Source organism: Tenrec ecaudatus, chromosome 2, assembly GCF_050624435.1.
Source record: "Tenrec ecaudatus isolate mTenEca1 chromosome 2, mTenEca1.hap1, whole genome shotgun sequence".
Classification (NCBI taxonomy): domain Eukaryota; kingdom Metazoa; phylum Chordata; class Mammalia; order Afrosoricida; family Tenrecidae; genus Tenrec; species Tenrec ecaudatus.
Window position 1 is genome coordinate 66,131,831 of NC_134531.1, and position 144,179 is coordinate 66,276,009.

The window sequence follows — 144,179 nt, forward strand, 5'->3', positions numbered from 1 at the left end:
ACAGGGAATCCAGGGTGGATGATACCTCCAGGACCAAGGGCGTGAGGGACGATGCTGGGAGAATGGAGGGTGAGTGGGTTGGAAAGGGGGAACTGATTACAAGGAGCCACATGTGACCTCTTCCCTGGGAGAGGGACAGCAGAGAAGGGGGGAAGGGAGACCCCGAATAGGGCAAGATATGACAAAATAACGAGGTATAAATTACCAAGGGCATATGAGGGAGGGGGGAAAAGGGAGGGAGGGGGGGAAAAAAAAAGAGGACCTGATGCAAGGGGCTTAAGTGAAGAGCAAATGCCTTGAGAATGATTGGGACAGGGAATGTATGGGTGTGCTTTGTACAACTGATGTATGTATATGTATGGATTGTGGTAAGAGTTGTTGGAGTCCCTAATAAAATGTAAATGAAGAAAAGAGGAGAAAAAAATGATTAGGGCAAAGACTGTACAGATGTGCTTTATACAATTGATGTATGTATATGTATGAACTGTGAAAAGAATTGTATCAGCCCCAATAATTTGTTAAAAAATAAAAAATAATTTAAAAAAAATGAAAAAAAAAAAAAAAAAAAAAAAAAAAAAAACTTCTGCATGCATGTGCCCACAGATGCAGCCACTATCTTGACTGTTCTCCTTATGGTTTCACCTTCTTAAAGTTGTTGGGTGCTGTTGAGTCCCTTCTAACTTGTATTGACCCTCCGCACAACAGAATGGAACAAGCCTGGGTTCTGGGCCATCCTCATAATAGCTGTGATGGAGCCCAAGGTTGTAACCATGGTGCCAATTCATCCCGTGATCTCCTTCCCAAAACAAGCAAGCCAACTCACTGCTATCGAATCAATGCTGACTCAGAAGGACCCCGTAGGACAGGGTGGAATGGCCCCTGTGGGTTTCTGAGACTGGAAATCCTTACAGGAGTAGAAAGCCCCATCTTTCTCACAAGGAGGGGCTAGTGGCTGCAAATGACCACGCTCGCAGGTAGCATCCTTAATGCGGAATCACCACTGCCAACAGGAATTCTCAGGCTTCCAGGAAGCCTCCGATAAAATCCTCCTGGGTTGCCTCTATGTCTGACCAAAGTAAATCTTTATTGCAATCAAAGACAAAAACCCAATTCCAGTAAGACTGGCCTATTCATTTGGAAGCTCATTATGGGCGACCCTGCTGGCATTTGAGATTGGTGTCATAGCTTCAAGTATCACAGCAATATGCAAGCTATCACAGTATGCCAAACTTTCGGATGAGTAGGGTATAAACTTAATATATTCATTTAATAGATAGATAACCCCAAAATGTTTAGTATGGGGGGGGGAGCCTGTAAAATGGATTCAGATGACAAAAAGCCATTGTATACTTTTGGTGCCCCAAAATCAAGAGAATGAAAATATGAAACCAATATTTTGGGATGATAGTGATGTAAACAGATGGCCATTCCAATCTTTCCTTATAAATACAATAAAGAAATAGTGCTCAGGCTTTAGGGATTATGAATTGGGAGACAGAAGACCATAATGAATTACACAACTTTTCGGTCAATTTGTCATACTCCCATGGCTTGTGTGTTGCTGTGATGCTGGAGGCACTGTCACTGGTGTTGCAAAGGCCAGCAGGGTCCCCCAACGTGGACAGGTTTCAGCAGAGCTTCCAGATTAAAAACAGACTATGAATAATTCATTGCCTTGCCACTTCACAGGAAGTGGCCACTGAAAACTTTTTGCAAAGCACCAAACATTGCCAAATTCTGACTGAAGGCCTATTGAATGAAAACTGAGCCTAGTCAGAGGTATTGCCAGAGGATGGGCCTCCCTCCCAGTTGGAAGGCACTCAAAATATGACTGAGTTGGGGCTGCTTCCTCAAATTAGAGTCACCCTTACGGCATGGGTGGAGTAAAATGTGTAGGAAGAGCGCCCTTGGGATCTTCATTTGCTAATGGGACATAAGTCTAGATGAGAAGAAACAGCTGGAAAAGTCCAATCATCAGAACGTGGAATGTATGGAATCTAGGAAAAGTGGAAGCCGGCAAAAGCGAAAGGAAATGCCTAAAGAGTGATCTCCCCGGTGTTAATGAACTTAAATGGACAGGATTGGGCATTTTGAATCCGAAATCTTATTCTATGGCTTACTATTCAGAATTGCACAACCCAGAAGAATGGTTTTGCATTCCTGGCCAAGAAGGATGTTTCAAGAGCTATCTCATGCTGTCCATGATACATTATGTTTATCTGCCTTCAGGTAAAGCCAATCAATACAACTACCATCAATTCAAATTTGTGCACCAGCCACAAAAGCTAGTGAGGAAGAAATGGAAGAATTCTACCAATGATTTCAGTCAGAAATTGATCAAACATGCAATCAAGATGCTTTGATAATTAATGGTGATTGGAATGCAAAACTTGGCAACCAAGGAGAAGAGACAATCTTTGGAAAACATGGTACTGTGGTGATAGAAATGGAGTTGGAGATTGAAGAAAAGATTTTTGCAAAACTAATGACTAATTCATAGCAAATATATTTTTTTCAATAATTTAAAGGGTAAATATGCGTATTTTTTCTCCAAATGGAATACAAAAACCAAATCAACTATGGCTGTGGGAAAAGAAGATAGAGATATCAATGCCATCACCTAAAGCCAAGCCAGGGGCTAGCTGTGGAAGAGAACATCAATTACTCATATGGACACTGAGGTTGCCGCTGAAGAAAATGAAAACATGCCCAGAAGAGTGAAAATATCACCGTGAGTCTATCCCACCTGAATTTAGAGACCATCTCAAGAACAGATTTGCTCCATTGCACACTAATGAACGAAAACCTGCTGATTTGTGGGAGGATATCAAGAGTATCTATCGTTCTTCAAGAAAGCAAAAGTCATTTCAAAAGACAGGAAAGAAAGAAAGGATCAAAAGGGATGTCAGAGGAGACTCTAAAACTTGCTCTTTATCGCAGAGTAGTTACCGTAGATACTTGGGTGCAGGCCAAGTTTTTCAGTATGTTTTTATGCAGTTTGGTGGTAAAATTAGGTGTCTCGACTGATATTCGGGTTGGCTGATACTTGAGTACATACAGTAAGGCAAGTGGAAGAAAAGGTGAGGTCAGATAACAACAGAAAATTCCAAAGGGAAACTCAAGAAGAATAAAGTAAAATGTTATCATGAAACGTGCAAAGACCCAAAGTTAGAAAACCAAAAGGAAATAATACACGCAACATAACTTTAACTGCAAGAACTGAAGAAAGAATTCAAACCTCGGGTTGCAACCTTGAAAGATTCTATGGGCAAAATATTGAATGTTGCAAGAAGTATCCAAAGAAGATGGAAACAATACACAGAGTCACTGTACCAAAAAGAACTAGTCGACATTCCACCATTTCAGAAGGTAACGTATGAGCAAAATCCCATACTATTGACTACAGAAATTCAAGCTGTACTGAAAGTATGAGCTAAAAACAAGACTCCAGGAATTGGTATAATACCAACAGAAATGTTTCAACAAGGTGATGAAGCACTAGAAGCACTGACTTGTCTGTGCCAGGAAATTTGGAAACAATTGAATGCATACATGTTTGTATGTATTCCAAGGAAAGGTGACCCAATAAAATCCTCCAGTTATAGAATATTGATATCACATTGACATCACATGTAAGTAAAATTTTGATGAAGATCATCCAGTATTTACAGTGGTACATTGAAGGGAGCTTCCAGAGGCTCAGGTCGGATTCAGAAAAGGACTACCATTGCTCATGTCAGATGAATCTTGGCTGAAAGCAAAGAATACTAGAAAGGTATTTACTTACAATTTCTTTACTATGGCGGAGTATTCGACTGTGTAAATAAACTATGAGTATCCTTGAGAAGAAGAAGAATTCTAGAACACTTCATTGGGCTCATGTGGAACTTGTACATGGATCAAGAAGCAGGTTTGTAAATAGAACAAGAAAATGCTGTATGGTTTAAAATCAGAAAAGATGTGTGTCAGGATTTTTTCCTCTCACCCTACTTATTCAATCTATGTGTGAAGCAAATAACCAAAGAAGGGGGGTTATATGAAAAAGAATATGGCACTAGGATTAGAGGAAGACTTACTAACCTGTGATATGCTGGTGACTTAACCTTGCTTACTAAAAATGTGAGAAGGACTTGAAGCACTTGCTGATGAAGATCAAAGATTACAGCCATCAATGTGGATTACATCTCAACATAATAAAACCCCAAATTTTCACAAATGAACCAATAGGCAACATCATGATAAATGGAGAAAAGATTCAAGATGTCAAAGATTTCAACTTGCTTGTATCTACAATCAATGCTCATGGAAGCAGCAGTAAAGAGAGCAAAAGACATATTCATTGGACAACTCTCCTGCATAAGATCTCTTTAGAGTGTTGAAAAGCTGCAAGGTTACTTTGAGGACTAAGCATGACCCAAACGTGGTATTTTCAATTGTTTCATATGTATGTGAAAGCTGAATACTAAATAAGGAAGACTGAAGCAGAATTGATGCATTTGAAATGCGGTGCTGGGAAACAATATTGAAGGTACTCAGAAAAGCTAACCAGACAAACGAATCTGCCTTGGAAGAAGTATGGATGGCGTGCTCCATAGAGACAAGGATGATGAGACTTAGTTTTACATGCCTTGGGCATATTGTCAGGAGAGATCAGTCCCTGGAGAGGGACATCATGCTTGTGAAGCCGAGGGCAATGAAAAGAGGAAGGCCCTCTGGAAGATGGATCCATTTTCAGAGTCCCTTACTCTCTTGAAACCCCTTAAACCACAGTCCATAGGGAGGTGAATAACTTTGCTATCAGAGAGCATTGTAATGTTGAATTTAGATGACTTGTTGTTATTGTTAGTTTCCTTCAAGTCGGTTCCAAGCCATAGCGACCCTATGCACATCAGAAGGAAACAGTGACGGATGGACACAGTGGCTGCAACAAGGGGCTCAAACATAGGAACAGTCATGAGGATGGCACAGTCCTGACGCAGCTCTGTTCTATTGTGCATTCAGTATCCATGCCATGGATCCAGCTTGATGGCACCTAACAACAACAGACAGAATGCTATGGATTCAGTTGTGCTCTCCAAAAACATATGATCTTGGTTAAGTCTTAAGTCTCTGTATTATATAATTATCCTTCATTTTGTAACTTGATGCAATTAGCCACTATGCTGTACATCAAACTCCCTATGATGTTAATAAGGCAGGATTATTGCTGGTAGGTCCCTTTGAGTCATTCCAGACTCATAGCAACCCTGTATACAAGCCAGTCTGGGCCATCCTCACGATTGTTCTTGTTTGAGCCCATGGCTGCAGTCACTGTGCCACGCCATCAGTTTCTTTCTATGGTGCATGGGATCAGTATGGCTTGGGATCAACTCGATGGCAACTAAGAATAACAAAACATCCCAATCAACTTTCCCATGCTCTCTGTGTGATAGCAAAGTTATTCACCTCTTTGTGGACTGTGGTCAAGGGGGTGCAACAAAGGTTAATCCGTGTGAGGACCTGCAAATAGATTCAGTGCTTCCACAGGCATCCACAGCCGTCTGCAAACTAGATGTCCAGAAGGCAAGCTCTTACGATGTGCCCTCCTTGGGATTTGACTTTCATTATGACTCACAGACTGGTGTGAATCCATAAGGTTTTAAGTGGTTAATCCCTAAAGAAATGCACAGCCTATTCCTTCTTCCTAGTCTATTCTTAGTATGGAAACTCTGATAAAACCTGTTCACTCTGTGCAACCCTGCTAGTATTTAAAATATCCGTGGCATAGCTTCTAGCTCCATGGCAACACATAAGCCACCACAGTCAAGGCACACTGACAACGAAGTGGTGGGAGGCAGGATTTGTTGCAATTGTGCCCAAAGAGCTTTTAAAGGGTTGAAAGCGAGTGTGTTATTTCAAAGACAAAGGTATACCTGAACCAAGCTATTATATTTTCAATTGCCTCATATGCATGTTAAATTTGGAGATTGAATGTAAAGAAGATTAAAAAAACAGATGCATTCAGGGGTCTTAAAGGCCTAAAGATAGGCAGCGGCCATCTAGCTGAGAAACAACAATATCACATGGAAGAAGCACACCAGCCTGTGAGATCATGAGACATTGAAGAGATCAGGTATCAGGCATCAAAGACCAAAAAAATTCATAGCACTGTGAATGAGGGGGAGTGCAGAGTGGAGACCCAGGGCCCATCTGTGGACAAATGGACATGCCCTTGCAGAAGAGTCGCAGGGAGAAGATGAGCCAGTCAAGGTGCAGTGTAGCAATGATGACATATACAATTTTCCTCTAGTTCTTGAATGCTTCCTCCCCCGCCACTATCATGATCCCAATTCTATCTTACAAATCCGGCTGGATTAGAGGATGTACACTGGTACATATAGGAACTGGAAACACAGGGAATACAGGACAGATGATCCTCTCAGGACCAGTGGTGAACTGAGTGGCGATACCGGGAGGGTGGAGGGGAGGTAAGGGACAAAGGAGGAACAGATTACAAGGATCTACACATAACCTCCTCCCTGGGTGCTGGACAGCAGAGAAGTGAGTGAAGGGAGACATCAGATGGTATAAGATATGAGAAAATAATAATAATTTATAAATTATCAAGGGTTCATGGGGGAGGGAGGAATAGGGAAGGAGGGGAAAATAAGGAGCTGATACTAAAGGCTCAAGTAGAAAGCAAATGTTTTGAGAATGATGAGGGAAACAGATGTACAAAAGTGTTTGGCACAATGGATGTAGGTGTGGATTGTGATAAGATTTGTACAAGCCTCAATAAAATGATTTAATTATTTTAAAAAACAGATGCATTTCAACTCTGCCATTGATAAAGAATATTGAAATAGAAGGAAGGGCCACTAGCAAGTTGAATGTGAGAAGTGGTGGAGGAAGTAGGGGCAGCAGTGACCACAGCATCTAGGCCAGTGGGCAGAGCAGTGGAGCCTCAAAGACTATTGAACTTTTTGGCCCATGGAGGCCGAGGCCAAGGAACCACAAGGCTGAAGACTGAGCATGGCTGAAAGGGGCATTATGGACTAAAGAACTGCATCCTGAACATTTTGTAACCTGTTAATTTCCCTAATAAAACCCTGCAATCCTGAACGTACGTACCACAGATTTCCAAAAGAGCAAAGTTGTCTTGGAAGAAGTACAACCTCTTGTAGAAGCGCGGATGGCAAGACGTAGTCCCAAGTATTGGGGACGTATTATCTGGCGAGATCAATATCAGACCCTGGAGAGAGAAATCATCTTGGTGGAGAGTCAGCAAAAAAGAGGACGGTCTTCAAGAAGGTGGTTGGAGCAGAAGGTGTTTCATTCTCTTGTACAAAGGTTCACTATGTGCTGGAATCAGCCTGAGGGCCTCTAACAACGGCAGCATGGTATTGAGACATGATACAGTCAACAGCATTAGAATGTATCTTAGGTCAATCTCGGTTGAACTATAAAAGAGATTGGACAAAGGAGAGAGACAGAGATACCTATTGCCATCAAGAAAAAAGAGCCATGAACACCTGGAACCAACTAGAACCAGGAGACACACGGAGAAAGCTTGCCCTACTGCCAGTTTGCTCTTCCTTCCCATTAGCACAGAGGACTGTTGACTGAGATTGCTTTGTGCTAGGAAACAGATGTCTTCAGGAGAGGCTACACCCAAAATCTGACATACTCCAAGAGAAAAGACCTCGAATAGAAACAAAGCAGACGTCCCCTAAGGGTCCACTTGGCACACGGCAGCCCCTTGCCCACCCAGTAATTGTTGGCTGCTGGATGGGTACAAACTCCGACAGAAAGTTCCCTGTAGTGAAGCTAAAACTTGGATCACTTAAGTGGAGACTGCTTCCCCCAGGCACCACAGAGCCACTAGGGTTCTGTAACTAATCAGACAGACATCCTTCTGGTGAGGGTTAGCTCCTCCTTTCTGAAACGGAGGAAAGTCAGCTGCTGCTTCGCCTGACTGCCGACTCCGATGACAGCAGCCCCCACAAAGCATGGACGAAAGCCTAGAACAACGCTGGAAGGCAACACCCATCCCTGAAGGGACTCGCTGGGTGTGAGTTTTCCAACTGAAAACATAGTTGCAGAGACAGAAAGGAAAGGGAACAATAAACAAAGAAAACCCTTCTCCTTGGAGGAGCTGGTGGGTTTGAACCACGGCCCTTGTAGTTGGCAGTGCATAACTCATTATATCACCAAGGCCCCAGCAATTATGTACAGGGTACATGGAAGACAAGTGGATAATGAATGATAACAAAAGCAAAATGAAGCAGGAGGGAATAGAGTGTCTTATATTTTACAGAAGTTAAGTTGGAGCCTACTTACCCGGAGATGTTATAAATACAAGCTGCTAATTGTAATATGCCTGCAACTACAAAGAACATAGTTTTATACATACACACAAAAAGAGAAGAGAACCAAAGTGGCTCATTACAATAAACCAACAAAACACAAAAGCAAGAAGCAGTAAAGGACAATGACAATGTTTTAAAGCTTAACACACACACACACACACACACACAAATAGCAAAATTATATAACTAAGTCACTTCCTATCAGTAATTACTGTAAATGTAAATGTATTAAATACTTAAACAAAGGCAGAGCGGCTGACTAGATAAAAAATACCAACTCATATACATCCAACCATAGAGCACCGAGTATTGGATAGAATATTTAGAAAGAAAATCAGCAAGGCAACAGAGGTGCTGAATGGAAATCAAAAGCAACTACATTTAGTAAACACAGAGCCAAACTCACTGCCATCGAGTTGATTCCAATTCATAGTGACTCTATGGGGCAGGGGAGAGCTGCCCCCGTGGTTTTCCTCGACTATAAAAATTTCCACGAGTAGAAAGCCTCATCACTCTTCCACAGAGTGAATGGTGGTTTCAAACTGCTTACCTGCCAGCACACAACCACCACGCTACTATACAACACATCACTCAGTAATATACAGAACAATATGCATCGTATTCCAGTATATATCAATCAGGCCACCAGTCCAGTCATAAAGCAAGCCTGGATAAATTTTAAAAGACTAAAATCATACAAAACATTTTCTCTGACCCATATGGTGTGAAAGGAGAAACCAGTAACAGAAAAAGAGGCAAGGGCGCTAAATCCATTTGATGGGGAAATGGAAGTCTCTTCAATAAATAGTGTTGGGAAAATAGAATTCCTACATGAAGAAAAATGAAATAGGATCTTTGCTTCACAAATTCAAGGTGAGTCAACAACCATAAAATTCTTAGAAGATCGTCCTGCAATGTTGCTGGGTTTTGCTTTAACAATGAAGTATTCACTATAATAGCAAAAGCCCCAACAGCAAAAGACAAAATAAAGTAGGACCTCGAATTTTTTGCTCATCAAAAGACTTTACCAATAATGTGAAAAAACGGGCGACTCGCTGGGAGAACATCCTCAGAAACTTTTTATACAGTAAGAATCCAATAGCTGGATGTGCATAAAATGTCAACATCTTAGAAACAAAAAGACAACCCGATTGTAGAATGGGCAAATGACTTGAACAGATATTTCACCAAAGAGAACATTCAAATGGCTGCCAAATATCTGAAAATACAAGGGGGTGCCCCACCACCACCACCAAAAAACCCCACAAAAATAACAGAATAAAACGGTGTTAAGCAGTGCTTTGGTAGTATGCAGTTTTCCCACGAGGGAAGCATTCCGCAACTCGCTCGGAGTTAGTGTACCCAGTAGCATCGCCTGGAAAGGTTCACTCTGGTCACAGTGAATCTTTTCCATGAAAGCAGTTTCACTCAAACTTTGTTTTTGTGTGATGGTCGGTTTAAGAGAACAGCATGAGGCTGTGAAATTTTGTTTCCTGCTCAGAAAAAAATGGTGCAGAAACTGTTTTGATGTTGAACACAGATAACAAAGACAGAACTACAGGGAAAACTCAAATGGAAGAGTGGTTTTCCCCTTGAAAACAAGGTGAAATGTTGATTGATGACAAAACTCGTTCTGGACATAGGTCAACTTCCTGAACAGACGAAAATGTCAATTAAATCCGTGCACTGTGCTCAAAGACTAATGACAGATCATTGAGGATAAGGGGACATTATCTGGACTGTCTTGGAGCTTGGTTCAGTAAATCTTAACTGAAGACTTGGGAATGAGCAGGGTCACTGTGAAATTTGTGCCCTGGGTTCTGACTGACCAGGAAAAAAAGCGTTGAGTGGAAGCATGCCATGCATTGAAAGAACAGCTCCACAGTGACCCAGACTTTTGTTCCCAAGGTCATTACTGGTCATGAGGGAGAGTGCCATTCTTATGACCCCGAAAGCAAACATCAATCATCAGTGGAAGACATCATCGTCACCTCACCCCCGGAAAACTCATCAAGTGAAATCACAGAGCAAGATGATGCTCATTTGTTTTCGTTTGGTTTATCTTTTTTCTTTTCTGCTGGGAGTGGCATAGTACATTTGGGGTTCACTCCACCATATCACACTGTTCATCAAGCCTTCTCTTTAGAGGTTCTGAAAGATTTCATAACAATGTGTGACCAAAAAGTCCTGATTTGTGGCAGACTGGTTGTCCCATCACAACAATGCACCTGCTCACGCAGCCATCTCAGTGCACAATTTTTTGGGTAGTAGGGCAGGAGGAAGGTCAAGGGAGATGGAGGAAAGAGCTAGGAGTCAAAGGGCATTCATGGAGGTCTAGACAAAGACATGTACATGCAAATATATATAGGAGGATGGGGAAATAGATCTATGTGTCTATATTTATAGGTCAAGTATTAAGGTGGCGGAAGGACCTTGGGCCTCTACTCAAACACTCCCTCAATGCATGAATACCTTCTTTTATTAAATTGGAACTCTATGATGCTCACTCTCCTGACACAACGGCTGGAGCCAAAGTGGGTGAACAAGTAAATGTGGTGAAGAAAGCTGATGGTGCCCGGCTATCAAAAGAGATAGTGACTGGGGTCTTAAAGGCTTGAAGATAAACAAGCGGCCATCTAGCTCAGAAGCAACAAAGTCCACATGGAAGAACACACCAGCCTGTGCGATCGAGTGGTCCCAAAGGGATCAGTTACCAGGCATCAAAGAACAAAAAATCATATCATTGACTGCACACCTCCATGATAGGATCGCTGAAGACAAATGGGTGCATAAGCAAATGTGGTGAAGAAAGCTGATGGTGCCCGGCTATCAAAAGAGATAGTGTCTGGGGTCTTAAAGGCTTGAAGGTGAACAAGCGGCCATCTTGCTCAGAAGCAAATAAGCCCACATGGAAGAAGCACACCGGCCAGTGTGATCACGAGGTGCCCAAGGGACCAGGTATAAGGCATCATGCAAAAAAAAAAAAAGATATAAGTGTGTGTATGTATGTGTATATATGTATGTGTATATATGTATATATATATCATATTAAATGAAGGGGGAAGTGCAGAGTGGAGACCCAAGGCCCAAGTGTCGACCAATGGAGATCCCCTCATAGAGGGGTTTAGGAGAGGAGATGGGTTAATTAGGGTGTGAGGTAGTATCGATCAAGAACACAGCTTTCCCCCAGCTCCTGGATGCTTCCTCCCCCCAACTACCATGATCCGAATTCTACCTTGCAGGGCTGGATAGGACAGAGGCTGTACACTGGTACATATGAGGGTTGGAGGTACAGGGAATCCAGGACGGATGATACCTTCAGGACCAAGGGTGTGAGGGACGATGCTGGGAGAGTGGAGGGTGAGTGGGTTGGAAAGGGGGAACTGATTACAAGGATCCACATGTGACCTCTTCCCTGGGAGAGGGACAGCAGAGAAGGGGGGAAGGGAGACCCCGGATAGGGCAAGATATGACAAAATAACGATGTATAAATTACCAAGGGCATATGAGGGAGGGGGGAATGGGGAGGGAGGGGGGGAAAAAAAGAGGACCTGATGCAAGGGGCTTAAGTGGAGAGCAAATGCCTTGAGAATGATTGGGGCAGGGAATGTATGGATGTGCTTTATACAATTGATGTATGTATATGTATGGATTGTGGTAAGAGTTGTTTGAGTCCCTAATAAAATGTAAAAGAAGAAAAGAGAAAAAAATGATTAGGGCAAAGACTGTACAGATGTGCGTTATACAATTGATGTATGTATATGTATGAACTGTGAAAAGAATTGTATCAGCCCCAATAAATTGTTAAAATAAAAAAAATGATGAAGAAAAAAAAACAAAACAAAACAAAACAAAACAGCATGCTTCTCTTGCCCTGTGCACCTTATTCACCTGACCTCACTCCTTGCGGCTTCTTTTTGTTGGTGCAAACGAAGAGGGACATGAAAGGTCAGTGATTTGATAACATAAAAGAAGTGAAGGATAAAATGAGGGAGGTGGTGTCAGGCGTTCAAATATATGAGTTTGAAAAGTGTTTCCAAGAATGGAATCATATATTTGACCAATCTTTTAAGTATAATGGAGAGTACTTTGAAGGTGATAAGGTTGATTTGTAAAAAAAATTAATTAAATACATAGCTTTTAAAATACATAGCTTTGGGGGGAAATTCCAGTTTTTTGGGATACCCTTCATATGATCAATGAAAATATGAAGCAAAACCACAATGAGATATCATTTTACACCTACTAGAGTGACAGCTTAGATTGGAAACAACAAATGCTGATGAGGAAGTGGAGGAACCTGGAACCCATTCATTGCTAGCAGATGAATTGGGCAAAATGGGAAAGCCATTGTGAAAACAGTGTGACAATTCCTCAAAGAGAAGTGACTGATAACCCAACAATCCCGCTCCTAAGGGAGAAGCAAAAGACTGGAAAACACAGACACAAGCAGACACTCGTTCCCTCTAGCACTGTTCATAGTATCCAAAGTGTGGAAATACTCCAACTGCCCATCACTAGATAAAGGGAATAGCCAACCGTGATACATATAAACAATGAAACCATGCTCAGAAAATAAATGAAGTCCTGGTGGATGCCACAATGTGGTTGGAGCTTGAAGACATCCTGCTGAGCGAAATAACTCACTCACCAAAGATGAATACTGTATGACCTCACTTACATTAAAGAGACAAGAACAGGCCAATGTTCATAGACAAACAGTATCAGCGGTTTCCAGGGGCAAGAAGACTAGGAATACTGATGTTCAATTTATAGTCATGAAAAGATGTATTGATTAAGAGTAGGGCTGCAGTCTGTAAGCTCTACACCTGTAAAAAAACAAAATTTGAATGGTCAGAAGTTACATAATACATCTATTTACCCAAAAGAGAGGGCGTGTAGTCGTTTATGTCCAACCAAACAACTCATTGAGAGCATTCCTTGGTTTTGAGATCTAGGGTAATATTTTCATGGGACATCCCGGGAATTTAGGCTATATTGTGTTCAGAGCTTCGGTTCTATTTCCTGCTACACTGTGTAAAGCGTTACATTTGAAATGCTTACAAGAATCCATCAAAGGTACAATAATGGTTTTCTAGTCACCTAGAGAATCCCTGGACGAGGGAGCGCCTCCGTGAGCAATGGCCTTCTTCCACCAGGAGATCAGAGGAACTGGTTAGTGCCACTGCTGAGCATTTTGATCAAAGGTTCCACAGAAGAATCCCGAGCAAACAGAGGCAGAAATCTGCAAGAGAACTTCAAATTATCATGGAACCTAGAGTCTCTGAAGCCAGGAAGACTGGGTGAGCCCAGGAAACAATTGACCTAAGAAAAATTTAAAACCTTAAACCAAAAATACCCTCTGAAGCCTTGTTAAAGGCCACACTACAGTTTAGCCTAACTAGTGAAGCATGTGTACCTTGAGTACTGGGTTCTTTTAAGATCTATGCTATGAGATCAAATAATAGTGGCAGCAACGTGAAAGATTAGATCAGAAATTTAGGAAGCAATGAGTTTATGTATTTTTATTTTATTTTGGCTTGCTCTGTGTCATTTTGTAACTGTGGTGATGTGTTTACTAGGCGCATTCTTTGAATCTGCAAGTCCAAAACATCTCTGACAATGTCCATCCAACTCTGTCTAAATGTTTTAAACCAATTTGCTTTAAAGGAAAATTTCTCATTTGTTCAAAATATTTGCAAAATTTTATTTGTGAAAAATCACCTCACAGACAAATCATTTACCTTGTTAACTTTATAATCATGAATGTGGTGAAGGTTTGCAGAACAGTTTTCCATTCAACAATTCACACATGGTTTTTATTTCATGTCATTGATTGCAATCCCCGCAACGTAAAATTTCTTATCCGACTTCTTCCCTGTTTCCCATGTCTATACATCCTTGTTTCCTATCACTTCCTGTCTTCTTAACTTTGTACTTGAGCAAATCATGCCATTTTGATCTCAAGTAGTTGATTTTTCTAAGGAGTATGCACATCTCTAATGTTATTGTTCACCTTATAAACCTGTCCATTGTCTGGCTCGAGGTTGAGTTCAGATTTAAGCCTGAAGGCTGACTAAGAGCCATTGTCTTATGTGTTCCACCAATTCTGTTTGACCAGTAAGTCTGGTTTCTTTTATGATTTTGAGTTTTGTTCCACATTTTTCTCCCACTACACCGTTCAGAGAAGTTGGTCATGATACCTATTCCTTCTGGTTCCAATGTCATGGAGACTGAGTTTCATTAATCCATTGGACTAATTGTTTCTGTGTGTCTTAATTTTCTCCCTTCTTTTTCCCTCGAGAAAAGAAAAGACCAATAGCTGGACCTTAGGTGGTGACTCCTAAGCTTTCGGATCAGTAGTCACTACTCGCCAAAATGGGATATACGATAGTGTCCATTTTCAAGAAGGGGGGTGGGGGGTGGGAAGAGAATGCACAAATAAGAAAATGGTGACTTTAACCACAACTGAGCCAATAATACTCTACCATTCTTTTTTATGTGTAGGAGCTCTGAGTCTGTGCACAAGCTCAAAAGCACAAGAAATGTGCTGTTCTTGTTGTTGCCGTTGTCGTTGGGTTACTGCCAAATTGGCTGTGAGTCGCGACCACCTTACATAAACCAGACACAAAAGGTCTCAGTCCGAGACCACCTTCCTGATCTTTTATATGCTTCCCCTCATTGTTGAGACCGTTGCATCAGTCCATTGCATTGATAGTTTGCCTCAGTTTTGTTCACCCTGTCTTTTAAAAAAATAGTTTCTCTACATACAAAAGAGGCTTCTTTTCCAAAAGAACTTAATTTCTGATTCTCAGCTATGAGTTCTAGGCTAATTGAAAATTGTAAGCACTGTCTTTCCTGAGATTGCTTCATAAATCTCATGTGAAGCCAAGATATCCAGGAAGGTGCAGAAGAGCACAGGAGCACTGCCCCGCCCCTCGCCCCCAGCCCCACCACCAAAATTAAAAAAATTTAAAAGCCCTCACTGCCGTCGAGTTGATGCCGACACATAGTGATACTGTAGGATCAGGTAGGACTGCCCCTGTGTGCTTCTGAGACTGTAACTGTTTACAAGAGTACTAAATCCAGTCTTTCTTCCTTGGAGCATAAAGAAGGGAGTGAGAAATTAGTGGCATAGTGGTTACGTGTTGGGCTGTGACTGAAAAGTCAGCAATTCAAAGCCACCAGATGCTCTAAAATACCTTTATGGTATTTCCATTGTATCTAAATTTCACTAAAATAACTAGAAATTTTCTCATGTTTCTAACAAAATGATCAGTGTAGCCCGATGCCAGGATAGTGTGTTCATAATCTATTCAATCATGATCATTTAAAATCATGATGATGATTTTAAAAGGTGTAGGCAGTCTGGTAGAATTATTAAGAACACAAATTTTGAAACCAGAACTAAGTGACAATCAATCTATTTCACTACTAGTTGTGTGCCCAAATAATATGAGGTTAAATCAAAACATACTGCTACAAAGTCATAGAAATCTTTATAAAATAAATATCTCAAAATGCAATGCTATTGATTTTCGATATATCCTCCATAAGGGCTTAAGGTGATGTTATCACCTTACTAACCCTCCCCTAAAGAATTCCTCGTTCTTCAATTTACACGACCTAAAAATGGAAACTTTAACATCCTCCAGGGATTCAAATTGTGTCCCCTTTAAATATTTTATGAATTTTAAGAACAAAGAGAAGTATAAAGGGGCAAAATCAGTATTGGGGGATATATGGAAACGTTTTCCCAACAAAATAACCTTAGGATAGCCCTTGCTACATTTGAAGAATGAGCAGGTACATTTTTATGATAGGAGGTGGCAGGGGTGTGGTGGGGGGCAGGAATCTTGACACAACTTTCCTGCATTTTTTCTCACCAGTGATGTCTTCCATTTTCTTAAATGGTCTTCTTAATATGTCCACGATATAATCCTGTGACCTTCTAGAAAATCAATCCCAATTACCCCTTTGGGATCTCACACCACAGTCACCACAACCTTCTAAGCTGACCTCTTTGCCTTGAATATAAGTGATTCAGTAATTCCTCTCAGATGCCACAGTGTTCATTGGTCATTCTTTCTGAAAGCACCTAACAAGACTAAGCCAAAAAATTACTGAGATAGTTTGACTTCAGTTATCCACTGATTGTAGAGATTTTGTTTGGAATTAACTCATGCATGTGTGAATTAGAATCCTAGTACCAATACTCTATGGCTTACTCTCATAAGTACTTTAATGTACTCTAGCTCAGTTTTCTCATATATAAGACTGTGGGAAGTCTAACATTGTGAGAGAGAGATCAGTAGTACTCAGGACACGCCTAGTGTGGTTTCTTTTATCGGCTTCTGCGTGTCTAGGTGAGTTGGTTATGGGTGTCTTGGAGGTCCAACGTTCCAAATGGCCTGGTTACATGATGGAAGCAGCCTGAATTGTTGAGTAAACACTTGGAAGAGAGAGCTATCTGGAGAGTCTTTCAGCTAACATTGGAATAGACTGTACACCAACAATACATTTTTATGTTACTAAGCCGTTGAAATTTTGAGATTTGTCTATTGAGGCAGCTAGAGCTAAATGGCTAGTGAAGCACTCACAATGTTTACCATGTGAAGTGCACTCAATAAACTGAAGTAATGTTTGTCATTATTATTAGGAGGGGGAAAAATCATTGTTCTAAGATTCAGAATATTTGTGATCAAGTCCAAATGTGCCATTTACTAGTACAGTCACATTCAACAGGACACTCAAACCTCCATTGCAAAAGAATGTTAACAATGCTACCCTTGTATGTTAGACAGGGTTCTCTGGAGAAACAAAACCAGGACACTTATGATTACACATACACACACACACACACACACTCACACAACATGAAGGAATAAACAGCTAATTAGTGCACAGAGCAGTACAGAGGTCTCAGTGCAACTCACTGGCAGTCCTTCAACTCACTGGCAGTCCTTCAACTCATGAGGGCAACTAAGTGCAAGTCAAGGAAGCAGACAACTGAGTCTTCTGTAGAGCAATATAAGCAGTCCAGCCACAGGCAGCAAACAGCAGGGTGGGTCACCATCAGTCAGCCAGATGACAGGGTTCGACAGTGCCCAGCTCAAGAGATATATATATATACCAGCAGTGTGGCAAATCAGGTCTTGAAGTAACCTCAAACTATAGTGACATGGTCCACAGGTTGGGTGTCCCACAGGTAGTGTAGCTCACAAGTTGAGGCAGAGAACTAGCTAAGGTAGCCACACCCTGGTCCGATCATCAGAGAGCAAGAGACAGAAAGGTGAGGTTCGCCGAGTGATTTATCTCTTTGCCCTTCAATTAAACTGTGACCTTATTTATCCCACATGTGTTTATTGGCCAGGTTGGCACAATAAACCTACCTATCACACCTTGCAAGGTTGGTATGGGGATGAATAAGAGAGAGCAAGATATAAAAGCATAGTGGTAACTAAATATGTTTGCCTTATGATTATTTAATTATTTCTAATTATTCATTCTCCAACATTCTTATGTTACGTCTATTGCATCCTTGTAGTAGCAATAGGCATTTTGTTCTGTTGCCATTGACTTGGTCATTGGCATGCTTTGACCCACATAGGCGATCCCCAATTTACGACTTGCAAGTCATTATAACAAACAGCACTTAGAACCAACTGCTTTGATTTTTTGTTGGTTGGTTGATTAGAGTTTTGCACATCTTATCACTAGGAATATGTGCTACATACAGTGCTTTGAAACATAATCTGCTGGTGTCACCATTGTCATATGTTCAGGAGGAGATGTTCAAAGACAGAGATGGGATTTATAAATACCAATAATAAAATGCAATGTTTTTTAAAAAAAGAAAAAATTAAAAGAAATGTTCAAGTTAGGTTGTAAGTTTGGGACTACCTATCGTGTATGAAGGAATTCATACATGCTACATTCAAGAAAATCTTTATGAACCACTTTGTGTGTGTGTGTGTGTGTGTGTATGTGTGTGTCCTGTATGTTTGTCTTCATTTGCCACGATAAAAGTATTTCCCAGATAGGGATTACCTCTTTCTGGTTTCCCCATGAAAACAAATGGAACTGAGTCACAGCTGATCCATAATAACCAGCAATACTTGGGACTGACAGCAAATCCTTGTTATTGGGCACCCTTAAGATTTGGGGTTGTTACTGCAGCACAACATCTAAACTCACTGCCTTCGAGCTGATGGTGAATGATTGTGACACTGTAGGACAGGGTAGAACTGCCCTGTGCTTTTCCTAGACTGGAACACGTTATAGTAGTAGAAAGCCCCATCTTTCTCCCGAGAAGTGGTTTTGAACTGTTGATCATGTGGATCACAGCCCAATTTGTAATGATTACTTCAAAACAGCTTCTTTGCAGCTTCACCTAGCTTCAAAAAGAAAAAACAGTTGCTATCAAGTCAATTCCAGTTCAAAACAGCCATGTGCATCCGAGGATCATTGTACACTACAGGATTTTCAGTAACTGACGTTTCTGAAGTAGATTGCCAGAACTTTGTCTTAGGTGAGTTCAAACCCCCAAGCTTTCGGGTATCAGCTGAGTCCTTTAACCATTTTGACCACCCAGGGATTCCTAAGCTACATAATAATTAACCAAGGGAATTAACTAACAGAGTGATTTCAATGTGGTCAAAGGTGTTGACGTTAGCTGCAATTTTCCCTCCTTGACCCTTCTCTAAACAACTTTTATTTGAGCCAGTGATTTGAAGAAGGACAGAGTGTTCACGTGCATACATGTAAAGAACCTGAAGTTCATTGGTAATACTTTGCATGAGAGAATCAAGGTTATAAATAGATAAACAACTGGAACACTGGACTAGGTGTACCAACGTCCTTTTCATGTGGGAGAAATATAAAGTCCTCCACACAATTGAAGGATAAGGAAAATAGTAATTCTCATGAACATACACGAAGTCTTACATGATGGTAAACAATGCCAGGGAAGATTGGGGAAAAAACTTTAACCTCACACTACATTCATAAAAATGCTACACCAGACAGTTATAATTTCAATATCTTCACAAGTGTTGCTAGGTGCTACCAAGTCAGTACTGACTTACAGCAACTGTAAATAAACAAAATCCCACCCAGTCCTGTGCATGCTCACAGGACTATGGTTGGGGTTTATCCGGTTATCACAGCCACAGCGTCAATCCATCTCGCTGAGGGTCTGCCTTTCTGTGCTGATCCTCTACCTTAGTGACACTCTGCCTTACATGCTTTGGACAGGTTGTCAGGAGAGACCAGTGCCTGGAGAAGAGCGTCATGTTTGGTAACCTAGAGGGGTAGTCAGAGAGAGGAAGGCCCTCAAGGAGATAGATTGACACAGTGGCTGCAACAATGGGCTCGGGCGTGGAACCATTGTGAAGTTGACACAGGACTATCTGATGTTTAACTCTGTTGTGCATAGGGTTGCAATGGGTTGGAACCAACTCGATGGGACCTAATAGCAACAACTTCCTTACTAATTAGGATGTCCTTTTCCAGGAATTGAGCTCCTCCTGATAACATGTCCAAAGTGTGTGAGATTAATATTGACTATCTTAATTCTAAGGGACATTCCATTGGACTTCTCCCAAGGTGTTTTGTCACTCTTATATCAGCCCATGATGCATTTAATATACTTTACCAACACCATAATTCAAATGCATAATTTTTTTAGTCTTCCTTATTCTTTATTTAGCATATGAGGTCATGAAAATACATGGCTTGGGTCAGGCACACCGCAGACCTCAAGATGGCATCCTTGCTTTTTAGCACTTTAAAGAGGTCTTTTGCAGCAAATTTGCCCAATGTAATATGCTGGGAAGTCCTTAAGAGCTGCTTCCATGGGTGTTGCTTGTGGATCCACAATCCACAAAAGCAAAACGGAACCCAAAATCCTTGACAACTTCCATCTCTTTTCCATTTCTCATGATGTCATGTAGTGGTCCAGCTATGAGAATTTGGGGTTTGCTTTATGTTGAGGTGACATGCTGAAGGCTATGATCTTCTGTTTTCATTAGAAAGTACTTCAAGACTTCCTTCCTCAAGCTGGGTTGCGTCATCTGCATGTCTCAGCTTGTTAAAGAATCTTCTTTCAATCCTGATGCCACCTTTTTCCTTATGTAGTCCAGCTCTTTAAATTGTTAGCTCAGCGTACAGATGGAATGAGTATGGTGAAAGTATTTAATCCTGATGTACATATAGCCTTCCTGAACTTAATCCCTTCAGGATCATCTTGTTGTGTTTGAATGACTGCTTCTTGATCTTGTATAGTTTCAGCACGAGCACAAATATGTGTTGTGGAATTTCCACTCTATGCGATGTGATCCATAATTTGTGATGAGCCACAGAGTCAGATGCCTTTTCATAGTTGATGAAACACAGGTGAACACCTCCTTGCATTCTCTGTTATAAATCAAGGTCTGTGTGACACTAATAGTGATATCATGCTATAAACCAAGATCTCTGTGGTATTAATAATGATAGCCCTTATTCCATCTCCTCTTCTGAATCCAACTTCAAGTTCCCTGCTGATGTACCACAACAACCATTTTTGAATGTTACTTGCAAGTATTATGAATTATGTTGTTATTGTTAGGTGCCATGCACATCACCATAGCAACCCTATCTACGTACAGCAGAATCAGACACTGCCCAGTCTTGTGCCATCTTCATAATTGAGCCCATTGTTGTGGCCATTGTTAACCTATCTCCTTGATGGTCTTCTTTTTTTTCCACTGACTTTCTCCTTTACCAAGAAGCCCTGGTAGCATAATGTTTACTCATTAAGCTGTGATCTGAAAGGTTGGCAGTTCAAAACCATCAGCCGCTCCTTGGTAGAAACATGGGGTTTTCTATTCCCATAAACAATTACAGCCTTGGAAATTCAAAGGGACAGTTAATTCTACCCTGTCCCATAGCAGTGAGTGAGTTTTCTTCGTTACCAAGCATGATGTCCTTCTCCAGGGATTGGTCTCTGCTGGTAACCTGTCCTGCGTAAGTGGCACGAAGTCCCACCAGCTTTGCTTACACGGAGCACTTGGGCTATACTTCTCCCAAGACAGATCTGCCCTTTCCTCTGGGAGCACGCAGTACTTTCAATATCCTCATTCTGCTCAATCCCCTTTTTTGAAATGGACACAAAATGGATCTCATCCAGTCTGTTCAAAGGCAGCTGTCTTCCAAATTTCTTGCATGCTTGAAGCATTGCACTGATGTGTTGAAACATCTCTGTTGGTACTCCATTCACTCTGGAGTCTTGTTTTTTCCCAATGCCTTCCAGGTATCTTCGACTTGTTCCTTAAATACAATCTGCTCTTGATCCTGTACTGCCTCCTGAAATGGTTGAACTCTGACCAATTATTTTTAGTACAATAATCCTGTATATCCCTTCCATCTTTTTTTTTAATGCTTCCTGCACTATTCCATATTTTCCCGCAGGAAGAAATGCTAAATGTATTCCTTCCATCTGCTTTCCTAACTCCAATTACTTCCACATTTCATTATACTTTTCTGTGTCTTCTTGAACTTCCATTTGAAATCTTCCATTCAGGTCGTCGTTCATCTTTTCTTCCATTAGTTTTAGCTACTATACAATCATGAGCAAATTTCAGACTCTTTTCTGGCATTTATTTTGATCTTTTCTTTCCTTCCTGTCTTTTTAATGACTGTTTGCTTTCTTCACATAGGAAACAATATTCATTTTAATTGATTAAATTTTGTCCCTCTCTTTTCTAATTCCTCTTAAAGTATGAAACCTACACGGAGAAGATGTCAATTTTGTTTAAAAGATTGAAAGACCATGATTGAGTTAAACAAAGAAGCCCCTGGGTGACACATAAATTAAGCACTTAACTACTACCCAAACTGTTGGCAGTTTGAAACCAACCTGAAGTGCCTTGGAAAAGGCCAATTCATTTTCTTCCAAAAGGTCGTTACCTTAAATACTGGAATTCGCTTCTGCCCTGCATACATGAAGTTATGAGGCTGAAGTTTACGTTCTATAAACTCCAAATTCACTGCCAATGTGTCAATCCTAACTCATAGCAACCCTCCAGGGCAGGGGCGAGATTCCCATGTGAGTTTCCAAGACTATAACTCTGTAGGGAGTAGAACACTTCATCTTTCTCCCATGAAGGGGCTTGTGGTCTTGAACATCTGACCTTGCAGTTAACAACCCAATCTGCAACCCACTATGCCACTAGGACTCCTGTTACATTATATAAAGCACATGTAAATCTTGTAGGAGATGAGCATAGGGAGGCATTAAATAAGAGAAGGGAAACAGGAAGAGTCCACCCTGCTTAGGAAGTGACATCAGACGCTCTCTGCATGGCTGGAATACTGGGCAAAGGCAGCGGCAGGGGCTCTTGGAAGGGCAGGGTTTTCAGTAGATGGGGTTGAAGGGGTCACATAGAATGTGTTGAGGAGGAGAACCATGCATGATGCACAAATAAAGATTAGACCCAGTAATGGTTAAAGTCTCCTCTAAATATGAAGAACCCAAACCAATCATGAGGACAGGTCTGAATTAGGCCAGTGGAGTACCTTAGGGTGGTTATTAATAATTCATGATTTACAGTTTGTGTCTGAAAATGAGTTTTACTTACCAAAGAGAAGTCCGGGGGTGGGGGTGGGTTATGGGGTTATTATTAAAGCTGATTCTACTAGCCAAAAGGAGAGAACCAGGCTCAGCCCTCCTCCAAGCCGTGACAATCAATGCACACTTGGATTTAAAAACAGACTCATTTTTCACAAGCGAACCTCCCTTCTTGTGTCAGCAAAAGAAAGACGCATCTTTGGCAAACCCTCTGTTTAAAAACCTGGCATTTTCCGGGGGGGAGGGGGTGTTGTTGTTGTTTTTCTCTAAAATGTGGGAGCAGGGAATGGCTATGGGAATGCAACTAGTCCCAACTGGCTAGAGAAAGGCAAGTGGCCAACGTAAATACCATAGCATCAAGCAAAGCCAGCGCAGAAATGAGAAGCAAAGATTAGTCGCTCCAGAAAGGGCCTTCAAAATAGAAGGCCGGGCCAAGGAAAGCCGCAGATGCAGCCCCACAAGCCTAAGGAGAGCTTTAATCAGGAAAAGCCAGCCTGGGGCGCTGGGGCGTGCAGCTTCCTATGGGCCCGCGGCTGCGCTGGTCTGGAAGTTACCAGACAGAGGCTCCTTCACGGCTGCGTGAAACTCCGCACTTGTACCCGCAGCCCTGCCAGGATTCACGTGCCTGCATTTCTTCCTCGTCCTGAAATAAATGTCACTCGACAGATCCTCCATGGGCCCTCCCTCTTGTGAGTTCAATTGTTGTCCGATTTAGATTTAGTCCATTCGCAAATCGAGCTCTGCAGATTGCAGCTCGGCCTCAGGCCCTTGGATCGTGTCGCTCACTAGATCTCTCCACTCCCATCTCCCACCGGGAAGTCAAACGTAAAGGGTCCCAATCCACGTATTGATTCGCCGTTGTGCAGCTCAGGGAATAAAAGATACCCAGGTCAGAAAGCTGAAAATCATATTCCTTTTCCGGCCCCCTGTCTACCTCACCATCCCCCACTCAAACTCTGCCTCCGAATCCCCACTGATTTCTGTTAGTTGTCATCTCCTTGGCAGTTCTTCCGACCCCAGCTGGCACTACCTGACTTCACTCACCGGCCTCTGCCTTGTGGTTTTTCAAGATCCTAATCTTACAGTGCCTTGAAATAATCTGCTTTCCACCTTGCATCCAGAATAACACGTATAGACGTGTAACTTTTGATTCTGGAACTCCCTGATTTAAAATCACTTCCAAGATTTCCTTTTGTCATCAAGATGAAAGTTCAACATCTCAACTAAGGAATATCCCCAGCCAGTTAGGCATGTGTGGATCCCAACTCCAAGTGAGCAGAACTGTGCCCCTTGGGGCTGTCACTGGCTGGTTTTTATAAGTAGGTAGCCAGACCTTTCTTTCAAGGTGCTTCTGGGTGGACTCAAACCTAGAACCTTTCAGGTTAGCAGGCAAGCACTTCGGTCAATTGCCACATCAGGGACTGCATGTGAAATGTAAGGTTCTAGCATCCACCCCTTACTTCTTACCGTTTTAGCCAGACTCTCCCTTGTCTCTGCCACATAGCCCTTCACACTCCAGACCTTTATCATAATGTCTTTCTATCTGAACCTTGTTTGCACCCACACCACAGCTTGAGCCTGGACAGATCTCACTACTTCGTTGGTTGTCATTTCCGACAGTTCACTCTCCTGGGAACTTCATATACTGTGCATCCAGAGGCCTAACTGAATTTGTCAGCAGCCCCCTTCCAGATTCTCTAACACTTTCTCCACACAGTCCCATACACGCCAATGGTTTGCGGCCTCTCAATACGTGATAGCGTGCCCGGGCCTGGAGTTGATGTCTTCCCACTTGTCAGGGAGTTAAGATCCTAGGGGTCACCCTCAAACCATAGGAGGCAGTTGTTGGCTAATACCCCAGGTGCACCCCCTTCTCAGAGCTACTCTCTGCAGCCTCTCAGAGGACCTAACTGGGGACAGAGTTCCATTTGCCTCCAGCATAAACTAACTCATCTCATATCGACTTTCTCCCTCCCCTTTCTCCTGCCCACTCTGCCATCATGGTGCCTTAAAACTCCTCCCAAATGAACTCTGTTCACTCATATCTTTTTCTCAAAATTTGTTTTTGGAGAAACCCAAACAAAGACCAAAAAAAAATTTTTTTTTGAGCTGATAACACTTAGATTCCCACGATGGCCCTGGGGCCCAAGAGGCCTTGAGGCCCACGGGGCATTGGAGGAGAGGTTAGCCTGGTATTGTTGCTGGTGGTGGCTGGGCCTAGATCTTCCTTACCCATCATCTGCCCAGGTGACCTCGTAGTCAGAGAATTGGCTTTGATCTTCTCTGTGGAGATGAGTGCTAGGTGTGCCTGGAGGCCATCCTGTGGCCACACGCATGGATCTTCTTGTCCTGGCTCAGGTGGGTATGCCAGCTGTCTAGGCACTCATAGTCATGGCCCGCCTTGTATCTCCCCTGACACCTACGCATAAATGTCCATTGAAGAAGCCAGAAAACAGAAAATGCGATTGAAGCTCTAAAACAGGTGTCCCCTTAGTGTTCTACAACAGAAATACTCACATGCTTGTCTGTGCCCTTCTTTAGATAGAAAGTGCATGGGGTCCTTTGATTCCTACTTGCCAGAGCACTTGTCTCTATCTTAGTATCTGACCTGTGGTTGGTACACAATAGATTCTTATCACTTAGTGAAGTAATAAATAGTTCTCATCTAGAGGCATAATTTTTCATTCCTTATTTTCCAAGTAATATGTAAAAAGGGGGGGGGGAAGAACTGTCTTAGGAGTTAGAAAAAAGATGTTTTGAGATTCCACTGCATTACTGTTGGTGTATTGTTAACTGAATAGTGCAGTTTCTCTTCAGTGTGGTGATTTGCTTAAATGAAGACTGGCAAATGCTAGAGAAATAATTGCCCTTAATTCTATGATTCTCTTGACCAGTGATTTTCACATATGGCTTTAATGTAACTCAACTGAATCAGAATTCCTGGAGTTATGGAACAGGAATATTTTTTAGAGCAGGTTGTATTTCTTTTTAAGCTGTACTATAGTTAAAAATAGCAATGCACAGATTTTAAATGTTCAGTTCGATGCGTTTTGTTCATTGTATTTATCCATATAACCACCTCACCCCACTGTACACAGTCTAGAGCACTTTATTTTTTATTGCTGAGCAGTTTTCTATCGTCTGAATATACCGTGGTTTGTTTATTTATTCTCCTGTTAAAGTATGTGGGACTTTTCAAGTGTGGGTTGCTATAAAATAATGAGACTATAAATACTCTTGTACAAGTCCTTTTTGTAGACCTGCCTTCTCTTCCTTCTGGGGCAAAATACCTATGAGGGGAAATGAGAAGCCACGCAACAATACCATCTGACACTTTTCTACAGCTGTTCATCGGGTACTGCCTGGCTAATTCCTCAGAAGGGCACATCTTAATCCTTCTTTGTAGTCTCTTCTTAATCTGAAACAACCCATGGTTACCTTGGATGACCCTGTTGGCATTGGAGACACCAGTGTCATAGCTCCAGCATCACAGCAGCATGCAAACCACCACAGGATGACAAACAGACTGACAACAAGCAGAACTGTCTTGGGAGAACTACAGCCAGAATGCCTAATGGGCTCGCAGAAGAACAGTTCGGAGGGTGGTGCACAATCAGGCAGTGTTTCACTCTGTTGCACATGGGTCACTATGAGCCAGAACTGACAGGACCCCACCTACCAGCAACCACCACCAGCATCGGAAGACCATACAGTGCGTCCTTCAGTGAAGCAAGAGATTTCCAGATGATCTTCATGCACTCCAACCTTTGATTTTTTCCAGGTTGTGTAAAATTTTGTTTTAAAGCATGGTATAGGGTCTTAGTTGAATTTTGAAATTTTGTGCTTTTAAATTTACATCGTTTGAATTTGCATTTGCCAGTTGTCTAGTGATGTTGAATGCATTTCATGTGCTTATGGAATACATAAGCAGGATATATATTTATATATATATTTATATATATATATCCTTTGTGTATGTGCTCATGTAAAGTTTCAGATCAATTCTTTGCCTAGTTTTCACTGCATTGTATGGCTTCCTATTGTTTATTTGTTGGATGTGTTTAACATATTCTGGTCACAAAGTGTTTGTCATATATAAAGGAGGCTTCAAGATGTTTTTGGGAAAAGGAAGTAGAAATTAATGAAGATTCCTTTCAAACACTTTGAAACCCCTTCATACGTGCATTGCCATCATCTTTTTGTCAGTCTGTGGACTGTCTACTCATTTTCTCTTTCAATCATTTTATTGTGGGCTCATACAGCTCTTATCACAATCCATATATCCATCCGTTGAGTAAAGCACATTTGTACATTTGTTGTCATCAATTTTCAAAACATTTGCTTTCTACTTGTGCCTTTGGTATCAGCACCTAATTCCCACACCACCACCCTCCCTCCTTCATGAACCCTTGGTAATCTATAAGTTATTATTATTTTTTCATGTCTTATGCTGACTGATGTCTCTCTTCACCTACTTTCTGTTGTCCGTCCCCCAGGGATGTGGTTATATGTAGTAAATTGTGATAGGTTCCCCCTTTCTCCTCCCACCTTACCCACTTAGTATCAGTACTCTCATTATTGGTCCTGAGGAGTTTATCTGTCCTGGATTTCCAGCTCTTATCTGTACCAGTGTATATGTTCTGGTCTAGCTGGATTTGTAAGGTAGAATTGGGATCATGATAGTGGGGGTGGGGGAGAAGCATTAAAGAGCTAGAGGAAAGTTGTATGTTTCATCCATGCTATCCTGCACCCTGACTGGCATGTCTCTTCCTTGTGACCCTTCTGTAAGGGGATGTCCAATGGTCTACAGATGGGCTTTGGGTCTTCACTATGCACTCCCCCTCAATCACATTGATATGATTTTTTGTTCTGGATCTTTGATGCCTGAGACCTGATCCCATCTTCACCACATGATGACACAGACTGGTGTGCTTCTCCATGTGGGTTTGGTTGATTCTCAGCTAGTTGGCTGAGTGTTTATCTTCAGACCTTTAAGACTCCAGATGCTATATCTTTTGATAGCCGGGCACCATTAGCTTTCTTCACCACATTTGCTTATGCATCCATTTTGTCTGCAGCAATCATGTCGGGAAGCTGAACATCACGGAATGCCAAGTTATTAGAACAAAGTTTTCTTGCATTGAGGGAATACTTGAGTAAAGACCCAATGTCTGCTGCTACCTTGATACTTAACATATAAATATATTAACATAAATCTATTTCCCTATCCTTATATAGATGTATTTAGATATGTACCTGCTTATATTTAGACTTCTATACATTTGCCTCCTAGTTCTTTCCTCTATTTCCTTTTACTTCCTTTTGTTCCAATATCATGTTCGGCTTCTTTCAGGTTTCAATAACTCCTCTCAAACTGATCAAATCCTACCACGCATCCTACACCTGCCTCGCCATTGATATTAGATCACTTGTTGTTCCCTTGTCCTTGGGTTTTTTAATGCCTACTTCCTTTCCCCCAACTTCCACTCTCCCATGTCCCCCGCAGAACCATCAGACCCATTGTTTTCTCCTTTGGATTGTTTATCCCACCTATCTTGTCTAGGTACACATGCAGAGACTATAATAAGCACAAAAATAAGACAGAGCAAAACAAAACAACAAAAGAAAACTTAACAACAATGACCAAAAAAAGGAAAGCTATAAATAGTTCCAGGTCTGTTTGTTGACCTTTAGGAGTGATTTCCAATTGTCTGATGGGGTGCCACGCCCTGGCCCCCAAATCTATTTTTAGTATTCCCCAAGAACATCATTGCTTTGCTCCCCTTCCTGATCTGTTACAGGGCTCAAGTAGAAGGCAAATGTTTTGAGAATGATGATGGTAACAAATGTACAAATGTGCTTGACACAATGGATGGATTGTGAATAGAGTTATATGAACCCCCAATAAAATGATTTAATTTTTTTTCTTATTTGAATATCAACTTATCTTTTTATTCCTTTTCTATCATTTTGTGGCCTGTCCAAGAAACCTTGACAATGTAGAAGTCAAAAAAGATATTTTCTTCTATTTTCTTCCAGAAGGTTTACAGTTATGTGTTTTATTTTCATATCCATGTTCCATCAAATATAATTGTTTTATGTATGAAGTGAGAAATAAATTGGAATCTCATTTTCCTCCCCAAAATGAGTATTCAGGAAGCCAGCAACATTTTTTAAAAGACTTTTTTCCCTAATATGTGGACTAGATCCTTTGTTCAAACCTCAATTGACATATATAGTACCCGTGAACACTTAATTGTGTTCATGAAGAGCCTGTACACCAGTAGTTCTTAACCTGTGGGTCTAGAGCCATTTGGAGGTCAAAAGACCCTTTCACAGGGGTCATCTGATTCATAACAGTAGCAAAATTACAGTTATGAAGTAGCAACAAAAATAATTTTATGGTTGGGGGTTCACCACAACACGAGGAACTGTATGAAAGGGTCAGGGCATGAGGTAGGTTGAGAACCACTGCTGTACATGAATTCAAAAAGAACAAGGGGACACAGTGGTTTTCATGTTGGAAAGCTCATTCAAAGGGGTGTAACCTCTCACTTCATTCAATCTGTTTGCTGAGCAAATAATCAAAGAAACTATTACATGTAATATGGTCTCATTGATAACTTGTACATGTAGATGACACAAACCCTTTGCCAAAGTGAAGACTGAATGATGAAGGTGAAAGACTATAATTTCAGTATGTATTACATGACAACATAAAAAAATCTAGATCCTCAAAGCTGGGCCAATAAAAAATACATCATCGCAAATGGGGGCTGGGGGAAAACTGTCAGAATTTTCACAATTAATGTCTAATGGAGCAATAATAAAAGAATCAAATGATGCATTGCATTGGGGGGAAATCTGCTTTAAAAGACCTCTTTTAAAGTCTTAAAAATCAAAGATGTCACATTGATGTCCACCTGACCCATGCCATAGTACTTTCAATCACTGCATATACATGTGAAAATTGGTCAACAAAATAACAATAGTTGTTGAGAATGAGAGGAATTAGAGCAGAGAATCAAAGCCCATCTGCAGACAATGGGACATCCCCTCACAAAGGTGTCACAGGGAAGGGATGAGAAAATTAGGGTGCAGTAATGCACCAATGAAACACACAATACTTCCCTGGTTCCTTGAGGCTTCCTCAGCCCCCCGCTATCATGACCCTACTCCTACCTTTCACTGTGGGCTAGACCAGAGCAAGTGCACAGGTACAGCTAAGAGATAAGAGCCCATGACACACAGAATCCGGGAAGAGGAATGGGAGTAGTGATACTAGGAGGGTAGGGGGAAAGTGGGGATAGAAGTGGAGGAAGGGGGAACCGATCTCAATGATCAACATATAACTGTACCCCTCACCCACCCCCCCACCACAGGGATGAACAACAGAAACATGGGGGAAGGGAGACAGCGGTCAGTTTAAGATAAGAAAATAATAATAATTTATAACTTATCAAGGGAGCACGAGGGTGGGAGGGGAGCGGGGAGAGGAGCTGACACCAAGGGCTCAATAGTAAGTAAATGTCTAGAAAATAATGATGGCAGCATATGAACAAATGTGCTTGATACAATTGATGTATGGGTTGTTACAAGAGGTGTAAGAGCCCCCAAGAAAATGTTTTGTTTTTTTGTTTTTTAAAGAATAGTAAAAAAGAACTGATGCATCTGAATTATGGTGTTGGCAAAGAAAATTAACTATACCATAGACTTTTATAAGAACAAAGAAGCCTCTTAAAGGACGCAACAGTCAGAGTGCTGCTTTGAAGTTAGAAAGGAGACTTAAGTGTATTCATTTTGAACATGTCATCAAGCAAGACCAACCACCACGGGGAAAAACACCATGGTCGGTGGAGGCTCAGCCAAAACTAGGGAAGATCTCTACAAGATGGATTGCCATAAAGGAGCAAGAATTGGGTGAAACATAGTAAAGCGTGTGAAGATGGCACAATCCATTATCCATGACGTTGCCCCAGGTAAGCACTAACTTGATGAGAACTAGCAATAACAATTCTCTTCTATTTCTCTATTCTATGCCAACATCATACTTCCAGCGCAGTATAGCATTAGAGTAGACAGCTGAATTAGGTAGCACGTGTTGTCCAGGTCTTTTTCAAGATTGTTTGGCTATTGCAGATCTCCTGCTTTTCCATGTAAATTCTAGAATTCGTGTGCTTTATTTCGTCAAAATATTTTGGACTTTTTATAGGAATTAGGCTAAATCTAAACATGAATTTGGGAATAATAGAAATCTTAATAATATTGAGCCTGTCAGCCTATGAAAATTATATCCATTATCATTTATTTATATCTTTAATCCCTCCCTTGGTTGTGTTTTATAGTGATAAATGTAGAGGACACGTACAATTTTCAGTTGATTGATTCTAAGATGTTCTGTATTTTGATGTTATTGTAAATTTGTTGATTTTGTATTTCATTTTCCAATTGCTTATTAATATTATATAGAGATAAAATTATCTTTGACTAGTGTAGTGAGAGTGTAATGTTACACCTTATTAATTAATCTCCCTATTGACTCATTTTATAGTTGTTTCAGTTTTTAATATGTTCTACTTTCTCTTCAATTGAGGTTTTACTCTGTTTTGGCATTGTTGTCTTTTGTTTGTTTCTTGTTTGTGCCTTGTATTACTTTATGTACATGATATCTAGGACAGGTAAATCTATATAAACAGTAATTATATTGATTAATCCATAGGGGTATGGCAGGGGAGGGGAGGGGAGGGAAATAGGAAACTGATGACAATAAGTACAAGAGAGAAGGAATTGTTTGGAAATTGATTGTGGTGGTGATATGTGAATTAGATGCCAATAAAACTATCCTTAACTGCTCTTTGAATGAGTTTTTACCTTGTAATCATGTTAAATTCACTTATTTTAGTGGGAGTTTTTGGCATATTTCATAGGATTTTCTATGGACACTATCAAGTTATTGGGGATAAAATTGTGCTACGCTTTCCTTTCTAATCTTTGTGCCTTTTTTTTTTCTCTCCCTTTTCCTTGAGTAGGACCCCCAGGACAATGCTCAACAGAAGTGGTGTAAGTGGATACCCTTGCCTTGTTCTCAATCTTAGGGGAAGGGGCTTATTATCTGATATAGCATAAAGTCACCAGCAGATATTTCATAAATGACATCAATTGGAAGAGCTATCCTCTAATTCCTAGTAGAGAATTTTTCATCTTGAGAGTTTTTAACTATGAAAAAATATTAGGTTTTATCAAATGCCTTTTCTGCATTTATTGTGATCATCACAAGCATTTCTCTATTTTGTATTTGTGTATTATGTTCTACATTGATTGTTTTGAACATTAAAATTTGCATTCTTAGTATAATTGGCCATAATTGCCAATTCTACTATCAACATATTTTATTTGCTAGTGTTTTTCATATTTATGTTCACAAAAAATGGTCTGTAATGTTCATAAAGTAATATAGCTTATTAAATATTGATATCAAAGTTATTCTGACTTCATAAAATTTAGACTATTCCAGCCTCTTGATTTTCTAAGAGAATTTGTGTAGTATATGTATTATTTCTTAAATAATTTGTTAATAAATTTCACCAGAGAAGCCATCTGGGATTGGAATTTCCTTTATGGGAAGATATTTTAGTATAAACTCATTATCTACATATTTTGGGTTCATTTGGGAAATTCATGTTATTAAGGGAAATTTTGCATTTCATCTAAATCATAGAATGTATTGACATAAAGTTATTCATACTATTCCTGCATTGTCCATTTAATATGTGTAGGTTTCCCATCTTCACGTAGTATGGCAGTCGTTATGTTCTCTGTTTGTCTTGACTAGTCATGCTATGAGCTTACAAATTTTATTAAAATGTCTGAATAGTAATTTTCTTAATTTGGTGACTTCTATATTTTCTGTTTCACTAATCTCCAATCTGTTTTGACATCTCTTTTTACTCTTAACTTTGGTTTAATTGCTCTTCTTTTTCTTACTTCTTTAGGTAAAAGCCTAGCTTATCAATTTCATACCTTTTTGTTTTCCGGTAAAGTAATTTAATTCTATACATTTCCTTTTAGTCAGTGGTTTTGCCATATTTCACAAAATTTTATAAGATGCATTTTGGGTTTCATTCTTAACATTCAATTAAAATATTTTTAATTTGTTTAAGGTTTCTTCTTTGATCCAAGGTATGTTAATTTTCAAGTAGTTGAATTATTTTGGTATTGGTGTCTACTTTTATATAACTATATTTTGGAATTATCCTTTGTCTAATTTCAATTCTTAAATATTTGTACTTTATGGCTCAGCATACATTTGACTTTATTGAATGTTCCACCTGTGTGTTTAAAGAACATGTATTCTGTAACTGCTAGTGATGGCATTTTATAAATATTAATTAAGTCAATTTAATTAATAATCTTGAACAAATCTGTCCTGCCAATTATGAGGAAAGTAATATTAAAGTCTCCAACTATTATTTTGTATCCATCTAGTTCTCACTTTAGTTGGTCATTTTCACTCCATCTGTGTTAAAGGTGGTTTGTTAACTGCTACACATTTAGGATTAGTGTTTTCATGATTAATTGACCCTTTTTCAAAACATCATAAAACATCCCTTTTAATCTCAGTAATACTTTTTCATGAAGTCATTTTTTATAGTGATACCTTCTCATGCTGAGAGTTTAGATGGTTCGTCTTTTTATTATTTTGCTTTTTCTTCACTGCTTTCAATATTCTTCATCAACGCCATAATTAAAATGCACCAGTTCTCCTTTGCCTTCATTACTCAGTGTCTACGTCCCACAGACAAAGAGATCATTGGAAACATCTTGGCTTGAGTGAGGTGCCCCTTGGTCCCCCAAGTGTCATCCTTGCTCTTCAGCACTTTAAAGAGGTCTTATGCACAGGCCTGCCAAGTCCAATATATCTTTTGATTTCTTTTTCTTTTAAATCACTTTTTTAGGGCCTTGGACAGCTCTTATCACAATACACATATTCATTGTGTCAAGCACATTGTACATTTGATTCCATCATCATTTTCAAAACTCTTTCTACTTAAGCCCTTGGTATCAGCTCCTCATTTTTCCCCCTCTCCCCAACCCTACCTCCCTCATGAAACCTTGATAATTTATAATTTTTTTCATGTCTTGCACTGACCAATGTCTCCCTTTACCCACTTTTCTGTTGCCCACCCCCCTGGGAGGGGGTTATATGTAGAACATTATGATTGGTTTCCCCCTTTCTCTCCTCCCAGGTTCCCTTTTACTCTTCTGGTATCACTACTCTAAATATTGGCCCTGAGGGGTTTATCTGTCCTGGATTCCCTGTGTTTCCAGCTCTTATCTGTACCCATGTACATGTGCTGGTCTAGCCAGATTTGTAAGGTAGAATTGGTATCATGATAGTGGGGAGGAGAAAGCATTAAAGAACTAGAGGAAAGTTGTGTGTTCCATCGGTGCTATACTGCACCCCAAATGGCTCATCTCTTCCTTGTGACCCTTCTCTAAGGGCGTTTCCAATTATCATGGGCTTTTCATCTCCACTCTGCACTCCTCCTCATTCACATTAATATGATTTTTTTGTTCTGGGTCTTTGATGCCTGATACCTGATCCCATCTTCACCTCATGATCATACAGGCTGGTGTGCTTCTTCCTTGTGGACTTGGTTGCTTCTCAGCTAGATGGCCGTTTTTTTATTATCAAGCCTTTAAGACCCCAGATGCTATATTTTTGATAGCTGGACACCATCAGCTTTCTTCACCACATTTGCTTATGCACCCTCTTTGTCTCAGCAATCATGTTGGGAAGCTGAGCATCATAGCATGCCAGATTATTAGAGCAAAGTGGTCTTGCATTGAGGGAGTACTTGAGTAAAGGCCCAATGTCTGCCTGCTACCTTAATACTTAGCATATAAATATATGTACAAAGAACTGTTTCCCTATCCTTATATATAAATACATTACATATACATGCCTGCATTTAGACCTCTATGAATGCCCATTTGCCGCTTAGTTCTTGGCTCTATTTCCTTTTACTTTCCTTTTGTCCTACTATCATGTTCGACCTTCTTCCAGTTTCAGTGATTCCTCTGGCTACATTACCCTTGATCAAGCCCTACCAGGTACCCTACACCTTCCTCGCCATTGATTTTAGATCACTTGTTCCCTCGTCCTTGTGTTTGTTAACACCTACTTCCTTTCCCCCAACTTTTCCAATCCTATGTCCCCCCAGAACGGTCAGTCCCATTGTTTTCTCCTCCAGATGGTTTATCGCACTTATCTTATCTAGATAGGCTGGCAGAGACATACTTACTATTATAAGCACAAAAACAATACAGAGCAAAACCAAACTACAAAAGAAAACAAACAAAAATAAGAACAACAAAAAATCCAATGATTAAAAAAAGAAGAAAAGCCTATAAATAGTTCCAGGTCTGTTTGTTGACCTTTAGGAGTGTTTTCCAGTCAAGTCTGATAGGGTGCCACACCCTGACCCCAAAGTCTATTTTTCGTATTCCCCAGGGACTTCCTTGTTTAATGCCCCTGATGCCCTGTTGTAAGCCCTTACATTTCTCCCTGGCTTGATGGGGTCAGATTGGGCACAATTACTGCACTGTGCCTCCAGTGTTGTCCCTCCTATCACTATGGGTCAGTGAGGGTCATCATGTCTCATGTTGGGGCCACCCCTATTGTTCTATCTGTGCATTGGCTTCTCTGAGCAGGAATATTGTCCTCTGGGCTTGGTGTACCTGGATATGTTCCACTCTCTCTCTTTCCCTCTTCATTTGCTCCTATGTGCTCTGATCTGGTGTGCCTCACTCCCTGACCAGCTTCAGTGCTGTCCTTTGAAGTGAATTCTTCTGTGGAGAGATGGTGGGATGTCCATGTATTTGGGATTGGGGCCAGCCCCACAGACCTCTCTATTGGCTCCCTGTTTCATGCGTCTTGATTTCTTGACTGCTGCTTCCATGCATACGGATTGTAAATCCAAACCAGTTGAAACGTTTGGCTATTTTTATTTTTTTCTTCATTTATTATATGATATTTATTTGTCCAGTTGAGGATTTGGGTTTTGTTTACACTGAGTTGCAATCCATACTTGTGGTTGTTATATAACTGTCAATTTAAGGATTAAGCTCTAGGGGTGGAGTCTAGCATGTCAGTCAGATAATAGCAAATAAGGCCTCTGTATGAGCATGACCTTCTCCTAAGAATTCTGGGAAATTCTGATTTTTCATCCTTGGTGGTGGAAGACTCTCTGCTCACACTCTGGAAGACAAAGCAGCTGACAAGACACATGGACCCACCCTGATGTAGGGGTGCTGTAGAAGCCATGGAGAGACCCCTGCCAGTGCTGAGATGTTCCAATGCCACTGGGTCCAAAGACTTTCTACCCACTGGCCTGTGATCTTCTACTTTTGGCATCATTGCATGTGTTTCATGAGTCTGAAGAGAACTCTATAGATTGGTATCGGACATATGGACTGATATCAGACTAATGGACTTGATCTGGACTGGGCTGGGATGCTTTCTCAGTGTTCAATTGCTCTTATATATAAATCTCTTTTTATGCGCATATGTGTGTCCATGGATTTGTTTCTCTAGTCTACCCAGACTAACCAAATGCTGAAGGTTGCAGTCCTTGATTTTCATCGGCAAACACTTCAAGTCCTCCTCACTTTCAACAAGCAAGATATGTCATCTGTGTATTTCTGATTGAAGTCTTCCATCAATCTTAATGACACCTTCTTCTTTAGATAGTCCAGCTTCTCATATTATCTTCTTAGCATATGGAATGAATAAGTATGGTAAAAGAATACAAATCTTTTTTTATAATTAAATGTATATTTTTAACAAATCCAATAGTTATTTTACTAGAGGAGCTTTAAAAGTTAAGATACAAAATGTAGAGTTCCAATTTGGAAGCGGTTAACTATCCACACGGTGTCCTGCTGATGTCCAAGCAAGGCAGCCATGCCCGGTCATGCCAAGGACACACAACACTCAAATACACATACACATGCGCTATGGCGAGACCCCTCCGCCAAGCGCAGCACCTGGAATTACCAGTGTTCAGAGCAAGGCGGTGCCAAGAACACAGCACCAACATGGAGACCACATTAACAGCTTCACATGGCCTCACAGCCCATGGAGATGCAATTACACAATCTCTGTCTTGATAGGAGGACAAGTGGAAAGAGGAGAGGGTTGTCTGTCACCTATGCCGGGGAAGCAAGGACTGAGCTCAGTCCAAACGGAGGTCTTTGCCGAGGTACTAGTACAACAGAAGTACTGCAGAGTAAAAGAACTTGAAATACAGGGGACTGTGGACACGTTACCGATGGAAGTAGAAAACTATCTTACAAGTAAAATCGCCACAAACCACGTCAACAGATTTTAAATCGTGCAGTATTCCCTTGTTCTTTGTAAATACTTGCCTCTTGGTCCATGTACAGGTTTTGCACAAGCATAATGAAGTGTCTGGAATTCTTCTCAATGCTGTCCACAGTTTGTTATGATTCACAGAGTCAAATGTCTGCATAGTTAATAAAATTCAGATAAATATCGTTCTGGTATTCTCTGCTTTCAATCAAGATCCATCTGACATCAGCAATAGTTTTCTTTGTGCCCTGACTTCATCAGAATCCAGCTTGAATTTCTGGAAGCTTCCCGTTGATGCTGCAGCCATTGTTCTATTACCGTCAGAAACTTTGCGTGTGTGAGATATTAATGATATTGTTTGATAATTTCCACATTCTGTTGGATCACCTCTCTTTGGAATGGGTATAAATATGGATCTCTTCCAGTAAGTTAACCTTATAGCTGTCTTCCAAATTTCTTGGCATAGGCAGGTGAGTGCTTCCAGTGTGTTGGAACGTTTCTATTGGCATTCAATCAATTCCTGGGGCCATGTTTTTGTCTAATGTCTTTCAGTGCAGCTTGGACTTCTTCCTTAGTTCCATTATGTCTTGATCATATGCTCCTTCTTTAAATGGTTGAACGTTGACCAGTTGTTTTGTTTGTTTGTTTGTTTGTTTGTTTGATTAATAAATCTTTTTATTGGGGCTCATACAACTCTTATCATAATCCATACATACATCAATTGAGCAAAGCACCCTTATACATTCATTGCAAGACCAGTTGTTTAGTACAATGACTGTGTATTTCTTCCATCTCCTTGTGACACTTTCTGCATCATTCAATATTTTGGTCATAGAATTTTTCAATATTGCCACTTGAATTTTTCTTCAGTTCTTCTAGTTTGATATATACTGAGTGCGTTCCCCCGCTTTGGCTTTCCTACTCCAGGTTTTTCACATTTTATTATAATACTTCCCTTTGTCTTCTCACACTGTCATTTGAAATTAATTCAGCTATCTTCTCTTACAGAATTAATTCATTGTCTTCTGTTTGTGTTAGTCACTTTACAAGCAAGAGTAAGTCTCAGTCTCTTCAACAGTCTCTTTGGTCTTTTCTTTCTTCCCTGCCTTTTGATGACCGTTTTCCTTTTTCATGGATGGTGGTCTTGATGTCATCTCACAGCTCATCGGGTCTTCTCATTAATTAGTATTCAAGGGTCAAATCGATTCTTGAGATGTTCTCTAATGTTATGCTTAATATACTCAAGGTCATATTTTGGTTCTCATGTGCTTGTTTTAATTTCCTTCAACTTCACCCTGAACCTGAACATGAGCAATTGCTATCTGTTCCACCGTCACCCCTGACCTCGTTTTAGCTGTTGATATTGAGCATTTCCCTCATCCTTTCTCACAGATCTAGTCAGTTTGATCCCCATGTATTCCAGCTGGAGAAGTCCACATGTCTAGTTGAAGGTCATATTGTTGAAAAGAAAAGTAATGACTATAAAGAAGCTATGAGTCTTGTAAAATTCTATTGTGACCTCTTTAGCTTCATTTCTATCACCTAGGCCACATTTTCCAGCGACTGTCCCATCTTATCTCCAATGTTCACATTCCAATCACCAGTAATTATCAATGTACCTTGATTGCATGTTTGATCAATTTCAGACAGAAAAGGTTGGAAGAATTCTTCAGTTTCTTCATCTCTAATTTCAGTGGTTTGTGTATAAATTTCAATGATAGTTGTATTAGTTGGATTTTCTTGTATTGTCCTATCATAGATAGCATTGCAAAGATCGTAGTACAAAGTTCTCATAGGCATTTTACCCAGTTTCCCCTAATGTTAACCTAACTGCGGTAAAATAACGAAACTAAAAAATTAACACTAGTATCATCATGTTTACTAAGTTAAAGACTTTATTTAGATGTCACCAGTTTTCCCGATGCTTTCTTTTTCCAGGGTCCAATCCAGAATATATTGCATTTAAGCATCACAGCTCCTAAGCCTCTGCCAATCATGATAGCTGCTCAGTCTTCTCCATGCAGGGTCTTCAGAATTTTGAAGAGATTCATCAGGTATTTTGTATAATTTACCCTAATTTTGCTTTCTCTAATGTTCTTTCAGTATTCATCTGATCTTATGAATTTTGATGATGGGCCCTTCTTACCCATCATATGAGAACGTACATAACATCAACACATATGATGATTATTAACCTAGTTTCCTTAGTTAAAGATGGTGTCTGCCAATATTCTCCACTGTCAAGCTATTTTTAACTTTATTTATACTCTATTCATTAGAAGCAAGTCACCAAATCCATTCGACACTCTAAGGAATGGGATAAAAGAATATCAAAGGATTTGTGAGTATGTGTTAAAATCATCATAGTTATTAATTAATGCTTGGGGGAAGATGCTTTTATTATGCAGGTGTCATATATACTTTTAAAGTGAAACACACTAATATTAATGCCCATCAATAGAGCTGGCCAGCAAAAATTATTGGTATGTTGTTCTGATGATAATTTTCTATTTTCCTCACTCCTATATTTATTAATATTTAAGTACTTCTATGTGGAAGAGTTTTCCTTCCCCCCACATTCATTTATTCAATTATTTATTTATTTTTACCTTATGGACTCATGGAATTAATTTCATTCTTTGGTGTTTATCTAAAACCTCCTTGTCAAAACAGGATGACACAGATTTCCTCCTTGATTTTGCCTAGATGTTTAGTTATAAGTCATCATTTTAAAGAATAAAAAAATGTTTGCATATAGACTTTCCATTGTTCCCATGCCATTTGTTAAAGCTATCCTTTCTTCAATGTGTTGTCACTGCATTTTTCAAAAGGTAAACTGACTATACTTACATAGGTTTATTTCTGAGTTAGGTATTGTATTCTCTTACTGTAACTTTGTAATTCATCTTGAATTCAGGTCGTATGATTCCTCCAACTTTGTCTTTATTTTTCAGAATGATTTTGCCAATCCTAATGTGCTTGTCTCTGAAACAAATTTTAGAATCAGTACATGGCGTCTGTCAGAAAACCTCATTAGGATTTAGATTGATATTTTGCTAAACCTACAGAACAAATTGAGGAAAACTGAAATTTTAACAAACTTGCTTTCTAGTCCATGGATGTGGCGTGTTTCTTCATTTACTTGGGTCTTAAATAAAATGTCGTCCTTGAGTCATTTTGTTGTTGTTGTTGTTGTTTTCGTTTTCAACATACAGATCCTGCACCATATATTGTGTTCAACATGTACCTAAATATTCCTCTTTCTTGCTCTCTACCCCCTCTCTTTTTAAATTTTCAAATTCCATATGTTATTGTACAATAATTTACTTTTTGTTATTGACCTCATGTCCTGAAATATTGATAAGTTTGTTTATTAGTCTTATAATAACGCCTGTGGAAAGAGAGCGTTTTATATCTTCTTTCCTTGCCTTTTCTTTGTCTGATCTCTCACATGGTGCCTGAAACTTCTGATGTGATGTTGAGTACCAATCAACCAACTCATTGTCAATAAACTGATTCTGACTTATCGTGACCCTACAGGACGGAGAACTGCCTTCACGTTCCTGAGGCTGTACAATTTCACTGGAGCAGGAAGCTCCACCTTTCTTCCATGGAGGAGTTGGTGACCTTATGATTAGCAGCCTAGGGTGTGACCCGCTACCACAAGGGCTTCTTGATGTAGAGTAAGAGTAATGGGAAAAGACAACTTTGCTTTGTTCTAGATCCTAGATCATTAAAACTCTTCACTTTTGTTGTAGTTAGATGATTTTATGGCAACTAGAAACTCCTGGCTAGGGGTGGCATCAGACCTGTCAATCAGGTCAATGTTTCCTTGGGAGTGTGGCCTCCTATAAGGAGGACCCTGCACTCTCCCCCTTCACCTTCCAGCTTGCCGATCCTGCTGGAGTCTTGCCATGTTCCCACCAACCTTGAATCCACACAATTCTGCACCCACCACTCAGTGATCTTCCTGCATTTTACATCATTGCCTGAGGCTGCATGTTTCTATAGAAGGGACTTAGGGACTTATGGACTTGCGTTGAACTGGACTTGGACGCTATCTTTGGACTTATGGACTTGCGTTGGATTTATGGATTTGCGTTGAACTGGACTTGGATGCTATCTTGATATATAATTACCTTTCAATGTAAAGCTCTGTCTTTATACTCATAATATATGCATGTAACCGGATTTGTTTCTCTAGTCAACCCAGTCTAACACAACTTTCAAAAATGACTATTTTACAGTCACATGATTTTGATACCAGGGTATTTGATTTCTAAAATTAGAATGGCAAAATCATGAGACAATTGTGAGAAATTTTAATATGTTTCCATATATAAATAAATGGGGGGGGGGGAAACTTTTAAAAATAAAAGAAATTACAAGGTCAAGTTACTAAGACAAAAAACGGAATTTGAGTAAAACAATGTAAATGATTTCACATATATAGATAATTTGATAACTAACATTCAGAGAATGTATTTTTGGAAGCACACATGAAACAGTAAAGTGTCTGTCCAGATTTTGGCCTATATTTTGCTTAATAAAATTTAAGCATGAACCAGGCCACAAAGACTAACACTATAAAATATAGAAAATAGTAAAGTTCAAAATGAGTTTAAAATTATAAACTGAAAGTATCATTATGCATCTTTAAATAGAAACTACTTCCCTAAGTCCAGATGGGAGGAACACAGACACTATTTTAAGAATAACAAAAGTTAGAATCCTAAATAATTAGCTTATTGTGTTCAGAGCTATACTTGAAAGCAAAAACACAACCTTAATTCAAATGCTAATTAAACAAAAGAGCTTGAAAATAATTAATTATGCATTAAATTGAAAATTTTAGAAAATTTCAAAGAATGTAATCAACTAAAAACTTAAATCAACATGAAGGCAAAGAGGAAAACTTTATAAACCAAAGAATATATGACCAATACGATTAACAAATTCAAAAGCTGGTTCTTGGGGTAGGAAGAACTATATAATAAGCATCTTCAGACCAAAAAAATGAACAAAAATGGAATCTCAGTAATTTCTGCAGTACATAAGAAAAAAGTTGTCAATTATTTTTAAACTCTTTCTTTTAGTTAAATCAGTGGTTGGTTTAATGGCTACCAGACCCACCCACCCATCCACATGACCATTTGGTGAATATGCAAATTATAGTCATTTTTCTCATATTTGAACATTTTAACCGATTTTAAAAGGCTATAACAGAGATCAGATTTTGATTTTATCTCTATTCCTCCAAAAGACCTGCATCTCAACCTCTACTGTGCATAGGCATATATGTTGACATGACTATCCCAATGAGTGCAAACGTCAGTGGATATTTAATGTTATGACTTTATGAATATTGTACGGCTTTGCTATGAATTAGATAGATTTTAGTGATCCTCTTCCAAGCCCATTTTCCTCATATGTCACAGTATTTGTAGTGCATAATTTTGCAAAATGATGTTTTCAGGAGTACATATATTACATTAAATCAGAAATACCTCTTTATGTAAGAATTTACGTAAAGGAACCACACAAATCAATGAGAACAGAATAGGATGTCAAAAACACAATTAGAATCAGCTACCAATTTTGGTGGAAAACCAAGTTAAATATTTCCATGAAATCAAGGAAAAATTCAGTATATTTTTGAAAAACATAAGAAAATAGAAAAATATATAGATAAATATTAACTATTAGGAGTAGACTTTATAAAATCAATAAAGGAGATCACACACAAAAAAGACATTTAACCAAGTGCAATTTTTAATCTTTGGTGGTCAAAAAAATATATTTTTAAATAACTTTAAAATCTTAAAGGAAATATTTGTAACATTTCTCAAGGGTAAGGTAACTGAGAGGAATTATTGACACCCAAATGGGGACTTCACATGATAGTGGGACAAGATGAAAGTAAGGGGAAATAGAGGAAAGAACTAGGAAGCAAAGGGCATTTATGGAGGTCTAAATACAGTCATGTACATATGTAAATATATTTATATATGACAAGCGGGAAAGAGATCTATGTACATACATTTATAGGTTTAGTATTAAGGTAGCAGATGAACATTGGGACTCTACTCAACTACTCCCTCAATGCAAGAACAGTTTATTCTATTAACCTAGCATTCCATGATACTCACCTTCCCCAACACGATCACTGAAGACAAAGCAGGTGCATAAGCAAGCAAATGTGGTGAAGAAAGCTGATGGTGCCCAGCTATAAAAAGATAAAGTGTCTGGTATCTTAAGGGCTTGAAGATAAACAAGCGGCCATCTAGCTGAGAAGCAACAAAGCCCACATGGAAGAAACCCACCAGCCTATGTGATCACAAGGTGTTGATATGATCAGGCATCAAAAACCCAGAACAAAAAATCATATCATAGTGAATGAAGAGTGGAGACCTAGGGTCTTCTGTAGGCAACTGGACATCCCCTAACAAAAGGGCCGTGGGGGAGGAGACAGGCCAGTTAGAGTGCCGTAGAGCCCCAATGAAGCATGCAACTTTCCTCTAGTTTTGTAATGCTTCCTCCCTCCCCACCCCCTCCACTGTGATCCCAATTCTACCTCACAAAGCTGACTGGACCAGAGCATGTGCATGAGTACAGAAGAGAGCTGGAAATCCAGGCTAGATAAATCCCTCAGGACCAATATTAAGAGTAGCCATACCAGGAGGGGAAGGGGAAGGTGCGGGGAGAATGGGGGAACCAATCACAATGATCTACTATAATGCCCTCCAAAGGAGATGGACAACAGAAAAGTGGGTGAAGGGAGACATCAATCAGTGTAAGACATGAACAAAAATAATTTATAAATTATCAAGGGTTCATGAGGGAGGAAAGATCGGGGAGGGAGGCGGAAAATGAAGAGCTATACCAAGTGCTCAGGTGGAAAAAATGTTTTGAAATGATGGCAGCACATGTACAAATGTGCTTGACACACTGGATGGATGTATGGATTGTGATAAGAGTTGTACGAGCCCCCAATAAGATGATTTCAATAAATAACTAAAATAAAATAAACATGGATAGTCATAACACTTTCATATCATGAACAGTGAATAAACATAACTCACATGTTCATGCATATAAGCACAACTAGAGTATGTACGAAAGTACTCACTTTAGGTGCAAAATTTGAGGGGGGAAATATTTAAGGGGATACCAAAAAAAGCTAATCAAGATTCATGGAATTCTAATGTAATATTTTTTTCAAATCCAAATGCAAAAAAAAAGGAAAAACAAAATATAGAATACTTACATAAAGACAGGATCAGTAGTACTGATTTTTTTCTTCTCCCTCAGACTCTAAAAAGACTCACCGTGTAATCTGTTAACTTCCCTAATAAATCTGAATAATTGCGGGGGCAGAGCCTCACCGTGGGACTGCTAAAAGGACAAACCCATCTGTCTGTAAGAAGTAAGGCCAGAGTGCTTCTCAGAGTCAATGATGGCGTGATTTTGTCTTACATATTTGGGATATGTTGTCAGGAACGACCAGTCCCTAGGGAAGGATGTCATACTTGGTAAGGGGGAGAGGCAGTGTAAAGCAGAAAGATCATCCAGGAGATGGATTGGCCATAGCTGCAACAGCAGACCCAGGCATGGGAATAATTGTAAGGATGGCTTAGGATCATGCAATGTTTCATTCCTGTTGTAGCAAAGGTTACTATGGGTCAGAGCTAACTCAATGGCACTTGACAACAACAACAACATGGGACTGATAATAGAACAGACCAAAAAGCATTGTGATCTACAATAGAATATTACATAGCAATGAAAACGAGTGAACTACAACTGCATATAATATTGGGGAGGAGTCTTGCTAAGTGTTAAGTAAAAGAAACCAGACACTAAAGTAGATGGCTGCATCAGATAATTTATATAAAGTTCAAAAATAGGCAAAACTCATTCATGATATTTGAAGTCAAGGGAGGTTTCCATTGGAAGGAGGTCTGGGGAATTTGGAACATCATTGGTGAAGTCACATGCCTATTGGCTAAATGCAGAGAATGTCAAGAAGATATGTCACTCTGTTTTGTTGACTATACAAAGGTATTTGTGTAGATCCGACAAATTATGGATAACATTTCAAACAATGGAAATTCCAGAACACTTCATTGTGCCCATATGGAACCTAGACATAGAAAAAGAGGCAGTCGTTCGAACAGAACAAGGGCATAGTGTGTGGATTAAAATCAGAAAAGAACTTCACCTTCCTGTTGAAGAGCCACTTGGAGAGCTGGAGGAGCCACCTGGAGACCGGCACCAGCTCTGAGGTGCTACCACCACCGTTGGATCCACAAGGTTTTTCACCCACCAGCCTGTGATCTTCCTGCATTTTGCATCATTTCATGTGATTGTGTGAGTCTGAAGAAGGATTTGTGGACTAGTATTGGACTTATGGGCTAATATTAGACTTATGGACTTGATCTGGGCTGTGTTGGTATGTTTTCTTAACATATAGTTACTCTTTGATATAAAGATATTTCTCATACATAGAAATAATTATAATAAAATAAAACCAGAATAGATGTCTATCATGGTTGCTTCTTTTCACCATACTTGTTCAATCTGCATGCTGCACAAATAATCTGAGAAACTAGACTCAATGAAGAAAAGGAGGCATCAGAATTGGGGGAAGATTCTTTAACAATGTGCAATATACAAGTGACGCAATATAGCCTCCTGCAAGCAAAGAGAACATGAAGCATTTACTGATGAAGACCAAAGATTACAATCTTCAGTGGAGACGACACCTCAACATAAAAAATAAAACCACAAATCCTTCCAACTGGACCAATGAGCAACAGCATGATAAGTGGAGAAAAGATTGAAATTGTCACGGATTTCATTGTATTTAGACCCACAGTCAATTCCTGTGTTAGGCTGGGTTCTCTAGAAGATCAAAGAAATTTATATCAAGAATAAATGGCTCACATACTTGAAGAAGTGGATAAATCCAATCCTGTTTCTAGTCTGCCTGCCAGATGTTAGGCTGGAGACTTCTCCTGACTTGAGTAGCTTTGGGGGCTGATGAACTCCGGATCAGCAGGAACACCCCAGGATACAGAGGCATGAATCCAAGGTCACTAGCTGAGTCCTATGACTGGAGAGGCAAATGAAGGCAAGGTTGGCAGGTCAGGTAGTAAGCTGCAGATTGGCAGGAAATATGGAAAGCTGCTGGCCAAAGTCTAAAGAACCTGAGATGGATGAGCTTGACACAGGATCCAGACCCGTCAAGAAGCAAGCAAGCTTCACCAGAGCATCATTATATTGGAAGTGGGCCACACCTCCAAGAACACTTATCACGGCTGTGACCTAAGTTCGGAGCTTGCATTACCCACTTGTCTTCTTACACCTCCTTGAATGCTCGCAGCAAATCCCATCTTGGAGTTGATTACATTGTATTAGGCCGCAGCTTGTGGGTTTTCTAGGTCTCAGTTGCCAGCAAGTTAGCACAAAACCTAATTAGCACCATGCCCACGAAAGCAGCAGTCAAGACATCAAGCAACATATTTCATTAGACAAATCTTCTGCAAAAGACCACTTCAAAGTGTTAAAAAGTAAAGATGTCACTTCCAAGACTAAGGTGCACCTGATGCAAGCTATGATATTTTCAACCACCTCACATGCACATGACAACTGGACAAAGAATAAAGAAGACCGAAGACCGCATGATGCCCTGAATTATAGTTTTGGCAAAGGGTATTGCATGCCATTAAACTGTCAAAAGAAAGAGCAAACACGTTCTTGAAGAAATATAGCCCTACTATTGCTTTGAAGCTTCCTGGCACCACTACATCTCACTTGCTTTGGACATGTTATCAGGAGAATTCCTGGAGAAGAACAGCATGTTTAGTAAAGCAGAGAGTCTGTGAAAAAGAGAAAGACCAGAACAAAATGGAATGGAGCAGCGGCTCCGACAATGGGCTCCGACAGGACAGGCGGGGTTTTGCTCTTTGGCACACAGGGTGGCAACTGGTTGGGACCAACTTGACCGCACGTAAGAACAACAACAAGAAATACTCTAGTTTTTTACCTACGTGGCACGTGAGTCGCGCACTCTGTAAGACTTCCCGGTGGTTTGCTGGAGATCTCTATGCTTCTAAAACAGGCCATTCTTCCATTAGACTGCATTGAAGCTGTATTCATCAGAAGCTAAAATACGTTGAAGCAACTTCAAATTGAGATGAATCCCCTCATCGCCAGAGGAATTAAAGCCAGCGGTACTGTGAGAGAAAACTTTTAGGACAGTACTTTCTATCTGGATTTTGTTCTAGTCCAAAATAAGTAAAGTGAATTCTTCGTTAGCAAGCAGGGCTCACACCCAACCCACACCATGCGTTATACCATTCAGAATGTGGGGCTGTCAACGTTAACCTCCAGTGGCTATGATTCACCAAGTATTCATTGTGATTGCTGCTTGCTCGTATTTTTCTGGGGATGGGACAGTATAGCCTACATGTCATCCAAATCTCAGAGCAGCTTTCCCTCTAGAAACAAGATTCTGCCACGTCAGATATGACAAGACTCTCAAGAAATGGGCAAGGCAATGGCCCAAGAAAGTGGGGTCACTGTCCAGTTCTGGCACTACCCTAATGCAGCGGCCAATGGGACTCTCCCTGAAAGTGGCAGCTCTGTTACATCCCACTACAGAAGGGCAGCGTTAGAACTGGCACTATGTATTGAAAAGACAGGCAGGATACATGGAAGGTGGAGTAGAGCTAATTCAAAATATCCACCGGGATCAAACATGGTAATTGTGATCTAGTTCGCAATTAGGAACAACGTCTCTCCTAGTTACCAATGGTGCCCAGCCACGACTACAGAGGCTTCTCCATGGGAAGCGTCTACATGTACTTGTTTCAATGGTCCCAGTAAGTGGGAAGGAAATATAGAAATGGAATGGGCACTGAGTTTTTTCTTGGTTGTCAATGATACACTGTCATCAGCAATCTCTTTGGAACAGAAACGGCCACACAGGCACCCCCTGCCTTCACTCTGATGTAGTGTCTTGGGCCTCTTATGCAGTGAGCAACCTGCTCATTCTGCTGTTTCCGAAACGGTTTTCGAAGGCATTTGGTGAAAGTCAAGTTCTTTATCTTATCTCCTGTGCTATGAAGCAAGATTATCCCCATCAATTGTGCCTCATGACCTATGTCCTGACCTGAAAGCCCAGCTCTCTTATCTCCAGAAGGTGTATTCGAGCTTTACTTCCTCGATATATATATATCTCAAGGAGGAGAAATTGCCAATAGAATTATATCAAAAAACTGAACTGAAAAATAACTAATTCAAACACATGAAGTGGAACAAGATGACAGAAAGAGGGTGAGTAGGTGGCCCATCCTAGATGATGCATATTCTGGGTCAACTTGTGAAGAAATCATATTCTTCCATCTCCTTTATTTAGCCTTTTCCTCACCAGGTATTTGTTCCCCAAACCCAGGCTCAGATGATTTTCTCAAGGAAGAAAGATCCTTCAGGAAAAGACCCCCAACCTGATTCCCAGAAAATTCTAAAAGTAACATTGTAACTTAACAACTCTCATCGATTTTGTCTGTGAGTGCAGCCTTTCCCTGAACCTAGCTGCGAAAGTTAAGGGACTACGTAAGAGAGGAGGTCGGCAAGGGAAGCAAGGGGTTCTCCAGAGTCGCCTGACTGAGTACCTCTGATTACCAAATGCAGCGGCTTTGAGCGCTCCCTCGGTGAAGATCATTTCTACTGGCGCCCACTTACAGACTCACGAAGAATGAAAGAAGAGAAACCAGAAATTCTGGAAAATAATATGCAATACTGTTTTTAGCATTTACTGTATGAAATACATGATCATATTTGGCCGTTTTTTATAAGGGGGAATTTTAACTTTTGACATAAAAATATGAGTTTTTAAAAGACAGCATAATTGCGTAAACTCTATATAAACATTGTCCTGATGGTGTGTTTATTTATTTTTCATATTTCCCTCATTTGGACCCCAATTGCCAGTACCTCTTGGACAGTGTAATATAGAAGTTCAGGGCACACTCTGTAGTCAGCCTCATGTTAATTCATCACACTCTAATTAAATACCGTGCGTGTGTGTGTATGTGTGTGTTCACAAAATAAAATTGAGCGTCTGAGCAGGCATGAATATGTGAAAATCAAATATTTCCATCATCCATTAGGTAGTAAAAGTAATCATATTTAGAAAAAATTTTTTTAAGATATCTGATAATACAAACTAAGCATTATGAACACATTCAACCCAATTCAGTCAACAAAAAAAGACATACATATCTTGCAATCCATATTTCATTTACTCTTCCAATTATTGGGATTTAGTAGAGAATTCTTTCCACAACAAATATGTGTTAGGCACTATGATAGATATAAAAGATATAGATATTACTAAGATTCAACTCTCATTCCCAAGTAGTTCACAGTCCAATAAAGCATACAAAATATGTAATATAGCAAGTTATAATAGAATATGTAATATAGCAGGTTATAATACATCTCTGGACACAATGCAGTGGTAATAAATACGGGAAATCCTCCACATAGGTCTTGAGATTTGAGTCAGAATAACACGGGTCCATTGAGGAAAAGATACTTCAAGCATAGAGCCATGAATGAGCATGTCACTTCCAGAAAACTCCAAGTGGTTCCCAGCTAAGTGTGAAGTGTAGCAAGAACAGGACAGAGACGGGCAGGTGGACACAATTTGAAGACTCCTGACAGTCTGTAAAGAATCTGGACTTTACCCTGATGGGACCAGAAAGAACCCACTGACGGCTTTAGACAAAGCAGTAGCATTATGCCCCAAGCATCATACAGGGAGAGCCGAACTGTTGCGGCTCTTGCTAGTTGCTGTTGAGTTCCAACTCACGGTGTCCTCCTGTAGAAGAGAATGAAATGTTGCCCAGTCTTTGTCATCATTTGCATGTCTGAGTTCATTATTTTGGTTATTGTATCAATCATCTCATTAATAGTTTCCCTTGCTCTCACCAACCTTCTGCTTTATCAATCACGATGACCTTCTCTAGCCAACGATCTATCCTGATGGTGTGTCTGGCCAAAGCAAGCACGCTAAAACCTTTCCATCCTCGCTTCTCAGGATCATTCTCCTTGTATTTCTTCAGTCTCCTAGCAGTCCGTGTCTTCTTCACCGACACTACAATTCCAATATATAAATGTGCTCTCTCTTCTTCTTCTCATTGTCCAGCGTTCTCATGCATAGGAGGCCCTCGGAAAGCCCCTGGTCTGGATCAGAAACAACTTAGTCATCAAAGTGCCACGGCTACTTTCTAAAACTTTCACGAGGTATTTTGCAGCAGGTTTGCTCAGGACAATGCATCATTTTATTCTTTGACTATAATCTGGTCATAGATTGCTGATACAAGTGGAATGAAGCCATTGACAACTTCAGTTTCTTCTTCGTTTGTTGTGAGGTGCCATCGAGTCAGCTCCAACCCACAACGACCCTATGCACAAAGGAACGAAACGCTGCACGGTCCTGCGCCACCCTCACAACTGTTCCTGTACCTGATCCCATTGATGCAGCCAATGTGTCAACTCATCTCCTCAAGGGCCTTCCTCTTTTCACGCCCCCTCCACTTTACCAAACATGAGGTCCCTCTCCAGGGACTGGTCTCGCCCGACAATACGTTCTTCTTCATACATCAGGATGCGATTGATCATGATGTTATCAGGCCATAACTTAGATGGCTGTGTAGAAAAACTGGTGGTGCAAGTGAACACAAGGACACTAGTCCATAAAACCCCTTGGGTTGTTCAAGTTACAGGTCACTGTGGCTTAGGCAACAGATTCAAAAGACGTGGTTCAGGAAAATCAGCATTTGATCAAGAGAGGAATGTAAAAGAAGGTGGTATTTGAAATGATTCCAGAATTTGAGGATTATAGTAGCAATCAGCTCTTTAGCAAAGGCATGGATACACTTTCCTTTAACAGAGGATCAGGGAAATGCACAGTTAATCTAAAGCACAAAACTTATTCTATCTAATGTTAAGGAGCAACAGGAAAATAACCTGCAATTCTGTGATCTACTCCTTTCCTTTGCTTTATCACAAACTCTGTTCAAAGGACTCAGTATCTAGAAAGGCCTACCCAAAAGAGGGCACCTCTGCACGCCTGATTGCCTTCAAACACTACTAACTCCATCACTACGAGGCAAGAAGAAATGGATGGTACTCATTCCTGATCAAGAAGAAAATGCATGAAATAGTACATCGAACTCATCTGGAAACAGGCTGGCTGGATTCATTCAGACCGGGGAAATTCCTGAATTTATTTCCCAGAACTAATATCTAAACTTTCTACTGAAATGACCCCATGAAGTCATCATTAAACTAAACAACAGTTTAACTCATTTAATGAAGAACATTTACCTCGAGTATAGTGCCCTCATAGAGAATTAGTGATATGAGTTTAACAGATGAGCAGGTCAAGGGCAGATTGAATGAACGGTGGTGAAACAATGAGCACAGGTGCTGACACAGTACCATGTGAGCAACGTTACCGAAATTGATACATGGAAATACTTGGATCGAGGTATGCTTGGTTGTGCACATTTTTAATATGTTTGACTGAATTCTCTAGAGAAGAAAAACCAGTGACACATGTATGTATATAAATAACAAAAATCATATCAAGAAACTTGATTACACAGTTGTGCAACAGTCAAGTTCAAGTCTAGGCAGGTAAAAGCCCATGGATGAAATGTTAGGCTGGACAGCTTTCTGACTCACATAATTGTGGGAGCTGATGAACCCAAGATTAGCACGTAAGTGACAGCCTAGTGACTGCAAAATCACTGCCATCAAGTCAATTGTGACTGATGATGACCCTGAACTGATTACAGAGGCAAATAAATCCAAGGTTGGCTCGTCAGCCGACAGGTCATTGGATCAAGTCTGAGGAACCAGAGCTTGATGAGCCAGGAGCAGGATCCAGACCCAGCACGAAGCAAGCAAGCTTTCCACAGAAGCTATTTGAGTCAGAGACATCCCTGAGGAGGTCTCCTGTCAATTAATTTTATCAGGGGTGTGACCTAAGTCAAGGAGTCATGCTCCACCTTTATCTTCTTACCACTGCTTGGCTCTCATCGCAGATCCATGATGGAGTTGATTACCTTATGTTAGGTAATATCTTGGGGGATTACTGGCAATTCAAACTGCTAAACCACTAAGAATCTTGACCCAGGCAACTTGACTCAAAACCTATTATGGTCACAAAAATAAATATTATAATGAACAAAATGTGAAATAAAATCAGGCCACTTCTGCATACACTGTTGCCCAAGTCCAATACAAATGCAGGCTGTACCCAGTTCACTTATGTGTGTTTGTGCAGAAATGTCTCCTCTGGGTGGCTAAAATATCATTTCAAATCGCTTCTCATCATGGAAGAGTTCACCGTTATTTTTAAACACCACACTAAAAGCAGTTGGACACTGAAGACTCCTGAAACCCATGTGGATAGGCATCATCCAATCATTTCTGACTCATAGCAACCCATGGACACAGCACGAAACACGCCCCAGTCCTTCCCAAACCTCACAGGCATTCGTGTGTTTGAGGCCGTTGTTGCAGTCGCTGTGGCAATCCATGTCATTGAGGGTCTTCTTCCTTTTCCTTGACCCTCTGCTTTACCGATCCCGATGTTCTCGAAGGTCTGGTCCCTCCTCATAACATGTCCAAAGCGCATGAGACGAAATATTGCCCTCCTTACTTCTAAGGAGCATTCTTCCTGTACTTCTTCCAAGCCAGGTGTGTCAGGCAGGGTCAAACGCTGCCCACATGTTCCTATGGAGACCTAGCTGGCCCACCAAACCTGTCATACCAGGCTCGTTCATTCTTCTGGAAGTGTTCGCATGTATGTGGGTGACTGAAGATATCATGGCTTGGGTCACATGCAACACCTCATCTGTCAGATGAGTGCTGCCAGTTCGTCTACGTGGAGCAGCTAAAATGCACCCACACATGGCTGCCTGCCCCAGCTCAACCCAGGCAGTGTTCCAAATACGTCATCAATACCCCCGGGGCTCAAGTGTCTTTGGGACTAATTGCCTGTATATTCCCTCCCCCATCGAAGGAAACATTGAGTTTTATAAATTTTCCACTACAGACAGTATCATGACTGAAGTTAAACAAATATTAGCTTAAAAAAAAGATCATCAGATCATTATTTGTAATAACAAAAAATTTTAAGCCATCAGTTTCCAACAAGGCAATATGATTACATTAAGGTCCATCTATGCTCGTGGAATGAAGTCCCTGAGTGGTGCTCACCACAAGGTCAGAAATTCTGGCCCACTCGAGGCCCCTTGGTAGAAATGCCTGGCGATTGAAGCTTCTTCCACTGTGACACACATGAAATCACGATGAGTCAGAGCCACTTCTATGGAGACTGGTGGTTTTATAACATTAAATAGTATGTTGTGTCTAAGAATATAGCACCATAAGTAATTTTCTGATCTGAAAAGACCCTCACTACAAGATGTATATCATAATATAAGCTTCATGAGAGCCAGGACTCTGTTTTGTTCTTCAGTGGACCCTAAGTGTGCACAGCAGTGCCAGGCCCATCATGGGCATGCATAAAATAGCTGTTGGTTGAATTAATATAAGAAATGGGGAAAACAACAAAAGAGTATGATTCCGTTTGTGTGGGAGAAAAAAAATCACACATGCACACGTAGAAAAAGATCTGCAAGGATATACATCCAAATGCTGTGGGCCATGTTTCCTGAGTAGTTGGGATATTTCATACTTTGTTTTGTCACTCACACACCACCACCACCGCCCCATGATGGGCCCAACGTGCTGTTGTAACAAGGGTCAGCACACAAAAGAAACTATTATTAAGGGTAGAGGGGGTGAGAGCCTGTTATAAACCCAAGTCTTGCTTCCCAAGGCCACCTTTGTGCTTAAACCATCAACGTTTTGGTCAGTAGTCAAACGCATAACTGTTGCATGCCTTCACACTTCCAAACACTAATTTGTGGAACGCAAACAGAATTCCCTCAGCCCACATCTGGATTGAATCCTTGCCTCTAACCTCATTATTAACCTGTGTTCCATCACTCCCAATAGACCCCTTTTCTAGCCCCTCATTACTGAGCTCTACTGAAGCATCCAGTGCCTCCCAAACAGGAAGGGCACGTTCACCACTCTCTCCATAATGAGCAGGCTGCCGGATTTGCACTGAGCTTCTTTCCTTACTACACCAAGCATGAAAGTGTGAGCACTTCTCACCCAGCTTCTCCGCCGTCAATTAAAAGAGCACCAGAAGACGTCACCTGCTGAGGTCCAGCCCTCATTGTGCTGTGACTGCCTGGAGGAAAACAGGGTAAACTAAAACACCGATTTTTAGAAGACCAACTTGCATGAAGTTGCCATGAAACCAGACCTGGTGTGTATAATCCTCTGCTGGCCAAGTTCATTGGCTTAGTTCGCTGATGATTTTTATAGTCCCCAAAATAGGTTCCTCCTGATTGAGAGGAGAGTTGTCAAATGATCTTAAACCACAGCACAAACGGGCCCAGTGCCACTAGAGGACTATCTGGGGAAGGAGCGAAGCTATTTTAAACGAAGGTTGCTGTGGGTATAAGGGTACTGTTCTGTCTAGACTTCTGGTAACAACTGTTGCTCATTCAGTAATGTGCAACAGTACTGTGGCCAAGACACACCAAGGCTCCTGACAGTAATGTGGCCAAGACACAGCAAGGCACCTGAGAGAGCCCAGAGATGCAGCTATGTGGCCAGCAGATCAAGTGAACCCAGGCATCATCATGCTAGCACAGCCCGTCAGGCCCAGATGGCTCTACTGTCAGGTGTCCAGCACATACTAGCAGCAGAGAGCATACTTGACAAGCCAAGATCTTAAACCTCATGGACTGGGCTGGGAAGCATTCTTTTAATAGAAGATTACTTGTTGATATAAAGCTCTTTCTTATAGATATCTGAGTATTACTGGATTTGCTTCGCTAGAGAACCCAGCCTAACACACTCTCTTAATCTGAAAATTCTGCTGAGGCCTCTTCACATGAAGAACCTGGCTGGTGCTTGGAATACAGTGGCTTGCCCTTCCCCATCACAGCAACAATGCAAGCTGTCTCACAGACAGATGGTGGTGGTAACTTTAACATATGAGGGCAAAACCTACTGCATGACACAGGGAACCAGTAGAGAGGCCTGAGGGGTCAGCCCCAATCCCAACTACGTGGACAGTCCCCCGACCTCCTAGAAGAATTCACTCCAGAGGACAGCACTGAAGCTATAGCTCAGGGAGAGGGACATGTCTGATTAGAGGACACGGGAGCAAATGAAGGGGGAAGATAGAGAGTGGAGCACATCCTGGCCCACCAAACTCTGGGGACGATATTGCAGCTCAGAGCAGCCAATGCACAGAGAGGACCGTAGAGTCAGCCCCACTACGAGACACGACGTTCCTCACTGACCCACAGCTCTATGGAGGACAACAACACTGGAGGTACGGTGTGGGAATCATGCCCAATCTGACTCCACCACACCGAGGCAAAACACTAATGGTGTGCAACAGAACAGCAAGGGGAGCAAAGCAAGAAGTCCCCAGGGAACACCAAAACTAGATATTAGGGCCAGGATGTGGCACCCCATCAGACTCCATTGGAAAACACTCCTAAAGGTCAGCAAACTGACCTAGAACTATTTATAGGATTTTCTCTTGTTTTGTCATTGGTTTTTTGTTGTTGTTTTGTTTTCTTTTGTTGCTTTGCTTTGTGCAAATTATTATCTCTGCATATCTATCTAGATAAGATAGGCGGGATAAACAATCTGCAGGAGAAAACAATGGGACTGACAGTTCTGGGGAGACATGGGAGAGGGGGAGGTAGAGGAAAGGAAGTGGGTTCCTGGTCCAGGGACAAGGAAATAAGTGATCCAAAATCAATAGTGAGGAGGGTGTAGGAGGCCTGGTAGGGCTTGATCAAGGGCAATGTAACCTAGAGGAATTACTGAAATCCAAATGAAGGTTGAACATGATAGTGGGACAAGAGGAAAGTAAAAGGAAATCGAAGAAAGAACTAGAAGGCAAAGGGCATTTATACAGGTCTAGATACAGGCATGCACATAGGTAAATATATTTATATGACAATGGAGAAATAGATCTATGTACAAATATTTATAGATTTAGTATTAAGGTAGCAGATGGACATTGGACTTTTACTCAAGTACTCCCTCAATGCAAGAACACTGTGTTCTATAAAGCTGGCATTCCAGGATGTTCACCTTCCCTGACAGGGTCGCTGAAGACAAAGCAGGTGCATAAGCAAATGTGGTGATGAAAGCTGATGGTGCCCAGCTATCAAAAGATATAGCATCTAGGATCTTAAAGACTTGAAGATAAACAAGTGGCCATCTAACCAAGAAACAATAAAGCCCCCATGGAAGAAGCACACCAGCCTGTGTGAGCATGAGGTGTTTATAGGATCAGGTAGCAGGCATCAAAGACCCCAAACAAAACAAAAATATCAGAGTGAATGAGGGGGAGTGCTGAGTGGAGACTCAAAGCCCATCTGTACACAACTGGACATTCTCTGAAGGGTCTCATCGAGGAGATGAGCCAATCAGGGGGCAGTATAACACCAATGAAACGTACAACTTTCCCCTAGTTTTCTAATGCTTCCCCCACCCACTATCATGAGCCTAATTCTACTTTACAAATTTAGCTAGACCAGAGCATATACCTCGGTACAGATAAGAGCTGGAAACACAGGGACTCCAGGACATATAAACGGACAATAATGAAAGTAGTGATATCAGGAGGGGAAGGGGAAGGTGTGGGGACAAAGGGGGAACCAATCACAATGATCTACATATAACCCCCTCCCATGGGGATGAACAACAGAAAAATGGGTGCAGGGAGACATCCGTCATTATAAGGCATAAAAAAATAATAAAAATGTATAAATTATCAAGGGTTTGTGAGGGAGGGAGGGAGGGTGGGAGAGGGAGGGGGGAAATGAGAAGTTGATACCAAGGGCTCAAGTAGAAAGAAACTGTTTTGAAAATGATGATGGCAACAAATGTACAAATGTGCTTGACACAATGGATGGATCTATGGATTGTGATAGAGTTGTATGACCCCCCAATAAAATTATTTTTAAAAAATGAAAGGTAAAATCAGGAAAGGTGTGTATAAAAAAATTGAGGGCATAATATAGCTATTTTCAGATTAAATCAAAACTTACAGAAACTCATTAAAAGATATTCCACGGACAACAGAAAAGTGGGTAAAGGGAGATGTCAGACAGGTCAAGATATGACAAAATAATAATTTATGAATTATCAAGGGTTCATGAGGGAGGGGGAGCAGGGAGGGAGGGGGGAAATGAGGAGCTGATGCCGGGGCTTAAGTGGAGAGCAAATGTTTTGAGAATGGTGAGGGCAATGAGTGTACAAATGTGCTTTGCACAATTGATGTATGTATGGATTGCGATGAGTTGTATGAGCCCCTAATAAAAGGATTTAAAAAAACACAATAAAAAAGTAAAGATTTTCCACGGGATGCACTTAAGAAAGAAAAGCATCCTAGGAAGTGGGGCATGACCTGGAAAAAGGAACGATGAGCCAAGAAAACGCTACCGATGAGAGTAGACGAAACCAACACTGACTATACAAATAAACAATGTGATCAAGGGAGAGCCTACCAGAGCTATCGAGAATGAAATCAACCGTAATTCGAAAAGAAAGGAAGGAAATTTGTGGTAAACCGCCTGGTTTCTTGCGTTCTTTAGAAAGAGCATATGGATGCTATCTTCAAAGTGGTTAAACATATCTGTTAAAATGTATAGTGTCCCTTAGAAAAGGAGCCCTGGTGGTGCAGTGGTCTAACTCCAAGGTCGGCAGTTCTAAACCACCAGCCAGCTCTGATGGAGAGACAGGAGGGTCTCTACTCCTGGGAACAGCTCCAGTCTCTTTAACCTCATAGGCCAGGCTCTGCCTTTGTGAATGAGTATTACTGAAGCGTTTACCCTTTAAAAAAAAACTCTTGTTCGTGCAGTCTCTAGTCAGTTAAGTTTCATCTGTGTATGTCAACCATTCCTGCATTGCAGTAGGAATCTACTCTGTACTTCACTGATTTCCATTTCTCAACAGGGTTCTGACTTCTGATGTTGTTCCTGTTGGGTGCCAGCTCATCAGTTCATTCCAGACATGCACGGGTTTATCCCAAACAAACAGAAAGACCCCCAATAACACAATGGCTCTCAAGGGAGTCTACTGGGCCAGTGGAATTCAAGTCAGAGCCGTCAGCTCAGAAGATTATAGCAACTGCTTTCTGAGTTTACAAAGGGATCATTTTAATAAATTTTCTCCAAGGACACAGGATGGTCACAGGGAATTATTATGAAGAAATCTTAAGGAAATCAATAACTTCATTGACAAGCGGAGGAGGGAGTCAGGAAAGTAATGCCATGGATTTATTTTTCCATCATGACAATGCTCAGTCTTCAAAGTTAACAAGGGCTATTTTATGAATCATTGGGAAACCTTACCCATCCACCTACAGCCCTGACCTTGCCTCTTCAGACTTCTTGTTGTTCTTCAAACTTAATGGACCTGTAAAAGGAGCATGCTAGGAGTTCCTCAAGGTTATAAGAACTGCCACTTAAACATGATGTCAATAAAAGATCTCAGGATTCTTTGCGGAAATGTTACAATTCTCACTGTCACAGAGTTGATGCTGACTCATAAGGACCCTATAGGACAGGGTAGAACAGCCCTGGCAGATTTCTGAGACTGTGTGTAACTCTTTATCAGGGTAGAAAGCTGCCCTTTCTCCCACAGAATGGCTGGTGGTTTCAAACTGCTGACCTGTGGTTGGTACCTGAATACATAACCCACCAAGCAACATCATCTTCAGGGGTGCATAGATCTAAATTGAGGATATGTTGAAAATTTTATTATATTTCTACAATTTTGTAACAATACTTTTTAAACATTCCCTTATATTCTAATTTCTCTGGTGTGCTTTCCTATACCCCCTATATCTCTCTTGTGTTTCTGGGACCATCCCAGTCTATCCCTATTGCCCTCGTGTAACTTTTAATAGCAAATTCTATTTTCAGAAGTGTCCGCTTTGAATAATAAATTATATTGTTACCTTGTCTCTATGTAGAACACCATAAAAATAAAAGCTTTTTGCTTGTGTGTTGCAATAGCGACTCGGATAAAAAGAGAGCCATGTTCCCTTCAGTGTGATTTTTCCAAACAAGTGTGAACAAAACAAACTAGTCTTCCTTTGGATATCTATGATAGCGGCATTTCTGGAAAACTTTGTGTGTATTAAAAGCATGTCAAAAATCCTTAGTGTTTGTGTGTAAAAAGGAGCTAGATACGGGGCTTGCACAATTTTCAATAGGTTTTCTACCTTAACAGAAGAAGCACTTAAGAAAATCATGCAGGAAATGGCACTATCCTTCCCTGTAGTTGGTGATCTTACACTTTACAAGACATTGAGCATTTATTGCCACTAGCTCACTGGGTGCCAGTCGTGCATCCCCCAATCATGTGGACAAAACATCCGCTACATAGGAACTTCAGAAGGACTGAGGTGTAGATGCCAGTGGTCACAGAAAGGCCCCTCTGTGTTTCAGGTGGACAGGAAGAACACAGATATGCCATAAACTCGGATATCTTTGAGAGCGTGGATTTTCTGTCTAGTAAAGTGCCTTCCTCAGTAACTTAGATGATGAGCATGATCTGTATTTGCCTTATCCGTCCCTGGAGGCACTCCCCCAAATTACCTCAAAGATAAGTGTGAAAACTATGTATTTGGAGACAGGTTTATAGTTACAGAAAAATTATACAGTACATGAATATCAGTATGGTACATTTTTATAATTAGTAAACCTATATTGAGACATTATTATTAACCCAAATCAATACTTTATTCAAATGTACTTAGTTTTTACCTGGTTTATTCCTCCTGCTCCAGTGTTTAATCCATATGCTGTTTTGGTTATTGTTGCCCAGTGCCCTCTAGTTGGTTCTGACTCATAGTGACCCTACATGTGCAACATTGTTAAACATCACCCAGTACCGCACTATGCTCGCAATCATTCTTATGTTTAAGCCCGTTGTTGCGGCTGCAGGTATCAATCGATCTTGCCAACGGTCTTCCTCATTTTCTCAGCCACTCTACTTTACCAAGCATGATGCTCTTCACCAAGGATTTGTCTCTTCTTGGTATGTTCAAAGTACATGAGACAAGGTCTTACTGCCATCCTTGCCTCTAAAAAGCATTCTCACAGGACTTCCCCCAAAACAGATGTTTGTTCCTTTGGCAATTCAAGGTAATTTCAATATTCCTTGCAAGCATGATGGTTCAAATGCATTCGTTTGTTTTCGGTCTTGATGTCCAACTTTCCCAAGCATATGAATTGCAACTACCATGGCTTGGTCAAGTGCATCTTACTCCTCAAAGTACCATGATTGCATTTCAACACTTTCAAGAAGTCTGGTATAAAATATAGAGCAACAGCATGCACATTACATGCAAGTAAATTTTTTTCTGAAGATCATTCAACAATGGTTTCAACATCTCATTGACAGGGAACTGCCAGGTGTTTAGACTAGATTCAGAAGAGGACGTGGAACAAGGGATATCATTGCTAATGTCAGATGAATCATGGCTGAAAACAGCGGACACCAGAAAGATGTTTATTTGTGTTTCATTGACGATTGCTAGGCATCACAACAAACTTGAGAAGAATGGGAATTCCAAAACATTTGGCTGTGCTCATGCAGAATCGGACATGGATCAAGAAGCAGTTGTGCAAACAGAACAAGGGGATGCTCCATGGTTTAAAATCAGGGTTGTATCCACTCACCATACTTACTCAATCTGTCTGCTGAACAAATCATCAGATAATCTGGATTATATTAACAAAACTGTGGCATCAAGATTGGAGGAAGTGATAAGCAGATGACAGAACTTTGCTTGCTGAAAGTGAAGCGGACTTGAAGCACTTGCTGATGAAGATCAGGGATTGCAGCCTTCGGTGTGGATGACATAGCAATGTAAAGTACATCAAAAACCTTACAGCTGGACCAATACGTGACATCATGATGAACGGAGAAAAAATTGTAGTTGTCAAGGATTTCAGGTTGTGTGGATGTGCAATCAATGGTCAAGGAAGAAGCAGTCAGGAGACCAGAAGATGCATTGCCTTAGGTTAATCTGCTACACAAGACCTCTTTACAGTGTAGGCAGGTTACTTTGAGGATGAAGGTGAGCCTTGTTATCTTCAGTCACCACATGCCATACTACATTTAATTGTCGTGTCTCCCTTGACTCTTCTTGGCTGCTAGAGTTTGTCAAACTCCCATTATTTTTTCTTACCTTGAAAGTTTTGCAAAGTCTTGATCAGGTATTTAGTTAATTGTCCCTCAAATATAACTGGCTTGATATTTTTCTCATAATTAGACTGGGGTTGGGTATGCCACTTTCATCACATCGCATAAAGAGTGCATACTGTCAACATGACACTATTGATGTTCATCTTGCTCACCCAGCTGAGGTAATGCTTGTCAGGTTTCTTCCCCATAAAGTCACTTTCCCTGCCTCCCCCTTTTCCAAAATGTGGTCCTTAGGAGGAAGTCATTATGTTCCACTCACATTTCAGGGGTGAAAAGTTATGCTACTCTCTTTAAAGGCAGTAACTACATAAATTATTTCTAATTCCTCTTCATGGAAGATAGCAATTCTCCCTCGTGCATTTACTTATTCAGTTAATTCATTTTATCAGCAAGAATTCATGAATATTTCCATTATATTTTGGGTTGTAATCCAATATTACTGCATTTAGCTTATTTCTGGAATGATCCCAACTTTGGCCATTAGGAGCTCTTTCAATTGACTACTTTGTCCTTTCTCATATCCCCATGTGGCGTTTTAGTTTGGGTAGCTTCTTTAGAACTTCTTACTTCCTAGCATTACAAGAAACTCCAAACTCATCTTGTATATTTCCTGCCCTGATCCAATAATTGGCCATTTTTTGTTTTATTGGACAATGATATTAAAAATCAAGATCAGGGTTTTAGGTATTCTTGTGACTATTGGTGTATTGCTGCTTCCAGACCCTCTCAGCTGACAAGGAGTGCATTCTGCTTTATGTATATAAATATTTGTACATGTAGCCATCTGCATCTATGTTTCTCTGGGGATGAATTATACTGATATCCCTAACTCTAGTCCATTACTACATAAATCATTCTAGCTTGTTTATCTGTAAACTCCCATTCCAACAGCAATAAACTTGACTCCCACCATTCACTCATCCAATTATTTGATTATTCAGTTCTAATATAACTGCATCGTGGATTCAGAATCATTAACTCATGCTTCCACAGGAAATAACTTTATCAACTACAGTACAGTATGTGCATTTTTTTCCTTTAGCCTTACAGAATCCATTCATTTCCAAAATTACTTACGCAGCACTTCTTCTCCCACTCCCTTCTATGAAGTGGCTTAAAGCATTTTAAATATATTTAGATTATTTCATCACACTTTGCATTTCATCCTGGAATCCACTGACTTCTGAAATAATTTTTGTATTTGAATATTTTAAGGTTCATTCTTTTACTATACAATTCTATAGGTTCATACAAATGCATCTTGTCATATATTCACCATTATAGTAGCCTTCAAAATAGTTCCAACACCCTATTCAAACTTTGCCCACTTCCCTGGCCCCTGGCAGCCACTGATCTTTTAACCACCTCCAAGTTTTGCTTTTTCCAGACTGCAATATAGTTGCGATCATAAAATAAAGAGCCTTTCCAATCTGGATTCTTTCTATTAGCAATATCTATTTGAGATTCCTGAATGCATTTTCATGACTTGATAGATTATTTCTGAATAACATTCACACATTCCACTGCATGAATATACAATAGCTGTTTATCCATTCCTCAGTTAAAGGACATCTTGGTTATTTCAAGTTTGGTGTAAATTTTATGTAAAGCTGCTTTAAGCAACTGTGTGTAGATTTTGGTGTAAGTCTACATTTTCAAATCAGTTGAATACATAAAAGTGAAATCTTGGGATTTTATGTTGAGACTAGGTTTAGCATTGTAAGAATCTCCCATCCTGTCTTCCAAAGTGGTTGTATCAGTTTACAGTGAATGAGTATTCTTGCATCCTTGCCAGCAAGTCATGTTTGAGATCTGGGCCATTCTAATAGGTGTGTAGTGGCATCTCATGGTTTTACTTTGCAAATTTCTAGGAGGAAATATGTTACCCATGTTCCCATATGCTTATTTAACACCTACATGTACATGGAACAAGGTGTCTTTCAGACTATTTGCCCATTTCTTAGTTTTTCCTTATTGCTAATTTCAAAAGTTTCTTGGAAGCAAATTTGTTGTCATTATGTGTTTCCCAAATATACCGTTTGTGTGCATTCTCTCGAGAGTATTCTTTACAACAGTGAAGTGTCTTGTTTTGATAAAGTCCAGTTTTTTTCTTTCTTTGATTGAGTTTTTGTGTTGTATCCAAAAATTCATTACTGAACTCAAGGTCACTTAATCATTTCTCTCCCCCAGCCACACCCCACCTTTTTTTTTTTTTAAGAAATCTTATACTTGTAAATTTTACTTTAGGTCTGTGATATAATTTGAGCTAATTCTTATAAAAATGCTTAAGATCTGTATCTATAATCTTTTTGTCCTATGAACATCCAATTGTTTCATCATCATTTGCTGAAAGTTATCCTATCTCCATTGGATTGTTCTTGCTCCTTTGCTAAAGATCAATTGATCATAAATGTTTCCCTGTGTGTTGTGTCTTTACCATGACTCTCTATTCTGTTCCATTTACCTAGTTGTCTATTCTTTTGCCAGTACCATGTTGTCTTGATTACTGTACCTTTATAGGAAGTTTTGAAATCATACCATCTGAGTTCTCCAATTTTGCTATTGCTCTTCAGTATTGTGGTGGCTATTTTAAACCTTCTTCTTTTAGAAATCCATGTTAAATCTATTTGTCAATATCTACAAAACAAGTTTCTCAGATTTTGATTACAATGGTTTTGACTCCACAGATCATTTGGAGGTTTTGATATTTCAACTATATAAAGTCCTACAAAGCATCCGTGCACAATATTTCTTCTTTTAACAAAAATCATGTCATTGTGAATGAGGGGAGTGCAGAGTAGGAAACCAAAGTCCATCTGTAGGCAACTGGACATCCCCTTACAGAGGTCACGGGAAGGGGACAAGTCACTCAAGATTCAGTGTAGCAATGATGAAACATACAACTTTCCTCTCATTTTTCAATGCTTCCTCCCCACCCGCAACCCCACTATTATGATCCCAATTCTACCTTACAAGCCCAGCTAGACCAGAGGATATACACTGATACACATAGGAATTGAAAACACAGGGAATCCAGGACACATGATACCTTCAGGACCTGTGGTGAGAGTGGCGATACTGGGAGGGTGGAAGGGAGGTTGGGTAAAAAAGAGGAACCAATTACAAGGATCTACATATAACCTCCTCCCTGGAGAATGGACAACAGAAATGTGGGTGAAGGGAGACATTGGACAGTGTAAGACATGACAAAATAATAATAATTTACAAATTATCAAGGGTTTTTTAGGTAGATGGGGCAGGGAGGGAGGGGAAAATAAGGAGTTGATACCACAGGTTTAAGTAGAAAGTAAATGTTTTGAGAATGATGATGGCCACAAATGTACAAACGGTCTTGACACAATGGATGTATGTGTGGATTGTGATAAGAGTTGTATGAGCCCCCAACAACAAAATATATATATATATATGTATATGTATACATATATATATATTCTTTGTGGGGGTGTTTAAAAGAGTGTTAGTGTTTTCTGTGCCATTATTACTTTAAATTTTTTTGTTCCATTCCTTTTTCTCCTCATAATATTGCAATGATACATAGGGAACACATTTTGAAATAACTTTCACTTATTGGATGCTCTGGTTTCTTTCCTTTGTGCTGTCATTTGGGGGAGCTTGTCCAGCCCTGTCTTCCAACGAGCAGGTTCTTTCCTTCGTCTATAGCCCTTAGTTTACTTAGTCTCTTCTCGTCCTTTCAGTCTGCTGCCGAGTCCATCAAACACACTCTTCAATTGTGCTACAGGGATCTCCATTTCCAGCATTTCTTTCCATTCTTTCTTAGCATTTCTACTTCCTTGCACACACTACCTATCTATTCTCGCATGCTGTCTACATTCTCTATTAAAGTCCTCAATATATTAATCATAGTCATTTTTAATTCCATCCATTATTTCCAGCATCTATGTCATATCTAAGGGAGCCCTGGTGGGGCTGGTTATGTGTTTACAAGGTAAGCAACTCAAAAGCACAAGCTTCTACCCCTGTAAGTAGCTAGAGTCTCAGGAGCTTATAGAGGTTGTACTATCCTGTCCTACAAGGCCACTTTGTGAGTCAGAATTGACTCCAAGGCAGTGAGTGTGTCAGATCTGCGGTTAATCCTCATGTCTGATATATCTTTTCAGAAGAACATGCTTATCTTTGCTCTGTGGAAAGGCTTGTCATGTTGTTGTTGTTGTTGTTGAAAGATCATCATGTTATACCAGGCAATTGAAATGCAGATAAATCGGTCTTCAGTATAAAAATATATGTATGAACATGAGTCCACTGAGGTAGGCTTAAAAATGGGGCATACGGGGGAAAGCAACTAAATACATACATGACTGGGGTGAGTTCCAGGTACTATGGCAGGGCCCAAATCCAATCCATGGACACATAGAGCAGTCAACTAAATAGGAAGGAAAAAGAAAAAGAGAGGGGGTGGAGAGAGAAAGGAAAGACATGGGTAGGGGGGAGCAGGGCAGTAACCCACACAAGGGGAGCATATTGTCTTTATCTCCACAGGAAAAGGGAGAGAGAGAGAGAGGCTTCAACCCGGTGCTACAAGACATGAATAAAACATACCTGCATGTAGCAAGGAAGCAATAGAGAGGTCTACGGGGTCAGCCCCAATCCCAAATATGTGGACAACCCCCACTTCAGAAAACAGCACTTCAGAGAACAGCACTGAAGCTACAGCTTGGGGAGAAGGGCACATCTGATCAGAGCACACAGGAGCAAAGACAGAAGGACATGAATACATCCTGGCCCACCAAACCCCAAGGACAATATCCCTGCTCAGAGCACCCAATGCACAGAGAGAACCATAGGACCAGCCCCACCATGAGACACCATGTCCCTCCTTGAACCAAAGTGTTACAGGAGACAACACTGGAGACACAGTGTGGGAATTGTGCCTGATCTGACCCCATCAAACTGAGGCAAAACACTAAGGGAATGCAACAGAGTAGCAAGGGGAGCAAAGCAATGAAGTCCCTGGGGAATACCAAAAATAGACTTTGCGGACAGAATGTGGCACCCCATCCATCAGACTTGACTGGAAAACACTCCTAAAGGTCAAAAACAGATCTGGAACTATTTATAGCCTTTCCTTTTTTTGTCATTGGCTTTCTTGTTGTTATTGTGTTGGTTTTGTTTGTTTGCTTTGTCTTCCTTTGTTGTTTTGTGACTTTGCCTTGTTTTTTGCACTTATTATTGTCTCTGCATGTCTATCTAGATAAGACAAGTGAGATAAACAATTCAGAGAAAGCAACGGGACCAATTTATCCGGGGGTCATGGGAGAGGAGGAGGTGAGAGAAAGGAAGGGGGATGTCAACCAACCCAGGGCCAAGGGAACAAAAAGTGAACTAAAATTGATGGAGGGAATAGTGTAGGGTGCCTCGAGGGCTTGTTCGAGGGCAATGTAACCTCTGGAGATTACTGAAACCTGCATGGAGGCTGAACATGAGAGTGGGACAAGAGGAAAATAGAAGGAATAAAGGAAATAACTAGGAGGAAAAGGGCATTTATAGAGGTCTAAATACAGGCATGTACATATGTAAGTATATCTATATTTAACAATGAGGAAATAGATCTATGTGAATATATTTATAGGTTTAGTATTAAGGTAACAGATGGACATTGAGTCTCTACTCAAGTACTCCATCAATGCAAGAACTCTTTGTTCTAATAATCCAGCACTCTGTGTTGCACACCTTCCCAGCACAATCACTGAAGAAAAAATGGGTGCATACACCAATGTGGTAAAGAAAGCTGATGGTACCGGGCTATCAAAAGATATCGCATCTGGGTTCTTAAAAGCTTGGAGATAAACAACTACCATCTGGCAGAGAAGCAACAAAGTCCACATGGAGAAGCACATTAGCCTGTGTAATCATGAGGTGTCAATGGCATCAAAGACCCAGAACAAAAAATTACATCAACTTGAATGAGTGAGGGAGTGGGAAGTGAGACCCAAAGTCCACCTGTAGACAATTGGACATCACTTAAAAAAGGGTCACAAGGAAGAGACAAGCCAGTCAGGGCGCAGTATAGCACCAATGAAATATACAGCTATCCTCTAGTTCTTTAATGCTTCCTCGCCCAGTATAATGACCCCAAGTCTACCTTACAAATCTGACTAGACCAAAACATACACAATGCTACAGATAAGAGCCCACAACACGGGGAATCCAGGACAGACAAACCCCTCCGGACCAATAAGGAGACTAGAGATACCAGGAGTGTAAGGGGAAGGTGGGGGGAGATAGGAGGAATCAATCGCAATGACCGACATATAACACCCCCTCCTCCCCCCACAAGAGATAAACAACAGAAAAGTGGGTGAACGGAGACAGCGGATGATGTAAGATATGAAAATGATAATTTGTAATTTATCAAGGATTCATGAGGGAGGGAGGGTGGGGGAAGAAGGGGGAAAGTGGGCTGATATCAAGGGCTCAAGTAGAAAGAAAATGCTTTGAAAATGATAATGGCAACATATGTACAAATGTGCTTGACACAATGGATGGATGGATGGATGGATGGATGGATGGATGGATGGATGGATGGATGGATGGATGGATGGTGAAAGAACTGTAAGAGCCCCCAATAAAAGTATTTAATAAAAGAAAAGAAAATATATGTATGCATGTAAAAGTTGAACAATGAATAAGGAAGACCAAAGAAGAATTGGCGCCATTTTAAAGATATTGCTGATGAATAACCGCAAACATGCCATGAATTTCCAGAAGAACAAACGGCTCTGTCTTTGATAAATTACAGCTAAAATGCTCCTTAGAAGCAAGGATGGCAATATTTCATCTCATATACTTTGGACAGCTTTCCAGGTGGAAGCAATTCCTTAAAAAGGGCAGCATGCTTAGTAAAGTAGAATGGCGGAGGCGGAGAAAACTGAGGAAGACCTTCAGCACAAGGATTTGACGCCGTTGCTGCCACAATGGTTCAAACACATCAATGACTATGAGTAGGGTAAGGACAGTCCATTCTGATGTGCACGAGTTGCTCAGAGTCAACGCCACCCAACAGCACCAATAGTATGAGAAGTTCTGTTCATTGACTAGGACTTGTTCAGTGTTTGAAGTAGTTGTAATTGTCAGAAACTTCCAGTTCTTCTATTGTCCTTGTTTTCATCGCCCCTCTTAACTTCAGTCTTCCATAAGTTATTCCTCTTCAGAAGAATCTTTGCTCTCTCAGGTATAATTCAGTTATGTTATCAGAGACTTGTTGGCACTGTGTCAAGGTATGGAGGAAGGGGAGTATTCTATAACCCTGTCATTAAATCTGTCTTTTCCTGAACCTGTGTCTCTTGATTGTTACCTCCACAAGAAATTTTTCAGTGGTATATTTCTACTATTCCCCACCCATCCCTCTGCCCCCTATCCTCCATTAGGGGAATGTAAAGCTAAGAGAGGGGTGATACGTGAGAAAGGCGTTTTACTTCGGTGAGATGAAACTCAGTGCCGGGGAGTCAATTCTGACCTATAACAACTCTGTAGACAGGAGAACTGCCCCACTGTGAAGTTCCAAGGCTGTAAATCTTTAAAGGGGCAGAAAGCTTCATCTTTCTTCCTCAGAACAGCTAATAGATCAGACTGCTTTGTGGTGAGCAGCCCAGCTGCTGATCCACTATGTCACCAGGGTCCCTTTCATTACAGTATGAAGCTTTTATCATGAATAAGGCTCTGGAAGCATTTCACAATGAACCATCTTTCCCTAACCCCTGCCAGACCCCTTGGACTGTCACCATAATGTTTTAAGCAACTACCATAAAGCATACAGAGATACTGGCTTTCTTTGCAATGCACAAGTTTTATTCACTGCCATCATTAGTTACACATAGAGGGACCAAGGTTAAAGCCTGAGCCCTTCATTCCTTCTTCACACAGACTGTTGGTGGAGGTACCTCATGCAGGAATGGCTCCTCTAAAAAGAAAGAGTCCCACTTCTAAATATCATAAGCAATCAAGGAAATATTAAGCAGAGGAGTCAATGTTCCAAGTCCAGGGTAGATTCTGGGTCAATATTCTGCAAGGAAGGTCATTGGTTCTGGGGCCATGGTCAGTGACACTTTATTCAGTGAGGGAATGCTGCTCATCTGTCTCTTGGCCCCAGAAACTCAACTGCCATCAGGCAAAGGGAAGCAACATGATCACCTCAAACTGAGAAAGTGATATCCCTTCATCTTGTTCTGCTTCTTATAAATATGTTTTATCGTATGTCGCCTATAAGATATGTGCCTGCTTTTGCTGATATATTTGGGGAATTTTCCCTTACAACTTAGTAGGTGTCTGTTGTAGCTGAGTTATGACATATCTGTCCATTTCAGACTCAAAATCTAGTAATATCTAATTTTTCATTTATGTTCACAGCACATAAGATCTTGATGGAGCTCTGTGTTAGTCTGGGTAGATGAGATAAAACAAACTCATATGTGTATAAGAAAGAGCTTTACATCTGGGGTCTTAAAGGCTTGATGATAAACAAGTGGCATCTAGCTGAGAAGCAAAAAAGCCCACATGGAAGAAGAACACCAGCCTGTGTTATCACGAGGTGTTGATGGGATCAGGTACCAGGCATCAAAGACCCAGAACAAAAAAATCATATCAATGTGAATGAAGGGGAAGGCAGAATAGAGACCCAAATCCCATCTGCAGACAATTGGATATCCCCTTACAGAAGGGTCACAAGGAAGAGGCGAGCCAGTCAGGGTGTAGTATAAAACCGATGAAACATACTACTTTCCTCTAGTTCACTAGTTCCCAACCTGTGGGTCACAACCCCTTTGGGGTCAAACGACCCTTTCACTGGGGTCGCCTAAGACCATATTTCTGATGGTCTTAGGAACTGAGACACCACTCCTCTTATCCCTCTGCAGGCAGGTTGACCCACATGCAGATATACCCACATACAAATACCCAGCATGATGACATCATTGTGCCAACACCATCACATACACCCCATACAAACACAAGTGTATGTGACAGGGTTGGCGCCATAATGTACTTAAATAGACCAGTCACACATGTGTAGAGAACAGGTACTGTGTAGAAAGCAGCTGTGTGTTGAAAGCAGCTACTCTGTTAAAAGCAGCTACTGTGTTGCAAGTAGCAGTATTGGAGGTAAAAAGACAATTCATGAATTATAATTACTGGGTAAATGTAAAATCATGTACTGTAAAATCATCAACTACTGCAAAAAAAAATCTGTACCATGGGAAGTTAATCTGGATGCTGATAGGTCTTTTTACATTCAGCTGTGGTTGATGTGAATATTTCCCCTTTATGATAGTAACAGGTATGTTTAAAAAAACACAGAGAATGGTAAATCATAGGAAACTTTAATGAACTGTATTGACTGAACCATGCCATGTATCAACTTTTGTATTATTAAAGCTATTGCTATACATTACTTTCATTAGCAAACCATCCCATGACAATGGATCGTGTAGAGAAGAACGTTAAGAAAAGAAAATATAGTGAGGATTTTTTTTACTGTATGGTTTTACCTCAATAATTACAGCAGGAATTGAGAAACCTCAATGTGTTATTTATTGTGAAGTTGTATCAGCCAAATCGATGAAGCTGAACAAATTAAAACGCCATTTTGATAGCAATCATCCAAGCTTTGCTGGCAAGGATACCAACTATTTTAGAAGCAAAGCTGATGGACTGAAGAAAGTCAGACTTGACACTGGTAGCAAGTACCACAAAAAAACATAGCAGCCATGGAAGCTTCAGATTTGGTGGCATTCAGAATCACCAGAGCTATGAAACCTCACACCATTACTGAAGATTTACTGTTACCAGTGGCCAAGAGATGAGTTTGTTACAAAATTGAGTGGCATTTCCTTATCTAATGACACTGTCTGAAGAAGAATAAATGACATGTCTGCTGATATTCTTGATCAGATAATCCAGGATATTAAATCTGCTTCACTTCCAATATATAGCATCCGGTTTGATGAATCTACAGACGTTGCAAACTGTTCACAGTTACTAGTTTACATGAGGCATATTAATGATGGCGACTTTAAAGATGAGTCTCATTTTTGAAAACCTCTTGAAACGACAACTACTGAGCATGATGCATTTGACACAACCGGTTCATTTCTGAAAGAGCGGAAAAGGTTTGTGGTGTTTGCACAGATGGTGCTCCAGCTATGCTAGGATGTCGATCTGGATGTCAACGTTTGGTGCAGAATGAGTCACCAAAAATCATCAGACCTCACTGTATGATTCATCGGCAAATATTAGCAATGAAGATGCTGCCACAGAGTTACAAGAAGTAATGAAAAGTGTCATAAGTTCTGTCAATTTTGTAACGGTGAGCACTTTAAACAGTATACTGTTTCCACAACTGTGCAATGAATCAGATGCACCAAATAATGCTCTGCGATTTCACACTGAAGTGAGATGGTTGTCAAGAGGAAAAGTTTTAAAACGTGTTTTTTATTTTCATGATGAACTCAAAACATTTTTTAATCAGAAAGCAAGACTGCAGTTCTAAGTGTTTTTCAGCAATAAAAGTGAACTGCAGAAAATAGCTCACCTCGTTACCATCGTGAATGAGTTAAATTGATCACTGCAAGGACCAAATGCAACATGCCTCGATTTGTCTGAAAATATCTGATCATTCCAAATGAAACTTCAGCTTTGGCAAAAAAAAAAATTGGATGAAAATAAATTTTACATGTTGCCTATCTTATCTGCTTTCTTTGAAGAACATGACATTGAACCAGACAAAAGGATTACAGTGATCATTTCTGTGAAAGACGCTTGCACATGCTTGCAGATGAAATTTCGTGGTAATTTCCAAATCTACCTGACACCCATTTGCACTTGCCAGAAGCCCATTCACAGTCAAAGTTGAAGATGTTCCTGAGGCAACACAAGAGGAGTTCATTGAACTTGTTAACAGTGATACAGCGAGAACTGATTTCTCTACAATGCCAGGTACAAAATTCTGGATCGAGTATTTGCAGTCATATCCTGTTCTGTCTGAGACAGTGTTGCACCTTCTTCTTCCATTTCCAACAACATATCTTTGTGAAACATGGTTTTCCAGCTTGTTGGTTATCAAGTCTAAATACAGAAGTAGACTTGTTGTGGAAGATGATCTTGGTTGTGCTCTTACAAAGACTGCCCCGAGAATTTCTGATCTGGTGAGCTATCTATCTCAACCTTCGCACTGACGTTGGCTTTTTACGCATACTGTCGCAGAGTGTAGCAATGTAGTTTACTGTTGTTATATTAAGACTGTCACCCATGCTATACCATGCTTCGATATACAATTACAGTGTTTTGTGTTTAATCACTATGCTTTAATTATGTTCCATTTGTAACAATGAAAATACATCCTATATATCAGATATTTACATTATGATTCACAACAGTGTCAAAATTACAATTATGGAGTAGCAACAAGAATAATTTTATGGTTGGGGATCAGCACAACATAAGGAATTGTATTAAAGGGTAGGGGAATTAGGAAGATTGAGAACCACTGCTCTAGTTCTTTAATGCTTCCTCCCACCACCCACCCACTATCATGACCCCAATTTTACCTTATAAACCTGGATAGACCAGAGCATGTACACAGGTACAAATAAGAGCTGGAAACACAGGGAATCCGGGACAGATAAACCCCTCAGGACAATAATGACTATAGCCATACCAGGAGGATAAGGCAAGGTGGGGGAGAAAGGTGGAATTGATCACAATGCTCTACATATAACCCCCTCCCAGGGGGACGAACCACAAAAAAATGGGTGAAGGGAGTCATCGGTCAGTGTAAGACATGAAAATAATAATAAAAATTTATAAATTATCAAATTGACAATAGATTATGCAACTACCACAGCTCTGAGGAAAAACCCATAAATATAGGGTGTGCCTTATGACTGTCTTAAACTGCAACCTCCAGAGGTGCCGCTCACTCATACTAGTCTACACTCAGGCTCCAGCAATTAACCAAAACTACCATTACATTACCAAGCTACAAAAGGAGCGGCTGCTTCTCTTCTAAATAAGCATGTCTTTGCGTAATTCTCTGGATTCACCTGTGTCTCCATACTTCAGTGTCATTTTCCCAGCAACGTCAGTTCTCCACGAGCCGTCACTGATTCATAATTTCTTCAATTTGTCTTGCTGTACATAAGGATAGAGGAGATAACTTTCCATTTGTTTAAATAAAAGATTTGAAATTGGAAATAGAAATCATTACTTTAAAAGAAAAGACTTCACTGGGGTCACTCCATCAAGAAGGGGGAGAAATAAGAGGACCATCACTTGATGCTGTCCAGCATGGAGACAAGGCTGTGACAAATCAAAAGGCCCTCTGCAGGAATAAAAGGAAGATCAAGTCAAGACCAGGGGAGGGAGCATCTACATTTCCCAGGAGACACTGATATTTCTGTTGGTGGGTATGGTGGGTAAAGAGGGAAGACCAACCTCATATTGGGAAGGGATGCTAAACAATCATTGTAGGAACATAAGGGAAAAATAAAGCCAATTTTATGGTACTGGGTAGATATTATGAATATGTTTCTACCCAACCCTCAGTGAACCAAGCCATAGAATATAAACGCTAAGATGGCCTTAGACGCCGGCCTTACAGGCAGCACACCTTCCTCCAAGGGCCATCCCAGAAGGACTCAATGTTGAACCCAACGGAATGAACTGGGCCCTACCTCAAAACTACCTGTACCCTTGGACTTAGGACTGAAATATTCTGATGGGAAAAGAAGCAAAGCATGCACCCCAAGACTGTGGAAATAGCAATCATGGGATGTTGGGTGGGACCCCTGGCTTATTGGGTGGCCAATTAAAGGGGACCTAAAACCACCAATAAATTCAATGCCTTAATGTTTCCCTTGCATTACTATGACAGGTTTTAAACTGATAGGCAAGGGTCTGCCTTGGTAAGGAATGTTACAGGCAATTTCCCCCTAGCACCAACCCCCATGTGCAGTGTAAATAGAGCTCAATCAATTAAGAAATTAATCTGTACAAAGCAATAACTCATGGGTTGCAGTTCTCAGTTGGACTAGGCACTTACATAAACTCCTCATATCAACAGAATCTTAATTTCTATGCCATTGGATAAATTATTGATGCTATCAATGTAATTGCCTTATATCCCAGCGGAATATTGACAATAATTTTGGTTTCTTTGAAGGTTTTTGTTTTCTTCCTTGGGGGGGGGGGGCTTATTTTGTTGTTGGTGGTGGTGGTTTTTGTTTTTGTCATAATGTGATCACCACAGGGAATCAGTAAAACACCAAGGGTGTGAGGGGCGATGCTGGGAGAGTGTAGGGTGAGTGGGTTGGAAAGGGGGAACTGATTACAAGGATCCACATGTGACCTCCTCCCTGGGAGAGGGACGGCAGAGAAGTGGGGAAAGGGAGACTCCGGATAGGGCAAGATATGACAAAATAACGATGTATAAATTACCAAGGGCACATGAGGGAGGGGGGAGCAGGGAGGGAGGGGGAAAAAGAGGACCTGATGCAAAGGGCTTAAGTGGAGAACAAATGCTTTGAGAATGATTGGGTTAGGGAATGTATGGATGTGCTTTATACAATTGATGTATGTATATGTATGGATTGTGATAAGAGTTGTATGAGTCCCTAATAAAATGTAAAAAAAGAAAAGAAAATGATTAGGGCAAAGAATATACAGATGTGCTTTATACAATTGATGTATGTATATGTATGGATTGTGATAAGAGTTGTATGAGCCCCTAATAAAACGTTTTTTTAAAAAAGAAAGAAAATAAAAGTCTAGAAAATTAAAAATTAAAAAAAAACAGAGTCATTCATAACCTTTGGACCAGTAGATGGATTCTGGGTTCCCACTTAATTCTAGCCCCAATCCAAGAACAGTTAGCTCTTATAGCATGACCCTGCTCAATGCTCACCTTTATGAAGAGTTCACTAAGGATAAGCATGCTACAGCAAAGCGTCGTGAATAGTGTCTGGGGTCTTAAAGGGTTGTATTCAAACAAGCAGCCATCTAAGTGAGGCATCAACTAAGTCCACATCAAAGAAGCACGCCATCCTGTGTGATCCAAAGATGACAATAACAAAATCCACAAATGGTGGGAAAAGGATCAGAGCCTAAATTGTGAACACCCAATTTTATAGAAGGCTGTGAAGAACAGTGGGTACCCAAATTCTATCTGCAGAGTATATGCTCCGATTAAGCCTCTGACAGATCCCCTCTTGCCACAGGCAAGGGATTCAAAAAGCTTTACTATCAGACAGTGATTATTGTAAACTTGATTATGGTAGATCAAACCATGGCATAATATAATACTTGCTCAATTGACTTCCCTCTTGACTCAAACTGTATTTGCTCCAGGCTTAAATATTTCTTGCTTGTTCCATAACAGAAATGTCTTCTCTGGTGTAGCAGTTGCATAATCTGTTGTCAATTTGAGACTAAGAATGAAGGGGTTGAGGTTAGCCTGTCCATGAGGTTACAGGTTGATGACCTCATTTGGAGGCGCTAAGGAGATAAATAGCTCACTGGAGGCATGGACCTGGAGGAGCTGAGATATTTTCGCTATCACTGGACCCACAAAACATTCCACCCACTGGCCTTTGATCTTCCTGAATTCAGCAACGCTGCATGACTGTGTGAGTCTAAAGAATTTATAGGCTGGTACCAGACATATGGGCTAATATCGGACTTAAGGACTTGATCTGGACTGGGATGGGATGTTTTCTTTATATATAATTACTCTTTGATATAAAGTTCTGTATTACACACATATGAATTTGTTTCTCTAGTCAACCCGGACTAACACAATAGATTTTTAAAATATTGATGGTGGCCTTTTCTGTCTCACTTTTTTAAAAATCATTTTATTGCAGGCTTGTACAACTCCATCCATTGTGTCAAGCACATTTGTGAATATGTTGCCATCATCATTCTCAAAACATTTGCTTTCTACCTGAGCCTTTGGTATCAGCTCCTCATTTCTTCCCCTCACTCCCCTGCTCCACCCCATGGACCCTTAATAATTTATAAATTATTATTATTTTGTCATATCTTACACCATCTTACGTCTCCCTTCACCCACTTCTCTGCTGTTCATCCCCCAGGGAGGAGGTTATATGTAGATCCTTGTTATCTGTTCCCCCTTTCTCCCTTACCTTCCCTCCATCCTCACAGTATCACCACTCTCACCACTGGTCCTGAGGGGTTCATCTCTCCAGGATTCCCTTTGTTTACAGTTACTATCTGTACCAGTGTACATCCTCTGGTCCACCTGGAATTGTAAGGCAGATTTGGGATCATGATAGTGGGAGGGAGGAGGCATTAAAGAACTAGAGGAAAATTATATGTTTCATCATTGCTATACTGCACCCTGACTGGCTCTTCTTTGTACATCTATCTTTATATAATTAATATTATTTTTATTGTTGTTTTGTTTTCTTTTTTAACATTTTATTGGGAGCTCTTATAGATATTATTATAATCTATTCTTCCATTAGATCAGGCTTAATCGTACAATTGTTGACATAATCATTTACAATCGGTTTTCTTTTTTCTTGAACTCCTTGATATCAACTCCCCTTTATCCCCTCCCTCCCCCGACCTTACTACCCCCCTGCACCCTTAATAAATTTTATTATTATTATTGGTTTGGTTTTGCCATAATTTATACCATCCAATGAATCTATTAACCCAAAGGTCTGATATCCATTGCCCTCAAGTCATCATCATCGTTGCTATCAGTCAGTTCCCCTTCACCTCTTTCTCCCCTCTCTTCCTGTACCCTCAGAGAATCATTACTCCCATTACTGCTCTTATGGCTTTATCTATCTCGGACTTTGTGCATCAATATATCTTACTAGTACCAGTGTACATACACAGCTCTAGCAAGATTGGTGAGGTAAAACTAAGGCCATAATTGTCAAAGGAGGAAATTTTAAAGAACTAGACTAGAGGACAGTTATGTTTCATCATCACTCTACTGCACCCTGGATGTATCATCCTTTCGTGGCTCTTCTGTGAGAGACTGTCTAGTAATCATACAGGTGAGTTTGGGTCTCCACTTTGCCTCTGCTCCTTCATGTCAAGTAATTATTTGTTTTTAAACTTCTGATACTTGTTCCTGTCAACACCTCATGATCACACAGGCTGGCGTGCTTCTTCCATGCGGTCTTTGCTGCTTCTCTGCTAGATGATCACTTGTTTACCTTCAAGCCTTTAAGACCCCAGATGCTATATCTTTTGATAGCCAGGCACCATCAACTTTCTTCACCACATTTTCTTATGTACTCATTTTGTCTTCAGAGATCATGTCAGGAAGGTGAGTATCATACATTGCCACATTATTAGAACAAACTGTTCATGTACTGAGGTAGTATTTAAATAGAGGCCCAAAGCCCATCTGCTTCCTGCTTGTATTAACATATATATACATACATAGATAAATACACCTATCTTTATATATTTATACACTTACATATATTCATATCTACTTTTGTACTTCTATATATAATTGTTGTTTCCTTGTTGTTTCCTCTATTTCTTTTTTCTTTCCTCCTACCCCACTATCATGCTCGCCCTTCATTAGCCTTTTAGTAATTCTTCTCAGACAATCTCAATTGATCAAATATCACCAAGGACCCTACACCCTACTGGCTGTTGATTTTAGATCCCTTGTTATTCCCCTTTCCCTGATGTATTGGCTCACTGCTCCCCTCCCCACATCTCCTCCTCTCTCATGCTCCCACCCCAACTATCAGTCCCATTGCTGTCTCCTGGAGAGTGCTTGTCCTGTCTATCTTATATAGACAGATATCAAAGAGAAAAATAGAAAGAAAAAAACATATAAATAGTTCTTGGTCTAAATGCTGATATTTGTGAATATCTCCCAACCTTGTCCAATGAGGTGCCAAGGACTAACTCCCTGTCAGATGTCTACTTTCAGGATTCTTCATGGCCTTCGTGGTTTTGCTCCCATTGCTGATCTGTTGCTCCCATGGGGGGAGGTCAGACCAGTTGTACTCCCCCCACTCTGTCTTCAGTGCTGATCTCTTCTCTCTGGGGGCCTTAAAGGTATGAGGGAAGCAGCAAAGATGTCTTTCTTCCCTGGTGCTGTCTGTCTTTCTTTCTTTCTTTCTTTCTTTCTTTTTATGTTGGATACCAAATGCATCCTTGGGTTTGGTCTGATACCTGCCAGAGTACCTGGTCCTTAGCCCAGAAACTATGTGATATGCTCATTTCCCTCTATACCCATTGTACTGTTTAAACTCACCTCAGAGGACTCACTATTGTACTTGTCCTTTTGTGCTTGGCTAATTTCACTCAGCATGATTTCCTCGAAATCTTCTTTTTGTTTTTGTATTGTTTCCATTGGATTCCAGTTTGTGACGCACAGAAGGAGTGAATGTATAGAGACAAGAACTGATGCAATGGTTTCTCAAGGATGTGAGGGGTGGGGTGGGGGGAAGAAGAAGGGAGTTGGAGTTAGGGAGCAAACAGTAAATTTGGGAGAGGGGAGGGATCATTAGACCTGATTGTGATGATGTATATATAACTCTTTTTTTTTTAGAGGATCATTTTATTGGGGGCTCTTACAGGTCTTATAACAATCCATACATCAATTGTATGAAGCATAATTGTACATATGTTGCCATCATCATTTTCTAAACATTTACTTTCTATTTGAGCCCATGGTGTCAGCTCCTCTTTTTTCCCTCTCTCCCCACCTCCCACCCTCGTGACCCTTGATAAATTATAAACTATAATTATTTTCATACCTTCCACGGACCTCTGTCTCCATGCACCCTCATTTCTATTGTTTGTCCCCCTGAGTAGGGGGCGGGGGCTATGCATCGATCATTGCGATGGCTCCCCCTTCCTTCCCCCCTCCCCTCCCCCACTTTCCTCCTACCCTCCTGGTATCACTACTTCCATTTCTGTTCCTGAGGGGTTTATCTGACCTGGATTCCGTGTGTCCTGAGCTCTTATCTATACCTCTGTACATACCCTGGTTTAGTCAGAACTAAAAGGCAGGCCTGGGGTCATGATGGTAGAGGGTGAGGAAGCCTCGAAGAACCAGAGGCATATTGTGTGTTTCATCGATGCTACATAGAGCCCTGGTTGACTCATCCCTTCCTTGTGACCCTTCTTTGAGGGGATGTCCTGTTGTATAAGAGAGGTTTGGGGTCTCTTCTCTGCTCCCCCTCATTCTCAACAATATGGTAGGTGTTTTGGTTTGTTTGGGATCTTCTGGTGCCTGTTACTTGATCCCGTTGACACCTCATGATCACACAGGCTGGTGTGCTTCTTCCATGTAGGCTTGTTGCTTCTCTGCTACATGCCCTCTTGTTTAACTTCAAGCTTTTAAGACCTCAAATGTTATATCATTTGATAGCCAGGCACCATCAGCTTTCTTCACCACATTTACTTATGCACACATTTTGCTTCAGTGATCTTGTCGGGAGGGTGAGCATCAGAAAATGCCAGGCTTGCGTTGAGGGAGGGCTTGAGCAGAGGACCAAAGTCTGTTCACTTCCTCAATGTATTGCCATATAAATATTGTACATAGGCTAATACCTCTATTTTTATGAATATTTATTTTTAATCATTTTATTGGGACTCATACTATGAATATTTTATTTACATATGTACATACCTATGTTTATACCTCTATTCATACCTTTGCTTTCTAGATCTTTCTTCTGTTTCCTTTTACCTTCCTTCTGTCCCACCATAATGCTCATCTTTCTTCTGCCTCTTTGTAATTCCTCTCAGCTAGATTGCTGTTGCTTCACCACCAGGATCTCTATGCCCTCCTCATTTTTGCTTTGAATTTCCTAGTTGATCTCCTGTCTATGGTGTTGCTTGCTCACCACTCCTTGTCCCTTTTACTCCTCCCTCGAGTCCCTCCAGAACTGTTAGTCCCAGTACTTTCTCCGCAAGTGTGCATCCCATGCCTATTTATATAGGTAGATAAACAACAATAACAGAGATAAACAAAAAATAAAACAAAAGATTGAATAAAAAGAGAGAAAAAGAACTCGAAAAAGCATACATAATTCCAGGTCTGTCCACTGACATTTATGACTTTCTCCCCACTGGTCCTGGGGGTTCTGGAACTGAACCTCCAAGCCTGAAGTCTATGTTGGGGGGCTCTTCATGGGTTTTGTGGCTTGGCTTTGCTCCCATTACTAATCCGTTATGTTCCCCTCTTGGTTTGCTCCACTCAGGACAGGGGGTGTCAGACACTCCCTGCTGGGGGTCCCCATTACTGTCCTCTGTCATGGTCTGCTCCAGTGAGAGGGGCATCATGCCCCGAGCAGTTGTAGGCCCTACAGTCCTCTCTGTGCCTCAGCAGCTCCATGCAGGGACGATATCCTCAGGGTTTGGTGTGCCACTATGGGGTCTAGTCCCTTGCTCTCTCTTTTTCCTTCTGTTTGATTCTGTATGGGCATGGCAGGCCCCTGTAGCACTTCCTTCTAGGGGTTGGGAATGTGTGTCAGTTTGGCTCTGATTGGGGCTGGCCCTGTAGACCTCCCTGTTCATGAGTTTCTCCATGTGGTTACATTGCCCTCGAGGTTTGGTGCACCATGGTGGGGTCTACACTCACACTACCATTTCTGTGGAAACATAAATAATACCATCCCCCTGGGTGGGTACTCCCCAAGTGCCATCATCTCCTTTTTACCCCCTTTTCTCCGTACCCCCACCCGCAAACCCAGCTTTCTCCTTCGTATTGGAATGACACGTACCTCCTTAGGTTGGTCTGTCCCCAATCAGATGGCCTCTTCCTCACTCCATAAAGTGTGGACAAGTGGCTCCAGTGGTGTGATCTGTTAGCTCATGGTACTTATGCAACTCATTTTGAACGTGACCGAACTATGTGAATGTATGGTATGTGCACATCATACTAGGAAAAGTACTAAAAAATTTTAAAGAAAGAAAACAAATCACCTATGGTTGCCATGTGTTAGGAGGAAGAGTTTTTGCTTAGGGGACATTGAGCTTTTGTTAGTAGTGGCAGAATAATTCGGCAAAGGACATCAACAACGGTTGGACAACAGGAAGAGTTAGTTTTAGTTGTTAGGGAATTTTCTTCATGGAAAATAAGTACATTAAAATATCAAATGACAGTATTTACATATTTTGTGGGATTTTTTTTCCAATGGCACTGAATTATGTATATAAAAGTTGTTAAATTGGAGGATATTTTGTTATGTATGCTTTTGCCAAAATTTTTAAAATATAATTTCATAAATAACAATGAGTAAAAGAAAGAAGAAAAGTGTTCTAAAATTGATTGTGGCAATGATTGTACAACTCTTCATGATATGATTGAATTATTGAATTGTATGAACATATGGATGAAGTGCCAATAAAACTAGTAAAAAAGGAAAAATTAACTTTTTATTAGATACATTTTGAAACTAAATTGGCAAAATGTGGTAGTTGTTAAAACTGGATGATATTTTCAAGGGTTTTCTTATAATATTGTTTCTTGTGTATATTTAAGTTTTTTGTGGAATGGATGCTTGAATTTTAAAAAATGGTTCCTAAGGACCTGAAATAGCAGTCATAAATAGTCCAGGCAGGAGAGGAAAAAAGGAGTTGATCAATTAACACTATCTATTAGCTTGGTAGCTCTAAACCCTCAGCCACTCTGTAGGAGAAATCTGAGGTTTTCTACACTCAAAAGGATTTTAGTCCCAGAAACCCACAAGGGCAGTTCTACCTTGTGCTCTAGGGTTACATAAGTCAGAATCAACTCAATGGCAATGAGTTGGTTTTTGTTTATTGAATAATGAATAATATGTCCCAGGAAACTATGCTACAATTCATATCAAAGAATGAATTCTATTTTCTGTCCCCGTGAAGTTTACAGCTTTAGGAGAAAGATTGACATTAAATAGATAATTGTGGATTATTAATTACTTATACTAAAGGCTACGAAGAAGACTTGGGGAGTGATAGGGGAGAAGATAACAGGAAGCAGAAAGTCTAATCTAATTGGCCAGGACGGCATCTCAAAGACTGCCGGAGAAGAGGGTGCACATGAAACCCATTCCCACGATATTTCCAGGAGGTCTGACAGCTGGAACCATTGCTAGAGCCTGGAGTTAGTCACTAAGCTGGACAGCCTCCAATGGCTGAGCATGATAGTAATGTTAAAGGTAATAAAAGTGGGGATACTTCCAAAGAAAGAAATGTTTTCATAGATTGGAACCTCCAGTAAACTCTTGGGATCATGACCACTGATTTTAGGTTGGACAGACTGATGGGATTGAATCTGTCACCAGCATCTCACTGGGGCTTTCTGTACTTTGCTTGCTTTTGTTTCCATCTTGAAATTCTGTTAGAATTCATGAGCAATTGACAAATCTTTTCTGTTTCCTTTTAAAGGTTAGACTTAACCCACCTCCACCTTAAGGGCAGAACTGGCTAAGAATACCAACAGCTGAAACATGAACATGCCCCTCTGAACAAAGAAAACAAGCTGAGAACCAGAAGGCTTAACGCAAGGTTCCTGACTGCTTCAGAAGATCCCCTTCTATAAAACACCCCTAGCGCTGGTGGTATGTTTACATGTTAGATTGCTAACCGCAAGGTCAGCAGTTTGAAACCACCAGTTGCTCCTTCAGAGAAAGATGAGGATCTCTACTCCCTTAAAGAATTACAGTTTTAGAAACCCACAGGGGTAGTTCTATAGAGTTTCTATGAATTGGAATTGACTCGATAGAAGTGAGCTTGTTGTTTTATAGCCCCGTGGCTCAGGGAGACAGATTTTATCAGGCAAAAGCCACTGTTTCCTTGGATAATCACATTCAGTAAATGCTCTCATCTTTCCTTCTGCCCGTCTCATGAACTGACTTGCAAGTGACAAGCTACTTTGTCACTATTATTGCATGAGTAGGATTTTGATAATTAAATCTTGCTTTCTATAATACTGATATTGCCCATGAGTTTCTTATGAACCTTACTTCTCCACTTATGTAAATTATCTTTGGATACTAGAAAGTTTTGGGTTAATTTGTGGTTTTTGCCGATGAGATGACACAACATAAGTTATGGATTCACATTTTACAAATCTGCAAAAATTAGAATCAGGCAGTGACAAAAATGAAAATTTGGAATTCTACACTCAGTCAACTGCATCAATATCTCAACTAATGCAAATTTCATGATTCATATGTATTCTTGTTTGCATTTTGACAATTATGCCATTATAAACTCTAGTGTAAACTATTATTAAGTAAGTTGAACAGTAATGTCTACATGAAAATTTACTCTTGATTAATTACATAGGTAATGATAATTCATGATGGTAATTACTACAATATGGATTGATATCAACATTTAGATCAGCATCTAACCTACCCAAAGTATTATTATCAATTTACAACTTTTTTAATATGGCAATTAATCATCATTTTTATTATGGTTAAATGATAATGATTTGTGATGTAATATCATATGTTTACTCCACATTAATAAGAGAAGCACCAATCTATTATGGTGAAGATAATAACACTAATAATGGAAGAGTGATGCTCCCTAATCACTTTCCATTATGGATATTAAATGTCCAAGTCACTCCAAATCATCAAATATTGAGTGAAATAAAACTTAGTGATGGCCATGGCAGAATGAATGATCTATGCTCACCAAGCTAACAAGCTAGGATTCTGGACCAATGGTTTTGCAACAGTGACTGAACATTAAAAGATATTGTCGTGCTTTTAACCGTAGTCCCACCTCCCCCACTGATAGAATCTGATTTCCTTGGCCTCAGGTGGTACCTGGGCATCTGCATTTTTATTCCCCTAGTCAGTCTGCTGTGCACCAAGATGCTTGCTTTCCTAGCTGAGAATAAAGTTGTCTTTGCTCATAGGGGCAACATTGGATTTGGCAATTGACTTGCCCGAACTCTGTCAATCAGTAGTGTGCGCAGCAGAGAAATGAATTGCTAGTTTTAGTTGTTAGGGAATTTTCTTCATGGAAAAGAAGTACATTAAAATACCAAATTACAGTATTTACATATTTTGTGGGGGTTTTTTCCCAACTGTGTTCCCATAGCAACTAAATCCATTTGCTCCCTACTTTCTTCTGGGTTATTTTCCATGATGAGCCATGCCTTATTAGTGAGGGAAACAGTTTGCCCTCTGCAGTGACTGTTTGGCTATTTACCATTTCTTTGCCGGGGAACTTTTGTGGCATCCTCCTTAGTCCTGTGTTATCATGACTTGAAAAGTTAGCTTGGCTGATCGGGGTAGAGATGGGGTTCCTGACCACTTTTCTCAATCTGGAGCGGAGTCCTGTGTGCTTTCTGAGGGGCCGGCTGATGAAAAGCAAGTTGAGAGACAGGCTTTCCCCAGGGAATCTGTGACTGAGAAGGATTCTAGGAGTGAGTCAATAGACCCAAATAGTGACCAATTCGCCTAAACCTTCAGGGAACACAAGGGATAGCCCAGCTCCCTAAAGCCTCACTAAGCAGGTCAGACATAGTTCCAGGTGGAAGGACACTTGGCTTTGGGGAGGGGATGAATTGGTTATTCTTGAATAAATGATGCTGACAGAAGGGTCCTGAAGAGGGCTTTAGGAGACACACACACACACACACACACACACACCTGGCAGTGATGTAACTACGTACACACGTTTCATCTGGATCCCTCAGATCTACCGACAAGTAAGAAGAGAGTCCTGCTCCTGTACCACAACCAACCAAGAGGCAGGCAAAGGACACTGAGATTGCTTTGTGGTTTCCCTCCTGCCTGCCTGCCTGCAGGGCTTGCTTGTCTGAAACTATGACATTTCACTTGCTAATGGGCCTAAGCTCTTCAAGGGAACAGAGATGCCAAAGAAGACTGCAGGAAGAAGGCACCAGGCCTGGTGCTTCAAGCAGCTCCCCTTGCTGACGCCAGGATGGACCTGGGCCGCCGGCACCAGAGGAGAGACAAGCGGCACCAGAGACAGGGCGAAGCTCCGAAATTGTCTGTTCAGTTGCTGACTCAGATACCGCGCGCTGTGCCAGCAGCACTAATGGAAAGGGCTTGTTTCCTCTCCGCTCTCCAAGGCTCCGAAGGAAAAGCCAGAGCTCTGCTATAACTGCCCCTGGGCAGAGGTTACAGTGACCCACGCAGCGTCTCAGTATGTGGCAGCAAAATCACAGCCAGCACGTGTTTACCTCCTAGCTGCAGGATCCACATGCAGCATACGTGTGTGCATTAGTTGCACTGCTTCTTGACGGGTGTGCGGAGGGGTAGGGTGGGGGTGGGGGAGTGACAGCTCAAGTGCTTTAGGACCCTTGTATCAGCATCATTGACGTAGTCAAGAATATCCCACACCCCTTTATCAGGCAGAGCCCCAGCAGGAAACAGATGGCACACTCAACCTGGAGCATTTTGGAGAATTTAACCAAGAGACTATTTAAGGAACTAAGGGATTATTTAAGGTATGGGGCAGAGTATAGGGAAACCACAAGAGCAGGGCACTGCGATCACCCTTTGCCTAAACAGCAACGGACAACCCCAGCCAGGGAAGTACACACCTGTATCTCATCCTCACTCCCATCAGCTGCCATGTTCCCTAGCTGAGGGTGTGGTAGTTCCCCAAAGTAGTACAGAGAGATCAGCCTCCTGAACGCAAAACAAGGTGATGAAGGGAGAAGAGCCTGGGAGGGCAGATGAAAGACTTCTTGCACCATGCGTTACCCGACAGAACAGCCAGCTTACCCCATTACTAAGGAGACGTCGTACCCGGGCTGGAAAGAAGCTTGCAGTATGTGCAACCAAGGAGAAGGCAAGAGGAAGCCGGGCTTCGACAGGGGCATGGAGACAATACTGAGAACGAGACACAAGCCTCTTAGCCCAAATGCAATGCTACATCTCAATCACAAGTCACACTGCCACTCACGTCCTGAGCTTCTGTTCAAACCGGAAACATAAACCTCCTAATCGGCTTACTTCCAGTGGAGCACGTTACTTGTTTACCTGACTTGGAAAGCAAGTGTCAAGAGAAGCCCCATTGTTGTACAGTTTTGTCACGTGCACTAAGAAGATCTAGCATTAGAAATAGGCATGCCTGAGTCTGACACAGGAGGCCTGGTAGCATAGTGGGAAGCATTGGGCTGTTCGTTGCAAAATCAGCGGTTCAAAACCAGCAGCTGCTCCATGGGAGAAAGATGGGGCTTTCTGTAAAGAGGTAACAATGGCAGAAACTCAGAGGGGGCAGTTCTACTATGTCCCATGAGTGGGCATTGACTTGATGGCAGTGGTTAAGGATCTGACAAGTAAACCTGATTATTGGAGGTCAGTGTCTCGGGGAAATCTGCAGGACTATTGGTTCCCATTCTGGGGGACCAGGGCTCAAGAGCAGAGATTTAGAAAGATTTCAAGAGAAGGATGGGTGTCTGGTCCAAAGTGCGTTACTATTCTAAAGACAACACAGTTGTTATTTTTCTACCTTCAAGAGGTGATAGAATTGAGGGAGATAATAAAAGATGACTGCTATCCTGCTTGATTGATGAAAACGAGTCAAACATTCTGTATTTTGCTTACGCTCGTCTTACAAAGTACCTAAAGACAAAGTTGTGTGTGACGCTAAACAAAGAAATCTAACACAGTTTGACTAAATTCTAATGCTGGCAGTGGGATGTATCCCAGCTCAGGTACAAACTTGATGGCGCTACTGAAATTTATTCATAAAAATTCAAAACCACATGCCATTCTGGAATCCAAAACCCACCCCAAAATCAATATCAATCAATTCAATGGCTAAATAGGCACACTTTAAAGATAGTAAAAAGAAGACAGAATTTACCAAACTGCTCACAAAGAGAGAGAGAGAGAAATTGGGGTGCAAGAATTCAGTTTCTAATTAACATGTCTATGCTTTTTACTGCTTTTATTGCATTGAATTTTTCCAAGTTATTTGATTCATAAAATATCTCCTGAATTTGCACTTCCTTGTAGTCCATAACTACAAAAATTGTATTTTCCGAAGTTGAAAATTAAAATTCGCCGCCTTGACACATGCTAACCTAAAAAACATAAGGTTACTATGGTTATGATAAATACAGAAGCAAGCTCAGGGCAACAACATCCACAATAATAGCCAAAAATAGCCTCTTGAAAGCTTTCCTTTCACCCATGAACCTGTTCGGCCAGGAAACATGATGCCATGATTAGAGCAGCTCGGAGTAAATTTGGACAAATGCAGGCATTTGTCACTTCTCTTGCACTTTCACCCTTTGCCTCCTAATATCCAACAATGACCCCCCAACCCCTCCCTTCACAGGCAGACCCAAACAACTTAGCACTCCCCTCTTCTATCAAACCATGGAATTTCTCCATGGCGGTCATTGTATACAAGCAACACTGTTATTTTCAGAATGGCAAGACACTTTGTCTCAGACAGCTGAGACCACAATTGTTCAGAAAAGCTGTTTGGTTCTCAATCTTTCATCTGCTCTCAACTACAATTGATGTATGGGTATTCATAGCCATAATCACCTTCGAAGACTCAAGTTGGTAACAAGGGGCACTTGGGTTGGTCATATGCTGTCTTCAGTGGTCATAGAGTGTGTTTGGGGAGAGGAAATAAGACTGTCCCCACTTAAGAGGAAAAGAAGGGATTATCCTCCATCTGCTGGGACTATATCATGCCTACAGGTTGCTGTTGTTCTCAGGTATTGGAACTGCTTAATTCCAGATACACATCCTGCTGAGAATTTGCATTTACAGATACATTGAATTGGAATCTACATTTTAACAAGACTGCTACGTGATTCGTATGTGGAGTGAATTTTCACACAGATAAAATGTGCATTATACAGTTTTAAGTCCACAACCTCCTCACACATTAGTTTCCATTGTATGTATTTTCAACTTATGTCTATGATATGTGTATCACATAATTTATGTGGGCATAAAATATGTGGAAATAATGCGGGACATAGGAATCACCTGTGGAGCTACAAGAATCACTAGGAGTCTTATTAAGATGTAGATTCTGATTCATTATATCTGAGGTGGAAATGCTTTTCCTTTAGGCAGTGAGATGCTTTCACGGGTATTAAGCAAGGTGTGCATTAATCAAGATAGTTTTTTGTATATTGTAAAGAGAACATTGATCAATTCTTAAAGGGACAAAGTCAACACAAAGACGCAGACACATCATCCAGAAGAGGGAGGCCATTGGCAGGAGGCCATGCTGGCATCCTCACCCAAATGACTTTGATGGCGGGGTAAAGAATGAAATGAAGGAATAGGAGACAGGAACTGCAAGTAATAATAAAGTGAAAGAAGATGAAATCTCAACAAACAGTGACTTTGGAGAAGAAGAAAGAAAGAGGGAGAATCTAAAAGTAAAGTTTTTCACATAGTCAAATGCTGCGCGGAGATTAAATATAATAAGGGTTAATAGAATCTCCTTTAATTTAACTATTTGATTGGCTTTGTACTTGGAGTTACAATTTGCCACTGAGTTAATTCCATCTCATGGTGACTCTACATATATCAGAGTAGACGTGTGCTCCAGAGAGTTTTCCATAACTGAGTTTTCAGAAATAGATCCTCAATGGATTCTTTTTTGTTTTTGTTTCAATGTGATCTTTCTAAAATAATTTTATTGATCTATCATTAACATATCATTCAAGTAAATCATCCAATCATATTAAGGAGAATTGTGCAATCATCACCACAATCAACTTTGGAACATATTCTTCCTTGTTGGACCAACAGCTGTTTCCCCAGTTGATTCTTAGGCATACGTATGACCTTGTGACCATGTGTATTTTGATTCAGGATTTTTTCCAAATGTACATTCTGATTGTGTATATCTGGGGGCGGGGGGAATGCAAAGTCTCAGCACGGGGTCAAACAGGAATGAACTGGTTTATAGCACTGCTTTCATCAAGCAAAGTGTGTCACATGCATACATGTCATAGGTTATTAATTAGCAGTTCTCCAATCCTAGTGCAACATTCTTCCTCAAATCGTCCAGTTTCTCTCAGATTATTTGCTCAGCCTACTGAATGAATAAACATGGTGAAATGATACAACCCTGGTACACACCTGTCCTGATTTTAAAACACGCAATATATTCTTATTCTGTTTGAATGACTGCCATTTGGTCTATATACATGTTCTGGAATTGCCATTCTTCCCAATGCTATTTATACTTTGTTATGATCCACACACTCCTAAATGCCTTTGCACGGTCTATATAACAGAGGTAATAAACACATGCAAGACACATTTTGTCCTGAATTCAGCTTGAATTTCTGACAGTTGCCTCCTGATGTACTACTGCAACCATTTTTGTTATCTTCAGCAAATTTTATTTGCATTATGACATTGGTCTGTTATTACTGTGATTTGTTGAATCATTTTTCTTAGGAATAGACACAATTGTGAGTTTCTTTCAATCAGTTGACCATGGAGTGTTTTTCAAATTTCTTGACATAGACAAGTGAATGTTTCAAGCCTTAGATTTGTTTTCTGAAACATCTCAAGCTGTATTCTATCAATTCATGGATTCATGTTTTTTACCAATTTTCACCCAATGCCATTGGTTCTTGATCACATGCTATCTCCTGAGACAGCTGAATGTGAACAATGTCCTGCACTTGACTCCTGGTCTTGTTCTCACTGATAATATTGAGCTTCTCCATATTTTCTTCCCACAACTCTGGCAGATTCCTGTTTTGTAGTTTATCCAGCAAGATCTATGTGTACAATCACTGTTGAAAAGATTGGGGGAAAAAAGATCTTCTCAATGATTAAGTCATTATCTTGCAAAATTCTATCATGAAATTTAGACATTTCTGTCACCAACTATTAATCTTCTTTGTTTCCAGATTTGGCATTGTAATCATTAGTAATTGCGATGCATCTCAGTGGCATGTTCGATCCCTTTCAGACTTAAGACAGTTGTAAAAATCTTCCATTTTTTCATCTTTGACATTAGTGGTTGGAATAACTTTGAATGACAGTCAAGTTAATGTTTCATCTTGTATATGTATGGATGTTACTCTATCGTTGATAGTGTTGCACTTCTGGATAGATCTGCAAATGGCCCGTTTGATAGTGAATAGAGTAGACTGACTCAAAATTACCAACACCAATCCAGGTCAGCAGGCTAAGGCCTTGGAGACTGAGCAAGTGTTTCATTTCATTCTCGGCAACTTAGAATTGTCCTCAAGTCTTCCTTCATATATTCCATGTTCCAATTACTGATGGATGGTTATCGTGTGTCTTCTCATTTTGAGGCATGACAAGTTAGCAAATGAAGGTCCGGAAACCATTGTTCCATGGACAACACTGAGGTGGGCTCGATTTTGAGGCGACAACTCTTCCCCAATCATACTGTGAGGGCATTCCAACCAAAGACGCTCATCGTCTGGCGCAGATCACACTACATCGCTGTTGTTCATAAGATTTTCACTGGTCAATTGTTTCTCAGGATTAGATCAGTAGGCCCTTTTTCCTAGTCCGTCTTAGTCTGAAAACTGAGATGAGAATACTGTTTAGCGTCTATGAAATATATTCATGGATATTCTCCCTTTTTCCTAATTCTCCCCCTATCTTCTTTACACCCTGGAGGCCTGCCTTTTCCCAAATGACAAATATTTCTCCAAAATAAGCATGAGCACCCCTAACTGAAAGACATTTTTAATATCCTGCCGTCACCATAGACCCAAGAGCCCTTGTGGCATAACGGGTTGCACACTGGGCAGCTAATTGCAAGGAAGCTGTGCAAAACCACCGGCTGACTTCCCCGGATAAAAGCGAGGTTGTCTGCTCCAAAAGAGTTACAGTCTTGGAAACACACAAAGGTAATTCTGCCCTGTCCTACAGAGATGCTATGAATCAGAACTGAATTGATGGCAGTGAGTTTGGTGTTGTTGTTTGTTTGTTTTGATTATGTTAAAAGATACACTTGATTGCATTTTATTTTAAAGATCATTTCACCCCTTAAGTACTACTCCAAGGATCAATTTTGAGCCAACCAATAGATAGATTTATAAAGGTAGTAATAATATCAGGGAAGAAACTACTCCTTAGGGCAATCAACTATAACAAACTAAATTATTTAGCTAAAAAAAAAAAGCTTAGAACAGTGGTTCTCAACCTTCCTAACGCCGCGACCCTTTAATACAGTTTCTCATGTTGTGGTGACACCCAACCATAAAATTATTTTCAGTGCTACTTCATAACTGTAATTTTGCTATTATTATGAATTGTCATGTAAATATCTGATATACAGGATGTATTTTCAATGTTACAAACTGAACATGATTAAACCACAGTGATTAATCACAAAACAATATGTAATTACATAATGTGAAATTTTTACTTCTAATTACAAATAAATGAAATTTTGTCTTGAATCATGACTAGTATGTGGGCATATATGTATGTGGGTGGACCAACTGCACACGGACAGAGCAGCAGTGTCTTGGTTCCTAAGGCCATCAGAAATATGTGTTTTCTGATGGTCTTAGGTGAACCCTGTGAAAGGGTCATTTGACCCTCCAAAGTGGTTGCGACCCACAGGTTGAGAACCGCTGGCTTAGAAGGTAGGTGGGAACAGGAAAGAACTTCAAATGGAAATGGGAAGCACAGGGAGGAAATGGGAAGAGTGTCATCAAAAATGTGTATGAAATGTTGAATGGAAAACTAATATGTTCTGTTAATTTTCTCCCAAATTATAAGAAAAAGTTCAAAAATAAAATTAAAAGGCCATTTTATTGAAGAGAGGAAGAAGGATTGTAGACAAAACAACAAGTGAAAAGAGTCTTGTATCTTGATTCTGATGATTTAAGATATCATTCTACCTTGACAATGCCAAAAAATGAATGCTCACTCCCCATGAGGTAGATTCTAACTCAAACAGGTCAAAGCCCCAAATATGTAGCTATAAAGCAAATCTTTTCCCTCACAGGTCACTAATTCTTGGATGCATAGCTCCTCAAAGGTGACCCGAGGCTCTTTTAGGAAGAAGAATAAACCTTAACGTGCTTTTGGTTAAACTATTTGCAATTAAGTTCAAAGTCCAAAGGAAAAAAATATAAACTCATTGAGCCATGAGATTGCTTCTACAAGGCACACAAGAACAATCAAAACCAAAATCTTATTTTATAAAGCAATCAAATATCATAAAATTCTCCCATAATCTTCTGCTTTCTACCATGAGCTTTGTTGACCAAAATATCCTAAAACTACTTGAGGGAAATGTTTTATGTGTCAACCAAGGAGAACAGAGTAACCAAAGTAGACAAAGAGAAACTCGACTCAGACTTCCAAGTTTATATATAGTATGGCTAGACATTCTTTTCCTTGTTTTGCCCTTTGCACTTGTGCTCTCAGGTCATGTGTTTAATTGCTATGCTTAAGACTCAATGTCTTTGAATAGAATACATTACCTTCTGTTTACCCCGTGGGTTCTGGGTAGTCTTCCTACCCTCTATTTGTAGCATCGTGGTGGGTTTTGCTTTCATTCCAATCAACTACGGGCCCTACATTCCATCCAGAGCACTTATTTGTCTGGCTTTTTGACATCGTGCCACGTTCATCCACATTCTTGTATGGGTAAAATCTTCATCCCTTCCATTTCCCCTTTTTTCCATTTCCTATGGTTGTCTATGTTCTGTTCTTTGGCCAACTCTCCCTGCAGCTACATGTGTTCCTAAATCTTTCCTGTATTCTTAAATTATCCGGTCTTCTTAGCCTTTAAGGTTTTAGGACATTCAAATTCTCTCATCTTTCTTCAGCCATCTTTCCAATTATTTCTGGGTTTCATTTTGTGTGGCCTAAACATAACTTCTTTTCCAAAAACAATTTGCTTTCTATTCAGTGCAATGCTTTACTCGCATGGATGAATCCTGTACCTCTCTGTGCAACCCAAACAGAGATGTCAAGGTGAGTAACCCCCCCATCCATTTACTTCAAGTCTCTTTGGTTCAGAACTAGGGGTCGCCTATTGCCATCAGGTGTACAGGACACAGCCCCCTATTAGAAAATGTTCTCAGGATTGGAGAATGGATTTTTTTTTTAATCATTTTATTAGGGGCTCATACAACTCCTTTTACAATCCATACATACATCATTTGTATCCAGCGCATTCGTACATATGTTGTCATCATCATTCTCAAAACACCTGCTTTCTACTTGAGCCCTTGGTATCAGCTCCTCCTTTTCCCCTCCCTCCCTTCTCCCCCTCCCCCTGGACCCTTGATAATTTAGAGCTGTGTGATGGTAAATTATTTGTGATTCTTCTGTTGACATCCTACACTGTACACATTCCCCGCCAGCCCACCATCCTTTCCAAAAGGACTTTACGTACCTTTCACAGAGTATAAGCATACAGCACACATATTAGATTCACATTAGAAGTCTATTTTTTTAATAAGCCAGTAATTTTCCTGTATCCCATGTGGTCCTGCTGTCCTTAGTCAATTATGTGAATTCAGTGATTACAGATTCATTCACCCTTCTTCTCCCCGGTACAAGTTGAAATATCTTAATGAAGGCCCTCATTTATGGAGTAATCTTCATTTCTCTATAAGTACAGTTAAAATCAGAGGTAGTGTATATCTACTTAGAATCCAAAACTCAAGTTTAAACAACACAAAAAACAGACTTCAGTATCAATTTGCCAAAGATTCTACTTGTAACAACAGCTCTATAAGGAGATCTGGTGGTGTAGTGGTTACATGCTGGGCTGCAATCCACATAATCACCGGTTTGAAACCACCAGCAGTTCTCCGGGAAAAAGCCTGGGATTTCTACTCCTTTAAATGGTTATAGTCCCAGAAATCACAGGGGGCCACTTAATGGCAGTGAGTTTTTGATAATGGGTCTATGGACATATTCTGAGACACTGCTTCAAAAGAGGTATATCAGAGCATTTGTTGTAAGTAAGTGTCAATTTTAATCCATGCATTTGCTGGACTTCCTTTCCTACATTTTCTTTAAATGGCCAAAAATATAAAAAAGAGAGGGGAAAACCTTTATCAGTGTTAACCATAGGAAAAAAAATACAACAAATAGACTAAAAACAGGAGCACGTTTTTTCAAGAGATAAAATGGGTACACTGAATCTAGATAATAATGTCATTATTATTGTCATTATGGGTTATAATAGTATAATTATATAATTTTTAAGAGATGTATGTTGAAGTATTTAGGGATAAAGTATCATGATATTCATTATAGTCTCAAATGCTTCAGGGAGAATACACACACACACACACATGTACATGCACAAATGCACACATGAGGGGGACTTCTCAAAGTTCATGGAGGAAAATGTCCAATATCTTTTCATTAGAGTTTTCTAGGAATTTTCTGAAACTCCTTTGTATATGGACAAAAAGAAGAGCAAAATGTTGGATTTTGAAACTAGTATATATAGATGTTTAAAATACGTACTATTCATTCTACTTTTTTATAGATGCCAAATACTTCATAATAAAACAGTGGATAAGAGGTTGAGGGAAGTACTAACACCTTTCTATCACTTTATTGGGGGCTCTTACAACTCTTATTACAATACATACACGCATACATTGTGTCAAGCACGTTTGTACATTTGTTGCCATCATCATTCTCAAAATATCTTCTTTCTACTTGAGCCCTTGGTACGAGCTCCTCATTTTCCCCCTTCCTCCCTCACCCTCCCTCCCTCGTGAACCTTTTATAAGCCTTAATAATTTATAAATTATCATAATTTTTTCATGTCTTACACTGTCTGATGTCTCCCTTCACCCACTTATCTGTTGTCTGTCCCCAGGGAGGGGTTTTTTGGTAGTTATATAATTGTCAATTTGAGAGGATTATGAGTGAAGGGGTGGAGTCTAGTCTGTCAATTGGACCATAGCCAATTAAGCTTCTGTGTGGGCATGGCCTTCTCCTGAGAATTCTGGGAAATCCGGTATTGCCTCCATGGAGGTGGGAGTCTCTCTGCTCACACCCTGGGAGACATAGCAGCTGACGATACGCATGGACCCACCCTGATGCAGAGACCCCTGCCAGCGCTGAGATGTTTCCAATGACACTGGATCCAAAGACTTTCTACCCACTGGCCTGTGATCTACTACATTTGGTGTCATTGCATGTGTTTCGTGAGTCTGAAGACTTTATAGATTGATATCTGACATATGGACTAATATAGGATTTGTGGACTTGATCTAGACTGGGCTGGGATGTTTTATCAATGTTCAATTACTCTTGTATATAAACCTCTCCCTTATATACATATGAATGTCTCCATGAATTTGTTTCTCTGTCTACCCCAAGAAACACAGGATTATATGTAGATCATTGTGATCCGTTTCCCCTTTCTCCACAACCTTCCCCTTCTGGTATCTCTACTCTCATTATTGGTCCTGAGGGATTTATTTGCCCTGGATTCCCTGTGTTTCCAGTTCTTATCTTTACCAGTGTTCTTCCTCTGGTCTAGCTGGATTTGTAAGGTAGAATTGGGATCATCATTGTGGGTAGGGGGAGAGAAAGCATTAAAGAACTAGAGGAAAGTTGTATGTTTCATCAGTGCTATATTGCACCCTGACTGGATTGTTTCCTCCCTGTGGCCCTTCTGTAAGTGGATGTCCAGTTGCCTACAGATGGGTTTTGGGTCTCCACTCTGCACCCCCCTCATTTACAATAATATGATTTTTTATTCTTGAATGGCTGATATGTGATCCTATCGACACCTCATGATCACACAGGTTTCTGTGTTTCTTCCATGTGGGCTATGTTGCTTCTCAGCTAGATGGTCGCTGTTTATCTTCACGTCTTTAAGACTCCAGATGCTACAGCTTTTGATAGCCAAACACCATCAGCTTTCTTCACCACATTTGCTTATGCACCCATTTTGTCTTCAGCAATCAGGTCGGGAAGGTGAGCATCCTGGAATGCCAGTTTAATAAAACAAAGTGTTCTTGCATTAAGGGAGCAGTTGAGTGGAGGTCCAATGTCCTTCTGCTACCTTGATCCTTAACATATAAATATATGTACATAGATCAATTTCCCTATTATCATATATAAGTATATTTACATATATACATGTGTATTTAGACCTCTATAGGTGTCAAATATTCCTCTATTTTCTTTTACTTTCTTCTTGTCCCACTATCATGTTCATTTGGGTTTCAGTGATTCTTCGCTGTTAAATTGTCCTTGATCAAGCCCTACCAGGCCTCCTATACCCTCCTTGCCATTGATTTTGGATCACTTGTTCCCTTGTCCCTGGGTTTGTTAACAGCCACTTCCTTTCCCCCACCTCCCCCTCTCCCATATCCCCCCAGGACCTTCAGTCCCATTATTTTCTCCTCCAGATTATTTATCCTACTTGTCTTATCTACATAGACATGAAGAATAAGAATATGCACCCAAAAAAGAGCAAAACAAAGCAACAAAAGAAAACAAAACAACAGCTACAACAAAACCCAATGACAAAAAGAAAAGCCTATAAATAGTTCAAGGTCTGTTTGTTAGCCTTTAAGAGGGTTTTCTGGTTGAGTCTGATGGGGTGCCATGCCCTGGCCCCAAAGTCTATTTTTAGTATTCCCTGGGGATATTATTGCTCTGTTCCCCTTGTTGTTCTGTTGTATACCCTTAGTTCCCCTTGGTGTGGTAGGGTCAGATCAGGTGCAATTCCTGCGCTGTCTCCAATGTTATCCTCCGTAGTGCTAGGAGTCAGTGAGGACATCATGTCTTGTGTTGGGGCTGTCCCTATGGTCCTCTCTGTGCTTTGGCTGCTCTGTCCTCTGAGCTCATCCTCAGGGCTTGGTGTGCCAAGATGTGTTCCACTCTCTCTTCCTCCCTCTTCGTTTGCTCCTGTGTGCTCTGATCAGACATGTCCCTCTCCCTAAGCTGTAGCTTCAGTGCTGTCCTCTGATGTGAATAATGTTGCAGGGACAGGGGACTGTCCACATAATTGGGATTGGGGCAGGCCCCTCAGACCTCGCTATTGGCTCCCTGCTTCATGCCAATATGTTGGATCACTGGGTTGAAGTCTGGTCCCTCTTTCCCTGTGGAGAAATAAACAACACCCTCCCCATGGGTGGGTTAGTGCCCTGTTCCCCTGCTACCCATGTCTTTTTCTTTCTTTTTCTTCTTTTTCTTTTCCCTCCTTTTTTTTAAAAACATTTTATTAGGGGCTCATACAACTCTTATCACAATCCATACATATACATACATCAATTGTATAAAGCACATCTGTACATCCTTTGCACTAATCATTCTCAAAGCATTTGCTCTCCACTTAAGCCCTTTGCATCAGGTCCTCTTTTTATTTTCTTTTTAGTGACAATGAATGCCAAAGAAAAGCTGCCCAACAGTACACGTGCCTAGTCAAAACTAGCTCATATAACTCTCCTTCTACACACACACACACACACACACACACACGGACTCAAGGGATTTTGAGGGAATTTTTTTTATATACACAATTGGGTTTTGAAGCAGTGGAATACTTTACCAAGTCTAGATGAGGTCTATAGTTCTTGTAAATGAATTCCATCCATTTGCTGCCAGTTCCATTTGTTCAGAATTGTGGTACTATCTCTTATCATGAAAGGTATCCGCATTTCCAGTCTTGTATGCTTAATTGCTTCAGACATTATACCAAGTATAAATTAGCTCAACCCCATCTCCCCATATGGGAGATCATATTTTCATTCCTTCATGCTTTCATCCCATTAAGTGCTTTGGGTCTAGGGTATTTTTTACTAGCTTCATTTTTGCATTACACAAGTATTTCTAAGAGAATTATTTTTAACATTTGTATTAAGGTTAAAACCTTTTATGTAGGCACTAACTGGTAAATCAGGAGCCCTGGTGGCATAGTGGGTTACCCATTAGGCTGCTCACCGCAAGGTCAGCAGTATGAATCCACCAGCAGCTGCGTGACAGAAATATGAGGCTTTCAGCTCCATTAAAGATAGCCTCGGGAGCTCCTGGGCAGTTCTACTCTTTCCTAACGTGTAGCCATGAGTTGGAATGAACGCGATGGCAATGAGTTGGTTCTGGTTTTGAGAATGCTGGTAGAAATTGGATTCACTGTCTATTGCCACTAATTTTGCATTGGGACATACCTAGATTTTATGAATTTATTTCTCAATATATGGAATATTTTTCCATACAATTTTTAAAATAAGGATGCATAGCTGATTTTGTCTTTCTGAGTTTGCTCAGCTGCTTGTATAATTTTTTATTTCAATGTTTAAATTTCCCTAAAAATTCTAGACACTGCATTTTGGTTAATGTGGAAGTTGGATGGAAAGTTGGTCCTCACTCCCACCCTCCATGGCCTCCCACCCCCCCACCCCCCACTGCATTTACATGCTACCTGTCCCTCCTCATATCCAGGTCTTTATACTGGAAATAAGTCTTTTCACGGTTTCCCAATCTTGGGAATATTTTCTAATAAGAGACTGTGGTATATGGTCTGGGAGCCCTGGTAGCATAATGGGCTACCAGCCTGGAGGTGAGCAGTTCAAAGTCATCAGCCTCATCTGCAGGAGAAAGATGAGGCTTTCTACACTGGTAGAGAATTGCAGCCATCGCTGCTGAGAAGCAGCAGCCGGCAGAAAAGAAGCCTGCCACCGAACAAAAGAAGCCAGCGTCATAAACGCTTCCATTCTTACAGACCTGCTTGAGACAGCAGTGAGAGACAAAAGAAAACAGAATTACAGTCCCACAAATTCCACAAGAGCAGCTCTTCTCTGTCCTCTAGGGTCGCAATGAGTCAAAAACGACTGGATGGTACAGTTACACTGTGTAGAAAGCGTGCTCCTAAAGCATCGGTACATTGTCATAGTTGTCATGGTGCCAGCAACGTGCTTCCGTGACTCAACTTGTGACTCAGTGCACAACAGAACAAAGCACTGCCCGGGCCTGTGGCATCCTCACAAATTAAGAGGTTAAATATAGAGATATGAAAAATATATATAGAGAGAGAGATAAGATTGAGGATATTCCAGACAAATTGAGAACACGAGCAATAATATTAGTGGTTAAAACAGCATTAAGAGCAAAAAAATAGCATACAAGTTTGTCAAATAGCAAAAAATAAAATCCAGAGTGGATATATAAAAGCTGAATATTATAATGCTGGAATGATCATTTCAAAGCTATTAGAAATGCAGGAAAAATGGAAAAAATTATAATAGCAGATTTTGTATTCTATTGGCAAATCAAATAGTCAAAAATAATAAGAAAAATGTTGTAGTGGAATAATGTGGTTAATCTGTTTGCTTTTCTCAGTGTGGAGCCTGTTTCATTCTAGGGAATACACATTCTTCTTAATTTCTCATGAGACACTTAAAACACTGATCACATCCTAAGCAGAAAACTTCAACAAACACCAAAAAAATAGGCATTTTAAGTTTGATATGTTTTTATCATAGAGCAATAATAAAATAAATTAGCAGCAAAATAGTAAAAATTCAAAACACTTGGAAACTAAGAAATATGTGTCTAAATAATTCTTTAGCCAAAGAAAAATATTTTGATTGTTAATAATATATCATTACAACAGAAAAGTGGGTGGAGGGAGGTGTCGGACAATGTAAGATATGAAAAAATAATAATTTATAAATTATCAAGGATTCATGAGGGAGGGGGTAGTGGGAGGGAGGGGGAAAAATGAGAGCTGATGCCAGGGCCTTAAGTGGAGAGCAAATGTTTTGAGAAGCATGAGGGCAATGAATGTACAAATGTGCTTTGCACAGTTGATGTATGAAAGGATTGTGATGAGAGTTGTATGTGCCCCTAATAAAATGATTTTTTTTTAAAGAATATGTCATCAGTATCCTTTGACTCCCTTTTTTGGCCAAAACTATACTTAGTGTATGATCTATGACTTAAATATTGTTATTAAACAAGAATAATTAAAATTAATTAATAAAGCATTCAAATTATGACATTAGAAATAGTTCATCCTGGCACTAAACATCTGGAAGATATAGCACAAAATTCTGTAGGCCAGCACCACTTCTGAATGTGCATGTGATTCGTTTAAAGAAATATTATCAAACCAAATCAGCAACATATTTTAAAATATCAAGCCAGAATTTGGGGAGATTAAAGATGACTCCAAATTCTGCGGCTGTAAATCTCTTCAGTGCAGCTAGCCTCCTCTCTGTCACATGGAGCAGCTGCTGAGCCTAAACTGCTGATCTGTGGTTAGCAATGAGATGGTTCTGTAAGCCACTAATCAATTGAGGGTGATAGTTATGAGCTAGGTAACCAGTAGTAGAACCGAATAGGGGTAACTCTGGGAATGCAAGCACATTCCCACATTAGAAAATTGAACGCATCAATCAGTAAAATGAGAAAAAGCGCATGCGCAACTTAAAGCTGCTCAACAGACATTTGGAAAATCTAAATGCAGTCCTAATTTCAAAACTTGAAATAATTACATTCCACTCAGTTGAATGTAAATATGTCAATAATTTCTAAATATAATTCTAAGTCCTCAATTCAATCACTAGTCTAGTGTTTAAAGCTTTAATAACACAGACATCTTCATTAGAATGAGGAACAATACAGGTATGTACCTACAGGTACGATCATTGAGCATTCCCTAGAAGCTATTGTTAATAAAAATGAACATGAAACAATATGCAAAACAGCCTGTCACTGGTGTAATATCAGACACAGAGACCAATGGAACAGGATCGAAAATACAGAAGTAAATTCATGGCAGCTGATCTTTGTGACATGCATCAAATGTGGAAGAGATAATGTTTTTAACACATGGTGCTGACAAAACTGACTGTCCACCTGTAGAAAAATGAAACAAGGCCTACATCTCACACCATGTACAAAAATTAACTGAAAATACACCAAAGACCTACATGTAAAACCTAGAACTAGGAAGATCATCAATGAAAACAAAAGGATTAAACTTAGAAGCTTGGATACATGACCTGAATACATAATCAAACATCACTGAAAACACAAAAAGCAAAAGATAAACAAGATGACTCCTGACAACTCAGGCCTTTCTATACATAAGAAGATTTCACAAAAAGAGTGAAAACGAGTACATGCATGGATAGACACACAAGATAAACAGGTGTGGAAGGGAAAGTGGGACTATATATATGTTTTACAGAGAATATTTGCAAATACATTCAGCAATGAAATCACAGGCTTATCATGGGGACAATAGTACTAGTGATGCATCCACACCCTAGAACACTCAACCGCTTGCAGTCATGGGGGCAACAATTTCTCAGGGGAAATGTTAAGAATACTCAGGAGAGAAGGAAATCGCTGACCAGAAACACGGGAGGTGGGCCTGGATGAGCGGTATGCCATCGAGATAACTGCAATGAATGAGATGAAGCACAATGTGCACGAATCATTGAATGTAAGCCTGGTTGTCTATTGTGAAAGCCCTCACCCAATTCATAGTAAAATTTACAAAAGAATCAAAGGAAATGTGAATGCCTGAAAATAAATACAGCATTTCTAGATTAAAATTAATTATTATGGCAAAGATTTCCTAAAATTAATATTTCAATGTAATGCAATTACATTTAAAACCCAATGAGACATGTTAAAGTTGATAAACATATCATAGTCCAGGAAATAAACATGCAAAATAAAGCCAGAACATTTTTTGAATATATAATTTGTTAAGGAAACTATAATATACCTGTGTTACACAGGGTTCTCTAGAGAAACAAAACCAGGACACTTATGATTTGATACATAGATAGATAGATAGATAGATAGATAGATAGATAGATAGATAGATAGATAGATAGATAGATAGAACATAAGAAATAACAGCTAATTAGTCTATAGAGTAGTACAAATTGTTCAGTCCAACTCATTTCCGTGAGACAGTTAATACACTGGCAGTCCTTCAACTCACAAGGATTGCTGGTGCAAGTCAAGGAAGCAGACAGCTGAGTCCTCTGTAGAGCAATTCAGGCAATCTGGCCACAGACAGCAAACAGCAGAGCAGGTCGCCAACAATCAGCCAGATGGCAGGATCCGACAGTCCCCAGGTCAAGTGATACATACACCAGTAGTGTGCAAAGCAGGTCTCAAAGGAACCTCAAACTATAGCGACATACTCCATGGGTTGGACATCCCATAGGTAATGTAGCTTTCAAGTTGAGGCAGAGAACTAGCTGAGGCAGTCACACACTGGTCTGATCATCCGAGAGCAAGAGAGAGAAAGATGACACTTGCTAAGCCAGTTATCTCTCTGCCCTTCAACTAAACTGCCCTTCAATTAATCCCACATGTGTTTATTGGCCAGGATGGCACAGTAAACCTATCACAATACCTATAGTAGAAAATGTTTTGCATTTATTTGAAATATTTGAATAGGCTTTTATTTATTGATATGGAAAGATGATCCCAAAATATTAAATATCATTGAAAAAATTAAATCTAGTATAAACTAATTTGAGTAAATTAAGTGTGCAAATAGGAATATAAAGTGTAAAGATATGAAACAATTTATTAATAGCATTATTGCTTAAAATTAATTTTTATTACTTGTTTATATGATTTTTCAAATTTGTCTACAGTAAACATATATTTGTGATAAAAAGTGAATGTATGTCTTAAACATACTCCTTCTAAAGCTTTCATGATTCAGTCTAAGTTATTCTATACTCTAATGACATTTTTATCTACCTTAGAATGCTTGATAAATACCTTAAGAGTTAGTGAACTAAAGGGATATTGGTATTGGTCATTTTGAATCAGGTAAATATATGGTCTACTATGCCAGGAATGAAAAAATTAAAGAACAGTCATTATAAAGAATATTTCAAGATCTAGCCTGAAATACAACACTGGCAATGACAGAGTAATATCCATACACCTACAAGAGAGGCCAGTGAGTATAATTACCATTCAAATTTATAAAGCAACCATATTCATGCCAAAGATGAAGAAATTGAAGGTTTCTACTAACTCCTGCAGTCTGAATGTGATCAGACAAATGCTCAAGATGCACCAATAATCACCTGTGTTTGAGAAACAAGAATTGGACAGAAAGAAAAGGAAAATGAGGCCTAGATGATATAAACAACACCAGAAATCACATGGTAGTATTGGACAAGAAAATGGCTTATTCATTGAAAATACCTATTTTTAATAACATAAATAATGAATACGCACATAGAGTTCACTGGATGGAATATACAGTGTGTTAGTCTGGGTAGACTAGAGAAACAAATCCATGGACACACATATGTTTATAAATAAGAGGTTTATATACAAGAGCAATTAATTGTACATTAAGAAAACATCCCAACCCAGTCCATTCCTAGGCCATAAGTCTGATATTAGCCCATATGTCTGATACCAATCTATAAAGTCCTCTTCAGACTCACGAAACACATGCAATGAAGCCAAATGCAGGACAATCACAAGCCAGTGGGTAGAAAGTCTTTGGGTCCCGTGGTGTTATAAGCATCTCAGCTCTGGCAGGGGTCTCACTTTGGCTTCTCCGGCTTCCGAGGTCTGGTTGCATCCATGTGGCTTGCATCCAGCTCAGGGCACTAGGGTAGTTCCATGTGTCTTGTCAGCTGCAATGTCTCCCAGGGAGTGGCAGAGAGAGAAGTGTCTCCCGCCTCCAAGGAGGAAGTCTCTGATTGCCTAGAATTCTCAGGAGAAGGCCATGCATACACAGAGGCCTCATTGGCTATGATTTCATTGAAAAGCTAGACTCCACCCCTACACTCTTAATCCTCAAATTGACAAACGATTATATATCTACCACATACGGCAACCAAATTTATAACATCTTTGGAAAGAGATGATGGAGAAGCTTAATATCACCAGTCAGAACAAGGCCATCAATTATTCATTGATACATGAATGGAAGAAATTATGAAAAAGGGCTGAAGACCAAAATATCATAATGAAATATACAAAGACCTGGAGTTAGAAAACCGAAGGAAAGAATGTGCTCAGCATTTCTGAAGCTAAAATAACTGAAAAAAATACAGCCCGGATGCTCTTTAGAAGCTAGGATGGGAGACTTTGTCTCATGTTCTTTGGACATGTTATTAAGAGACCAGTCCCTGGAGAAGGACATCATGCTTGGTAAATTAGGTCAGGCATGAAGAGGAAGAGATGTAACTAGATATATTGACATGATGGCTGCAACAAGGGGTTCAGATACAGCAATTGTGAGGATAGTGCAGGACCAGACAGTGTTTCGTTCTGTTGTATATCGAGTTGAAACAGACTCAACCACACCTGACAATGCACAACCACATATTCATATATAAGCTTCACTGATTTTGCTTCTTTAGAAAACCCAGCCTAAGACAGCATATGACCAAAGATTGATGATTCTGAAGAAACAATTCCAATATTCACTCGAAGATACTGGAAAAACCCAAACCTCCATAAATAGATAGAATGGCAATTGAGATGCTTCAAGAAACTGATGCAGCTCTGGAAGCACTCGTTCATCTATGCCAAGAAATGTGATTGGCAACTACAAGGGCAGCCAACTGGAAGACACCCATATTTGTACCCATTCCATTGAAAGTTGACACAATAGCATGTGAAAAGTATCAAATATAAAATGCAATATTTGGCTGAAAAAATGCATCCGTTTTACAGGGAACTGTCAGAAACTCAAGCCAAATACAGAAGAAGACATGGAATTACTAATATCATTGCTAACATCAGATGAATCTTTGCTGGAAGTAGGGAATACTAAATAGATGTTTGCCTGTGTTTTGTTGACTATGAAATAGCATTTGAATGCATGAATCAAAGCAAACTGTGGATAATATTCTGAAGAATTTAATCCCATAGCACTGAATTGTGTTTGTATGGAACCTGAACATAAACTAACAATTTATGGAACATAACAAGGGGAATATTGTGTGTTCAAAATTAGGATTGTATGATTTCACTATTGCTATTCAATCTTAATGTTTAGCAAGTAATTAGAGAAGTTAGAGTATATGGGAAAGAACAGGGCATCAGGATTCAAGGAAGTTTTATAAACAACCTGCAATATGCAGGTGACACAATCTTGCTTACTGAAAGTAAGACTTGAAGCACTTGCTTATGAAGATCAAAAACTGCAGCCTTCAGTTTGAATTATATCTCAGCAGAAAGAAAATGAAAACTGGATCAATAATCAGCATCGTAGTAAAGAGAGAAAAGACTGAAGCTGTCAAGGATCTCGGTTGGCTTGAATTGCAGTCAATGCTCATGCTAACAACTTTCAAAGAATAAAACCATGTATTGCTTGGAGAAACTGTGCTGCACGAGACCATTTGAAATTGTTGCAGAGCAAAGATGTCACCTTTTGAACTAAGGTGTGCTGAATCCCAGCCCTGGCCTTTTCGGTGGCCTCATGTGCATGGGAAAACTGGACAATGGGGAAAGACTGAAAGAAAATTGATGCTCTTAACTTATGTTGGCAAAGAATATCGAATATATCAAGCAATGCCAGAAGAATACACAAATTTATGCAGGAAAAAAGTATGGCCAGAATGCTCCATAGACTGAAGAATAGCGAGACTTCATTCCCTTGTTATTGGACTTGTTATCAAAAGGATCCCGACCTTGGAGAAGAACATATGTTTATAAGTCAAGGTTCAATAAGAGGAAGCCCTTAATTGAGATTGATTGACACGGTTGTTGCAATACTGGGTTCAAAGTTAGCCCTGATTGTTACAACGACGCATAACCCAGGAATGGTCTGTGTTGATTCAGAACCAACTTGATGGTCCCGTTCAATAAATAAGAATGCCTCTTGAAATAATGACCTTCATACATTTACTGAAATTGTGTAAAACCCAACTCTCTTTTGTTGTCTTCAAACTACCTTTTTTCAATGTGATCTTTACTTTCTGTCATCTGATTTGTTACTCACCTGATTTATTCAATTCAAAAAACTGTAAATGTTTTTATAACATCCCACTCCACCTTCATCTTTCTAGAGTAAGAATATTAAGAAGCCAGCCATCCTCATAAAGAAGCACTCACTTGTTCCATTTCTATTTTAACAGCATCATTAAAATGACTGCATGGCCAGACTTGAGTAGTATATTCCCAATTTATTTCTCCCTAAATTCCTCTATGTAAGAATTATTCCCCCAAATGTAAAACATCATCTTCAATATTATCTATAAGAATATTTATTGAGTCAAATATGTGTATGGATTACTTCTATGCCATCCACTGGGAAAGCAAAATCTATCTACAGGTCAATTTCTATGACAACATCTATAATACAATGGCTTTTTGCTTCCCAAATAGACATAGATTTGTCTAGACTGCACAGATGAAGCTGTAACTAAATTCACAAGGAAGGCCCTTTGTGAATCAATAAATACTATCCTAGTGTCATTTTTCTTGCTGTCAACGTGTCATAGTGAAGGAAAATAAGTCCCAACTCGGACTGTATAAACAGTTTCAGTTTCTTCCAGAATTGTTTGTGTGTGTATTGTTTGTACATGTTCAAGTACAGACCCTCAGAAACCGTCTAATCAGATGTGCAGTATTATGAGGAAAGAAGGGAAAATTTACTGTTTGGATTTGGATAAAAAGAGTTGGGGAATTGGCAGGACAACAGGGTAATACTACTCAATGGGCAGACATATGTATAATTTAGAGAAGGAATCAAAAGGTAGGACCTAGCTGCCGATCAAATAGTTACTTAAAGATGCAGCTAGTTGTACAGTTGTGGGCCATTTGGATGGTCAGTGGGAGGTTTTTCACACATAAGAGATTTCCTTCCTATGTGTTCAGCCTTTTGGGAGCACTATTTATTTTCACCTGGGACGGGAATATTGATATATCACTTCTCCTTCATTTCTTTTTCTTTGAGCAATCACCATCCCCCAAAGTAGTTCCATCCCTCTCCACCTCCTCTTGAACATTGACGTCAGGGTGATCCATTAAAATGAAGTTATTTTGTTAGCACTTTTCCAGTGTTGAAAAAAAATAACAGGCCATCTCTTGGTGCCCACAACATAATCTGGAAACCTTTTAGAACAAAATAAAACTCCTTTCAAGACTACTCACGTTATCCTAGCTCCCAAGTTCTCCTTGAACACACTCCACTTGTCTTTGCTGACCATGCTAAATAACGTATTTGGATCCTTTAAAAGACTCCCCCCAATAGTACCAACTGGGGACCAAATAATTTCTCCCTCCTTTTCTCTCTATTCTCAAAAATATCTTCTGTGAACCTAAATAAATTCTTATGCATAATAGCATAACAGCAAGCGGCACTTAGAGAGCATTCATCAGAAGTCAAGTTCAGTGCAGACTGCTTATCTTGATCAGGAATCAATTCATTGTGGAAAATAAAAATCTGCACGAATGAAGAAAACGAGGACTTATTATAATATCTCAGGAAACACATGGCAAGATAAATCTGGCAAGGTGTATAATCAGGCTTTCAAAGAGATTGCAGCTAGGAACAAGAAAATCTCTATTTATCTATCACCTATGTGTGTATGTGTGTTCACTTGATCTCATATTTCTCCCTTTCTGGACTTTCACATAAGTCTCCTAGTACATTGCAACCAAATTTCTTTGCACCTCAAACCATATGGCCAAAAATAACTCCCACCACAAGCACATGCAAGGACGTAGAACAAGGCATATCATTGTTGATGTCAGATGGATCTTGGCTGAAAGCAGAAATCATCAGAAAGATGTATAATTGTGTTTTACTGACTATGCCAAAACATTCAACTGTGGATCATAACAAGCTGTGGACAGCCTTAAGAAAAATGGGAATTCCGAACACTTCACCGTGCTCATGCAGAACCTGTACGTGGATCAAAGGGCAGCCATGAGAGCGGAACTAGGGAATACTAGTTGGTTTAAATCAAGAAAGGTATGCCTCAGAGTGTGTCTTCTCACCTTACTTATTCAATCTGTATGCAGAGCAAATCATCAGAGAAGCTGGACGACATGAAGAAGAATGTGGCATCAGGGTTGGAGGAAGGCTTATTAACAACCAGCGAAATGTAGATGACACAACCTTACTTGCCACAAGTAAGGAAGATTTGAAGCACTTGCTGATGAAGATCAAAGATTTCAGCCTTCATTATGTATTACAACTGATTCAATGTAAAGAAGACCAAAATCCTCACAACTGGGCCAATATCTTGCTATGATCCATAATCAATGCTCATGGCAGCAGCAGTCAAGAGAACAAAAGATGCATGGCATTAGGTAACTCTGCTGCAGACAACCTCTTTAAAGTGTTGAAAACAATGATGTTATTAAATCAGGCATGTTATTTTCAATTGTCTCATATACATGTAAAAGCTGAGCACAGAATAAGACTGAAGAAGAATCAATGCATTTCAATTATGATGCTGGCAAGAAATATTCAAAGCACCATGGACTACCAAAAGAGCAAACAAATCTGTCACCGAAAAAGCACAGCCAAGGTCCTCCTCAGAGGCAAGTATGATGAGACTTTATCTCATGTACTTTGAACATGGTGTCAGGTGAGACCTAAAAAAAACATACTCATGGCCATAAAGTCAAGGTGACTCAAAGTAACCCTATAGTACAGGGTAGAATTGTCCACTCGAGTTTCCAAAATTGTAACTCTTTATGGGAGTAGAAAGCCCCAACTTTCTCTTGCAGAACAGTTGAGCCAGCAGTTTTGAACTGCTGACCTTGCAGTTAGAAAAGGACCTAACAACAACAACACACATATACACAAACACACACAAATTAGAATCTCACGTAAGTCAACATCATCTCCTAAATCTGATACCTACAGTTAAGTGACTAGAGTTTCTAAATTTAAATTCCAAATCCCAGAGAATATAACTATTGGCTCACTGTCAGGTGAGTATCCAGACCTGGTCCACTCAGCAATAATAAAATGTATGAGGCCATAAAGACTGCTACCCACTCAACATGGACTCTCTGAGAAGGGGGTATGGGTGAGATCCACAATAAGGAGACTAAATAAGGAACACTTTTACCATACTTCTTTAAGTTCATTTATATGCATTTTTTCTTTAAGCTAATAATTATCAGAACTCTACCAAGTGGTCAGAGTATAACTTAAATCAACTTAATCCAAAGATCTATCAATATCTCGCTCTCAATCCCTCTCTCACAGGCACACACAATAACAACAGCAATGACAACAGCAATACCTTTCCCTAACTGTAAAAGGTCGCTGTAAGTTGGAATCAACTCAATGGTAAAAAGAGAACTCTAAGGACCCCACCAATTACCACAAAACCAAACAAATAATACTTCAACTACTGTTTCATAGAATTAATAGTATTTATATGGTGTGTTAGTGCAGGTAAACTAGAGAAACAAATCGAGGGAGACTCATGTGACAAAGAAATCGCTGTATATGCAAGAGCCGCTGAATATTGAGAAAGCATCCCAACCCAGTCCAGATAGTCCATAAGTCCAAAAGTAGCCCATATGTATGTCTGATACCAATCTATAAATTCCTCTTCAAACTCATGAAACGCATTCAATGACACTGAATGTAGGAAGATCATAGGCCAGTGGGTGCAAAGTCTTGTGGATGCAGTGGCAGTAGAAGGATCTCAGGGTTCTCGCATGGCTCCTCCAATTCCCAGGGCACTGGGTCTATCAGGGTAGTGTCATGAGTCTTGTCAGTAGAGCGTCTCTCAAGGGATGAGCAGAGAGAGAAAGTGGCTTCTGCCTCCAAGGAAGAAATACAGGAATTCCCAGAATCTTCTGGAAAAGGCTGTACCCACACAGTGGCCTCAATGACTATATTCTGATTGCCAGGCTAGACTTCACCCCTACACTCTTAATCCCCAAATTGACAACAGATTGTGTAACTACCACATATGGGAATATTATTATGTATAAAATTATTGTTGAAGAGAAACAAAAGTAAATTATTTGCAATAAATAAAGAAAATGGGCACAAGACATGAATAGACAATTTAGCAAAGTTCCCAATCATTAGTAATAAGAGAAATACAAATTAAACAACAATGAGATTTAACCTTACACCAAGACTTTTGGCAAAATTCAATAAAACAGAAAATAACAAATGCTGGAGAGGATGTGGAGAGAGAGGAATGTTTTATATGGCTTGTGGGACTGTAGAATTGTAGAACCACTGGGGAAATCAGTATGGCACTTCCTTTAACAGATGCAAATATAGCTGCCAGATGACCCAGAAATCTCTCGAAGAATATGTAACCTAAAGCAATTAAAAGTATGACACAACAGACATATGTACCTCTATGTTTATTGCAGCAATTTCCACAATAGCAAAAAGATGGAAATAAGTAAACACCCCAAATATAGAGGAATGAGTAAACAAGCTCTGCTACATTCATTCTATGGAATTTTAGGCATCAATAAAACACAATGATAATGCTCTTAAACACCTCAAGACATGAGCAAAACTAGAGAATAATGTGCTTAGCCAACTCAGTCAATCCTACAAAGATAAATATTTTATAGTATTATTATAAGGAATAACAAAAATGAAGAAACTTGGTTTATATACCAATAGACAAAACTTTGATGAGTACAAGGAGGCCAGGGATGGAGGTAGAAACAGGAAGAGGAGAAAGAAGGGGGTAGGAGGTAAATATTTTCTTAATTTTAATAAATCATCTTATCGGGGGCTCTTATAACAATCCATACATCAATTGTATCAAGCACATTTGTACATATGTTGCCATCATCATTTCTAAAACATTTTCTTTCTACTTGAGCCCTTGTTATCAGTTCCTTTTTCCCTTCCTCCCCACCCTCCCACCCTCGTAAACCCTTGATAATTTACAAATTATTTTCTTTTCATATTATACACCGTCCACTGTCTATCTTCACCCACATTTCTGTTATTTGTCCCTTTCCCTTGGGTGTGTGGTTGTATATCTATCATTGCGATTGGTTCCCCTTTTCTTCCCCCTACTTTCATGGTGTTGTTACTGTTATTATTGGTTCTGAGGGGTTTATCTTTCCTGAATTCTTTCTGTGTGTCAAGAGATATTATCAGTACCCGTGTACATGCTCTGTTCTAGCCAGATTTGTAAGATAGAGTCGGGGTCATGATAGTGTGGGGAAAGGACGCATTAAAGTGCTAAAGGAGTGCTGTGTGTTTTGTAGGTGCAATTTTGTGTTCTGGCCGGCTCATACCTTCCTTGTGACCCTTCTGTGAGGGGATATCCAATTGTCTACAGATAGGCTTTGAGTCTCCACTCTGACCACCCTCATTCATATCAAAATAGTTGTTTGTTTGGAGTCTTCTGATGTCTGATACCTGATCCCACTGACACCTCATGATCACACGGGTTGGTGTGCTTCTCCCATGTGGGTTTTGTTGCTTCCCTACTAGACGGTCACTTTAAGATACCAGATGCTATATGTTTTGATAGCCGGGCACCATCAGCTTTCTTTACCACATTTGCTTATGCACCCATTTTGTGTTCAGCAATCATGTTGAAAAGGTGAGCATCATAGAATGCCAGGTTATTAAAACAATGTGATCTTGCATTGAGAGAGAACTTGAGTAGAGATCCAATGTCCGTCTGCTACCTTAATATTTAACCTATAAATATATGTACATAGACCTATATCTATAACATTATATATTAATATATTTACATATGAAAGCCATCCTGGCCCTTGACAGAGAAAGAGATTCTATATACACCTCTATTTTATGTCCCACTATCTTAGTTATCTCATGTTGCTATAGCAAAAATACCACAAATGTATGGCTTTAACAAACAGAAATTCATTTTCTTAAAAGAGAGAGCAAAAAAAAAAGACCCTTCTCAACACAGTTGCTGAAGACAAAATGTGTGCATAAGCAAATGTGATGAAGAAAGCTGATGGTGCCTGGCTATCAAAAGATAAAGCATCTGGAGTTTTAAAGGCTTGAAGATAAACAAGCAGCCATCTAACTGAGAAGCAACAAAGCCCACATGGAAAACGTACACCAGCCTGTGTGATCATAAGGTGTTAACAGGATCAGGTATCAGGCATCACAAGACCCAAAACAATCATATGGATGAAAACGAGGGGGATCATAGTGGAGACCCAAAATCCATGTGTAGACAGTTGGAAATCTCCTCACAGAAGGGTTATAAGGAAGGGACAAGGCAGTGAGGGTGCAGTAAAGCACTGACTAAATATTCAACAGTCCTCTAGTTTTACTCTTCCTCCCCGCCTCCCCACCACCACCATCATGATCCCAGGTCTACCTTACATATCCGTCCAGACCGGAGCATGTACACTGGTGCAGATAAGAGCTCTAAACACACAGGATTAAGAATAGATACCCCCCCATACCAGGAACAATAATGGAAGTTGAGATACCATGAGGGAAGAGAGCAGGTGAGGGGAGAAAGGGAGAACCGATCACACTGATTGATGTATAACGCCCCCACCCGTGGTGACAAACAACAGAAACATGGGTGAAGGGAGACAGAGGATGTTGTATGATATGAAAACAATAATAATTTATAATTTACCAAGGGATCCCGAGGGTAGGAGGATGGGGCGAGGGGAGGGGGAGGGGAGAAAAAGGAGATGATACCAAGGGTTCAAGTAGAAAGTGTTTTGAAATGATGATGGCAACAGATGTACAAATGTGATTGACACAATGAATGTTTGGACTGTTATAAGAGCTGTAGGAGCCCCCAGTATAGTGGTTTTTTTAAGGAGAGAGCAAATGGAGGTCAGAAGTCCAAATTCAGAGCCGTGGCTCTAAAGGCTGGTTTTTCTCTGTGTCTAAACCGGGAAAGATCCTAGCTCGTCAGTGTTGGCTCCGTAGTGCCTCAGAGATCTCCACGTTTGTATTTTTTTTTTACTTCATCTCTGCTTCCAAGCTTGCTTGTTTATTGTTCAAAACAGATTGATACTCCAAACACCACCAAAAAACAACCTCACTGCCATGAATTGACGCTACCATATAGCAATTTCACAGGACAAAGTCTAACTGCCCTTGTGAGTTTCTGAGCCTGTCTTTATGGATGTAGAAAGCCCCCTCTCTTTCCTGGGAGCAGTCGGTGGTTTCCAACTGCTGACCTTGCAGTTGGCAGACCAATGCATCACCAAGATGACACTAGAGCACCTGATTCAAGATACAGCCTACACTAATACAGTCTCATTGACATAACAAAGACAACCCATTCCCAAATAGTAGTACAAGCACAAGTAGAAGGATTGGGATTTGGTGGGGGTAGAAAGGACATAATTCAATCACCAAGAAAGAAAAACTACCCCTAGATTATAAGGATATCCTTAGTTTTCAGTGTTTAGATGTAGAACACTATGATTCTTAGTGAAATAAGTTTATAAAAAATAGTCTAGCTCACCTTTGGATGGTACTTAACATGTTCAAAGGAGAGGTTGTTTACCCCATCGCCCAGGGAGAAACCCAAAACGATCTGTTTACCACTCCTCAGATCCTAAATGGAGGACCCAATGGATGGAGCTCACACCCAAAGCTGTCAGAAATTATAACTCATCGCAAAGCAGCAAATCAGGGGAGAAAACTTTTTGTGCTTGGTCATGTGATCCACCTAAATAGAGCCTCCAAAGAGAGAGTCCTGGGTTTCAGAATCTGAAGCAGGAGAAAGATTCTTCTCAATGTTTTCTCTCTATCCCTGAACCAACACAGTTCAGGATCCCTCAAAACCCTACCACTGAGGTGGACACTTCTCCCTTTGCCCCAGTCACCCTTCAAGGTGTACCCTTCAATGGGCGATCATCACTGCTGCCCCTCCCAGCGCTAGGTGCAACATGCACCAAAACCAAAAAATGGGCTGCTGTCGAGTCACACGGACCAACGTACATTTTGATGCCTCAAATCTCAAACTTGTTTCTGGGTAGACTTGACCTGCTGATCCCAAAAATGGCACCAGTTTTTCCCTGTCTTTTTAGATACAGAGTATATGCTACACACCATTCCTCACTCTGCTGGTCCTTATAAAATCAGGATACTTTAAATACAGTGTCAGCTAACCTGAGACAGAGGAAAGGCATGCTGGCTTTACTTAAAATCCTTTATGCTGTGCTTAATATCTAGTTCAAGTTATGTTTTACCCACTGTCCTTTGATCCAAAAGCATATTTGAATAGTGCAAATTATATCAACTTGGAATTTTCCCCAAGGATCACTTTCCACTTTATTAGGAACTGAGCAGAAGCCAGTTCCAAATGGTTATCTTTACAAGGGGCCAAAAATAGGAGTTACTGTACAATAAATAAGGAACCCTGATGGTGTAGTGGGTTAGGGGTCTGACTGTTGACCACAAGATCAGCTAATCAAACCCACCTGCTGCTCTACAAGACTAAGATGAGACTCTCTGCTTCCATAAAGATTTACAGCCTCATTCTGTGATGCTCACCTTTCTAAGATGATCGCTGAAGAAAAACTGAGTGCATAAGCAAATGTTGTGAAGAAAGCTATCAAAATGATATAGTGTCTGGAGTCTTAAAGGCTTGAAGATAAGCAAGCGGCCACCTAACTCAGAAGCAACAAAGCCCACATGGAAGAAGCGCACCAGCCTGTGTGATCACAAGGTGCCAAAGGGATCAGGCATCAGGCATCTAAGACGCGCAACAAAATCATACCCAGTGTGAATTGCGGGGGGCATGGAGTTGAAACCCAAAACCCATCTGTAGACAACTGGACATCCTCTCACAGAGGGGTCACGGAAGAGATGAGCCAGTCAGGGTGCAGTATAGCACCGATGAAACACACAACTTTCCTCTAGTTCTTTGGTGCTTCCTTCCCCCCACTATCATGGCCTCATTCTGTCTTACAAGTCAGATTAGACCAGAACATGCACACTGCTACAGATAAGAATCTGCAACACAGGGAATCCAGAAGAGATAAACACCTCAGGACCAACAATGAGAGTAGAGATAGCAGGAGGGTGGGAGCAGAAAGGGGAAATCAATCACAAGAATCACCCTAGAACCCCCTCCCAGGGGGACCAATAATGGAAAAGTGGATGAGGGGCAACAGAAGACAATGTAAGATATGAAAATAATAATCTATAACTTATCAAGGGTTCATTGGGGTGGGGAGCAGGGAGGGAGGGCAAAAATGAGGGACTGATACCAGGGGCTTAACTGGAGAGCAAATATTTTGAGAATGATGAGGGCAATGAATGTGCAAATGTGCTTTACAGGATTGATGTATGTATGGATTGTGATAAGAATTGTATGAGTCCCTAATAAAATGATATTTTTTTTAAAAAGAAAGAAACTTGGAGTCAAACTTCACCTCCAAAATATTTAATGTGAATTATCCATTGACTTCTATATATTAAAATATTCCTAGCATATTTACTGCATCATCTGAAGAAGAGAAATTTAGATGTTCAAAATATTTAGGAAAATTTCTATGAAGTCTTACATTTTCAACACTCTAAATTGTCCTTCCATATATGTGCCTTTTCAATTTTATTTATTTTTGGCTCCTTCCACGCTGTCTTCTGGCTTTGTTGTATCCAACTCAGTCTCTATGTCTATTGCACAGACGCCCATACCAAAAAGAAAATCCCACTGCCATCTAATTGATTCCAACACATGGTGACCCTTGAGTCATTGTTGTAATCACGGTGTCACTGCATCTCATTGAGGGTTTTCCTCGTTTGTGCTCCAGTTACAGGAACAATTGTGAGGATGATCTAGGACTAAGCAGTGTCACCTAACAATATTGTTACCTAACAATTGTGAGGCTGATATGTGACTGACATGCCAACACTTAACTACTAAAACAACAGTAGAATGAAGGAGGGAATATACCCCATGTTATAATTTTTCCAGCATTCAAAAACAAACAATGTGAACAATAAGTTGTTTAGCGACACGGGCACTTGTGATAAAATTGTTTCAAGCAAAGAAATGATCGAGTCAAAATTCAAGTTGTAATTACCTCCAGAGAGAAGCAAGGGAGTGAGATTATTGTCTATATTATATTATTATGTATTATTATATTGTATATATAATAACAAATATAGTATGAAGGGGTACCCAAAAACAGAATTTTTTTCAAAGCTATTTAAATGTTTTTACAAAACAACCTATCGCTTTCAAAGTACTCTCCATTACACTTAATACATTTGTCAAATCTGTGATTCCATTCTTGGAAACGTTTTTCAAACTCCTCTGTTTGGCTGACTGACAGCACCTCCCTCATTTTTCCCTCACCTCTGCTGTGTTGTCAAATCACTGTCCTTTCACGTCCTTCTTCATTTGTGGTGGAAACAAAAATAAGACACACGTAGCAGGTCAGGAGAGTAAGGTGCGTGGGTCAAGAGAGGTATAACAGGTTTTGCCAAAAACTGTCACATGGAGATGGCTGCGTGAGAAAGTTTATCGTCATGGTGGCAAAACCAGTTCCCCATCGGCCACAAACCAGGCCTTTGTTGTTGCACACTGTCATGCAATCTTTTCACAGCTTCTAAACAGAAAGCTGATTAAGTCTGACATGGTGGCACGAACGTCAAATGTACCAATCGTCGCTATTTTCCTCCTTTCGGGAAGGTGACGGTCGTCCATCATAACCTCGTGTCATCAACCGGCATTTCACCTCTATTGAAATAAGAAAACCACTGTACGCTTCAGCTTTTTCTGTAGCGCTGTCCTTCTAAGCTGTGTTCGGCATTACAACAGGTTCTGTGTCACTTTTCCTAAGCAGGAAACAAAATCCATAGCCGCACACTCTTCTCTGAAATCGGATTACAATAAACAAGGTTTGAGCAAAACTGCTTTTAGAAAAAAAATGTACTGTGACCTGAGAGAACCTTCCCAGGAGACACTACTGGGTGCACGAACTCAGAGTGAGTTGCTTGATGCTCACCTAGTGGGAAAAATGCATACTACGATTTGGGGGAGTACCCCATTGCATATATACGCATATACACATACACATACACAATGTCAAATGTATTACTACTATGTCTACATGCACACGTTGCTTTTGTTTTGTTTTGAATGTCCAAACATGTTTCTGTCATCCGTGGGTGACTGTAGACATTTTAGGCGCCATCAATAAAGGTCCAATCAAAATAGTCGTTCCTGAGGGGATCTGCTGGCTTGGCGAAATTCAAGGTAGAGAGATCGACTCAGAAGGTGATGGCTACAGTTTGGGGGATCACAACGGGGTAACCTTCACAGATGACCTTTAAAGGTAAAAGATGATCACACGAGCTTATTAGGGAAAAGTTTTAATAAAAATGAAAACTGCATTGATGAGGAAAAGGTCAAGGAAGTTGAGCCAACGACTTGTTTTCTTTGCCATGATGATGAACCTGCTCATTCTTCAAGGGTAGCAACACTGTCCTGTGAGAATTTCTTTAGGAAACCTTACCCTATCCACCCTGGTTTTGCCCCCTCAGACTTATTTCTGTTTCCCAAGTTTAAAAAAACAACAACATGAGTTGAGTCCTTCAACATGGCAGAACTACCATTTGGACAGAGTGTAAATTGAGGAGTGCAGAATTATTTCAGGAAGAGTTAGAATCTAGAAACACCATCTTCCAAAATGTATATGGCTAAATGGAGGATATGTCAAGAACCAATAACTTTGCATTTTGATATTTTTATTTAATAAAAGTTTCTATAATTTTGTAGCAATACTCTTTTTTACTTACCCTCATATATAACATTGATTTTTTTATTTCAAACAACACATAAAAATAGTCTTTCCTAATTGCTTGAAGCACTGAAACAATGCTTGCAAGCTTTGAAATTACACTCTTACAGGCTCATCAGTAAAACAGAACTAAACTCTCCCCTTCTAACACCAGACTGAAAAATCTCAAATAAGGGCTCTGATTTTCCCAAATTATATCGGGGCCCATCCTTAAGCCAATCATTTTGGCCATAAGGAATAAACACTATGAATGGCTTATTCTGTGTCCACCCACCTCTGTGGTCAAAGAGACACTCCCTGGTGCATAAAGCATGGGATTGAGTGGATGAGAGGAAGAGGAGAGCTGAAAATGGTAGTCATTACAAAGCCGGACCAGACACCTTAGCATTGATGTCATCCTCTTACAAAGGTCATTAGACTTCCAGGTGCCGGAGCTGAGAGCCAGTCTGGATCTCCACGGCTCTGAAGTCTGCGCTCCTGTTGCATTAAAACTGTGGGTGCAGATTGCCTCTCGTGTCATGCCTTGATTTCCTTAAAGTCTGGGACTCTCTCTCGTTTATCTTTGAATCTCCAGCTCCTTGAAATACTACCTGGCACGGCTGAGGTGTTTTGTAGAATTAATTAAATCTCTAAACTACAGCTTGCTGATTTGAACATATTCTTACATCAACATGAATACGGCCATTTCTGAGGCCAGCTGTGTGGGTCTTGTGCTCACAAGAGAACAGCTGGGGATTAGAAGAGTGGGAGGGAGTGGAACTTTTCAATTTCAAGAACATTTTACCAACACGAAAATCAAAAGGAAAATAGAAATACTAGAAATTTTAGACCCAAAACAAAGAAAGTTTCCTGCTGATAACAAGTAAGCATAATAAGAGTAGCAAGGAGTAGGTAGCATATACTTTTTTAATGGAGAAAATTATGACGATCTAGATTTGTTATTTCTATTGTGTTGGGTTTTTTTGTTGTAGTTGTTTTTTACAAACTCTTTGAAAAGGAAAGTGGATTGGGTGGGAACCAGAGGAGAACTTTGGTTTGTATCATTTCAATTATTATGGGGAAAAAATGAACTATTTGCATACTTTAAAGAAATCATAATTTTACCTAGATATATGTTTTAAGTCTCTGGCAATAATTATCAGTTTTCTGTTTCCTCTCACATTGCCAAGCAGTTATTCGAACCCGCTGTCATGGAGTCATTCTGACTCAATCGGCCCTAAGGAGGGTTTCTGAGACTAACTCTTCAGGGGACAGATTACCTCCAATCCCTCCCATGGAGTTGAAGCAGCTAGTGTGTTTGAACCTCCCGTTTTGAGATTAGGAGTTCAGCATTTTGCCCAATGGCACCACCAGGGCTCCTCAGTAACATAAAGGTTCTGTTCAAAACATTATCTTTATTATCCCCTATTTCCATTTGAGTCCTATTGGTTTTCATCTTTTTTCATCCAGAGACTTATCTTTTCCTGATACTCATCTTTTTATGGTATTTTTAACATTTTATTGACATATAATTCACCTATCATACAATTCAGTGGTTCAGTCATATTAAAAAGAGTTGTGCAATCATCCATTTATAATACTTTCTTCTTTCTTTTACTCATTGTTACTAGCTGCCCATTCCCCTCCAACCTTCCCTTCCACAACCCCAGCAAACTATTCATCCAGCTCCTCTCTTTGTAGATTGACCTATCTGATGTTTCATATAAAGAAAAATGTAACAAAAAAGAGATAAAACTCAATTGAAGGGAAAGCCACATATTTAAACTTTTTATCTTCACTTTAGTCTTGCAACCTTTTTGCCCTTTCTTTTCTTTGCTACACACACACACACACACACACACACACACTGCTTCATTTTAAGTGACTCACTATGACATTGCTTCTCTGACTTGCACAGTCATTAAGTTGAATATAGTCTGTTAAGGCTGCTCCTAATTGTTGCTAAAAAGATCTCTATGTGGCCACAATTAATTTATTTTTAAACATTTTCTCCCTTTCTCTCTGTCCTCTCCCTTGTATTAGCCAATCTGATATCTACCAAAACATTGTATTCTGATCCAAATTTCAATGCCTCTCCACCTGCTATTAGACTCATTTTATTCCTAATTACAATCCAGCAACCCACACACTGGTTTCCTGCGAGGTAGTAACACTGAGATTACTCGGGTGATTTTGAAGTGGATTTTATCCTGCATTCACTAGGAAGGAAGAGAACGGGAAGGAGTAGAAAACTGGAAACTAGGAATTGTTTCACGCCAGAAACCAGTTATTTCTGACTGCCTATATACGCTGCTGAGTTTACTGGACCCTTATTTAATCCTTCTGGGGCTTTGCCTGCATTGGCTTGTTTATTCCATAGGTTCATATAATAGAAAACACAAGAACCCTGAATCAAGGTATCTGCTTGTTGCCCTAGTCTTACTCTCTTTCCTTTTACTGAGTGATACTGTTGTTGATGTTGTTAAGTACCATCAAGTCAGTTCTGACTCACAGAGAGCCTGTGTACAACAGTGCAACACACCCCAGGCGTGCACCGTTCTCACCATTGCTCTTCTGTTGGAGCTCATTGTTACAGCCACTGTGTCAACCTATCTCCTTGATGGCCTTCCTCTTTTTATTTACCCCTCTGCTTCCCCAGAAATATCCTTCTCCAAGACTGGTCCCTCCTCACACACAACAAGCAAACATTGGATCCAATATTACCCTTCTTTTTTGGGCAAAAGAAAGACTTTCTTTTCCCCTTCTTCTGCACTCTACTTGATATTGGTGCAAAGAGTGGCTCTGTGCCCTGGAAATTTTTCCAAATTATATCATGATCATGTCAGAGGCACAAGATATTCTGAACATATTGAACTCAAGAAAAGCTATGGTTCATAAAGCCATTTATTATCTGAGATTCTATCCCATGGAATACCAATGATGATGGTACCCTGAGCCATGGTCTATTCTGAGCTGCCCACTAAGTATGAAAGACATGGGACTACCAGGACAATTCTGACAATTTGCTGTCGGCTAGATTCTGGCTCCTAGAAACCCCAAGTGGGCAGAGTAAAGCTGAACTCTATAGAATTTTCAAAAGTGTGACCTTTCAGGGGGAAAAAAATCACCAGGCCTTTCTTCCAAAGTATCTCTAGGTGATCCCAAACCATCGAACTCTTGGGTAGTAGCAGACACTTGGAGTTTGTGGTACCCAGGAACTGCTTAGCCATGGGCAAAAGACTGCTTCCCCAAAATAGAGCTATGGCCCCATGAAAAAGCACTGAACTATTACACCACTACCCTAATTCTGAATGCAATGTAATGCATTAAGTGCTTCAAGCATCAGACTAATAATAAAATCTTGCTTTAAATCCCCAGCAAAGTGTTCTCCTTCATGCTTTGTGAAAGCAGGACATAAACAACATCATTGAGAAGTTCACTCTGGTAATAGAGTATCTTGATAGAGGCATATTAGAGAACATGGTCCTTGAACACCAGTCTTTAGTGGCAGTATGATTAGCGTCTTCCAATCAGATCTGTATCCTAATCACAAGAATTAATAGCATCCACTCTTCCACTTGTCTGTCAGTTTGTCGTATTGTGGTGGCTTGTGTGTGGCTGGGATGCTGGAAGCTGTATCATTGATGTCTCAATGCCAGCAGGGTCACCCAAAGGGAAGACGTTCCAGCAGAGCTGACAGACGAAGAATAGACCTCAAAGATGGAATCGCTTGTCTACTTCTGAGGACGTAGCCACTGAAAACCTTACGAACAGCAGCAAAACATCATCAGATACTGATGGCCTAATAAATAAATAGATGCAGAACATTGTCAGAGATACAGCCAGAAGATGAGCCCCTCAGGTCATAAGTTCATAAAAATATGACTGAGTAATAGCTGCCTTCTCAATGTAGAGTCAACAATAGTGACATGAATTGAATAAATCCTGTGGGAATAATGCCTTTGGGACCTTCGTTTGGTGAGAGGCTACCAGTCAAAAGGAGAAGTAACAGCTGCAAAAATCCAATAATCAGAACTTGAAATGTACAGAGTATGAATCTAGGAAAATTGGAATTCAACAGAAATGAAATGGAATGTATAAATACCAACATTCTAGGTGTTCGTTGGCTGAACTGGACTAGTGGGCCATTTTAAATCACAAAATCAGACAGTTTACTGAGAATGACGCAGTAAAAGCAATGGCACTGAATTCATCATCAAAAATGGCATTTCAAGATCTGTCTTAAAGTACAGTGCTGTCGTGATAGGCTGTCCACATTCAAGGAAATGCAATCGATACAGCTGTTATTGAAATTTTCATACCGACCCATAAAGCCAGGGATGGAGAACTTGAAGAATTTTACATCCTCCTCAGTCTCAAACTGATCAAGCTTGCAGTCAAGACGCATTCATAATTACCATCCATTGGAACCCAAAAGTTGGAAACAAAGAGGAAGGAATAATAGTTAGAAAATATGGTCTTGGTGATAGAAACGAAGTTGAAGATCACAGGTTAGAATTTTGCAAGACTACAACTTGTTCACTGCAAAGTTTTTCAACAATACAAGTAATGACTATAGACATGAACTTCTCCAGATGTGATACACAAAAATTAAATTGACTACATCTGTTTGAAGAAACCATGGAGAAACTCAATATCAGCAATTAAACCAGGCTAGGGGCTGACTGTAAAACAGACCACCAATTGTTCCTATGTAAGCTCAGGATGAAGCTGAAGAAAATGAAAGTCCACTAGAGCCAAAACATGACCTTGATTCTACCCCACCTGAATTTCAAGAACAGATATGCTGCACTGAACAATCAAAATGTCATTAAAAAGACAGGAAAGAAAGAAAAGATCAAAGTGCATATCAGAAGAGGCTCTGAAACTTGCTCTGTTTTTATTGAGTAGCTAAGGCAAATGGAAGAAAGGATGAAGTTAATGAGCTAGACAGAAATTTCAAAGGGAAGTTCAAGAAGACAAAATATTGAGGTGTGCAAACACATAGATTTGGAAAACCAAAAAGAAAGAAAATACTTAGCATATCTTAAACAGAAAGAACTCAAAAAAAATTCAAACCTTGAGTTGCAATATTGCAAGATCCTTTGGTCAAAATATTGAATGATGCAAGAAGAATCAAAAAGAGCTTATACACAGAGTCACTATACCGAAAAGAACTAGTGGGCATTCTAGCATGTCAGGAGGTAGCACATAAGCAAGAACCAGTGATACTGAAGGAAGAAGTTCAAGCTGCACTGAAAGCATTAGCGAAAAACAAGGATCCAGGATTTGATGGAATACAAGTGAAATGTTTCAATAAGCTGATGAAGCCCTGGGAGCACACACTTATCTATGCCAGGAAACTTGCAAGACAGCTACTTTCCCAACTGGCTGGAAGAATGCTCAAATTATAGAAAATATCATTAATACCACATGCAAGTAAAATTTTGCTAAAGACTATTTAACAATGGTTGCATTGACAGGGAGCTGCCAGAAGTTCAGGCTAGATTACAAAGAGAGCATGGAACAAGGGAGAGCAGAAAATACCAGAAAGATGCTTGTTTGTGTTTTATTGACTATGCCAAGGCATCCAACTGTGTAGATCATAACCAATATGGATAACCTGTGGGGAAGGGGGATTCCAGAATACATCAGTGTGCTCGTCCTGAATTGTAACATGGGCCAAGAGGCAGATGTGCAAACAGAACAAGGGAATACTCCATGATTTGAAATCAGGAAAGGTGTACATCACAACTTTATCCTGTTACCATATTTACTCTATCTATATGCAGAGAAAATAATCAGAGAAGCTGGATTATCTGAAGAAAATATAGCATCAGGATTGGAGGAAGACATATTAACAACTGCCTTATGCAGATGACACAACCTGTGGGTAAATCAGCTGCACAAGATATTTTTAAAGTGTTGAAAGACAAGGATATTACTTTATGGACTAAGGTGCACCTGACCCAAACCATGGTATTTTCTATTTTCTCATATGCAGGTGAAGGTTGGACACTGAATGAGGAAGACCAAGGATGAACCAATGCACTTGAATAGGGGGGCTGGTGAAGACTACTGAAGGTGCCATGGACTGCCAAAATCTCCAACAAATCTGTCTTGACAGAAGTCCAGCCAAAATGCTCCTTAGCAGCAATGATAGTGTGAGACTTTGTCTTATGTACTTCAGACATGTTATCAGGGGAGATCGGTCACTGAAGAAAGCCATCGTGGTGGTGCCAGGCTATCAAAAGAGATAGTGACTGGGGTCTTAAAGGCTTGAAGATAAACAAGCGGCCATCTAGCTCAGAAGCAACAAAGCCCACATGGAAGAACACACCAGCCTGAGTGAGCGAGTGATCCCAAAGGGATCAGTTATCAGGCATCAAAGAACAAAAAATCATCATATCATTGGCTGCACACCTCCATAATAGGATCGCTGAAGACAAATGGGTGCATAAGCAAATGTGGCGAAGAAAGCTGATGGTGCCCGGCTATCAAAAGAGATAGTGTCTGGGGTCTTAAAGGCTTGAAGATAAACAAGCGGCCATCTAGCTCAGAAGCAAAAAAAGCCCACATGGAAGAAGCACACCAGCCAGTGCGATCACGAGGTGCCAAAGGGACCAGGTATAAGGCATCATGCAAAAAAAAAAAAAAGAATATGTGTGTGTATGTATATATATATATATACCACATTGAATGAAGGGGGAAGTGCAGAGTGGAGACCCAAGGCCCAAGTGTCGGCCACTGGAGATCCCCTCATAGAGGGGTTTAGGAGAGGAGATGGGTCAGTCAGGGTGCAAGGTAGTACCGACGAAGAGCACAGCTTTCCCCCAGATCCTGGATGCTTCCTCCCCCCAACTACCATGATCCGAATTCTACCTTGCAGGGCTGGATAGGGCAGAGGTTGTACACTGGTACATATGAGGGCTGGAGAAACAGGGAATCCAGGGTGGATGATACCTTCAGGACCAAGGGTGTGAGGGGCGATGCTGGGAGAGTGGAGGGTGAGTGGGTTGGAAAGGGGGAACTGATTACAGGGATCCACATGTGACCTCCTCCCTGGGAGAGGGACGGCAGAGAAGGGGGGGGGGGAAGGGAGACTCCGGATAGAGCAATAGATGACAAAATAACGATGTATAAATTACAAAGGGCACATGAGGGAGGGGGGAGCGGGGAGGGAGGGGGAAAAAAAGAGGACCTGATGCAAAGGGCTTAAGTGGAGAGCAAATACTTTGAGAATGATTGGGGCAGGGAATGTGCGGATGTGCTTTATACAATTGATGTATGTATATGTATGGATTGTGATAAGAGTTGTATGAGTCCCTAATAAAATGTAAAAAAAGAAAAAGAAAGAAAGAAAAGAAAATGATTAGGGCAAAGAATGTACAGATGTGCTTTATACAATTGAAGTATGTATATGTATGGACTGTGATAAGAGTTGTATGAGCCCCTAATAAAATGTTAAAAAAAAAAAAAAAAGAAGCCATCGTGGATATGGTAAAGCAGAAGGACAGGTGAAAAAGAGAAAGCCCTTGATGAGCTGAATTGACACAACAATGAGCTCAAGCACAGGAAGAGCACCAAGACCAGGCAGTGTTTCATTTTGGTGTACATGGTATTGCTATGGGTCAAAACCGACCCAATGGCACCAAACAATAGCCCTACCACAGTTGTAGCAGTTGCCAGTGAGGCCAAGACCCAAGAAGTATGCAAGCCCATTTCTCTCGGGGGAAACTTCTGCTCCACAGTCTAACACAGAATCTGTAAAGCCAGCCAGACATTTTGCATCCCTGAGTGTCATGAGGGCAGTTAATTTTCTGTTCAACTTTCTACTGTTAGCAGTGATAATCTCACCACAGATTCTGCATCAGAAGTAGTAGCTAAAGAAGTCCATTGCTGGAACAAAGTTCGCCAGGGGCTATAAATGAAAAAGAAGGGTGTGTGTGTGTGCACAGATCTTCAGAGAAAGCAGAAGAATTGAAAGAAACAAAATCAGAAGGGAAAAAACCTTGTGTGGTTAGAATAAGCCAGATACACAGATCTGTTCGAGGAAAATCCATGTGCTTCTTGGTAGATTTAGCTTCAGGGGTGAGAAACTGGATTATACCAACACCAACAGCCGTTTCTAGGGGTGTTGGTGATGACAGTAAGAGCAGCTAAACCCCACATGCTTTCCCTCAAAACCATCTCCCTGAGTTTAGACCAGGAGAAGGTGAGGCACTGCCGAAGAACATGAAACTGTTTTATGTGATGTTTCAGGAGGGTACATGGAAACATTTCTGGAAAGTGGTTTGGCAACATATTTATCAAACACTTTCGAAATATGCATGACTTTTGACTCAAAACATAATGAAAAGGTGATGCCGTTCTGAGAAAGGTAAGTTGTCATTAAGGTTCTCAGGAATGGGCCTGCCTTCATCTTCTTTGATCCCAGTCATTCTTCTGGGAGCAGCCACGGGAAGCGTGGTCTTGGCTTCCACGATGGGCCTCCCTCGGATAATGTGGCAATGGCAGCTTTCAGTGCACGGTGACAGGGACCACTGGTTAGGAGCCCTATGGCAAGAGCTCTCCAGCGACAGCATCCTGACTGTGACAGTCCCACACAGTAGCCTTCTTCCCTTCTCATTCACTGCCATCAGCTGGTTGCCCCCTCATAGTGACCCAATAGAACAGGGCAGTAGTGTGAGTTTCTGAGGCTCTCATTCTTGAAGGGAGTAAAAAGCCCCATCTTTTTCCCAAGGTGTGGCTGGTGTGCTGGGTTCAAACTGCCGACCTTGCCATTAGAAGCCCAATGTGTAACCACTATGCACCAGGGCTCCTTCAATCTTCCCTTAGCCTAGACAAGGGGTCAGCAAAATTTTGAGATGGAAGAGCCAATCCTGTCCATCACAACAATTTAAAAATTACTTGAGAGCCATAAATATACTTGTAGAAACAAACAAAATCACCATTAGCTTTTGAATAATGCTTTTAAACTTTCTCAATTTTACTTCAGAGTACATCCAGGTATGTTTCTCCCATAGGTAAGCTAATGGTTCAAACCACTGACCTGTGGGTAGCAGTGCAATACCTAACCCACTAAGCAGCCCACCAGGGTTCCTTTCTGTACTTCCTAAGGGGCTCCCTCCTCCTCCTCCTCTTCCTCCTCCTCCTCCTCCTCCTCCTCCTCCTCCTCCTCCTCCTCCTCCTCCTCCTCCTCCTCCTCCTCCTCCTCCTCCTTCTTCTTCTTCTTCTTCTTCTTCTTCTTCTTCTTCTTCTTCTTCTTGTTCCTCTTCTGCTTCGTCTTCATCTTCTTTATTTTCTTTTTTTCACATTAGACTATAGCCCTTTATCTTATTTATTTAATTTGTAATCACTTTATTGGGTCTCATACAGCTTTTATCACAACCCATATATCCATCCCTTGTGTCAAGCACATTTGTGCATATGTTGACATCCCCATTTTCAAAACATTTTCTTTCTACTTGAGCCCTTAGTATCAGCTCCTCAGTTTTTCTCTTCCCACCCCCACCTTCCCTCCCTCATGAACTCTTGATAATTTATAAATTATTATTGGGTTTTTTCCATGTCTTACACTGACTGATGTCTCCCGTCACCCACTTTTCTGTTGTTCGTCCCCCTGAAAGGGGGTTATACGTAGATCATTGTGATCAGTTCCCCCTTTCCCCATCTTACCCTTACCATCCTGGTATCACTACTCTCATTATTGGTACTTAGGGTTTTATCTGCCCTGGACTCCCTGTGTGTCCAGCTCCTATGTGTACTAGTTTAAATGCCCTGGTCTAGCTAGATTTGTAAGGTGCAACTGGGGTCACAATACTGGGAGGGGGAAGCATTAAAAAACTAGAGGAAAGTTGCATGTTTCATCAGTGCTATACTGCACCCTGATTGGCTTATCTCTTCCTTGTGACCCTTCTGTAAGGGGATGTCCAATTGTCTACAGATGCGCTTAGGTTTCCACTCTGCACTTCCTCTTATTCACATTGATAAAGTTTTTTTGTTCTGGGTCTTTGATGCCTAAGTTCTGATCCCATCGACATCTCCTGATCACACAGGCTGGTGTGCTTCTTCCATGTGGCCTTTGTTGCTTCTCAGCTAGATTGCCACTTGTTCATTTTCAAGCCTTTAAGATCCCAGATGCTATCTCTTTTGAAAGCTGGCCACCACCAGCTTTCTTTACCACACTTGTTTATGCACCCACTTTGTCTTCAGTGATTGTGTCAGGGAATGTGAGCCTCACAGAATGCCAGGTTATTAGAACAATGTGTTATTGCATTGAGGGAGTGCTTGAGTAGAGGCCCAATGTCCATCTGCTATCTTAATACTTAACATATAAATATATGTACCTAGATCTATTTCCCTATCATTATATATATATTCACATATGTACATGCCTACATTTCAACCTCTATAAATGTCCTTTGCTTCCTAGATCTTTCCTCTATTTCATTTTACTTTCCTCTTGTCCCACTATCATGTTCGGCCTTCATTCAGGTTTCAGTAATTCCCCTCGGCTGCATTGCCCTTGATGAAGCCCCACCAGGCATACTATAACCTCCTTGCCATTGATTTTAGATCACTTGTTGTTTCCTTGTCCCTGAGTTAATTGATACCCCCTTCCTTTTCCCCACCTCCCCCTCTCCCATGTTCCCTCAGAACTGTCGGTCCCATTGTTTTCTCCTCTGGATCATTTATCCTGCTTATCTTATCTAGATAAACATGCGGAGACAATACTAAGCACAAAAAACAAGACAGAGCAAAGCAACAAAAGAAAACAAAACAATAACGCATGACAAAAAAGGGAAAGCCTATAAATAGTTTCAGGTCTGTTTGATGACCTTTGGGAGTGTTTTCCAGTAGAGTGTAATGGGGTGCCACACCTGGTCCCAAAGTCTGTTTTTGGTATTCCCCAGGAACTTCATTGCTTTGCTCCCCTTGCAGCTCTTTTGCATGCCCTTAGTGTTTCTCCCCAGTGCGGTGGGTCAAATTGGGCACAATTCCCGTAATATGTCTCCATTGTTATTCTCAGTAGCACTATGGATCAGTGAGGCACACGGTGTCTCGTGGTATGGCCAGTCCTATGTTCCTCTCTGTGCATTGCCTGCTCTGAGCATGAATATCATCCTCAGGGCTTGGTGGGCCAGGATGTGCTCCACTCTCTCTCTCCTTTCCTCTTCCTTTGCTCCTGTGTGCTCTGATCAGACGCATTCCTCTCCCTGAGCTGTAGCTTCAGTGCTGTCTTCTGGAGTGAATTTTTCTGAGGGCTTAACTCTTCTTCTTAATGAAGATCGCCAGCATGCTCCTATGGAAAATCTATAGGATGACTTGGATTTATTTTATTCTTGTTTGTCTTCTTTAAAATGGTCCTCTTTTCCCATAGTAAGAACATGAGACTATGCTTCTCATAAAAGATCTGCTCATTCCTTTTCCAGAAGAAGAGAAGAATTTTAAAAAACCACATAAAATAAATTCACATGGTCTTTAGCCATATGCTAGAAGGAGTTTCCTATGTTGGCTGCTCCTGTCCCTTGCCACTGTACAGAGGATGCCCTCAGGCCAAAGTAACACTAAAAGAAAACCTTCCTTCCACCACATACTAATAATGCAGGGAGGACCAAAAGCATATACTTAGCAGCAGTTTGGAGAAAAGTAAATTATTTTGGTCATGTCCCGCCCAGTTCAGAATGCTTAACAAACGAGTTACAAAAGTTTTATGATCAAGTTTACTATGATTTGCTAAGTGAGTACTTCCAAGTGTTTCATAAACAAATTAAGTTAATCATTATGCAATATTCTGGCTTTTGAAAAAAGCATAGAAATCCCTCATTTCAAATCATAATGATTTACAATGAATCTGATCAGTCCCTGTGATGTTCATTTTAACTCCTGTGTTGTTGATGCCATACACCCTAATAAATGATACGATATTCAAAATGATCAACAACCTCCACAGTAGTGATTCTGAAATCTATATCCTTTCCGGAGTGGCTTGAGACTATAAGGCATAGTTCACTCAAAGCATACCCTCTCCCACCAATGGGAGTCGTCTCATCATGAAGATTTGAAATTCTGTAAAGGGTTAATGGGTTTGGCTCCTAACCAAAAGGTTGAAAGTTCTAATCTAGCTAGAGATCTGGTGACCGAATTCCAAAATATCAGCCATTGAAAACCCTTTGGAGCACAGTTCTACCCTGACACACGTAGGGTTGCCGTAAATTGGAGTCAGCTTGACATAAGTGGTAACTGGTAGCCTCGTTATGGAAGGTAAAGAGTTGCAAACATTGTCTTAGCCTGAGTTTCCTAGAAACCTCAGTCTGTGAGATAATGCATACGTGCTAGAGCTTGATTAAGGGTACAGCCCCAGGACAATCGGAACATAAGGACGAAACAAAGGGAATCTGGCAGAAAAGGAAAGCATTTCTAAGAAGCAGTATTGACAATCCAGACCTGCACAAGAAAACACAACAGGTTCCCTCATTACGCAAGGCATCTCCAAAGACCCCATGTGGAATCCCTACATCTCTGAATAATCTAGTCGGAGGAAAAAAAAAGGGGGGGGGGAACAGAATTTATCTGCCAGAACTTTTCTGTCTCCTGCCTTTTACTGACCAAAGGTTCCTTACCCACAACCCTACCCCACTCCTATTAAGAATTAACTCCCTACACATTTAGGTGTGCTACTTGGCCCGTCCAGCCGGCTACTACAGAGTCAGATCCGAATTCACCGAAACACAACCCTCCTTCTGGCCCTGGACCTTACAGAAGAGCCTGAAGGACAGGGTGGCACTGGCGCTGCTGTAAACTGGAACATGAACAACAAGGAGCTCAACCTGAGGCAGTTGAGACCCGTGGCTGTGTTCAGAGATGGGGGGAATGAGGGCCAGAGAAACTGAGGGACCAGAAGCAGGCAAACCTGCATCAACTGGGCCTGGTGCAGCATCCACGTGGACACCATGGCCCCAGATATGCTGTTCTTGGCACAGTGCCGCCCTCTCTCCCCGACTTCTCCCTTCACAACTTGGTAAAAGAGAATTGACTCCCACCTCTCACTGCTTCGACAAAGCAGCTACTTATTTCCTTTCATCATTATCCTTAATTTTGTGTTTCTCCATCTGGTTTCCATTTCTTCCCAGAAGGCTCTTGATGCCCTTATTTCCAAACTCTTTTCTGTACAAGAAGCTATTTCTTTCCCACCAATTTTTGTAATCCATTCGGGAAAACACACCCAGAGCCTCTGGGCTTCTGTCCATTCTGCTTTTCATTGTTGCAATTGCAGTGCGGTTAAGCCAGTGAGGTCAAAACCATGTGTATGTGTTCGCAAAACAGTCGAGTACAGAGTCTGATAAGAATGAGCTTAAACACACACATACAGATATAGACTTCTCTTTAGGGTAATGCAGTGTTTGGACAGAAATTGTAATTACATCTTGGAAAGGAGGAATAGAGAGGGGAACAAGAAAAAACCCTTGGTTTGAGATATAAGTCTTCCACATTTCAAGATGGGAAATATTTCAAACTAAATCTTTTTGGATGCAAAAGGGTAACAAAATGTTTAGCAAAGCACAAAAAATTAAAAGTTTAGAAGCTATTAATAAATAAAAGTGTTTTTCCTACAGGTAAATTGGAATTGGGTTGCTTTTGTTTTTTTAGCCAAGGCCTTATTTTTTACATTTCCGGGATTTTTACATTTATATTCAAACTCATCAAATATTGTCCTCAAGTGACCACACAATCACCTCTTGTGGTTTTCCTTGCTGCCCCTTGATAGGTTTTTCTCTTCAGACCTTTGGCGGCCTGTTTTGCTACTGTGACCAGGACTTAAGTTCCTACCAGAGTTAAAAGAAAATCTCATGAGAAGCAATACTGTGCTTTCAAGTTCTTGTTGTTGTTGTTGTTGTTGTTTCCACCCGGCGCAGGAAAGGATCATTTCTGGTTTGAGCTCTCCATCAGAAATCATGTCCCCCAACATCCCTGCTCTGCAATGTGCCACAAGATTGATGGTAAATATAACATATTTGAAAATGAAGGAGGAAAATATGTGCACACATTTCAGTGGTGGGGGGCCTGGAAAGGATGCTGTACAGTCTGTCATTGCATCATAATTTCTCATTTTCAGGACATTGACTCTAAAACTGCTGCAGTCTTAGTGTTTCAAGTTCTTGTATTGGGATTCCAAGGTTTTCATAAAATGTTTGAAGCTACAAAAGCAAGGCTACCTTATTTGGACCCATGATGTGGGATGGGAAAAATGGTTGCAAGGAAACATAAAATGCTACACACACACACACACACACACACACACTGAGCCCCATGGAAGGCAAAGCAGGTTACCAGTAAAGGAAACAACATAATAGCTAATGAGGCTAAAGTGTCAGGATCTCTTGGAAGCTTAAGTTCTAAGACCCTGGAAGGAGAGCTCACATGACCTAAAAGAAAAGCAATTTTGTAAAAGTAAATTAGTTTAACCCAAACAGCTAAGATTGTGTCTCTTTCAACTACAACTCCCCATCTTTATTGGGTGATATTCGATTATGAGCATTTGGGGAAACCCAGTAAGAAGGAAGGCAAATCGAGGATAGAGCTTGTTTTGTGTTTACTGGGAAAGTGAAATATGTTTATGTGGTTTTTCAGTCACTTCTGTGTTAGGTACATGATTGTTAGTTAGCTGTTCACATTGAGCAATGATTTCCAGGAATAATTCTATGATCGGTGAGTGTAACATACCAAGCAGAGATAGAGTGGTCACATCATAATTAAAGCATGACTTTCAGTGCCCAACCCCAGGAATATGGCGAGTACCAGAATAAAAACATGATTTGAACTCTACGGAGCCAGAAGTCAATCTACGGAACATTCTTCTAATTAGCAGACCCACATAAAGATAAACAGAGGCTGTAGGGTTCACTAGTGCCTGGTCGGGTAGCTGGTGCCTTGGTAGAGGCTGTTCCAGTTTTGATAACAATCCCCCAAAGGCCTGTCAAATCAACCTAATAAGTTGTGACACTTGAAAAAATTCTAAGTAAATCAATAATAAAAATGCAATTAAAACTTTCTTTATGAAAAATACATTATAAAACTGCTGTCATGACAAGGCAATCAAATGATGCCAAAGAATGTATTTTTTTATGTTGCTGGTATTTGTCAGCTTTTTCAAATATCTATTGTGTTGTCATTCTCATTCTAAATAGATGCTCTGGCATACCTAATTTTATATTCATAATTTTCCTTCTCTTTCTTAAAGAATTACATAAGCTTCATGTCACCCAAAACTTGTATCTATCCTTCTCGCTAGCTGACTTGAAATCTCAATGCAGATTCTCGAGTCAGGCCTCCAGCTGAGCAGCTTCTAGTAGATGCACACTGATTTCAGTCACAGAGCTTTTTGCTCACTTCCCATGCTCCAAGGGCTTTCATTCCCATTAGTCACTCTGTGGTCCTTCTAACCATGATTCCAAGAAGCTCTAGTAGCATAGTGGTTACCCCTTGGGCTGGTAACCACAAGGTCAGGAGTTTGAAACTACCAGTCACTCCATGGGACATAGAAGGGGTTTTCTACTCCTGCAAAGAGTTAACCTCTGCGAAACTCACAGGAGCAGGTTGGAATCAATTCAATAGCAGTGAATGTGGTTCTGGGGATTTCTTAGTCAATCTTGGGAGAAAGACAACATGTTCTACTCCCATAAAGAGGTAGAGTCTTCAAAACCCACAGAGGCAGTTCCATTCTGTCCTACACGGTCCTATGAGTCAGAATTGACTTGATGGCAGTGAGTCTGGTTTTCAATTTTAGTCACTCTTGACCACGACTACATCTTGTTTTTTATCCTCATATGGAACCACTCCATAGCCAGAATCTTAAATTCCAAAGTATCTATATTTATACTATGCAGATTTTTAAAAGGCCATTGAATCTATCCTGACTCTTGGCAACAGAGTAGTACTGCCCTGCATCAGATGTCCAAAACAAAATCACAACATGATATAAACTTGGGAAAACTGACCAATACCACCAACATAAAAATATATATATTCTTTGGGGTAAGTAGGTCACCAGACATTTTTTTTCCAGGCACCTCAAGGTGAACTTGATCTTCCACATTCCAGTTAGCCCCTGCGATAGTTTATTGTGCCAACCTGGCCGATAAACACAAGTAGGATTAACTGAAGGGCAGAGGGATAAATGGCTCGGTGAGCCTCACCTTTCTTGTTCTGTGCCTCAGTTTAAAAGGGTATACTACCTGTGGGATGCCTAGCCTGTGGACTGTGTCGCTGCAAGTTGAGGTCTCTTTAAGCCCACACGATTGGAATGTTCGTCTCTAGAGCTGGGGACCGACAGTTGATGACAGTTGGTGACCTGCCTTGCTGTTTGCTGCCTAGATATATATAGCCCAGCTCTCTCTACAGAAAGGGACTGGCAACTGGCGGCTCTCAAGCCTTAAAGGACTGCTAATGTCTCACTGCTATATAATTTAACTGTTAATTTCTTGTATTATCTATCTGTATATAATTTAACGGTTCATTTCTTGAATTATATATCTATCTTTATAAATATATTTACATATAATTACTAGCAATCTGGTTTATCTCTCTAGAGAACCCTGTCCAATACAGCCCCCAAGTACATTAACCATTTACATAAGTCATGGACTCCACGTAGATCAATTTATTTTCTCCAAAATTTATGTTACGTACACCTATGAATTGCTATGGATAGGAACAAACTCGATGCCACCTACCAGCAAGCATGCACACATCTCACTTGGAGGAAGTACAGTGCAGGGTCAGAGGCAAGGAGGAAGACCTGCAAGGTGATTGATAAGCATATGGCCTGCGACTAGGCTTAAACATCACTAAACTTGTGAGGACGGGGCAGGATCAGGCAGTGTTTCATTCTGTTGTGCACAGAGCCACTGTGAGTGAGAGCTGACTTGATGGCATCTAACAGCAGTAGTAATGCACGTGCTCCTGTGTGCACATGCGCACATACTATGAATTACTTCAGCACATTTCATTTTACTTTTTTGTCTTCCTCACCTCCCCTCCTCATCCTGACTTCCCTACTGTTCAATCCAAAGTTTCCCTCCTACGTAAATACTTCTCTACACCTTGCTTTTTCTACACTTCACTGAAGTCCCTCTCAAATCAGCCCATTGGTACTTTAATAGCTGTATAATATTTCATAGTATAAATGTGTTATAATAAACTTAAGATGCTCACTCAATTTGTTTCCAGCTTTGTAGTTGTTGCTACAATTTGGAACGATATTGCAATGACCATTATTTTACATAGCTCTTGGTGCTATTACATAGGATTTCCACTACTGAGATGGATGGTTTAAGGGATAAATATTTAAATTTTTCACAGTTGTTGTTACAGTGTTTAAAAAAAAAAAAGGCCGTTGGAGGAAGAGTCAAGATGGTGTGCAGTTAGAATCACCCACCTGGTGATGCTGTTGTTAAATCAGAAAATTAAGAGGTAGAGAGGCCAATATTGGGAGGCTGGGTGCTCAAAATATATGTGTACTTGGGTCTGGTTCAGACCTCCCCCTGTAATTTTTTCCCATTGAGTGATTCAAGAACTTACTGAAATGCTCTAAATTCACTGCATCTGCCTGCAGTCTCCACTAATCCAGATCCAGTAGGAGACCATCTGCCAACCATTTCTACACCCAAGATCTGAAATTCGCAGCATTCAGTAATTTTCCCCAAGCTGCTATCTAAAGGTGGGCATAATCCCAGGAGAGCTGAGAGCCTCCAAGAACTAGCCCCAAGACCTCACACCAGAGTTCCCCTCTCTGCTATCCACCCCATTCCTGCTGCACTCTCAGGCTTTGCATCCATCCCCAGCCATGAATGGAGGGACTATATTGGCCATCCCCCTTCATTCTCTCCCCACTCCTGGGCTGCCAGGGTAACAATAGATAATTAGTCACTAATTTGCAGCAATTGAATAGCCCCTGTGATATTACCCATGACATAGTTGTACAGGGGAGAGCTGAAAGTGACAAAAGAGTAAAGCCAGGGCAGAATCTAGATCCAGTAGGCCTCCACCCACTTGGCTAATCTGGTCCCCATTTCCTTCAGACATCCCAGGACACCCCCATAAAATCATTATAAAAAGAAAAAAAATTTTTAACATTTAGAATTGGAAGGTATGTTCCTTTGTGTAACTATGAATGTAAGCAGACAGAAACCTGGTCCTGCTCCATTAGCATAATATTAACATAACAAGACAGGAAGAACTCTACTCCCTAAAGCCCAGCCTAGGATTTTAACATAATAAAACAGGAAAAGTCAGGGGCTGAAAGCCACAGCCCAAGCCAAAAATTACCTCTACCAGTTTTGGGCTCCACAGTCTTTAAAAGACTTAAAATCATGGCTAGACAGTCCAGACCAGGCCCATGCCCATGCTGCATGCCTGCCCCAACCTGGCCCAGTGGCATACTTACAATTGCCGGCTTCAGCACACACTCCAAAGCCCCCAGTACCTCCACCCACTGAGTAATCATGACACCTATCCTACACAGCAGCACAATCCACTGCCAGTGTAAGTTACAAGAATTTCCCGAAACCACTCTTCACAGTCACACAGAGAAAGAGCTTGGGCCACTCAGTCTCCTGGGAACATGGCGGCCAGTTCTTTCAAAACAACACACAGACAACAACATACACAGACATCAACATACCACAACATCCTCAACAAGAAAACATAACGCAACATCAGAAGTCCTAACACTAACAACACTCATATAAGAAACAGAGGTTGATCTGTAGCAAAATGAAATCTTCAGAATGCTGCTTAGACTAATACAGAATATCAGGGAAGCAGCACAGAATAAGGGTGCAATGATAGAAGAAATCATGAAGACAGTACCCTTCACAATAGCCAAGAACAAACTGAAACATCTAAGAATATAGCTAACCAAAAACCCAAAAGACTTACACAAAGAAAACTAAATAATCCTACTACAGGAAACAAAAAGCACTCTCCACAAATAGAAGAATGCCCCAGGCTCTTGGATCAGAAGACTCAATATAGTAAAGAGGTCAATCTTTCCCAATACACTATCTAAGTTTAACACTATCCTGCTTTAAATACCAACAAGTTTCTTCAAAGAATTGGAAAACCGGCCAGCAATTTCATATGGAGAGGGAAGAAGCCCAGAATTAGCAGAGAACTGTTCAAGAAGAAGGACAAAGTTGGAGGGCTCACCTTACCTGAATTTTACAGCTACTATATAGCCACAGTGGTCAAAATAGCGAGGTACTGGAAAAATGACAGATACTCAGACCAATGGAAAAGAACAAAAAACCCAGAAATAAAACCATCAGCATATTGACAACTGATCTTCAACAAGGGGCCAAAAGACATCAAATGGGAGGTGGATGCCCTCTTTAACAAGTGGTACTGGAAATAAACAAGACCCTTACATCATCCATGCAAAAGAACAAACTCAGGGTAGATCATAGACCTAGAAGTAAAACACCAAACTATTAGGACCTTCAATGAAGGAATCATTGAGACAAACCTAAGTACCTTGGCACAGGGAATGCATAGGCTAACTGTAATAGGGAAGGGTACACATACAGATGAAGTTGAAATCGACAAATGGGATATACTAAGGATAAAACACCTGTGTGCATCCAAAGACCTCACCAAGAGAGTAACAAGAGAACCCACAGACTGGGAGAGGATTTTTAGCAAAGACACAACAGACAAAGGGCTTATTACTAAAATCTACAACACCCTCCTAGCCTGCAAAAAGAAGAAAACAGCTAACCCCCTGAGGAAGTGGGCAAAAGACCTGAACAGAAGTTTCACTAGGGAGGAGACCCAAATGGCCAATAAACATATGAGAAAATGCTCCCAATAATTAGCCACACAGAAATGCAGATTAAAACAACTATGGGATACCACCTAACACCCTTGGGGATAGCCCAAATCCGAAAAGCAGAGAGCAACAGGTGTTGAACAAGGTATGGAGAGATAGGATTCTCCTCCACTGCTGGTGGTCATGGAGATACATAGAGCCACTGTAGAAAGCCATCTGGTAATATTTAAAGCAAATGGAAATTGAGTTACCTTATGCCTCAGCAATCCCTCCACAGGTTATACACCCAGAAGAGGTAAGAAATAGACCACGATCAGTTGTCTGCACTCCAATGTTTATTGTAGCACAATTCACAATTGCAAAGAATTGGAAACACTTAAATCTCCATTAATAGACAACTGGATTAGAAAACTCTGGCACATACACACAATAGAGTACTATGCATCACTAAAAAGCACTGATGATCCCATGAAGCACACAATCTCATGTGAAGAGTTGGAAGAAATTATACTAAGCAAAGTTGACCAATCACAAAAGGGCAAGTACAACCTGAGTCCACTAAGGTAAGTATATAATGAGCAAGGTAAATACTTTTTAAAAAGCCACTTTATCTCACACTTAACAGCTTGAGGTACAGGCAATTGGTGGGGAACACAAGTCAAACCCAAGGATGGACATGTTATTCCAACACAAAGAAGGGGAAGCAGGTGGGGAGGGAGAAAACAAGAGGGAGACAATGGCACTGGGGAGCCAGCCACTAATCCACTCAGGGGAGGGTATTGTTTATGTCTCCACAGAAATGGTAGTATGAGTGCAGACCCCACCATGGTGCAAACCTTGAGGGCAACATAACCACATGGAACAACTAACGAACAGGGAGGTCTACAGGGCCAGCCCCAATCAGAGCCAAACTGACTCCCCACCCTCCCACCCTGAACTAGAACTATGTACTACAGAGGACAACACTAAACCTACAAGTTGAGGAGTGATGTCAACCTGCCACAGCCATACAGAAGCAAACCAAAAAGGAAAAAGAAAGAGCCAGGGACTAGACCCCATACTGGCACACCAAGCCCTGAGGATGACATCCCTGCACAGAGCTGCTAAGGCACAGAGAGGACTGTAGGGCCAACAACAGCCTGAGACATGATGTCCAGCCCACTACAACAAAGGACAATACTGGGGACGCATGGTGGGGAGCGGGTCCAGTCTGACACCCGCCCTGAGTGGGGTGATCTAAGAAGGGAACATAACAGATCAGCAATGGGAGCAAAGCAAAACCACAACTCCCTAAGGAGCCCCAATAATAGACCTCAGGTTAGGAGGGACAGTTCCTAGAATCCCCCAGGACAGATGGAGAGATAGTCATAAAGGTCCACAGACAGACCTGGAATTATGTATGCTTTTCCATTTTTGTTTTTAGTTTTTCCTAGGATTTTTTCTTTTTTTGCTCTCTCTTCATTCACTATGGTAAGATTTTTTGTTCCGATGATGCCTGATACCTGGTCCCTTCAACACCTCTTGATCGCACAGGTTGGAGTGCTTCTTCCATGTGGGCTTTGTTGCTTCTGAGCTAGATGGCCGCTTGTTTACCTGCAAGCCTTTAAGACCCCAGATGCTATATCTTTTGATAGCTGGGCACCATCAGCTTTCTTCACCACATTTGCTTATTCACCCACTTTGTCTTCAGCAGTTGTGTCAGGAAGATGAGTTTTATAGAATGCCAATTTAATAGAAGAAAGTATTCTTACATTGAGGGAATACTTGAGTGGAGGCCCAATGTCCTTCTGCTACCTTAATACTAAGCCTATAAATATATACACATAGATCTATTTCCCCATCCTCATATACAAATATATTTGCATATGTACATGCCTTGATCCAGACTTGTATAAGTGCCCTTTGCCTCCCAGCTCTTTCGTCTATTTTCTTTGACTTTCCTCCTGTCCCACCATCATGCTCCGTCCCCACCTGGGTTTCAGCAATTCCTCTTGGTTACATTACCCTTGATCATGCCCTACCAGGCCTCCCACACTCTCCTCACCACTGATTTGGATCACTTGTTTTTCCCTTGTCCCTGGGTTTGTTAACACACTACATTTCCCACCACCTTCCCCTCTCCCATGTCTCCAGAACTGTGGGTCCTGTTGTTTTCTCCTCCAGATTGTTCATCCTGCCTATCTTATTTAGACAGACCTGAGAGACAGAGCACAACAGAGCAACAAAACAACAACAAACCATGACAAAAAAAAAAAAACACAAGAAAGAAAAGCTTTTAGTTAGTTCAAGGATCGTTTGTTGGTCTTTAGGAGTGTTTTCCAGTGCAGTCTGTTGGGGCACCATGCCCTGGCCCCAAAGTCCACCTTCAGCATTCCCTGGAGACATCACTGCTCCATTCCCTTGTTCTGTTGCACCCCTTTCGTGTTTGCCTCGGTTGGGGGGGGGGGGGTGTCAGATTGGGTGAAATGCCCACACTATGTCTCCGGTGTTGTCCCCTGTAGGACTATGGGTCAGTGAGAGACGTCATGTCTCATAGGGGGGCCGGTCATGTGGTCCTCTCTGTGTACTGGCTGCTCTAATCGGGAATATCCTCACAGCCTGGTGGACCAGAATGTGCTCCACTCTCTCCTCCTCCTCCCCCTTCATCTGCTCCTGTGTATGTCCCTCTCCCAGAGCTGCAGATTCAAAGCCGTCCTTTGAAATAAATTCTTCTGGGGAAGGGGCAGGTGTCCACGTAGTAATTGGGATTGGGGTTGGCCCCCCAAACCTTTCCATTGGTTCCCTTCTCCACACCTATACATATTGTTATTGTCCTTGGGTGTCATGAAGTCAATTCCAGCTCCCAGAGACCATATGTATAGCAGAGAGAAACACTGCCTAATCCTTAGAAAAATGATGCTTGAGCCACTCTTGCAGCCACTGTGTCAATGATCTTCTTGAAGTTCTTCCTCTTTTTCCTTGATCCTCTATTGTACCAAGATGACATCCTTTTTCAGAGATCAAACTCTCCTGATAACATATCCAAAGTACAAGAGATGAAAAGGTTCACTATCCTTACTTCTAAGGTGCATTGTGGTTGTACTTCCAAGTCTGATTCAAATGCATTGATTCTTCTCCAGTGCTCCTTATTCATTGTCCAAATTTCACATGCTTAAGAGGTGACTGAAATATCATGGGTGGGTCAGGCACACCTTCGTCTTCAAGGTATCAATACTCTTGCTCTTCAGTGTTTTAAAAAGTCGTGCAGCAAATCTGTCCACTGCAGTACATTGTTTGATTTTTTGACTGATGCTTCCAAGCAAAATTAAGTCGTTGACAACTTCGATCTTTTCTCTGTTTACCATTTTATCTATTATCCAGTTGTGATCATTTTGATGTTGTGTACATTGAGTTGCAATCCATACTGAAGGCGGAGGTCTGAGTTGCATAAGCCATCTGGCATTTGCAGTCGCATACTATGCATGCTAGAAGTCCAACCTTATTTCTTTGCAGGTAGATAGTTTCATCAAGACTATTAAACAGCCATTTACCACTGAAATGAAATGCCATCTTCAACATTATATTTTCCAGGATATAGTTCTATATTCTATTCTCCTCATTTGCTTATTATTTACTAATTACACGTTGATCCTAACATCGTGGCTTTTTAAAATATATTGACATCTCATAGGAAAAACTCCTGATATCTTCTATTCCAGTCTGACTCATAGCAATCCTAAAGGACAGAGAGGAACTGCTTGTTTAATTTATGAGGTTGTAAGTGTTCATGAGAGCAAAAAGCTTCATCTTTCTCCTGTGGAGTGACTGGTGGAGTCAAACTACTGACCTTGCAGTTAGCAGCCCAACACATAACCACAATACCACCAGGGCTCCGTTTTGAATTTTTAGAATTTTATTTTATCTTCAAAACCATATAAGTGGAAGTTAATACAGATATCATATCATTCCATCATTCAATCACCTCAAGCAGTATTGTACATTTGCTACCACAGTTTCAAAACATTCTCTACCTTCCTGAACTCCTTGATATCAGTTCTCCTTTACTCCCCACCTTCCCCCATTGTATCCCCCAGAACCCTTATTCTATTTTATATCTCTATAGGTTCATCAATCCTGGGTTGCATATACTGAAAACAGAAAAACATATAACAAAAATGAGCTACCCCAGTGACATAATACATCAGAGATAAACCCCAATATAAAACACAGAGAGAGTGAGAGATAGAAATAAAAATGTTAAAAACAAGATCAGGCCTAAAGGGTACGTGTGTGTGTTTAGGCAGGGGGGTATTAGTCTGGGTAGACTAGAAAAACCAATCCAGAGACACTCATATGTGTGTAAGAAATAATTTTATATCAAAGAGCAACTTCATATTGAGAAAATATACCAGCCCACTCCAGATCAAGTCCATAAGTCCAATATTAGCCCATAAATCCAATATTAGTCCATAAACTTTCTTCAGACTCACGCAGCACATGCAATGATGCTGAAGGCAGGATGATCACAGGCCAGTGGGTGAAAAATCTTGTGGATCCAGTGGCAGTGGAAGCATCTCAGCACTGGCTGCCATCAGCATGGCTCCATGTGGCTTGTAAACAGGAATATGGAAACAGAGAGAGAAAGAGAGAGACAGTGGCCCTCCTCCTCTGATGATAGCATCAAAAGAAAGGAGGTTCTCAGAATCCTCATGAGAAGGCCACACCCACAAGGAGGGATCATCCGGCTGTGACCTGTTTGACAGACTTTTATAAAGTTGATATGAAGTTGTGTAACTACCACAGATCGCCCATTGTCAACTTGACACCTTCACACAACTCTTTAGTCATACATAGTTTTTCAACAAAACAATAATAAAATCATATCTGTACCTAACAGGATAAAACTAAAATGCATTCATTTCAATATGTGCCCACCTCATTTAAACATAATATTCTATACGTGAACAAAACAGCAATATTCTGTGCCTAACAATTGCAGTTAAATGAGCACCTACACCTTAACTTTAAAATCCTGTAATATATTCCCCCACCTATGAAATTTTGTTAAGCAGCCACTTCATGCCTTTATCTGCCAAATTTTGGGTATCCAATTTCTATACAACCCTTTTATGTCAACCCAGTGCTCTGAGGAGACAATCATATTCTTTGATATGAAGAATCTTCATTCCAGTTGGACCTTGTAAGTCTGAATCCATATGCAAAGTCAAATCAGGACAGGCCGTCCATAAAATCAGCAGCAATTTGTACCAATTGAGACTCAAAAATCTTCTCTTCATCTGGTTGAGTTCTGGTCAACTCAATGTGGGCCACCTCACTTGACCTCACCAGAGTAACCATTGTTACCTAACCTTTAGACCATGGGCCCCATCACAAAATCCCAAAAACCCTAGCCCCTTTGGGCTAGGTCATGAACTTCAGACCAGCCAACCTGCTCTCATTGTCTCCTCTAGTCCCTGGTAAACCAGGTTCATGGCTGTTAGTGGCCAGACTCAGTCCCTCTCTTTATTGTTACATTTCTCCCACTTCCCCTCAACAAATGGATCCAGGTAGTCACCTGGCAAGCATTTCAGGCTGCTAACAGGCTCCCTTTAACAATCAGTCCTAGAGAGGAGTGGTCCTTCATGGCTCCAAATTTTTCCCGCTTCAGGCACAAACCACGAATTCAAAATCCAAAAGCCAAACAGTTCCTTTTCCTTTTCTTCAGTCTGCGAACAGCCTCAGGCAAGTCTCTTTGAAGGCAAATGTCCTGAGTACTCCAAAGCACTGGTTGGGGCTTATCTTTCCAGAACCTTCTTTACAGACATGTCCTAAGCCATTTAAAGGTTCAAATTGATGGCTGGAACAGTGACCTTACAAAATCTCTATTTATACTTTCCAATAAGCATTTCTATCAATCATTATATCAATAACAATTGCAGGAGAGAGAGAAAAAGTATAAACCTAGTAGAGCCGATCCTAAACTCAACCTTAAAACAGTCAAGTT